We start from the raw sequence: 144,179 nt of genomic DNA on the forward strand, positions 1-144,179 counted from the left end.
ATTGCTCCTCATGTACACCTCACACTTCGGTCACTGATGGGTGCAGGGCGCGGGGGGGGGGGGTGCCCTGAGGGCAATAAGTAACACCTTGGCTGGCAAAATATACATCATATATAGTCCTAGAGGCTATATAGATGTAAAATTACCCCTGCCAGTATCACAGAAAAAGCGGGAGAAAGTCAGCCGAAAAGGGGGCGGGGCTTCTCCCTCAGCACACTGGCGCCATTTTCTCTTCACAGTGCAGCTGGAAGACAGCTCCCCAGGCTCTCCCCTGTAGTTTTCAGGCTCAAAGGGTTAAAAAGAGAGGGGGGGCACTAAATTTAGGCGCAATATATGTATACAAGCAGCTATTTGGGGAAAAATCACTCAGTTAGTGTTAATCCCTGCATTATATAGCGCTCTGGTGTGTGCTGGCATACTCTCTCTCGGTCTCCCCAAAGGACTTTGTGGGGTCCTGTCCTCAGTCAGAGCATTCCCTGTGTGTGTGCGGTGTCGGTACGGCTGTGTCGACATGTTGGATGAGGAAGGTTACGTGGAGGCGGAGCAGAGGCCGATAAATGGGATGTCGCCCCCTGTGGGCCGACACCAGAGTGGATGGATAGGTGGAAGGTATTAACCGACAGTGTCAACTCCTTACATAAAAGGCTGGATGACGTAACAGCTGTGGGACAGCCGGCTTCTCAGCCCGCGTCTGCCCAGGCGTCTAAAAGGCCATCAGGGGCTCAAACAACGCCCGTTACCTCAGATGGCAGACACAGATGTCGACACGGAGTCTGACTCCAGTGTCGACGAGGTTGAGACATATACACAATCCACTAGGAACATCCGTTACATGATCTCGGCAATGAAAATTGTGTTACGCATTTTCTGACATGAACCCAAGTACCACATAAAAGGGGTTTTATTTTTGGGGAGAAAAAACAGCCACTGTTTTGTTCCCCCATCAGATGAATGAATGAAGTGTGTAAAGAAGCGTGGTTTCCCCCGATAAGAAACTGGTAATTTCTAAAAAGTTACTGATGGCGTACCCTTTCCCGCCAGAGGATAGGTCACGTTGGGAGATATCCCTTAGGGTGGATAAGGCGCTCACACGTTTGTCAAAAGGTGGCACTGCCGTCTTAGGATACGGCCACCTTGAAGGAACCTGCTGATAAAAAGCAGGAGGCAATCCTGAAGTCTGTATTTACACACTCAGGTTATATACTGAAACCTGCAATTGCCTCAGCATAAATAGTGCTGCTGCAGCGTGGTCTGACACCCTGTCAGATAATATTAATACGCTAAGACAGGGATAATATTTTGCTAACATTGAGCATATTTAAGACGTTGTCTTATATATAAAGGATGCACAGAGGGATATTTGCCGGCTGGCATCCAGATTAATGCAATGTCCATTCTGCCAGGAGGGTAGTAGAAACCCGGCAGTGGACAGGTGATGCTGCATTTAAAAGGCACATGGAGATTCTGCCTTATAAGGGTGAGGAATTGTTTGGGGATGGTCTCTGGGACCTCGTATCCACAGCAACAGCTGGGAAGAAAAAAATTTACCTCAGGTTTCCTCACAAAAGCCTAAAGAAAGCACCGTATTTTCAGGTACAGTCCTTTCGGCTTCAGAAAAGCAAGCGGGTCAAAGGCGCTTCCTTTCTGCACAGAGACAAGGGAAGAAGGAAAAAGCTGCCCCAGTCAGCCAGTTCCAGGATCAAATATCTTCCCTCGCTTCCTCTGAGTCCACCGCATGACGCTGGGGCTCCACAGGTGGAGACAGGTGCGGTGGGGGCGCGTCTCGGGAACTGCAGGGATCAGTGGGCTTGCCCACAGGTGGATCCCTAGGTTCTGCAAGTAGTATCACAGGGATACAGGCTGGAGTTCGAGACGACTCCCCCTCGCCGTTGCCTCACATCAGCCTTGCCTGCTGCCCTCGGAGAAAGGTAGTACTGGCGGCAATTCACAAGCTGTACTTCCAGCAGGTGAAATCAAGGTACCCCTCCTTCAACAAGGCCGGGGTTACTATTCCAAAATGTTGTGGTACCGAAACCAGACGGTTCGGTGAGACCCATTCTAAAATTGAAATCCTTGAACACTTATATACGAAGGTTCAAGTTCAAAATGGAATCGCTCAGGGCGATTATTGCAAGCCTGGAAAATTTCAGGGTATCACTGGACATCAAGGATACTTACCTGCATGTCCCTATTTACCCTCGTCACCAGGTGTACCTCAAAATTGTGGTACAGGATTGTCATTACCAATTCCAGACGTTGCCGTTGGTCTGTCCCCGGCACCGAGGGTATTTACCAAGGTAATGGCCGAAGTACTTATCCCGTACTTGGACGATCTCCTTATAAAGGCGAGGTCCAGGGAGCAGTTGTTCGTCGGAGTAGCACTATCTCGGGAAGTGCTACAACAGCACGGCTGGATTCTGAATATTCCAAAGTCACAGCTGGTTCCTACGACGCGTCTACTGTTCCTGGGTATGGTTCTGGACACAGAACAGGATAAAAAGGGTTTCTCCCGGAGGAGAAGTCCAAGGAGTTGGCGTCTCTAGACGGAGACCTCCTAATACAAATACAGGTATCGGTGCATCTATGCACGCGAGCCTTGGGAAAGATGGTAGCTTCTTACAAAGAATTTCCATTTGCCAAGTCCCATGCAAGGATCTTCCAGTGGGATCTGTTGGACAAGTGGTCCGGGTCGCATTCTTAGATGCATCGGCAGATAACCCTGTCTCCAAGGGCCAGGGTGTCGCTGTGGTGGTGACTGCAGAGTGCTCATCTTCTAGGGGGCCGCAGATTCGGCATACAGGACTGGGTCCTGGTGACCACGGATGCCAGCCTTCAAGGCTGGGGGGCAGTCACACAGGGAAGAAACTTCCAAGGCCTATGGAAAAGTCAGGAGACTTCCCTACACATAAATGTTCTGGAACTATGGGCCATTTACAATGCCCTAAGTCAGGCTAGACCCCTGCTTCAACACCGGCCGGTGCTGATCCAGTCAGACAACATCACGGCGGTCGCTCATGTAAACCGACAGGGCGGCACAAGAAGCAGGATGGCGATGGCAGAAGCCACAAGGATTCTCCGATGGGCTGAAAATCATGTGTTAGCACTGTCAGCAGTGTTCATTCCCGGAGTGGACAACTGAGAAGCAGACTTTCTCAGCAGACACGACCTCCACCCGAGAGAGTAGGGACTTCATCCAGAAGTCTTCCAAATGATTGTACACCGTGGGGAAAGGCCACAGGTGGACAGGATGGCGTCCCGCCTCAACAAAAAGCTACAAAGATATTGCGCCAGGTCAAGGGACCCTCAGGCGATAGCTGTGGACGCTCTGGTAACACCGTGGGTGTACCAGTCGGTGTATGTGTTCCCTTCTCTGTCTCTCATACCCAGGGTAATGAGAATAATAAGAAGGAGAGGAGTAAGAACTATACTCTTTGTTCCGGGTGGCCAAGAAGAGCTTGGTACCCAGAACTCCAAGAAATGATCTCAGAGGACCCATGGCCTCTGCCGCTCAGACAGGACCTGCTGCAGCAGGGGCCTGTCTGTTCCAAGACGTACCGCGGCTGCGTTTGACGGCATGGCGGTTGAACGCCGGATCCTGAAGGAAAAGGGCATTCCGGAGGAAGTTATCCCTACGCTATTTAAAGCTAGGAAAGAAGTGAACGCAAACCATTATCACCGCATATGGCGGAAATATGTTGCGTGCTGTGAGGCCAGTAAGGCCCCAAAGGAGGAATTTCAGCTAGGTCGCTTTTTGCACTTCCTACAAGTCAGAGGTGACTATGGGCCTAAAATTGGGTTCCATTAAGGTCCAGATTTCGGCTCTATCGATTTTCTTCCAAAATAGAACTGGCTTCACTGCCTGAAGTTCAGACTTTTGTTAACGGAGTGCTGCATAGTCAACCCCCGTTTGTGCCTCCAGTGGCACCGTGGGATCTCAACGTAGTGTTGGATTTCCTGAAGTCGCATTGAGTTGAGCCACTTAAATCCGTGGAGCTACAATACCTCAAGTGGAAAGTGGTCATGCTGTGGGCCGTGGCGTCGGCCAGGCGTGTATCAGAATTGGCGGCTTTGTCATACAAATGCCCTTATCCGTATTTTATATGGATAAGGCGGAATTGAGGAATCGTTCCCAATTCCTTCCTAAGGTGGTATCAGTTTTTCATGTGAACCAACCTATTGTGGTGCCTGCGGCTACTTGGGACTTGGAGGATTCCAAGTTTTCTGGACGTAGTCAGGGCCCTGAAAAGTATGTTTCCAGGACGGCTGGAGTCAGGAAAACTGACTCGCTATATATCCTGTATGCACCCAACAAGCTGGGTGCTCCTGCTTCTAAGCAGACTATTGCTCGCTGGATCTGTAGCACGATTCAACTTGCACATTCTGCGGCTGGAATGCCGCACCCTAACTCTGTGAAAGCCCATTCCACGAGGAAAGTGGGCTCTTCTTGGGCGGCGGCTGCCCGAGGGGTCTCGGCTTTACAAATTTGCCGAGCTGTTACTTGGTCGGGTTAAAACACTCTTGCAAGAGTCTACAAGTTTGATACCCTGGCTGAGGAGGACCTAGAGTTTGCTCATTCGGTGCTGCAGAGTCATCCGCACTCTCCCGCCCGTTTGGGAGCTTTGGTATAATCCCCATGGTCCTTACGGAGTCCCCAGCATCCACTTAGGACGTCAGAGCAAATAAGATTTTACTCACCGGTAAATCTATTTCTCGTAGTCCGTAGTGGATGCTGGGCGCCCATCCCAAGTGCGGATTGTCTGCAATACTTGTATATAGTTATTGCCTAACTAAAGGGTTATTGTTGAGCCATCTGTTGAGAGGCTCAGTTGTTATCATACTGTTAACTGGGTATAGTATCACGAGTTATACGGTGTGATTGGTGTGGCTGGTATGAGTCTTACCCGTAATTCAAAATCCTTCCTTATTGTGTCAGCTCTTCCGGGCACAGTATCCTAACTGAGGTCTGGAGGAGGGTCTTAGTGGGAGGAGCCAGTGCACACCAGGTAGTCCTAAAGCTTTCTTTAGTTGTGCCCAGTCTCCTGCGGAGCCGCTAATCCCCATGGTCCTTACGGAGTCCCCAGCATCCACTACGGACTACGAGAAATAGATTTACCGGTGAGTAAAATCTTATTTTTCTGGCCCACACATTATTAATAATTATTAATAATTTGGATAGTCGTACAATGGAACCCAGCAGCTTGAAATATTTTAACCATGTTTTTATATATGAGTGCATCCTTGACTGTCCCAGTTATTTGTCTGCAGATTTCCTCATCCCCTCTGATTCTTAGCAGCTCCCTAACCTCCTCATCACTCCAAGTTGCCATTGTATAATATATTTGCAGTAAGAAAACGCTTCTAAACCCACTCTCATGTGTCTGATGTGTTTTTCCTCCAGCTTCCTGCTTCTGCCTGGTGACATCACACATGGAGACAGCCTATCACCTTCAGTGGCTTGGAAATACCGTTCCTGAGCCTTTTACACTGCACAATGAAACGGTTCTGAACCGGGTAGGACCCTACTTTTTAACCGTTTCAAAATACCAGTATTTTGAAAACTGTAAATTCAAGGTGGTCCTTTCACACCGCAGCTAGAACCGTTTAGGAAGGCTGAAAAATCGGCAATTTACCGGGTTAAAGCTGCGGTGTGAAAGGGGTAATATTGACATCCCGAAAGTATCAGAGAATGTGTGTTGGGGGTTAGCAGTAGCCGCCACCCCCGGAGGATTAGGGTAGTGGAGGGTCAAAATGCTTATTCCATCTGATGTTGGGATGTCATGTGACTGCTGGCATCCAAACCGCTGCCATTACATACTGCGCCCCCCCAGGTCATATTAGTGTAAACTGACCCGTAAAAACATATTCATTCATCTGTGTTTGATTAAAGAAATCCACAGAACGTGACACTGGAGGACTGGAGAACCCCCTGGCCTAGATGGTATCACAGGAGCAGGTTTCCTGCACTGACAGATGTAAAGCAGCATACTGTAAGTACAGTTTATGTGACACCAGCAAGAAGACGATTGTAGTAACCAGCCAGTAAGAATCTATTTCTTAGTCTGTATATGAGCGACTTCAGCGGGAAGTGGTAACGGCACCATCCGGTGCTATGATTACAGTTGTAGCGCTGATCCGGTTACGGTGGTCTAAGTAGCATATTACCATTGTCTATATACCGGCACCTGCATTCCGTGATCAATACAGCCACTGTCCGTCCCACATACCCATCCCAATGTAACAGCGCCGTAGAAAGTGATCAGCTATCGTCGGAGTAGTATGCGGATGCTGCACTCGTCACAGATGGCGTATCACCAGTCCTCTGCCAACCTTGCTGACCATGCCCTTAACTAGCTGGCATACAGACGACCTCCATGCCAGCGCAAGAAGCTGATAACGGAGTCCGTGGAATAACAGATGGGTGATGTTCACGTCAGAGCGGCTCCTCCGTTTGATGCGGCATCCACTTAGCTCACAGGTACCGCTGTTACCCATGACCATTATATGGCTGAACAAAAACTGCTCACGTGGCACCAGCCCGGAGTACTAGAATGCCACCTGCACTGTTCATTGCCTCTGTCTCCTGATGGCTGTAACTATAAACTGGCGGAACGTGGTGCATTTCCGTGGCAGGAAGGGAGCAGATTGTTTTTTTAAATATGTGTTTCTGTCTTTGAGTAGCACCATTTAATATTAAAACTTGCTGTCTTACAAGGGAGTAACTGTTACGTCAGTCTGTGCCATTTCCTTAGCGCACACATGACAGGCAGGTTTAATAACGCACGTCCGTCGCCCAAATCTTCAGGTTAAACATAACAGTGACTGTCTGGTATGGTTTCATCCTGCGTGGCGCAACCACGCTGCAGCATGCTAAGAAAATCACACTGGAAAGGAGAAATGCAGCAAACACACTGCCATTCCAGTAGAGGGGATATCTGGTGTATTATCTCCTATATATTAGGCCAAATCTGTGACTCTGTGCCTGGCCGTAACGCTGGGTGGAGACAACGGCCTCTGCCCTGTCCCAGCACAACACTAGAGAGGCGGACACAATCACCAGGGAACAGCCGCCACTGGACGGACGCCCCACCGTGCCCGGTCACACAAAAGCCGGATTAAGGGGGGTGGGCGGGGGGTCACTACCCCGGGACCCCTTAATTTACGAGGCTCCTCAGCCGGAGCTCTGTCCTCATTCAGGTTGCCGGGCCAGGAGGAATCCACGCTGCCGCAGGCGGAGTGCGAGCTGTGTGTGCGGCTTCCTCCTCTCGGGCAGCACGGTCGAGCAAACTCCAGCCTCCGCCGCTATCAGGAGAGATGCTGCTGGCGGCGGAGGCTGGAGGTTGCTTGACCGTGCTGCCCGAGAGGAGGAAGCCGTACACACAGCTCGCACTCCGTCCGCGGCAGCGTGGATCCCTCCTGCCCTGGTGTCCTCTCTCCCTGCTGCAGCGCAGCTCCCGTTGCCTGTGTGACCGGCCCAGGTGAGCAGCGCGTGCAGCCGGGGACGGGTGCTGCTGCTGATTTTGTACTGCTAATTGGGGGGGGGGGGTATGGTTCTGGTGATCGGCAGGGGGGGGGCCCACTCCTGTCTTGGGTGCCCTGGGTCCACCCAGGACTAAATCCGCCCATGTATACACCCACACCCCACGCCATGGACCCCTCACTTATGCAACCATCACCACCTAACACGGGGCCCATGCAGACCAACACGCGCCATTTGCACAATGCCCAATGACCCACCCATCCCTGCTCACACGGACAACACTCCCACTGCACGCACCATGTTCCCCTCCGGACACAGCTGCCAGCTCACACACACACTGCAGGCCTGTGTAAACAAGAGCCTCCTTTCCCGCCAACACACAGTCACCCAAACCCCAACTGACACCCGCACCCCACACCACGGAACCCTCCCACCGCCAAACCCAGTCACCAGCTACCAAATCCAGCTACTGAGGGGACATGCTGGCCGGGAGCCACCGTCCGCACAACGGACCAGCACACACCATGTTAACACTGCCCGTTGCTGCACATGCAACGCCGCATCACACTCTGTACCTCCGTTAGGTGTATCGCCACAACTGCCCCCAGTCCCGCGGGAGACGTGTGTTCCACGCAAGCACCAGACACCCACACCGCGGGACAAGGGACACGAGCGCACATTCCAGATTCTATACACCTAACGCAGGCACACACTCACAGACTGCCACCTTGCACTATCACTAATCCCCGTATGTGCAGCAATGCCTTTTGCCCTCATCCACACTCGCATGCCCCCATCACGAGGGGGGGGGGGGGGGACACAAGTGCAGCCTCATGGTCTCTCCCAATCAACACTCCACCACGCACATTCCCTTCAACGCCCTCCACAATCCATGCCCACACCACCCTAAACCTATCACACACCCACCTCTCTCCCTCTACAGCCAACTCATTATCTTAAACCATCAAAACACCAGTTAGCGCACAACACTACCCGCATATCCTACAGCCACAAAGATGCTAATTACAACTACAACATCTACCAAACCAACACACCTCAGCCCCCAACAAACACCCTAACACCACATCCTCTTCTCCTTACCACACTAAGGAACAATCCACCAACCCCTCCCCCAAACACACCATGTACGCACCCTCCACACATCCCTGCTCGCACACCAGTTCCCCATACTTGCAAACCACCACCCACCAACTCCACCTTAGCAACCACTAACCCTCACAGCTATTAACACAACCCTTGCACGCCCACAACTCCAACACACAACAAACCCCGCCACTACAATTCTCCCACAACACCTCACACCAACCTTCCACATCCCCCTAGCCTACCCTCCCCCCCCCCCCCCCCCTCACAGGCACACACCACACACCCCAATACCCTACACAACCCACCCCATGTAGACATCCCTCAGCCATGGCACCTTCGTCTACCCTCCCCCTAACCCCTACACCTCCACCAAGTGGAACACCTCCGCTCCCTTCCCCCAACCCTCACCCCTAGCCCAAAGTATACAGTGTCTGGACCACATCCACCGTCCAGCCTCACTCTGGTCACCCACCTACCACAGCATCTTCGGGCCAGCCAGCCGAATCCATGTACACCTTCCCACAACACACTCCGCCACCCACAGTCCGTTCACCCCCCTCCACAATGCAGCACAAAACCACCCAAAACCTATCACATACAACATCGGCCCCTAACCGTAAACCACATACACCTCAACCCCCCCCCCCTCCCCCACCACCTCAACCAAAAAAAAACACTCAAACCACTAATCTACACCTTAACATTTCTCTGGGGGTTACGGGGGCGTAGCCCCTTACGACGGTGTGAAGAGCGCCTGTAGGGCGCGATGAATCACCTAGTTCAATATAACTTCACGTCCTATTACTTGGCGACACCCCACTGCAGTTAGTGCAGATCTCTGGTACGGGCAAGTCACCCGAGGTGAGAAGGTCACTTAGCATCATCGTGGGCAATGTGTTTGGTTGAGGTACGTAAAACCTCAGAGTGATGCCTCTGTGACCCGAGACACGCTACCTTGTTCTGCCAGCTGCAGCCCAAATCTGAAACCTGCATTTTATCACAGAAGATGTTTACAAGCTAGAAGTCGTAACGGTCACCTGTTCTAGAACCAGAACACTAAATGAAAGCTAAACAATGCACCTGTAATTTTTAATTGGTTCCCAAGTGAATATGGCACCTTATGTCTAGGCTTGCTATAATAAACCTTTAATCTGGGACACCTATGATTTACGCAGGTGGCTGGTTAAAACGAGGACAAATACAGGCTTGAATTTTGCCAGCCGCAGAACCATAGGCGTCTCAGATTAAAGAGATATTATAGCAAGCCTATTTCTGTCCCATTCATCTACTGGCATCTTTGGGAACTGCCCCGCACTCTGGGGTGGTACAGAAAATAAGAATTTACTCACCGGTAATTCTATTTCTCGTAGTCCGTAGTGGATGCTGGGGACTCCGTAAGGACCATGGGGAATAGACGGCTCCGCAGGAGACTGGGCACACTAAAAGAAAGATTTGGTACTACCTGGTGTGCACTGGCTCCTCCCTCTATGCCCCTCCTCCAGACCTCAGTTAGGATACTGTGCCCGGAAGAGCTGACACAATAAGGAAGGATTTTGAATCCCGGGTAAGACTCATACCAGCCACACCAATCACACCGTATAACTCGTGATACTATACCCAGTTAACAGTATGAAATACAACTGAGCCTCTCAACAGATGGCTCAACAATAACCCTTTAGTTAGGCAATAACTATATACAAGTATTGCAGACAATCCGCACTTGGGATGGGTGCCCAGCATCCACTACGGACTACGAGAAATAGAATTACCGGTGAGTAAATTCTTATTTTCTCTGACGTCCTAGTGGATGCTGGGGACTCCGTAAGGACCATGGGGATTATACCAAAGCTCCCAAACGGGCGGGAGAGTGCGGATGACTCTGCAGCACCGAATGAGAGAACTCAAGGTCCTCCTCAGCCAGGGTATCAAATTTGTAGAATTTAGCAAACGTGTTTGCCCCTGACCAAGTAGCAGCTCGGCAAAGTTGTAAAGCCGAGACCCCTCGGGCAGCCGCCCAAGATGAGCCCACCTTCCTCGTGGAATGGGCTTTTACTGATTTAGGATGCGGCAATCCAGCCGCAGAATGCGCCAGCTGAATTGTGCTACAAATCCAGCGAGCAATAGTCTGCTTAGAAGCAGGAGCACCTATTTTGTTGGGTGCATACAGGATAAAAAGCGAGTCAGTTTTCCTGACTCCAGCCGTCCTGGAAACATAAATTTTCAAGGCCCTGACTACGTCCAGTAACTTGGAACCCTCCAAGTCCTTAGTAGCCGCAGGCACCACAATAGGTTGGTTCAAGTGAAAAGCTGATACCACCCTAGGGAGAAATTGGGGACGAGTCCTCAAATCTGCCCTATCCATATGGAAAATCAGATAAGGGCTTTTACATGACAAAGCCGCCAATTCTGACACACGCCTGGCCGAAGCCAAGGCCAATAACATGACCACTTTCCACGTGAGATATTTGAGATCCACGGTTTTAAGTGGTTCAAACCAATGTGATTTTAGGAAACTCAACACCACATTGAGATCCCAAGGTGCCACAGGAGGCACAAAAGGGGGCTGAATATGTAGCACTCCCTTTACAAATGTCTGAACTCCAGGCAGTGAAGCCAGTTCTTTCTGGAAGAAAATCGACAGAGCCGAAATCTGGACCTTAATGGAACCCAATTTTAGGCCCATAGTCACTCCTGACTGTAGGAAGTGCAGAAAACGACCCAGCTGAAATTCCTCTGTAGGGGCCTTCCTGGCCTCACACCACGCAACATATTTTCGCCAAATGCGGTGATAATGGTTTGCGGTTACTTCTTTCCTGGCTTTTATCAGCGCAGGAATGACTTCCTCTGGAATGCCCTTTTCCTTTAGGATCCGGAATTCAACCGCCATGCCGTCAAACGCAGCCGCGGTAAGTCTTGGAACAGACAAGGGCCCCTGCTGTAGCAGATCCTGTCTGAGCGGTAGAGGCCATGGGTCCTCTGATAACATTTCTTGAAGTTCCGGGTACCAAGCTCTTCTTGGCCAATCCGGAACCACGAGTATCGTTCTTACTCCTCGCCTTCTTATTATTCTCAGTACCTTTGGTATGAGGGGCAGAGGAGGGAACACATAGACCGACTGGTACACCCACGGTGTCACTAGAGCGTCCACAGCTATCGCCTGAGGGTCCCTTGACCTGGCGCAATATCTAGTTTTTTGTTTAGGCGGGACGCCATCATGTCCACCTGTGGCCTTTCCCAACGGTTTACCAACAGTTGGAAGACTTCTGGATGAAGTCCCCACTCTCCCGGGTGTCAGTCGTGTCTGCTGAGGAAGTCTGCTTCCCAGTTGTCCACTCCCGGAATGAACACTGCTGACAGTGCTAAGACGTGATTTTCCGCCCATCGGAGAATCCTTGTGGCTTCTGCCATCGCCATCCTGCTTCTTGTGCCGCCCTGTCGGTTTACATGGGCGACTGCCGTGATGTTGTCTGATTGGATCAGTACCGGCTGGTTTTGAAGCAGAGGCCTTGCCAGACTTAGGGCATTGTAAATGGCCCTCAGTTCCAGAATATTTATGTGTAGGGACGACTCCTGACTTGACCAAAGTCCTTGGAAATTTCTTCCCTGTGTGACTGCCCCCCAGCCTCGAAGGCTGGCATCCGTGGTTACCAGGACCCAGTCCTGTATGCCGAATCTGCGGCCCTCTTGAAGATGAGCACTCTGCAGTCACCACAGTAGAGATACCCTGGTCCTTGGAGACAGGGTTATCAGCCGATGCATCTGAAGATGCGATTCCGACCACTTGTCCAAGAGGTCCCACTGAAAGGTTCTTGCATGGAACCTGCCGAATGGAATTTTGCTTCGTAAGAAGCTACCAATTTTCCCAGGACTCGTGTGCAGTGATGCACCGATACCTGTTTTGGTTTCAGGAGGTCTCTGACTAGAGATGACAGCTCCTTGGCTTTCTCCTGCGGGAGAAACACTTTTTTCTGTTCTGTGTCCAGAACCATCCCCAGGAACAGCAGGTGTGTGGTAGGAACCAGCTGTGACTTTGGAATGTATAGAATCCATCCGTGCTGTTGTAGCACTTCCCGAGATAGTGCTACTCCGACCAACAACTGCTCCATGGACCTCGCCTTTATAAGGAGATCGTCCAAGTACGGGATAATTAAAAACTCCCTTTTTTCGAAGGAGTATCATCATTTCTGCCATTACCTTGGTAAAGACCCTCGGTGCCGTGGACAGTCCAAACGGCAGTGTTTGGAATTGGTAATGGCAATCCTGTACCACAAATCTGAGGTACACCTGGTGAGGATGGTAAATGGGGACATGTAGGTAAGCATCCTTGATGTCCAGGGATACCATGTAATCCCCCTCCTCCAGGCTTGCAATAACCGCCCTGAGCGATTCCATCTTGAACTTGAATTTTTTTATGTATGTGTTCAAGGACTTCAAATTTAAAATGGGTCTCACCGAACCGTCCGGTTTCGGTACCACAAACAGTGTGGAATAGTAACCCTGTCCTTGTTGAAGTAGGGGCACCTTGACTATCACCTGCTGGGAATACAGCTTGTGAATTGCCTCTAGCACAGCCTCCCTGCCTGAGGGAGTTGTCGGCAAGGCAGATTTGAGGAAACGGTGGGGGGAGACGCCTCGAATTCCAGCTTGTACCCCTGAGATACTACTTGAAGGATCCAGGGATCCACCTGTGAGCGAGCCCACTGATCGCTGAAATTTTGAGGCGGCCCCCCACCGTACCTGGCTACGCCTGTGGAGCCCCCGCGTCATGCGGTGGACTAAGAGGAAGCGGGGGAAGAATTTTGATTCTGGGAACTGGCTGACTGGTGCAGCTTTTTCCCTCTTCCCTCGTCTCTGTGCAGAAAGGAAGCGCCTTTCTGAAGCCGAAAGGACTGTACCTGATAATACAGTGCTTTCTTAGGCTGTGAGGAAACCTGAGGTAAAAAAAAATTTTCCCAGCTGTTGCTGTGGATACGAGGTCCCAGAGACCATCCCCAAAGAATTCCTCACCCTTATAAGGCTCTATGTGCCTTTTAAAGTCAGCATCACCTGTCCAGTGTCGGGTCTCTAATACCCTCCTGACAAAATGGACATTGCATTAATTCAGGATGCCAGCCGGCAAAATATCCCTCTGTGCATCCCTCATATATAAGACGACGTCTTATGTTCGCAAAATAGTATCCCTGTTTGACAGGGTTACAGACCACGCTGCAGCAGCACTATCTGCAGGTCTCAGTCTAGTACCTGAGTGTGTAAATACAGACTTCAGGATAGCCTCCTGCTTTTTATCAGCAGGTACCTTCAAAGTGGCCGTATCCTAAGACGGCAGTGCCACCTTTTTTGACAAACGTGTGAGCGCCTTATCCACCCTAGGGGATATCTCCCAGTGTAACTTATCCTCTGGCGGGAAAAGGTACGCCATCAGTAACTTTTTAGAAATTATCAGTTTCTTATCGGGGGAACCCACGCTTTTTCACACTTCATTCACTCATTGGATGGGGGAACAAAACACTGCCTGCTTTTTCTCCCCAAACATAAAACCCTTTTTTAGTGGTACTTGGGTTAATGTCAGAAATGTGTAACACATTTTTTATTGCCGGGATCATGTAACGGATGTTCCTAGTGGATTGTGTATATGTCTCCACCTCGTCGACACTGGAGTCAGACTCCGTGTCGACATCTGTGTCTGCCATCTGAGGGAGCGGGCGTTTTTGAGCCCCTGATGGCCTTTGAGACGCCTGGGCAGGCGCGGGCTGAGAAGCCGGCTGTCCCATAGCTGTTACGTCATCCAGCCTTTTATGTAAGGAGTTGACACTGTCGGTTAATACCTTCCACCTATCCATCCACTCTGGTGTCGGCCCACAGGGGGCGACATCCCATTTATCGGCAACTGCTCCGCCTCCACATAAGCCTCCTCATCAAACATGTCGACACAGCCGTACCGACACACCGCACACACACAGGGAATGCTCTGACTGAGGACAGGACCCCACACAGCCCTTTGGGGAGACAGAGAGAGAGTATGCCAGCACACACCAGAGCGCTATATAATGTAGGGATAAACACTATCACTGAGTGAATTTTCCCCAATAGCTGCTTGTATAAACAATATTGCGCCTAAATTTAGTGCCCCCCCTCTCTTTTTAACCCTTTGAGCCTGAAAACTACAGGGGAGAGCCTGGGGAGCTGTCTTCCAGCTACACTGTGAAGAGAAAATGGCGCCAGTGTGCCGAGGGAGATAGCTCCGCCCCTTTTTCGCAGACTTTTCTCCCGCTTTTTTATGGATTCTGGCAGGGGTAATTCTCACATATATAGCCTCTGGGGCTATATATTGTGATTATTTTGCCAGCCAAGGTGTTTTTATTGCTGCTCAGGGCGCCCCCCCCCCCCCAGCGCCCTGCACCCTCAGTGACCGGAGTGTGAAGTGTGTATGAGGAGCAATGGCGCACAGCTGCAGTGCTGTGCGCTACCTTGGTAAAGACTGAAGTCTTCTGCCGCCGATTTTCCGGACCATCTTCATGCTTCTGGCTCTGTAAGGGGGACGGCGGCGCGGCTCCGGGAACGAACACCAAGGAAGGGTCCTGCGGTCGATCCCTCTGGAGCTAATGGTGTCCAGTAGCCTAAGAAGCCCAAGCTAGCTGCAAGCAGGTAGGTTCGCTTCTTCTCCCCTTAGTCCCTCGATGCAGTGAGCCTGTTGCCAGCAGGTCTCACTGTAAAATAAAAAACCTAACATATACTTTCTTTCTAGGAGCTCAGGAGAGCCCCTAGTGTGCATCCAGCTCGGCCGAGCACAGAAATCTAACTGAGGTCTGGAGGAGGGGCATAGAGGGAGGAGCCAGTGCACACCAGGTAGTACCAAATCTTTCTTTTAGTGTGCCGTCTATTCCCCATGGTCCTTACGGAGTCCCCAGCATCCACTAGGACGTCAGAGAAATTCAGCATACGGTGCCTACTCTCACATGCTCACATTTACTGTTTGAGGTCCCCTCCTCCCTCTAATACACCTTATCCACTGCCGCAGTGGCAAAGGCTTAACCCGAGAATACGACCCAGTAAGCTTGCAGGATTGGTCCTGGGAATTACCCGGGTTAAGGGGCAGTGTAAATGGGTAACCTGGGTCCAGTGGCGGATTCGGCGGAGTGTGAGCTCCAGGCGCCGAAACTGTCAGAGGGCGCTGGCGGGTCCCGGAGCTGCAGGGAGCGTGAGGAGCAGAGGGGCGGGTCCCGGAGCTGCAGGGAGGGTGAGTAGTGGAGCCGCGGGTGACGTGTCCCAGAGCTGCAGGGAGTGTGAGACACACACTCACTCTCTCCTCGCTACCTGGCGCAGTGTGTATATGGGGCTACCTGGCAATGTGTATAATGGGCTATCTGGGGCAGTGTGTATATGGGGCTACCTGCCGCAATGTGTATAAGGGGCTCTACTGAGGTGTAATGTTTGTAAGAGGCTCTAACTGGGCATAATTCAGGTTGCCGCTGCAGGGAAGGTGAGGGCTGAGGAATGTGAGGGGGCTAGGAGCTGAGGAAGGTGATGGGGGCTTAAGATGGAGCCGTGGCTGAGGAAGATGAGGGTCAGGGAGCTGAGGAAGGTGATGGGGGCTGTGTCTGAGGAGGGTGAGGGGTATGTGTTTGAGTACATATGGGGGTGGGGCGCCGCGACAAGAGCTTGCTACGGGTACTATGGCTACACGCTACGCCTCTGTCCGCGTCACCCAACCTGGCTCCTGTTTACAGCATGGGAAGATCCTCATATCTGCACAGAACGCTGGCGCTGCTGTACTTCCTGGTTTTTGCTGCAATGACATTGAACTGAGGGCGGGGCCAGTGTCGGGGCGGGGCAGGAATCTTCATGGGGCCACAACTCCCAGCGCTACTGCACCCGTGGGCAGCGTAAACTGCTCCTACCCAGGAATAAACCATTGCAGAGCCATAATGTGGGAAGGGAGTTATCCGGGTCTGACCTGTTTTGGAACTGTGTTCCAAATCCCGGGTCAGACCTGGAACTTAGGTGTAAAAGGGGTGTTAGTCAAACTGTATAACTGTTGCATTGATGGACATATTCACATTACTCAACATGGTTTTTGGGGGATTTCTCTAACGTCCTAGTGGATGCTGGGGACTCCGTAAGGACCATGGGGAATAGCGGGCTCCGCAGGAGACTGGGCACTCTAAAGAAAAATTTAGTACTATCTGGTGTGCACTGGCTCCTCCCTCTATGCCCCTCCTCCAGACCTCAGTTAGAATCTGTGCCCGGCCAGAGCTGGGTGCTCCTAGTGAGCTCTCCTGAGCTTGCTAGAAAAGAAAGTATTTTGTTAGGTTTTTTTATTTTCAGGGAGCTTCTGCTGGCAACAGACTCTCTGCTACGAGGGACTGAGGGGAGAGAAGCAAACCTACTCACGGCAGCTAGGTAGCGCTTCTTAGGCTACTGGACACCATTAGCTCCAGAGGGATCGAACACAGGTACCTAACCTTGATCGTCCGTTCCCGGAGCCGCGCCGCCGTCCCCCTCGCAGAGCCAGAAGAACAGAAGCAGCAGAAGCATGAAGACATCGAAATCGGCGGCTGAAGACTCCTGTCTTCACTTAAGGTAGCGCACAGCACTGCAGCTGTGCGCCATTGCTCCCACAGCACACCGCACACTCCGGTCACTGTAGGGTGCAGGGGGGGCGCCCTGGGCAGCAATTAATTACCTTTTTGGCAAAAATAGACATATATACAGTCTGGGACTGTATATATGCCCGAGCCCCCGCCATTTTTTACACATTAAAGCGGGACAGAAGCCCGCCGCTTAGGGGGCGGGGCCTTCTTCCTCAGCACACCAGCGCCATTTTCTCTTCACAGCTCCGCTGGAAGGACGCTCCCCAGGCTCTCCCCTGCAGTATACAGGTGCAATAGAGGGTAAAAAAGAGAGGGGGGTCACATAAATTTAGGCGCAGAGATATATTTAACAGCAGCTACGGGGTAAACACTAAGGTACAGTGTAATCCCTGGGTTATATAGCGCTGGGGTGTGTGCTGGCATACTCTCTCCCTGTCTCCCCAAAAGCCTTTGTGGGGTCCTGTCCTCAGTCAGAGCATTCCCTGTGTGTGTGCTGTGTGTCGGTACGCCTGTGTCGACATGTTTGATGAGGAAGGATACGTGGAGGCAGAACAAGTGCAGCTGAGTGTGGTGTCGCCGCCGACGGTGCCGACACCTGATTGGATGGATATGTGGAAGGTGTTATATGATAATGTAAACTCCTTGCATAACAGATTGGATAAAACTGTAACCTTGGGACAGTCAGGGTCTCAACCCATGCCTGATCCTACAGCGCAGAGGCCGTCAGGGTCTCAAAAGCGCACACTATCCCAGATAGTTGACACAGTTGTCGACACGGAAGCTGACTCCAGTGTCGATGGCGATGAGTAAAGCCATCCGCTACATGATTGTAGCAATGAAGGATGTATTACACATTTCTGAGGAAAATCCTGTCCCTGACAAGAGGATTTATATGTATGGGGAGAAAAAGCATGAAGTGACTTTTCCCCCTTCACATGAATTAAATGAATTATGTGAAAAAGCTTGGGATTCCCCTGACAGGAAGGTGATAATTTCCAAGAGATTACTTATGGCGTATCCTTTCCCGCCAAAGGACAGGTTGCGCTGGGAATCCTCCCCTAGGGTAGACAAGGCGTTGACACGCTTGTCTAAGAAGGTGGCCCTGCCGTCTCAGGATAAGGCCGCCCTAAAGGATCCTGCGGATAGAAAGCAGGAAGCTATCCTGAAGTCTGTTTATACACATTCTAGCACACTGCTGAGGCCGGCAATTGCTTCGGCCTGGATGTGTAGTGCGGTAGCTGCAGGGACGGATAGACGGTCTCTCGGACCTAGTTTCCACAGCTACAGCTGGGAAGTCAAATTTCTTGCCTTATGTCCCTCCACAGCCTAAGAAAGCGCCGTATTACCAAATGCAGTCCTTTCGTTCTCAGGAGAGCAAGAAGGTCAGAGGTGCGTCCTTTCTTGCCAGAGGCAGGGGTAGAGGAAAAAAGCTGCACCGTGCAGCTAGTTCCCAGGAACAAAAGTCTTCCCCGGCTTCCACTAAATCCACCGCATGACGCTGGGGCTCCACAGGCGGAGCCAGGAGCCGTGGGGGCGCGTCTCCGACATTTCAGCCACCAGTGGGTTCGCTCACAGGTGGATCCTTGGGCTATACAAATTGTGTCTCAGGGATACAAGCTGGAATTCGAGGTGACGCCCCCTCACCGTTACCTAAAATCGGCCTTACCAACTTCCCCCATGGAAAGGGAGATAGTGTTGGCGGCAATTCGCAAACTTTTTCTCCAGCAGGTGGTGGTAGAGGTTCCCCCCCTTCAACGGGGAAGGGGCTACTATTCCACTATGTTTGTGGTACCGAAACCGGACGGTTCGGTCAGACCCATTTTAAATTTAAAATCCCTGAATATTTATCTGAAGAAATTCAAGTTCAAAATGGAATCGCTCAGATCGGTCATTGCAAGCCTGGAAGAGGGGGATTTTATGGTGTCTCTGGACATCAAGGATGCTTACTTGCATGTCCCCATTTATCCGCCTCATCAGGAGTACCTCAGGTTATTCCTTTGATAAAGTCACGTGATTCGTGACGAAACGTGTTAGGCTCCTCCCCTATACTCTGATCACCCACTACTGAATCTAACCTATTGGTATCGCTCATCCACGGGGACGCTCCCCGCTACTCTATAGAAGATCCTTTCCACTAACACGAGGCTGCTCCGGCTAACGCTACTGCCTAGCGCCTTATCTCACATCTCCAGCGGCTGCTAACTCCTCGTTGGAACCTCCGCAATAAACGGCGGCTCCAGTCAGCGCCACTGCACGGCGCCTTCAGCCAACAGAGGATTTCCCTTGCAATTAAGGACAGCTACGGCCAGCGCTACGATACGGCGCTCACAGCCAACAGAGGATTTTCCTTGCAATTAACGGCGGCCCTGGCCAGCGCTATTGCACGGCGCACTCAACCAATAGTAGCACCTTCGACTGCAAATACCGGTCATTACACGCTTCCATCCATGTGGGCATCAAAGGATTTCCTCTAGCCCTCGGGAGATCATATGAATATCCTGGTAACTATTATAAAGACGCCGGTAAATATACAGTAGCAGCCTCTGTTAGAGCAATTCAGCTCACTTCCTCTCCTTGTTCAATTAGTTAGTGGGCTATAGTGGACTCCACCGAGGACGCTCGGTGTTCATAGCCCCAGGAGAGGTAATTATATACTACTAATAACTGTCATTTCATTCATTGCTGGGACTTCTATGGTTTATTAGCTACAGTGTGCATGTTGCCTCTGCACATGTAGCAAGATTTGTTACTAAGATAAATTCCTGAAGCGATACAATTTTAATAAGCATGCAATAGTAATGATACATTTCTTAAACAGTGTTACAAATCTATATCTGCACTGAGTTAATACTCCATACATTGCTATAACCATCCCAATTTGTGGACACTGTTTATCAGATATATCTAAGTTTTTTTCAGAGTATATACAAATTTTATAATTCTTTCATATATTGTGTACCAGTTTTTTATTGGTGTTATTTTAATAAATATATTTTATATATTTCGGTTGTCAGCTCTCCACAATTATGGTATACTAACAACACTGTAAGCGCAGCCAATCTTTTTCTTTTTTCTCTTGCATAAATTACTAAAGGCACATACACAGCGCTTTTTTGTTGTTTGAACCAGTTATCAATATCTTTAGGCGCTTTAAGCAGATTTGTCCTTGTTTTTGTGGTACGGGACTGTCATAACCAATTCCAGACGTTGCCGTTTGGCCTGTCCACGGCACCGAGAGTTTTTACCAAGGTGATGGCGGAAATGATGGTGCTCCTGCGGAAGCAAGGGGTTACAATTATCCCATACTTGGACGATCTCCTCATAAAGGCGAGGTCCAGAGAGCAGTTGCTGATCAGCGTAGCACACTCTCAGGAAGTGTTGCGTCAGCATGGCTGGATTCTGAACATTCCAAAGTCGCAGCTGATTCCTGCGACGCGTCTGCCCTTCCTGGGCATGATTCTGGACACAGACCAGAAAAAGGTGTTTCTCCCGGAGGAGAAGGCTCAGGGGCTTGTGACTCTGGTCAGAGACCTCCTAAAGCCAAAACAGGTGTCGGTGCATCACTGCACACGAGTCCTGGGAAAGATGGTGGAGTCATACGAAGCCATTCCCTTCGGCAGGTTCCATGCGAGGATCTTTCAGTGGGATCTGCTGGACAAGTGGTCCGGATCGCATCTTCAGATGCATCGGATGATCACCCTGTCCCCCAGGGCCAGGGTGTCTCTTCTGTGGTGGCTACAAGGTGCTCACCTCCTCGAGGGCCGCAGATTCGGCATACAGGACTGGGTCCTGGTGACCACGGATGCAAGCCTCCGAGGGTGGGGGGGGCAGTAACTCAAGGAAGAAACTTCCAAGGGCGGTGGTCAAGTCAGGAGACTTGTCTGCACATAAATATCCTGGAGCTACGGGCCATATACAACGCCCTGAGTCAAGCGGATCCTCTGCTTCAAGACCAACCAGTGCTGATTCAGTCAGACAACATCACGGCAGTCGCTCATGTAAACCGCCAGGTCGGCACAAGAAGCAGGGTGGCAATGGCGGAAGCCACCAGGATTCTTCGTTGGGCGGAGAATCACATGCAAGCACTGTCAGCAGTGTTCATTCCGGGAGTGGACAACTGGGAAGCAGACTTCCTCAGCAGACACGACCTCCACCCGGGAGAGTGGGGACTTCATCAAGAAGTCTTCACGCAGATTGTAAATTGATGGGAACTGCCACAGGTGGACATGATGGCGTCCCGCCTCAACAAAAACTTAAAGAGGTATTGCGCCAGGTCAAGGGACATTCAGGCGATAGCTGTGGACGCGCTGGTGACACCGTGGGTATTCCAGTCGGTCTATGTGTTTCCTCCTCTTCCTCTCATACCCAGGGTACTGAGAATCGTAAGAAAAAGAGGAGTGAGAACAATACTCATTGTTCCGGATTGGCCAAGAAGGACTTGGTACCCGGAACTGCAAGAAATGCTCATAGAGGACCCATGGCCTCTGCCTCTCAGACAGGACCTGTTGCAACAGGGGCCCTGTCTGTTCCAAGACTTACCGCGGCTGCGTTTGACAGCTGTTAGGGTCTCCTGCCCTGTGCTGCCACGTCGTCATGGCAACCGGGAGACAAGTGCTAGTGGAGTAACCTGAGCGCAGCTGATACTCCGGTTCGGGTCTTTTGCTGTGCAGTGGTTATAGGCTCTGTGCACGGCAGGGGATCCGGTGCTGGTTTTTGTGCTCACAGTCTGTGAGGTCTGAGTGGGGCGTGGACAGCACCTGCTTTATAAGGCCTCTTTTCAGGGTAAGCAGATGCTGCTGAATCTTTGTTGGTTAGTCAGTTCATGAAAGTTAGCCAGTACTGTGTAGCTTTGTATTTGTTTGTTGCTTACTGCAAATAGGCCTGGGAATTTGGTATTACACTCTGCCAATCCAGACCTAGCAGTAAGACTGGAGTCAGTCGTTTAGCTTGCTGGGGTTCTGTTACTACTCTGTGAACTTAGCAAGTTTGCGGCTGTATTCTAAGACTTGCCTGTCTAATCCTGTCTCACTGTGCTAGGTGTCGGGGGTCAGTTTAGTGGCAGTAAGCTAAAACCTGTGCACTGCAAGTGAGAATTAGGATTGTGGAGATTCTCCTTGTGTCTATCATTCCATCTCTGACCAAGGAGTTTACTGCCACACCCGTTGGTAACCCTTTAGGGTTTTGCTGTTGCCCTTAGCAACAGCATTTCGGGTTCTCTACGTATTAAAACACAACATCTTGCTTTTTCCATCTTAGCAGTTCTAATACAAGGGAGATACCCAGTTCCTTAGCCTCTGGGCTTCTCTGTTCACTTTGTGTGTATTTTGTTACCCTATCACCTTCTGTGTACGTTATGTCATATCCCCCAGTTTGTCTGTGAGTCCATCTGTTTTGCATAACAGTTCAAACACCAGTACATTCCTGCAGACACTGGAGTGCATAACAGTTCTGACACCAGTACTTTCCTGCTGGCACTGGTGTGCATAACATATTCAGCAGCCTAATACTCCTGTTGAAATTTTGTGGGAATATGGAGCATACCCCTCAAAATACGTTGCAACAGGTGGTCGATAAGGTGCAGGTCCTGACTCGACAATTTAATGATTTGTCCATTAAAATGCACACCTCCCAGGCTGCTGGCGGAGCTCCCGCAGCAGCAGCACCTGCAGGGGTTAAGGAGCCGAAAGTAAATCTCCCGGATCGTTTTTCTGGAGATCGCTCGCAGTTCTTTTGTTTCAAGGAGAGCTGCAAGCTATACTTCCGGCTTAGGCCTCAGTCTTCTGGGTCGGAGATTCAGCGGGTGGGCATAGTGATTTCCTTGCTACAAGGAGACCCACAGGTCTGGGCATATGGGTTGCAGCCTGACTGTCCGTCGCTTAAAAGTGTTGATGCTTTTTTTACGGCACTGGGCATGTTGTATGATGACCCTGACAAGACGGCCTCAGCCGAGGCTCAGATTTCGATCCTTAAGCAAGGGCGAAGGCCAGTTGAGGTTTACTGTACGGAGTTTCGGAGGTTGGCCCATGATACCCAGTGGAATGACCCAGCCCTGAGACACCAGTACCGAAGAGGTCTTTCTAACCAGATAAAGGACCAACTGGTACAATATCCCTTGCCTGATAGCTTGGATCAGCTCATGCAGTTATCCATCCGGGTGGATAGACGGCTGAGAGAACGTAGGCTTGAAAGGGAGACTGAGATTTCCTTCCTTCCCAAGGGAACCTCAGACTCTGAGGAATTTTCTGAGGAGCCTATGCAGATTGGGGCTACCCGCCTCTCCTCGCGTGAGAAGACGCGGAGGAGACAGCAGGGGTTGTGTTTGTACTGTGGGAATAAAGGTCATGTGGTAGTATCATGCCCAGAAAAGCCGGAAAACTTCAGGGCCTGAGGGTGATGGGAAATATCCTGTCAGGCCAGAAGTCAGAATTTCCCAAGAAGACTTTAATCATTCCGGTGACCTTGAAGATCCTCGGTCAAACTGTCAAGACTGAGGCCTTTGTGGACAGTGGGGCCGACGGGGTTTTTATGGACCGCCAATTCGCCCTGAAACACTCTGTTCCCTTAGTACCCTTGGCATCGGAAATTGAGATTTGTGGGTTAAACGGGGAACCATTATCCCAAGGTAAAATTACCTCTTGCACTAGCCAGATTTCTTTGTTTATTGGAGCCACACACTCTGAAAAATTGTCCTTTTATGTGACTGTCTGTACTTTTGCCCCATTGGTGTTGGGGTTACCCTGGTTAAGGGCCCACAATCCTCAATTTGACTGGGTCTCTGGGGAGATTCTTAGTTGGGGTACTGATTGTTTCAGGAGTTGCTTGAGCCTTCCAGTCAGGCTCTCGCAGCTAAGTTTGCCAGGATTGCCAGGGTGTTATGCAGATTTTGCGGACGTGTTCTCCAAAAAAGTTGCAGAGGTACTACCTCCCCATCGCCCCTATGACTGTGCCATTGATTTGTTGCCAAATGCTAAGCTTCCCAAGAGCAGGTTGTACTCCCTGTCACGTCCTGAGACTCAGGCTATGGCAGAGTACATTCAGGAGAACTTGGCTAAGGGATTTATCAGACCTTCACAGTCTCCAGTTGGGTCGGGGTTCTTCTTCGTGGGTAAAAAGGACGGTTCGTTGCGACCCTGCATCGACTTCAGGGAATTGAACCGTATCACGATTAAAAACTCATACCCACTGCCTCTCATTTCGGTCTTGTTTGACCAGCTTCGTACTGCCACCATTTTTTCTAAGATTGACCTACGCGGTGCGTACAATCTAATCCGAATAAGAGAGGGGGATGAATGGAAGACTGCCTTTAATACCCACTCAGGGCATTATGAATATTTGGTGATGCCTTTTGGGCTCTGTAATGCCCCGGCAGTCTTCCAGGATTTCATGAATGATGTGCTCAGGGAATATTTGGATAGATTCTTAGTTGTATACTTAGATGACATCCTAATCTTCTCCCATTCCCTGGAGGAACATCGGAAGCATGTACGCTTAGTCCTCCAGAAACTCAGAGACCACCGGCTTGGGGCGAAGCTGGAGAAGTGCGAATTTGAAGTTCAGCAAATCGCATTTCTAGGATATATTATCTCCCCAGAAGGTTTCCAAATGGAGGGTTCCAAGGTACAGGCAGTCCTGGATTGGGTGCAGCCCACTAGTTTGAAGGCGCTTCAGCGTTTCCTGGGCTTTGCGAATTTTTATAGACGATTTATCGCTGGATTTTCGTCTATAGTGGCGCCCTTGGTGGCACTCACTAAGAAAGGGGCGGATGTTGCTCACTGGTCTTGTGAGGCTAAAGCGGCTTTTGCCCGTCTCAAAAGGGCATTTGTTTCGGCCAAGGTGCTGCGACACCCAGATCCAGAGCGTCCTTTTGTGGTGGAGGTGGATGCCTCTGAGATGGGTATTGGGGCAGTGCTTTCTCAGATGGGAGTGTCTGATAATCGCCTTCATCCCTGTGCTTACTTTTCCCGTAAATTTTCGGCTGCCGAGATGAATTATGACGTGGGTAACCGGGAATTGTTGGCTATTAAGGATGCACTCGAGGAGTGGAGACACTGGCTTGAGGGGGCTAAGTTTGTGGTCTCAATTCTCACTGACCATAAGAATCTGGCATATTTAGAGTCAGCGAAGCGTCTCAATGCCAGGCAGGCACGATGGGCTTTGTTTTTTGCTCGCTTTAATTTTTTGATAACATATCGCCCTGGGTCAAAAAACATCAAGGCTGATGCGCTCTCGCGGAGTTTTGCTCCAATCCAGGAGACCACCGAGGAGCCGTTGCCCATTGTTTCCCCATCATGTATTAAAGTGGGCATTACCCAGGACCTCTTATCATTAGTCCTTAGAGCACAGGAGCAGGCTCCTCCAGACCTTCCGGTAGGTCTTTTGTTTGTGCCTCCTAGGTTAAGACAGCGAGTGTTCCTGGAATTCCATGCCAAGAAGTCGGCAGGTCACCCGGGTATTGCCAGAACTCGGGAGTTGCTATCTAGGGCGGTGTGGTGGCCCTCGGTGGCTAAGGATGTGGATCAGTGGGTTCGGGCATGTGACATCTGTGCCCGAAATAAGACTCCTAGAGGGGTTCCTGTTGGCCCATTACATCCACTCTCTATCCCATCTAAGCCATGGACCCACATTTCAATGGATTTTGTGGTGGACTTGCCCAAATCCTCGGGGATGACAGCCATCTGGGTTGTCGTTGACAGGTTTTCGAAGATGGCGCACTTCGTTCCACTGGTTGGGCTGCCATCAGCCAGACGCCTGTCTGAATTATTTATGCTGCATGTTGTGCGTCTCCACGGGTTGCCACTTGATGTGGTCTCTGACCGCGGATCCCAGTTTGTGGCCAAATTCTGGAGGGCATTTTGTTCCGATCTCCAGATTTCTGTCAGCTTGTCGTCAGGCTACCATCCGCAGTCTAATGGGCAGACTGAAAGGGTGAACCAGTCCTTGGAGCAGTTCCTCAGGTGTTATGTCTCCAAGTGTCAGACTGACTGGGTTGCTCATCTGTCCATGGCGGAGTTTGCCTATAACAACGCGGCTCACTCTGCTACAGGGATCTCTCCCTTCCTTTGTGTGTATGGGCATCATCCTAAGGCCAATTCTTTTGACCCCCTGGACTCCACGCCTGGTGGTTCCTCTGTGGTTTCGGTCCTTAGAGGTATTTGGCGGAAAGTGAAGAAAGCCCTTGTGTCTGTGTCATTAGTGACCAAAAGGGTTTTTGATAAGCGGAAAAGACCCTGCAGCTTCAAATTAGGAGACTTCGTCTGGTTGTCTACCAAGAATTTGAAGTTGAGACAGCCATCTCATAAGTTAGGGCCCCGGTTCATCGGCCCTTATAAGATCACCAGGGTTATCAATCCGGTGGCATTTCAGTTAGATCTGCCCCGTTCTTTGGGTATCAATAAAACATTTCATTGTTCCCTTTTAAAACGGGCGATTAGTAATCCTTCTTCCAGTGGAAGACCTTCCCCTCTTCTGATACGTGGCCAGAGGGAGTTTGTTGTTGAAAGGATTCTTGACTCCAAGGTGGTTCGGGGTCGGCTGTCATTTTTGGTGCACTGGAAGGGGTATGGCCCGGAGGAGCGGTCGTGGGTGCGCAGTTGTGATCTTCATGCCCCCAGACTGATACGCTCTTTCTTCTCGCAGTTCCCCGATAAACCCGGTGGTAGGGGTTCTTTGACCCCTCGTCAGAGGGGGGGTACTGTTAGGGTCTCCTGCCCTGTGCTGCCACGTCGTCATGGCAACCGGGAGACAAGTGCTAGTGGAGTAACCTGAGCGCAGCTGATACTCCGGTTCGGGTCTTTTGCTGTGCAGTGGTTATAGGCTCTGTGCACGGCAGGGGATCCGGTGCTGGTTTTTGTGCTCACAGTCTGTGAGGTCTGAGTGGGGCGTGGACAGCACCTGCTTTATAAGGCCTCTTTTCAGGGTAAGCAGATGCTGCTGAATCTTTGTTGGTTAGTCAGTTCATGAAAGTTAGCCAGTACTGTGTAGCTTTGTATTTGTTTGTTGCTTACTGCAAATAGGCCTGGGAATTTGGTATTACACTCTGCCAATCCAGACCTAGCAGTAAGACTGGAGTCAGTCGTTTAGCTTGCTGGGGTTCTGTTACTACTCTGTGAACTTAGCAAGTTTGCGGCTGTATTCTAAGACTTGCCTGTCTAATCCTGTCTCACTGTGCTAGGTGTCGGGGGTCAGTTTAGTGGCAGTAAGCTAAAACCTGTGCACTGCAAGTGAGAATTAGGATTGTGGAGATTCTCCTTGTGTCTATCATTCCATCTCTGACCAAGGAGTTTACTGCCACACCCGTTGGTAACCCTTTAGGGTTTTGCTGTTGCCCTTAGCAACAGCATTTCGGGTTCTCTACGTATTAAAACACAACATCTTGCTTTTTCCATCTTAGCAGTTCTAATACAAGGGAGATACCCAGTTCCTTAGCCTCTGGGCTTCTCTGTTCACTTTGTGTGTATTTTGTTACCCTATCACCTTCTGTGTACGTTATGTCATATCCCCCAGTTTGTCTGTGAGTCCATCTGTTTTGCATAACAGTTCAAACACCAGTACATTCCTGCAGACACTGGAGTGCATAACAGTTCTGACACCAGTACTTTCCTGCTGGCACTGGTGTGCATAACATATTCAGCAGCCTAATACTCCTGTTGAAATTTTGTGGGAATATGGAGCATACCCCTCAAAATACGTTGCAACAGGTGGTCGATAAGGTGCAGGTCCTGACTCGACAATTTAATGATTTGTCCATTAAAATGCACACCTCCCAGGCTGCTGGCGGAGCTCCCGCAGCAGCAGCACCTGCAGGGGTTAAGGAGCCGAAAGTAAATCTCCCGGATCGTTTTTCTGGAGATCGCTCGCAGTTCTTTTGTTTCAAGGAGAGCTGCAAGCTATACTTCCGGCTTAGGCCTCAGTCTTCTGGGTCGGAGATTCAGCGGGTGGGCATAGTGATTTCCTTGCTACAAGGAGACCCACAGGTCTGGGCATATGGGTTGCAGCCTGACTGTCCGTCGCTTAAAAGTGTTGATGCTTTTTTTACGGCACTGGGCATGTTGTATGATGACCCTGACAAGACGGCCTCAGCCGAGGCTCAGATTTCGATCCTTAAGCAAGGGCGAAGGCCAGTTGAGGTTTACTGTACGGAGTTTCGGAGGTTGGCCCATGATACCCAGTGGAATGACCCAGCCCTGAGACACCAGTACCGAAGAGGTCTTTCTAACCAGATAAAGGACCAACTGGTACAATATCCCTTGCCTGATAGCTTGGATCAGCTCATGCAGTTATCCATCCGGGTGGATAGACGGCTGAGAGAACGTAGGCTTGAAAGGGAGACTGAGATTTCCTTCCTTCCCAAGGGAACCTCAGACTCTGAGGAATTTTCTGAGGAGCCTATGCAGATTGGGGCTACCCGCCTCTCCTCGCGTGAGAAGACGCGGAGGAGACAGCAGGGGTTGTGTTTGTACTGTGGGAATAAAGGTCATGTGGTAGTATCATGCCCAGAAAAGCCGGAAAACTTCAGGGCCTGAGGGTGATGGGAAATATCCTGTCAGGCCAGAAGTCAGAATTTCCCAAGAAGACTTTAATCATTCCGGTGACCTTGAAGATCCTCGGTCAAACTGTCAAGACTGAGGCCTTTGTGGACAGTGGGGCCGACGGGGTTTTTATGGACCGCCAATTCGCCCTGAAACACTCTGTTCCCTTAGTACCCTTGGCATCGGAAATTGAGATTTGTGGGTTAAACGGGGAACCATTATCCCAAGGTAAAATTACCTCTTGCACTAGCCAGATTTCTTTGTTTATTGGAGCCACACACTCTGAAAAATTGTCCTTTTATGTGACTGTCTGTACTTTTGCCCCATTGGTGTTGGGGTTACCCTGGTTAAGGGCCCACAATCCTCAATTTGACTGGGTCTCTGGGGAGATTCTTAGTTGGGGTACTGATTGTTTCAGGAGTTGCTTGAGCCTTCCAGTCAGGCTCTCGCAGCTAAGTTTGCCAGGATTGCCAGGGTGTTATGCAGATTTTGCGGACGTGTTCTCCAAAAAAGTTGCAGAGGTACTACCTCCCCATCGCCCCTATGACTGTGCCATTGATTTGTTGCCAAATGCTAAGCTTCCCAAGAGCAGGTTGTACTCCCTGTCACGTCCTGAGACTCAGGCTATGGCAGAGTACATTCAGGAGAACTTGGCTAAGGGATTTATCAGACCTTCACAGTCTCCAGTTGGGTCGGGGTTCTTCTTCGTGGGTAAAAAGGACGGTTCGTTGCGACCCTGCATCGACTTCAGGGAATTGAACCGTATCACGATTAAAAACTCATACCCACTGCCTCTCATTTCGGTCTTGTTTGACCAGCTTCGTACTGCCACCATTTTTTCTAAGATTGACCTACGCGGTGCGTACAATCTAATCCGAATAAGAGAGGGGGATGAATGGAAGACTGCCTTTAATACCCACTCAGGGCATTATGAATATTTGGTGATGCCTTTTGGGCTCTGTAATGCCCCGGCAGTCTTCCAGGATTTCATGAATGATGTGCTCAGGGAATATTTGGATAGATTCTTAGTTGTATACTTAGATGACATCCTAATCTTCTCCCATTCCCTGGAGGAACATCGGAAGCATGTACGCTTAGTCCTCCAGAAACTCAGAGACCACCGGCTTGGGGCGAAGCTGGAGAAGTGCGAATTTGAAGTTCAGCAAATCGCATTTCTAGGATATATTATCTCCCCAGAAGGTTTCCAAATGGAGGGTTCCAAGGTACAGGCAGTCCTGGATTGGGTGCAGCCCACTAGTTTGAAGGCGCTTCAGCGTTTCCTGGGCTTTGCGAATTTTTATAGACGATTTATCGCTGGATTTTCGTCTATAGTGGCGCCCTTGGTGGCACTCACTAAGAAAGGGGCGGATGTTGCTCACTGGTCTTGTGAGGCTAAAGCGGCTTTTGCCCGTCTCAAAAGGGCATTTGTTTCGGCCAAGGTGCTGCGACACCCAGATCCAGAGCGTCCTTTTGTGGTGGAGGTGGATGCCTCTGAGATGGGTATTGGGGCAGTGCTTTCTCAGATGGGAGTGTCTGATAATCGCCTTCATCCCTGTGCTTACTTTTCCCGTAAATTTTCGGCTGCCGAGATGAATTATGACGTGGGTAACCGGGAATTGTTGGCTATTAAGGATGCACTCGAGGAGTGGAGACACTGGCTTGAGGGGGCTAAGTTTGTGGTCTCAATTCTCACTGACCATAAGAATCTGGCATATTTAGAGTCAGCGAAGCGTCTCAATGCCAGGCAGGCACGATGGGCTTTGTTTTTTGCTCGCTTTAATTTTTTGATAACATATCGCCCTGGGTCAAAAAACATCAAGGCTGATGCGCTCTCGCGGAGTTTTGCTCCAATCCAGGAGACCACCGAGGAGCCGTTGCCCATTGTTTCCCCATCATGTATTAAAGTGGGCATTACCCAGGACCTCTTATCATTAGTCCTTAGAGCACAGGAGCAGGCTCCTCCAGACCTTCCGGTAGGTCTTTTGTTTGTGCCTCCTAGGTTAAGACAGCGAGTGTTCCTGGAATTCCATGCCAAGAAGTCGGCAGGTCACCCGGGTATTGCCAGAACTCGGGAGTTGCTATCTAGGGCGGTGTGGTGGCCCTCGGTGGCTAAGGATGTGGATCAGTGGGTTCGGGCATGTGACATCTGTGCCCGAAATAAGACTCCTAGAGGGGTTCCTGTTGGCCCATTACATCCACTCTCTATCCCATCTAAGCCATGGACCCACATTTCAATGGATTTTGTGGTGGACTTGCCCAAATCCTCGGGGATGACAGCCATCTGGGTTGTCGTTGACAGGTTTTCGAAGATGGCGCACTTCGTTCCACTGGTTGGGCTGCCATCAGCCAGACGCCTGTCTGAATTATTTATGCTGCATGTTGTGCGTCTCCACGGGTTGCCACTTGATGTGGTCTCTGACCGCGGATCCCAGTTTGTGGCCAAATTCTGGAGGGCATTTTGTTCCGATCTCCAGATTTCTGTCAGCTTGTCGTCAGGCTACCATCCGCAGTCTAATGGGCAGACTGAAAGGGTGAACCAGTCCTTGGAGCAGTTCCTCAGGTGTTATGTCTCCAAGTGTCAGACTGACTGGGTTGCTCATCTGTCCATGGCGGAGTTTGCCTATAACAACGCGGCTCACTCTGCTACAGGGATCTCTCCCTTCCTTTGTGTGTATGGGCATCATCCTAAGGCCAATTCTTTTGACCCCCTGGACTCCACGCCTGGTGGTTCCTCTGTGGTTTCGGTCCTTAGAGGTATTTGGCGGAAAGTGAAGAAAGCCCTTGTGTCTGTGTCATTAGTGACCAAAAGGGTTTTTGATAAGCGGAAAAGACCCTGCAGCTTCAAATTAGGAGACTTCGTCTGGTTGTCTACCAAGAATTTGAAGTTGAGACAGCCATCTCATAAGTTAGGGCCCCGGTTCATCGGCCCTTATAAGATCACCAGGGTTATCAATCCGGTGGCATTTCAGTTAGATCTGCCCCGTTCTTTGGGTATCAATAAAACATTTCATTGTTCCCTTTTAAAACGGGCGATTAGTAATCCTTCTTCCAGTGGAAGACCTTCCCCTCTTCTGATACGTGGCCAGAGGGAGTTTGTTGTTGAAAGGATTCTTGACTCCAAGGTGGTTCGGGGTCGGCTGTCATTTTTGGTGCACTGGAAGGGGTATGGCCCGGAGGAGCGTTCGTGGGTGCGCAGTTGTGATCTTCATGCCCCCAGACTGATACGCTCTTTCTTCTCGCAGTTCCCCGATAAACCCGGTGGTAGGGGTTCTTTGACCCCTCGTCAGAGGGGGGGTACTGTTAGGGTCTCCTGCCCTGTGCTGCCACGTCGTCATGGCAACCGGGAGACAAGTGCTAGTGGAGTAACCTGAGCGCAGCTGATACTCCGGTTCGGGTCTTTTGCTGTGCAGTGGTTATAGGCTCTGTGCACGGCAGGGGATCCGGTGCTGGTTTTTGTGCTCACAGTCTGTGAGGTCTGAGTGGGGCGTGGACAGCACCTGCTTTATAAGGCCTCTTTTCAGGGTAAGCAGATGCTGCTGAATCTTTGTTGGTTAGTCAGTTCATGAAAGTTAGCCAGTACTGTGTAGCTTTGTATTTGTTTGTTGCTTACTGCAAATAGGCCTGGGAATTTGGTATTACACTCTGCCAATCCAGACCTAGCAGTAAGACTGGAGTCAGTCGTTTAGCTTGCTGGGGTTCTGTTACTACTCTGTGAACTTAGCAAGTTTGCGGCTGTATTCTAAGACTTGCCTGTCTAATCCTGTCTCACTGTGCTAGGTGTCGGGGGTCAGTTTAGTGGCAGTAAGCTAAAACCTGTGCACTGCAAGTGAGAATTAGGATTGTGGAGATTCTCCTTGTGTCTATCATTCCATCTCTGACCAAGGAGTTTACTGCCACACCCGTTGGTAACCCTTTAGGGTTTTGCTGTTGCCCTTAGCAACAGCATTTCGGGTTCTCTACGTATTAAAACACAACATCTTGCTTTTTCCATCTTAGCAGTTCTAATACAAGGGAGATACCCAGTTCCTTAGCCTCTGGGCTTCTCTGTTCACTTTGTGTGTATTTTGTTACCCTATCACCTTCTGTGTACGTTATGTCATATCCCCCAGTTTGTCTGTGAGTCCATCTGTTTTGCATAACAGTTCAAACACCAGTACATTCCTGCAGACACTGGAGTGCATAACAGTTCTGACACCAGTACTTTCCTGCTGGCACTGGTGTGCATAACATATTCAGCAGCCTAATACTCCTGTTGAAATTTTGTGGGAATATGGAGCATACCCCTCAAAATACGTTGCAACAGGTGGTCGATAAGGTGCAGGTCCTGACTCGACAATTTAATGATTTGTCCATTAAAATGCACACCTCCCAGGCTGCTGGCGGAGCTCCCGCAGCAGCAGCACCTGCAGGGGTTAAGGAGCCGAAAGTAAATCTCCCGGATCGTTTTTCTGGAGATCGCTCGCAGTTCTTTTGTTTCAAGGAGAGCTGCAAGCTATACTTCCGGCTTAGGCCTCAGTCTTCTGGGTCGGAGATTCAGCGGGTGGGCACAGTGATTTCCTTGCTACAAGGAGACCCACAGGTCTGGGCATATGGGTTGCAGCCTGACTGTCCGTCGCTTAAAAGTGTTGATGCTTTTTTTACGGCACTGGGCATGTTGTATGATGACCCTGACAAGACGGCCTCAGCCGAGGCTCAGATTTCGATCCTTAAGCAAGGGCGAAGGCCAGTTGAGGTTTACTGTACGGAGTTTCGGAGGTTGGCCCATGATACCCAGTGGAATGACCCAGCCCTGAGACACCAGTACCGAAGAGGTCTTTCTAACCAGATAAAGGACCAACTGGTACAATATCCCTTGCCTGATAGCTTGGATCAGCTCATGCAGTTATCCATCCGGGTGGATAGACGGCTGAGAGAACGTAGGCTTGAAAGGGAGACTGAGATTTCCTTCCTTCCCAAGGGAACCTCAGACTCTGAGGAATTTTCTGAGGAGCCTATGCAGATTGGGGCTACCCGCCTCTCCTCGCGTGAGAAGACGCGGAGGAGACAGCAGGGGTTGTGTTTGTACTGTGGGAATAAAGGTCATGTGGTAGTATCATGCCCAGAAAAGCCGGAAAACTTCAGGGCCTGAGGGTGATGGGAAATATCCTGTCAGGCCAGAAGTCAGAATTTCCCAAGAAGACTTTTATCATTCCGGTGACCTTGAAGATCCTCGGTCAAACTGTCAAGACTGAGGCCTTTGTGGACAGTGGGGCCGACGGGGTTTTTATGGACCGCCAATTCGCCCTGAAACACTCTGTTCCCTTAGTACCCTTGGCATCGGAAATTGAGATTTGTGGGTTAAACGGGGAACCATTATCCCAAGGTAAAATTACCTCTTGCACTAGCCAGATTTCTTTGTTTATTGGAGCCACACACTCTGAAAAATTGTCCTTTTATGTGACTGTCTGTACTTTTGCCCCATTGGTGTTGGGGTTACCCTGGTTAAGGGCCCACAATCCTCAATTTGACTGGGTCTCTGGGGAGATTCTTAGTTGGGGTACTGATTGTTTCAGGAGTTGCTTGAGCCTTCCAGTCAGGCTCTCGCAGCTAAGTTTGCCAGGATTGCCAGGGTGTTATGCAGATTTTGCGGACGTGTTCTCCAAAAAAGTTGCAGAGGTACTACCTCCCCATCGCCCCTATGACTGTGCCATTGATTTGTTGCCAAATGCTAAGCTTCCCAAGAGCAGGTTGTACTCCCTGTCACGTCCTGAGACTCAGGCTATGGCAGAGTACATTCAGGAGAACTTGGCTAAGGGATTTATCAGACCTTCACAGTCTCCAGTTGGGTCGGGGTTCTTCTTCGTGGGTAAAAAGGACGGTTCGTTGCGACCCTGCATCGACTTCAGGGAATTGAACCGTATCACGATTAAAAACTCATACCCACTGCCTCTCATTTCGGTCTTGTTTGACCAGCTTCGTACTGCCACCATTTTTTCTAAGATTGACCTACGCGGTGCGTACAATCTAATCCGAATAAGAGAGGGGGATGAATGGAAGACTGCCTTTAATACCCACTCAGGGCATTATGAATATTTGGTGATGCCTTTTGGGCTCTGTAATGCCCCGGCAGTCTTCCAGGATTTCATGAATGATGTGCTCAGGGAATATTTGGATAGATTCTTAGTTGTATACTTAGATGACATCCTAATCTTCTCCCATTCCCTGGAGGAACATCGGAAGCATGTACGCTTAGTCCTCCAGAAACTCAGAGACCACCGGCTTGGGGCGAAGCTGGAGAAGTGCGAATTTGAAGTTCAGCAAATCGCATTTCTAGGATATATTATCTCCCCAGAAGGTTTCCAAATGGAGGGTTCCAAGGTACAGGCAGTCCTGGATTGGGTGCAGCCCACTAGTTTGAAGGCGCTTCAGCGTTTCCTGGGCTTTGCGAATTTTTATAGACGATTTATCGCTGGATTTTCGTCTATAGTGGCGCCCTTGGTGGCACTCACTAAGAAAGGGGCGGATGTTGCTCACTGGTCTTGTGAGGCTAAAGCGGCTTTTGCCCGTCTCAAAAGGGCATTTGTTTCGGCCAAGGTGCTGCGACACCCAGATGTGGTGGAGGTGGATGCCTCTGAGATGGGTATTGGGGCAGTGCTTTCTCAGATGGGAGTGTCTGATAATCGCCTTCATCCCTGTGCTTACTTTTCCCGTAAATTTTCGGCTGCCGAGATGAATTATGACGTGGGTATGACGTGGGTAACCGGGAATTGTTGGCTATTAAGGATGCACTCGAGGAGTGGAGACACTGGCTTGAGGGGGCTAAGTTTGTGGTCTCAATTCTCACTGACCATAAGAATCTGGCATATTTAGAGTCAGCGAAGCGTCTCAATGCCAGGCAGGCACGATGGGCTTTGTTTTTTGCTCGCTTTAATTTTTTGATAACATATCGCCCTGGGTCAAAAAACATCAAGGCTGATGCGCTCTCGCGGAGTTTTGCTCCAATCCAGGAGACCACCGAGGAGCCGTTGCCCATTGTTTCCCCATCATGTATTAAAGTGGGCATTACCCAGGACCTCTTATCATTAGTCCTTAGAGCACAGGAGCAGGCTCCTCCAGACCTTCCGGTAGGTCTTTTGTTTGTGCCTCCTAGGTTAAGACAGCGAGTGTTCCTGGAATTCCATGCCAAGAAGTCGGCAGGTCACCCGGGTATTGCCAGAACTCGGGAGTTGCTATCTAGGGCGGTGTGGTGGCCCTCGGTGGCTAAGGATGTGGATCAGTGGGTTCGGGCATGTGACATCTGTGCCCGAAATAAGACTCCTAGAGGGGTTCCTGTTGGCCCATTACATCCACTCTCTATCCCATCTAAGCCATGGACCCACATTTCAATGGATTTTGTGGTGGACTTGCCCAAATCCTCGGGGATGACAGCCATCTGGGTTGTCGTTGACAGGTTTTCGAAGATGGCGCACTTCGTTCCACTGGTTGGGCTGCCATCAGCCAGACGCCTGTCTGAATTATTTATGCTGCATGTTGTGCGTCTCCACGGGTTGCCACTTGATGTGGTCTCTGACCGCGGATCCCAGTTTGTGGCCAAATTCTGGAGGGCATTTTGTTCCGATCTCCAGATTTCTGTCAGCTTGTCGTCAGGCTACCATCCGCAGTCTAATGGGCAGACTGAAAGGGTGAACCAGTCCTTGGAGCAGTTCCTCAGGTGTTATGTCTCCAAGTGTCAGACTGACTGGGTTGCTCATCTGTCCATGGCGGAGTTTGCCTATAACAACGCGGCTCACTCTGCTACAGGGATCTCTCCCTTCCTTTGTGTGTATGGGCATCATCCTAAGGCCAATTCTTTTGACCCCCTGGACTCCACGCCTGGTGGTTCCTCTGTGGTTTCGGTCCTTAGAGGTATTTGGCGGAAAGTGAAGAAAGCCCTTGTGTCTGTGTCATTAGTGACCAAAAGGGTTTTTGATAAGCGGAAAAGACCCTGCAGCTTCAAATTAGGAGACTTCGTCTGGTTGTCTACCAAGAATTTGAAGTTGAGACAGCCATCTCATAAGTTAGGGCCCCGGTTCATCGGCCCTTATAAGATCACCAGGGTTATCAATCCGGTGGCATTTCAGTTAGATCTGCCCCGTTCTTTGGGTATCAATAAAACATTTCATTGTTCCCTTTTAAAACGGGCGATTAGTAATCCTTCTTCCAGTGGAAGACCTTCCCCTCTTCTGATACGTGGCCAGAGGGAGTTTGTTGTTGAAAGGATTCTTGACTCCAAGGTGGTTCGGGGTCGGCTGTCATTTTTGGTGCACTGGAAGGGGTATGGCCCGGAGGAGCGGTCGTGGGTGCGCAGTTGTGATCTTCATGCCCCCAGACTGATACGCTCTTTCTTCTCGCAGTTCCCCGATAAACCCGGTGGTAGGGGTTCTTTGACCCCTCGTCAGAGGGGGGGTACTGTTAGGGTCTCCTGCCCTGTGCTGCCACGTCGTCATGGCAACCGGGAGACAAGTGCTAGTGGAGTAACCTGAGCGCAGCTGATACTCCGGTTCGGGTCTTTTGCTGTGCAGTGGTTATAGGCTCTGTGCACGGCAGGGGATCCGGTGCTGGTTTTTGTGCTCACAGTCTGTGAGGTCTGAGTGGGGCGTGGACAGCACCTGCTTTATAAGGCCTCTTTTCAGGGTAAGCAGATGCTGCTGAATCTTTGTTGGTTAGTCAGTTCATGAAAGTTAGCCAGTACTGTGTAGCTTTGTATTTGTTTGTTGCTTACTGCAAATAGGCCTGGGAATTTGGTATTACACTCTGCCAATCCAGACCTAGCAGTAAGACTGGAGTCAGTCGTTTAGCTTGCTGGGGTTCTGTTACTACTCTGTGAACTTAGCAAGTTTGCGGCTGTATTCTAAGACTTGCCTGTCTAATCCTGTCTCACTGTGCTAGGTGTCGGGGGTCAGTTTAGTGGCAGTAAGCTAAAACCTGTGCACTGCAAGTGAGAATTAGGATTGTGGAGATTCTCCTTGTGTCTATCATTCCATCTCTGACCAAGGAGTTTACTGCCACACCCGTTGGTAACCCTTTAGGGTTTTGCTGTTGCCCTTAGCAACAGCATTTCGGGTTCTCTACGTATTAAAACACAACATCTTGCTTTTTCCATCTTAGCAGTTCTAATACAAGGGAGATACCCAGTTCCTTAGCCTCTGGGCTTCTCTGTTCACTTTGTGTGTATTTTGTTACCCTATCACCTTCTGTGTACGTTATGTCATATCCCCCAGTTTGTCTGTGAGTCCATCTGTTTTGCATAACAGTTCAAACACCAGTACATTCCTGCAGACACTGGAGTGCATAACAGTTCTGACACCAGTACTTTCCTGCTGGCACTGGTGTGCATAACAACAGCATGGCGGTTGAACGCCGGATCATAGCAGAAAAGGGCATTCCGGATGCAGTTATTCCTACGCTGATAAAGGCTAGGAAGGACGTGACAGCAAAACATTATCACCGTATATGGCGAAAATATGTTGCTTGGTGTGAGGCCAGGAAGGCCCCTACAGAGGAATTCCAGCTGGGTCGATTCCTGCACTTCCTACAGTCAGGTGTGACTATGGGCCTAAAAGTAGGGTCCATAAAGGTCCAGATTTCGGCCCTATCCATTTTCTTTCTAAAAGAACTGGCTTCACTGCCTGAGGTTCAGACGTTTGTTAAGGGAGTGCTGCATATTCAGCCTCCTTTTGTGCCACCAGTGGCACCTTGGGATCTTAACGTGGTCTTGGGTTTCCTGAAATCCCACTGGTTTGAGCCACTTAAGACAGTGGAGCTAAAGTATCTCACGTGGAAAGTGGTCATGCTGTTGGCCTTAGCCCCTATCTGGTTTTCCATATGGATAGGGCAGAATTGCGGCCTCGTCCGCAGTTTCTGCCAAAGGTGGTGTCATCTTTTCATTTGAAACAACCCATTGTGGTGTCTGCGGCTATTCGTGACTTGGAGGATTCCAAGTTGCTTGATGTAGTCAGGGCTTTGAAGTTCTATGTTGCTAGGACGTCTGGAGTCAGGAAAACTGACTCGCTGTTTATCCTGTGCATGCATCCAACAAGCTGGGTGCTCCTGCTTCAAAGCAAACCATTGCTCGCTGGACCTGTAACACGATTCAGCAGGCTTATTCTGCGGCTGGATTGCCGCATCCAAAATCAGTGAAAGCCCATTCCACAAGGAAGGTGGGCTCTTCTTGGGCGGCTGCCCGAGGGGTCTCGGCATTACAGCTTTGCCGAGCTGCTACTTGGTCGGGTTCAAACACATTTGCAAAATTCTACAAGTTTGATACCCTGGCTGAGGAGGACCTGGTGTTTGCTCATTCGGTGCTGCAGAGTCATCCGCACTCTCCCGCCCGTTTGGGAGCTTTGGTATAATCCCCATGGTCCTTACGGAGTCCCCAGCATCCACTAGGACGTTAGAGAAAATAAGAATTTACTCACCGGTAATTCTATTTCTCGTAGTCCGTAGTGGATTCTGGGCGCCCGTCCCAAGTGCGGACTTTCTGCAATACGTGTATATAGTTATTGCTTAACAAAGGGTTATGGTTATGTAGCATCGGTTGAGTGAGGCTCAGTTGTTGTTCATACTGTTAACTGGGTATGTTATCACAATTTGTACAGTGTGATTGGTGTGGCTGGTATGAATCTTACCCTGGATTCCAAAATCCTTTCCTTGTAATGTCAGTTCTTCCGGGCACAGTTTCCTTAACTGAGGTCTGGAGGAGGGTCATAGGGGGAGGAGCCAGTGCACACCAGATAGTACTAAATCTTTCTTTAGAGTGCCCAGTCTCCTGCGGAGCCCGCTATTCCCCATGGTCCTTACGGAGTCCCCAGCATCCACTACGGACTACGAGAAATAGAATTACCGGTGAGTAAATTCTTATTTTTTTTGTATGTGTGTGAAAATTCTATGACTGATCAACAAAGAAATCTATCCAATAAAAGAAACTACAACTTTTCTTCATTTTAATAACACACACACACACACACACACACACACAAAGAAAAAAAGCCGCCTAATCCCTCAATCCCTGGGATTGGAGCTTCCAATCCCAGAATTGAATTCCAGACTTTTTTTGGCCTAAATCTCAGGATCCCGGGATTGGACACCCTAGTCGCGAGTCTTTTGTCACCTGTTTTTTTTTTTTTTTGTTGCCGAAAATGCGTCTTAGTCGCAATGCCACTGGGACGCACCAGGAGACTGTGCTGGTTAATTTGATAGGACACATATTGTGTGGGACTGGGTCTGTATACGGAGCACAACAGAACTTGTTTTGGGGAATAAAATTGTAGCACCTCATATACAGATTCAGAGACTTAGTTGCGCACAATAAGATTTTAAACCTAAATCTTTTTCTCCTAGTCCGTAGAGGATGCTGGGGACTCCGTAAGGACCATGGGGTATAGACGGGCTCCGCCGGAGACATGGGCACTATAAAGAACTTTAGAATGGGTGTGCACTGGCTCCTCCCTCTATGTTCCTCCTCCAGACCTCAGTTAGAGAACTGTGCCCAGAGGAGACGGACAGTACGAGGAAAGGATTTTGTTAATCCAAGGGCAAGATTCATACCAGCCACACCATATAACATGGAATATACGCCACCTGTTAACAGTATGAAACAAAACACTATCAGCCAACGACTGATCACAACTGTAACATAACCCTTATGTAAGCAAAAACTATATACAAGTCTTGCAGAATTTAGTCCGCACTGGGACAGGCGCCCAGCATCCTCTACGGATTAGGAGAAAAAGATTTACCGGTAGGTTTAAAATCTTATTTTCTCTTACGTCCTAGAGGATGCTGGGGACTCCGTAAGGACCATGGGTATTATACCAAAGCTCCAAACCGGGCGAGAGAGTGCGGATGACTCTGCAGCACCGATTGAGCAAACATGAGGTCCTCATTAGCCAGGGTATCAAACTTGTAGAATTTTGCAGAAGTGTTTGAACCCGACCAAGTCGCCGCTTGGCAAAGCTGTAATGCCGAGACGCCTCGGGCAGCCGCCCAAGAAGAGCCCACCTTCCTAGTGGAAAGGGCCTTTACCGAATTCGGTAACGGCACTCCAGCCGTAGAATGAGCCTGCTGAATCGTGTTACAGATCCAGCGAGCAATAGTCTGCTTAGAAGCAGGAGCGCCAATCTTGTTGGCTGCATACAGGACAAACAGAGCCTCTGTTTTCCTAACCCCAGCAGTCCTGGCTACATAATTTTTTAAGGCCGTGACTACATCAAGAGACGTGGAATCCTCCAAGTCCCCCGTAGCCACAGGCACCACAATAGGCTGGTTCATACGAAAAGATGAAACCAGCTTTGGCAAAAATTGAGGAACTAGTCCTCAATTCTGCTCTATCCACATGGAAAATCAGATAGGGGCTTTTGTGAGACAAAGCCGCCAATTCGGATACCCTCCTTGCAGACGCCAAGGCCAACAACATGACCACCTTCCAAGTGAGAAATTTTAATTCCACTGTTTGAAGAGGTTCAAACCAGTGAGACTTTAGGAACTATAACACCACGTTTAGGTCCCATGGCGCCACCGGAGGCACAAAAGGAGGCTGTATGTGCAGCACTCCCTTTACGAAAGTCTGGACTTCTGGGAGAGAAGCCAATTCCTTCTGAAAGAAAATTGATAGGGCCGAAATCTGTACCTTAATTGAGCCTAATTTCAGGCCCATATCCACTCCTGTCTGCAGAAAGTGGAGAAGACGGCCCAGATAAAAATCTTCCGTAGCAGCATTCTTGGCCTCACACCAAGATATATACTTTCTCCAGATACGGTGATAATGCTTCGCCGTCACCTCCTTCCTAGCCCTCATCAGAGTAGGGATGACTTCTTCCGGAATGCCTTTTCCAGCTAGGATTCGGCGTTCAACCGCCATGCCGTCAAATGTAACCACGGTAAGTCTTGGAACACGCAGGGCCCCTGTTGCAACAGGTCCTCTCTGAGAGGAAGAGGCCACGGATCTCCTGTGAGCATTTCCTGAAGATATGAATACCAGGCCCTTTCGAGGCCAATCCGGAACAATGAGTATTGTCCGCACTCTTTTTCGTCTTATGATTTTCAAAATCTTTGAGATGAGTGGAAGAGGAGGAAACACATAAACCAACCGAAACACCCACGGTGTCACCAGGGCGTCTACCGCTACTGCCTGAGGGTCCCTTGACCTGGCACAATACCTCCGAAGCTTCTTGTTGAGGCGTGACGCCATCATGTCTATTTGAGGAAGTCCCCAACGACTTGTTATCTCTGCAAAAACTTCTTGATGAAGTTCCCACTCTCCTGGATGGAGATCGTGTCTGCTGAGGAAGTCTGCTTCCCAGTTGTCCACTCCCGGAATGAAGACTGCAGTCAAAGCGTTTACATGATTTTCCGCCCAGCAAAGAATCCTGGCGGCTTCTGCCATTGCCACTCTGCTCCTTGTTCCGCCCTGTCGGTTTACATGAGCCACTGCGGTGATGTTGTCTGACTGAATCAGAACCAGTAGGTCGTGAAGAAGATTCTCTGCTTGACGCAGGCCGTTGTATATGGCCCTCAATTCCAGTACGTTGATGTGAAGACGAGCCTCCTGGCTTGACCATAGTCCTTGAAAGTTTCTTCCTTGTGTGACTGCTCCCCATCCTCGGAGGCTCGCGTCCGTGGTCACCAGAACCCAGTCCTGAATGCCGAACCTGCGACCCTCTAGAACAGGCCTGGCCAACCTGTGGCTCTCCAGCTGTTGTAAAACTACAAGTCCCATCATGCCTTGCCACAGTTTTGCTATTAGGGAATGCTAAAACTGTGGCAGGGCATGCTGGGATGCAGCCACCACAGGAGAGACACCCTGGCCCTAGGGGACAGGCTGATTTTCTGATGAATATGAAGATGGGACCCGGACCACTTGTCCAGAAGATCCCACTGAAAAGTCCTGGCATGAAACCTGCCGAAGGGGATGGCCTCGTAGGACGCCACCATTTTCCCCAGCACTCGAGTGCATTGATGGACTGACACCCTTTTCGGTTTCAACAGGTCTCTGACCAAGTTCTGGAGTTCCTGGGCTTTTTCCATTGGGAGAAAAACCCTCTTTCATTCCGTGTCCAGAATCATGCCTAAGAACGTTAGCCGAGTTGTTGGCACCAACTGTGACTTTGGTAGATTCAGAATCCAGCCGTGTTGCTGCAGCACTCTCAGGTAGAGCGCCACGCTTTCCAACAACTGACCTCTTGATCTCACCTTTATCAGGAGATCATCCAAGTACGGGATAATTGTGACTCCCTGCCTGCGCAGGAGTACCATCATTTCCGCCATTACCTTGGTGAAAATCCTCGGGGCCGTGGAAAGCCCAAACGGCAACGTCTAAAACGGGTAATGGCAGTCCTGTACAGCGAATCTCAAGTACGCCTGATGAGGGAGATATATGGGGACATGAAGGTACGCGTCCTTTATGTCCAGTGACACCATAAAATCCCCCCCCTCCAGGCTGTAAATAACTGCCCGGAGCGATTCTATCTTGAATGTGAACTTTTTCAAGTACTGGTTTAGGGATTTTAAATTTAGAATGGGTCTGACCGAGCCATCCGGTTTCGGGACCACAAGTAGGGTTGAATAGTATCCCTTCCCCTGATGACCTAAGGGAACCTCGACCACCACTCGTTGTTGACATAGTTTTTGAATCGCAGCTGAAACTATCTCCCTCTCTGGGGGAGAAGCCGGTAGAGCCGATTTGAAAATTCGTCGAGGAGGCACGTCTTCGAACTCTACCTTGTAGCCTTGGGATACAATCTCCATTGCCCAAGGATCCACGTCCGACTGAACACAGACCTGGCTGAAGAGTCGAAGACGTGCCCCCACCGGCGCAGACTCCCTCAGTGGAGCCCCAGCGTCATGCGGTGGATTTGGCAGAAGCCGGGGAGGACTTCTGCTCCTGGGAACTAGCCGTAGCAGGTTGCTTTTTCCCTCTTCCCTTACCTCTGGCGAGGAAGGAAGAGCCCTGACCTCTTCTGGACTTATGCGACCGAAAGGACTGCATCTGATATTGAGGTGTTTTCTTTCGCTGTGGGGAAACATAAGGTAAAAAGGTATATTTGCCCGCGGTAGCTGTGGAAACCAGGTCCACGAGACCCTCCCCAAATAAATCCTCATCTTTGTACGGCAAAACTTCCATATGCTTTTTTGAGTCGGCATTACCCGACCATTGACGGGTCCACAGGGCTCGCCTAGCAGAAATCGCCACAGCGTTAGCTCTCGAACCTAGCAGACCAACGTCTCTCTGAGCGTCTCTCATATATCAGACTGCGTCTTTAATGTGAGCTAAGGTCAATAAAATGGAATCCCTATCCAGGGTATCCATGTCAGCTGACAAGGTATCCGTCCAAGCCGCAACAGCGCTACAAACCCAAGCCGAGGCTATTACCAGTCCCCGTATGTGTATAAATAGATTTTAAGGTAGTTTCCTGTCTGCGATCAGCAGGATCCTTGAGGGCGGCCGTGTCTGGAGATGGCAGCGCCACCTTTTTGGACAAGCGCGTTAACGCCTTGTCCACCCTGGGTGAGGATTCCCACCATACCCTGTCCTGTGTCGGGAAAGGATACGCCATAAGACTTCTCTTGGGAATCTGCAGTTTCTTGTCTGGAGTTTCCCAAGCCTTTTCAAATAACGCGTTCAGTTCATGAGATGGGGGGGGAAGGTTACCTCAGGTTTCTTTTCCTTAAACATATGTACCCTCTTGTCGGGGACAGAGGGGTCATCAGTGATATGTAAAACATCCTTTATTGCAATAATCATATAATGAATACTTTTGGCCACCCTTGGGTGTAACCTCGCATCATTGTAGTCGACACTGGAATCAGAATCCGTGTCGGTATCAATGTCTGCTACTTGGGACAGAGGACGTTTCTGAGACCCTGAAGGGCCCTGAGACACAGCCAAAGCCATGGATTGACTCCCTATTCTATCCCTGGACTCTGCTTTGTCCAACCTCTGATGTAATAAAGACACATTTGCATTTAAAACATTCAGCATATCCATCCAATCATGTGTCGGCGTCGCCGACGGAGACACCACAATCATCTGCTCCACCTCCTCCTTCGAAGAGCCTTCCGCTTCAGACATGCCGACACACGCGTACTGACACCCCCACACACTCAGGGAGATATCTATATGGAGACAGTTCCCCAATAAGGCCCTTTGGAGAGACAGAGAGAGAGTATGCCAGCACACACCCAGCGCCAACTGACACTGGAAACCAATTCCCAGACAAAAACAGCGCTTTTATATCAATATACACTCACTGCACCAATAAAAAGTGCCCCCCCCCCCCCCTCCTTTTTGCCCTCTGTCACCGTGTTCAGCAGGGGAGAGTCCGGGGAGCCAGCTTTTCTGCAGCGTGCGGTGGAGAAAATGGCGCTGATTAGTGCTGGAAGACCAAGCTCCGCCCCCTCAGCGGCGGGCTTCGGTCCCGCTCAATTTTTCCATACTGGCGGGAGATGTTACCATATAGTGCCTCCGCAGCCCCTATATTATCAGTAGGCAGTCCCAAGAGGTTTAAAATTGCTGCCCAGGGCGCCCTCCCTGCGCCCTTCAGTGTCCGCTGTGTGTGGGAGCAATGGCGCGCAGCGTTACCTCAGAGAAGATCCGAAGTCTTCAGCCGCCTTTGACGTCTTCTTTCTTCTTATACTCACCTGGCTTCTATCTTCCGGGTCTGGGAGGAGGACGGCGGCGCGGCTCCGGGACGAACAGCGAGGGTGAGACCTGCGTTCCGACCCTCTGGAGCTAATGGTGTACAGTAGCCTAAGAAGCAGAGCCTATCATTTAAGTAGGTCTGCTTCTCTCTCCTCAATCCCACGATGCAGGGAGCCTGTTGCCAGCAGTGCTCCCTGAAAATAAAAAACCTAACAAAATTCTTTTTTCCAGAGAAACTCAGGAGATCTCCCTGTAATGCATCCTATCTTCTCTGGGCACAGGATCTAACCGAGGTCTGGAGGAGGGGCATAGAGGGAGGAGCCAGTGCACACCCATTCTAAAGTTCTTTATAGTGTCCATGTCTCCTGCGGAGCCCATCTATACCCCATGGTCCTTACGGAGTCCCCAGCATCCTCTAGGACGTAAGAGAAAAAAAGAAAAGACGCCCAACGCTAGAAGATTCTCACGCGGTTTGGCATGTTAAGAGTGACTGCAGCAAAGATGTATGAGGACATATCTGTAGATAAACTCTGGAGCGCTCCATAGTCTTGAGCTGTTCCATAACTTAAGAGTCGACCTGTGTACAATTAAAACGTTTCAAAATAAGAATTTACTTACCGATAATTCTATTTCTCATAGTCCGTAGTGGATGCTGGGGACTCCGTAAGGACCATGGGGAATAGCGGCTCCGCAGGAGACTGGGCACATCTAAAGAAAGCTTTAGGACTACCTGGTGTGTACTGGCTCCTCCCCCTATGACCCTCCTCCAAGCCTCAGTTAGGTACTGTGCCCGGACGAGCGTACACAATACGGAAGGATTTTGAATCCCGGGTAAGACTCATACCAGCCACACCAATCACACCGTACAACTTGTGATCTGAACCCAGTTAACAGCATGATAACAGAGGAGCCTCTAGAAAAGATGGCTCACTACAGCAATAACCCGATTTTTTGGTAACAATAACTATGTACCAGTATTGCAGACAATCCGCACTTGGGATGGGCGCCCAGCATCCACTACGGACTATGAGAAATAGAATTATCGGTAAGTAAATTCTTATTTTCTCTAACGTCCTAAGTGGATGCTGGGGACTCCGTAAGGACCATGGGGATTATACCAAAGCTCCCAAACGGGCGGGAGAGTGCGGATGACTCTGCAGCACCAAATGAGAGAACTCCAGGTCCTCCTCAGCCAGGATATCAATTTTGTAGAATTTTACAAACGTATTTGCTCCTGACCAAGTAGCTGCTCGGCAAAGTTGTAAAGCCGAGACCCCTCGGGCAGCCGCCCAAGATGAGCCCACCTTCTTTGTGGAGTGGGCATTTACAGATTTTTGGCTGTGGCAGGCCTGCCACAGAATGTGCAAGCTGAATTGTACTACAAATCCAACGAGCAATAGTCTGCTTAGAAGCAGGAGCACCCAGCTTGTTGGGTGCATACAGGATAAACAGCGAGTCAGATTTCCTGACTCCAGCCGTCCTGGAAACATATATTTTCAGGGCCCTGACAACATCTAGCAACTTGGAGTCCTCCAAGTCCCTAGTAGCCGCAGGCACCACAAATAGGTTGGTTCAGGTGAAACGCTGAAACCACCTTAGGGAGAAACTTAGGACGAGTCCTCAATTCCGCCCTGTCCGAATGGAAAATCAGATAAGGGCTTTTTTTAGGATAAAGCCGCCAATTCTGACACGCGCCTGGCCCAGGCCAGGGCCAACAGCATGACCACTTTCCATGTGAGATATTTTAACTCCACAGATTTAAGTGGTTCAAACCAATGTGACTTTTGGAACCCAAAACTACATTGAGATCCCAAAGTGCCACTGGAGGCACAAAAGGAGGCTGTATATGCAGTACTCCTTCTACAAACGTCTGAACTTCAGGGACTGAAGCTAGTTCTTTTTGGAAGAAAATTGACAGGGCCGAAATTTGTACCTTAATGGACCCTAATTTCAGGCCCATAGACACTCCTGTTTGCAGGAAATGTAGGAATCGACCCAGTTGAATTTCCTCCGTCGGGCCTTACTGGCCTCGCACCACGCAACATATTTTCGCCAATTGCGGTGATAATGTTTTTGCGGTTACATCCTTCCTGGCTTTGATCAGGATAGGGATGACTTCATCCGGAATGCCTTTTTTCCTTCAGGATCCGGCGTTCAACCGCCATGCCGTCAAACGCAGCCGCGGTAAGTCTTGGAACAGACAGGGTCCTTGCTGGAGCAGGTCCCTTCTTAGAGGTAGAGGCCACGGATCCTCCGTGAGCATCTCTTGAAGTTCCGGTTACCAAGTCCTTCTTGGCCAATCCGGAGCCACGAATATAGTGCTTACTCCTCTCCATCTTATCAATCTCAGTACCTTGGGTATGAGAGGCAGAGGAGGGAACACATACCCTGACTGGTACACCCACGGTGTTACCAGAGCGTCTACAGCTATTGCCTGAGGGTCCCTGGACCTGGCGCAATACCTGTCGAGTTTTTCCCAACGGTTTATAATCATGTGGAAGAATTCTGGGTGAAGTCCCCACTCTCCCGGGTGGAGGTCGTGCTGAGGAAGTCTGCTTCCCAGTTGTCCACTCCCAGAATGAATACTGCCGACAGTGCTATCACATGATTTTCCGCCCAGCGAAGAATCCTTGCAGCTTCTGCCATTGCCCTCCTGCTTCTTGTGCCACCCTGTCTGTTTACGTGGGTGACTGCCGTGATGTTGTCCGACTGGATCAACACCGGCTGACCTTGATGCAGAGGTCTTGCTAAGCTTAGGGCATTGTAAATGTCCCTTAGCTTCAGGATATTTATGTGAAGTGATGTCTCCAGGCTTGACCCTAAGCCCTGGATATTCCTTCCCTGTGTGACTGCTCCCCAGCCTCGCAGGCTGGCATCCGTGGTCACCAGGACCCAGTCCTGAATGCCGAATCTGCGGCCCTCTAGAAGATGAGCACTCTGCAACCACCACAGGAGGGACACCCTTGTCCTTGGTGACAGGGTTATCCGCTGATGCATCTGAAGATGCGACCCGGACCATTTGTCCAGCAGGTCCCACTGGAAAGTTCTTGCGTGGAATCTGCCGAATGGGATTGCTTCGTAGGAAGCCACCATTTTACCCAGAACCCTTGTGCATTGATGCACTGAGACTTGGCTCGGTTTTAGGAGGTTCCTGACTAGCTCGGATAACTCCCTGGCTTTCTCCTCCGGGAGAAACACCTTTTTCTGGACTGTGTCCAGGATCATCCCTAGGAACAGAAGACAAGTCGTCGGAACCAGCTGCGATTTTGGAATATTGAGAATCCAATCGTGCTGCCGCAACACTACCTGAGATAGTGCTACACCGACCTCCAACTGTTCCCTGGATCTTACCCTTATCAGGGAATTGTCCAAGTAAGGGATAACTAAAATTCCCTTCCTTCGAAGGAATATCATCATTTCGGCCATTACCTTGGTAAAGACCCGGGGTGCCGTGGACCATCCATACGGCAGCGTCTGAACTGATAGTGACAGTTCTGTACCATAAACCTGAGGTACCCTTGGTGAGAAGGGTAAATTTTGACATGAAGGTAAGCATCCTTGATGTCCCGAGACATCATGTAGTCCCCTTCTTCCAGGTTCGCAATCACTGCTCTGAGTGACTCAATCTTGAATTTGAACCTCTGTATGTAAGTGTTCAAAGATTTTAGATTTAGAATCGGTCTCACCGAGCCGTCCGGCTTCGGTACCACCACAGTGTGGAATAATACCCCGTTCCCTGTTGCAGGAGGGGTATCTTGATTATCACCTGCTGGGAATACAGCATGTGAATGGCTTCCAAAACTGTCTCCCTGTCAGAAGGAGACATCGGTAAAGCCGACTTTAGGAAACGGCGAGGGGGAGACGTCTCGAATTCTAATTTGTACCCCTGAGATATCACCTGAAGGATCCAGGGGTCTACTTGCGAGTGAGCCCACTGCGCGCTGAAATTCATTGAGACGGGCCCCCCACCGTGCCTGATTCTGCTTGTAAAGCCCCAGCGTATACTGATAATACGGCGTCTTCTCATGTTGAGAGGCGACCTGGGGTACAAACGTGGATTTCCCAGCTGTTGCCGTGGCCACCAGGTCTAAAAGACCGACCCCAAATAACTCCTCCCCTTAATAAAGCAATACTTCCAAATGCCATTTGGAATACGCATCACCTGACCACTGACGTGTCCATAACCCTCTACTGGTAGAAATGGACAACGCACTTACTCTTGATGCCAGTCGGCAAATATTCCGCTGTGCATCACGCATATATAGAAATGCATCTTTCAAATGCTCTATAGGCAAAAATATACTGTCCCTATCTAGGGTATCAATATTTTCAGTCAGGGAATCCGACCACGCCGACCCAGCACTGCACATCCAGGCTGAGGCGATTGCTGGTCGCAGTATAACACCAGTATGTGTGTAAATACATTTTAGGATACCCTCCTGCTTTCTATCAGCAGGATCCTTAAGGGCGGCCATCTCAGGAGAGGTTAGAGCCCTTACAAGCGTGTGAGCGTTTATCCACCCTAGGAGGTGTTTCCCAACGCACCCTAACCTCTGGCGGGAAAGGATATAATGCCAATAACATTTTAGAAATTATCAGTTGTTATCGGGGGAAACCCACGCATCATCACACACCTCATTTAATTTCTCAGATTCAGGAAAACTACAGGTAGTTTTTCCTCACCGAACATAATACCCCTTTTTGGTGGTACTCGTATTATCAGAAATGTGTAAAACATTTTTCATTGCCTCAATCATGTAACGTGTGGCCCTACTGGAAGTCACATTTGTCTCTTCACCGTCGACACTGGAGTCAGTATCCGTGTCGGCGTCTATATCTGCCATCTGAGGTAACGGGCGCTTTATAGCCCCTGACGGCCTATGAGACGTCTGGACAGGCACAAGCTGAGTAGCCGGCTGTCTCATGTCAACCACTGTCTTTTATACAGAGCTGACACTGTCACGTAATTTCTTCCAACAGTTCATCCACTCAGGTGTCGACCCCCTAGGGGGTGACATCACTATTACAGGCAATCTGCTCCGTCTCCACATCATTTTTCTCCTCATACATGTCGACACAAAAGTACCGACATACAGCACACACACAGGGAATGCTCTGATAGAGGACAGGACCCCACTAGCCCTTTGGGGAGACAGAGGGAGAGTTTGCCAGCACACACCAGAGCGCTATATATATATATATATATATATATACAGGGATAACCTTATATAAGTGTTTTTCCCCTTATAGCTGCTGTATAGTTAATACTGCGCCTAATTAGTGCCCCCTTCTCTTTTTTAACCCTTTCTGTAGTGTAGTGACTGCAGGGGAGAGCCAGGGAGCTTCCCTCCAACGGAGCTGTGAGGGAAAATGGCGCCAGTGTGCTGAGGAGATAAGGCCGCCGATAAGGGGGCGGAGCCTATCTTCCCGTTTTTCTGTATATTCTGGCAGGGGTTAAATGCATCCATATAGCCCAGGAGCTATATGTGATGCATTTTTTGCCATCCAAGGTGTTTTTTATTGCGTCTCAGGGCGCCCTGCACCCTCAGTGACCGGAGTGTGAAGTGTGCTGAGAGCAATGGCGCACAGCTGCAGTGCTGTGCGCTACCTTGTTGAAGACAGGACGTCTTCTGCCGCCGATTTTCCGGACCTCTTCTGCCTTCTGGCTCTGTAAGGGGGCCGGCGGCGCGGCTCTGGGACCCATCCAAGCTGGGCCTGTGATCGTCCCTCTGGAGCTAATGTCCAGTAGCCTAAGAAGCCCAATCCACTCTGCACACAGGTGAGTTCGCTTCTTCTCCCCTTAGTCCCTCGATGCAGTGAGCCTGTTGCCAGCAGGTCTCACTGAAAATAAAAAACCTAAACTAAAACTTTCACTAAGAAGCTCAGGAGAGCCCCTAGTGTGCACCCTTCTCGTTCGGGCACAGAGATCTAACTGAGGCTTGGAGGAGGGTCATAGGGGGAGGAGCCAGTGCACACCAGATAGTCCTAAAGCTTTCTTTAGATGTGCCCAGTCTCCTGCGGAGCCGCTATTCCCCATGGTCCTTACGGAGTCCCCAGTATCCACTTAGGACGTTAGAGAAAATAAAGATGCTTGTCCACAGCATTTCTAAGGAAGCTTCATCATGAAGATCCAAGAACATTAAAATCTGAAATTTAATTTATAGAAAAGCGCCCATTGAGGAAAGGATATAATAGGATTTCAAAGACTATATCCTTTCAAGAAACCCAAGTATATTCACATGAACAATTATCACAATGTTGCAGATTAGTATGGGACAACTCTAGCCCAAGTACTTCTTAATCGTACTATGACCGGACATACCTCGCTGCCTGAGCCAAGTGATCACAGACTGATTTTGGGTCTCACAGGTCCTGGCCAATAGGGGAGATTCCCTCTTATCGTCAGTAACTGCCTGGTACTGACTCCACCCACTGGGCTGGTATTTTGTTGCCACCACCAGGCTCCGCCCACTGGCTCCTGGAACCGCTGATTTCCACTCTGCCTTCTACCATCGGCACCTGAAACAGCTTGCTATTGTATATGCATGTATACGCTGCTGCCACACCTCCTGTCTGGCGTCGGTGGACTCCCCACTTGTCAATGACTGACCTGGACCAGGCCCTGCACGGTAGGTGACAGGGGCAGAGCTTGAAGATGCTGGGCTCAAACGAGAACAGACGGAGAACGGGACTGCATGTGTCGCATTCCTGTTGGTCGCAAGATGAAAGAGAGTCGTCTTGGAGCCAATGTTTATTGCTGAAATAGTCTTAAAAAAAAAAAAAAAAAAGACTCCTCCCCTTTTTGCAAGGTTTATATAGCATACAGATGTTACAGCAGTTCAATACTTCTTGATGTCACAGAATGTACATGTCTCTCAGGCCCTGTTTTTATCCTGTTATTACACACAATCCCACAGGCAGGTGTTTCCACCCTGTTATCCAATTCAGGCCATCTTACCGTATATAAAATGAATATATACTACATCTCAAAGGAGTTAAACAACAGGATAAAGCAATTTCCTGCTCCCCTTTCATAATTATATATAAACACACACACACACCACTTTGCTTTCCCAAGCACAATCTGATTAACATATACCTACCTCTTACATATTTAAATAAAACTCGAATGTCAATTGCATTCCTCCTTTCACAGAAAGCTCACGTTTGTCTCTGTAACTTTGACACAGAGACACAAAAATACTCCCTTGGACTGCATCTCGGAGAAATTGCTTGTCCAGAGACAACCTTACTGGTGCCGGGGTAATTAACATTTCAATTCGGATTTGAGAATGTCCCAATGGTAATTTGTTCCCAAATGTCAAAGCCATTTAAAAACCATAGACCTTAAACATTCCTCATAAGTGCATTGTCCGTGCATTTATAAATGCATTCCCATAATTCTCCAACTGCGCACAGCACACTACATGTAACCGTTGAACACACATTATTTCCTATACATTTACAGTACGTGGCTCCTAGCACCAATTCAGAACATTGCGACTGCACCACAAATTTGTCCTGTGTGCCGGGTCTCCGACCACATCTACACTTACCGTCACCAGGAAAAGAGCACAAGGGGCACATTTACTGGACAGCAGTTTTTTAAATCCCTTGATGTTTTGTTTTGACAGCTCGATTTAAAAGGGGAACAAATACAAAGTCAGGCTTGTTTACATAGTCACACAACAGAGATCAGAATCTCGGAGAACCTAGCACAGACAGACCCTGGCGTCTACAGCGACTACTCACCTTCAACTGGTGTGCAGGTGGGGAGTACCGTCAGTGACAGGTTAATAACGGTACATGGAGACCCAAGACCTAGTGCTAGGACCACAAACAAATGCCACGATGAAAGCACCAGGTGGCAGAGCCCTCCCGTCACAATAGCCGCTGGATTGTATTATTCTGGATTTCAGCCAAGTGCATTTCATACTATGGAGAGTAAAACTGGATGATCAAGTGGCATTTACACAAATATTGAGTTATACGAACGTTCAGATCTTAAAGCAAATTATCAGTGAGGATTAATGGGAATAGACACACGTCAGCACACCAGGGAGGGGCCCTGTAGCAGCATTTGCACATAGCCGCAGACGTTCAACCAGCAAAAGACATGGCTACGTCTGACGCAGAATCAGGGGCCTAATTTAGACCTGATCATAGCCGTGCAACTACGATCAGTTACTCAGACATGCGGGGGTACGCCCAGCACAGTGCTAGGCCGCCCCGCATGTCTAGCCCTAATCCCCCCCCCCCCCTCCCCTGCACAAGTACAAAAGCATCGCACAGCGGCGATTCTTTTGTACTTGACGAGTAGCTCCCTACCTGCACAGCTCCTGCGCGCTGACAGGGAGCTAAATGTCGCTGTCCGGGTCGCAGCGGCCGCATGTGACGTCACGCAGCCGCCAAGGCCCGCTCCCCGCACGGTCCAGGCACGCCTGCGTTGCCTGGACCGCGCCCCCCAAACACCGCCGGCCCGCCCAGCGAACGCCTCTGCTGGTCAATCAGGCAGAGGCGATCGCAGGGCTGAGATGGCCGTCGGCTGTCTGGCATGCGCAGTTCAGAACTGATCGGCTGCTGTGCGAAAACGCACAGCAGTGATCAGTTCTGAACGAGGCCCCAGGTCCGTACAGTTTGGTTGCTAGGGGCTAGTGCGCTCCAATAAAATTAGCGTAAATTAATCCTGGGTCTGTCTTTTCGGATTAGTAGTTAAAGGGATTATAGTCCATGGCCACTATTAAAAACAGGCCTGATATCTCACTCACACACACAAAAGAAAAAACACATTTTAAGTGGATATTACAGCAAGAAAGAGACAAAAAGAGAGGAGACCGACGGCAACTAATGTAACCCACACGTCAACAATCAACTGACTCAATTCTGCATTGTGCCAATGACTGTGTTAATATAAAAAGCATTAAAATCAAACTTGTTGGAAATCCTCATTCCAACATAAAACGATCGGGATCAGCAAGTTGGGGGGTTTTACCATGTTACATTTTGTCGATTATCAGAGTTTGCCGATCAACAAATCGGATCAGCCATCGGGGATACCAGATTGATGTATGGGCTCATTAACTGTTAGGAAGGGGGGGGGGGGTCATGCATGAGGATGAAAAATAGTCCTGCACCCACAACCCGTCCTACAATCTCCTCCTAAATGCATAAAGTCATTCATTAATCATTACCATTTAAAACCAGCATTAAAATGAATCTTTCGATATTATGTGCACCTACAGACAGCGAACGCTGAACATCACGGGAGGTGCGCTCTCCGGATTGGGATTCAGACACTAATTTGATCTAGTTGTATGAATATAAAGAAAAACAAAACCTTTTAATGAACACACAGTGCACTTGGTACATACACACGCTGGGGGCAGCCATCTTGCCAGGTGAACCAATATCACCGACGGTCACTACATAAAAAGCTTCAAGTGTACATTAATCCGCAGCCACTGTTCAATCAGCCTGACCAGTACAATCACAGTATGAGCTACAGCACTGCGATATCCTTATATAATCCCGGCCCAAACTTTTTCTTGGTAAACTTTGACCTTCAACCTTTGTCCTGTCACGTTGCTCCTGCTCGGATCCTGGTTATTCTATATCCTTCTGGCAGCAAGATCTCCAGAGCCGGGTATCCTCCTGACCAATAGTTTTCTTTTTATTATTGAATAATAAAATGCTCACATGGTTTATACTTAATGACCCCGGCTGTGGACATTACATTACTTTTTGAAGTCCTGTGACCAGGTCCTTGTGAAGCATCTCACTGAAGAAGGCCGGGATCTCTAGCAATAACAACACAGGTGCAGGTGAGCCGCTGTCTCAAACAAGGACCGTGCTGGGCCTATAAAAAGCAATGTAATACGTGGTGTACTAAAAAAAGAAATTCAAGAGTTAGTATATGACCAACAAAGGCCACATGGTCTAACCACATTGGTTCCAGAAACGGAATCGATCCGCACAGCGACCCTGGTTGTTAAAACTCAAAGTTTCCAAATTGTGTGGTGTGACTGTTCGGTTTGGGCTGTGGTTTGTATCCGATTCGGTCGTGGATTGTCTGTTCTCTGGTCTTCGAGTCCACGCTGAGCGGAACATTTGCATCGGACTCGCTGGCTGATAGATCCACTTCGTCGCGCTGTTTCTTCCGGCTCTGCAGGAATAGGAGAGGACACCGGCTGATTGTCTGAGCGAACGGTTAATTATTCCCAATAACAAAGCAACAGGAACTCTCTCTATTACACGTGGTTCATATAAAATTACTGTAATCTCTTGCAGCTCCTCACACTAGTGCTCCCTAGTCTTGTTCAGAACAGTAATCCCCACTGTACATTGCTGCAGAATACCTCACCACTTAAAAAACAAATCAAGAAGGGACTTAAAAATAAAATATTCAAATAATCGCCCTTACGAATAAACCAGGGGCTCACTCACACTGGCGAGTTAATAAATGAAGCTCGCTTAAGCCACTATAATGTGCAGTACCGCTGCGAGCCACTAGGTTGCACTGTTAAACAACTATTTCAGAATTTTGGGGACACACACAAATGAGTTGTGAAGTTTAAAGCTCCAGGGATTCTTAAAAACTACCGTCATTTATTGCCCACCATGTGGCACCAGCTGTCTTATAAGGAGTGTGTAGTTGGTTCTCACCTCCAAATCTTTCCGAATACTCTCGAACTCCTCTATGTCATCCAGTTTCAGCTCCAGGCGGGTGGGTTTCCTGCGCAGCATCTTACGCTCTAGAGGGAGAGATTATGCATTACTGTATGACGTAATGGAGCATGTATGAGCCCCACAAAGCAGAAGACAGGGCGAAGCACACAGTCGGGCAATGGAGAACCACAGGGCACAGCACACAGTCGGCCAATGGAGAACCACAGGGCGCAGCACCATGAAGGGTTTATACCTGACTGGGCACTGATTTCTATAGTCCGCACTGGCCATGCATCAATGTATTATTGCCAAGCATATGGCTGATCGCAGTACACTTAGCACCCGACATGCTTTAGCTTTCTCCATTCATCATACAGTACCCAGCTCTGTGTACCTGCATTGCAAGGGTGTGTGTGGAGGAGTGGTTGTTACTGGGTGTATAGGAGGCAGCACTGAGGGTAACGGTGGGTATTGATGAAGCTAGTGTAGGGGGTCTGATAGGGATGTGTAGTGGTGCTGAGGGGGAGTAATGCAAGTGTCACATAGGGGCAGTGGTGTGAGTGTGGGTATGTGTGTTTTGGGGGGATACAGAAGAAAAGTGCTGAGGAGTTATGTGATGGGGTGAAGGGGTATAGGAGAGAGGTGGGGAGGGGTAATGTGGGTATACGGGAGGGATGGCGGGTGTAGGAGGGTGAGGGGGTGTCAGGGAAGGAGGGTGGGTAGGTGATGGGGGTGAGACGGTACAGGAGAGAGGTGGTGAGGGGTAATGTGGGTATAGGGGAGGGATGGCGGGTGTAGGAGGGTGAGGGGCGTCAGGGAGGGTGGGTAGGTGATAGGGGTAATGTGGGTATAGGGGAGGGGTGGTGGGTGTAGGGGGTGTCAGGGAGGGTGGGTAGGTGATGAGGGTGAGAGGTAATGTAGGTATAGGGGAGGGGTGGTGGGTGTGGTTCCGGTATGAATGGTCGACCATGTTATGGTCGACAGTCATTAGGTCGACCACTATTGGTCGACATTGGCATGGTCGACATGGACACATGGTCGACTGGTCGACCTTTTCATGTGTCGACCATTTTCATGTGTCGACCATGTGTCCATGTCGACCAATAGTGGTCGACCTAATGACTGTCGACCATAACATGGTCGACCATGTGAACGGATACCGGTGGGTGTAGGAGGGTGAGGGGTGTCAGGGAGGGTGGGTAGGTGATAGGGAGAGGGGTAATGTGGGTATAGGGGAGGGGTGGTGGGTGTGGTTCCGGTATGAATGGTCGACCATGTTATGGTCGACAGTCATTAGGTCGACCACTATTGGTCGACATTGGCATGGTCGACATGGACACATGGTCGACCTTTTCATGTGTCGACCATGTGTCCATGTCGACCAATAGTGGTCGACATAATGACTGTCGACCATAACATGGTCGACCATGTGAACGGATACCGGTGGGTGTAGGAGGGTGAGGGGTGTCAGGGAAGGTGGGTAGGTGATGAGGGTGAGAGGTAATGTAGGTATAGGGGAGGGGTGGTGGGTGTAGGAGGGTGAGGGGGTGTCAGGGAGGGTGGGTAGGTGATGGGGTGAGAGGTAATGTGGGTATAGGGGAGGGGTGGTGGGTGTAGGAGGGTGAGGGGGTGTCAGGGAGGGTGGGTAGGTGATGTGGGGGGTGAGAGGTAATGTAGGTATAGGGGAGGGGTGTAGGGGGGTGAGGGGGTGTCAGGGAGGGTGGGTAGGTGATGTGGGGGGTGAGAGGTAATGTAGGTATAGGGGAGGGGTGTAGTGGGGTGTCAGGGAGGGTGGGTAGGTGATGGGGTGAGAGGTAATGTGGGTATAGGGGAGGGGTGGTGGGTGTAGGAGGGTGAGGGGGTGTCAGGGAGGGTGGGTAGGTGATGTGGGGGGTGAGAGGTAATGTAGGTATAGGGGAGGGTGGATAGGTGATGTGGGGGGTGAGAGGTAATGTAGGTATAGGGGAGGGTGGATAGGTGATGTGGGGGGTGAGAGGTAATGTAGGTATAGGGGAGGGGTGAGGGGGTGTCAGGGAGGGTGGGTAGGTGATGTGTGGGGGGGGGAGAGGTAATGTAGGTATAGGGGAGGGGTGAGGGGGTGTCATAGAGGGTGGGTAGGTGATGGGGAGAGGGGTAATGTGGGTATAGGGGGAGGGGTGGTGGATGTAGGGGTGTCAGGGAGGGTGGGTAGGTGATGAGAGTGAGAGGTAATGTAGGTATAGGGGAGGGGTGGTGGGTGTAGGAGGGTGAGGGGGTGTCAGTGAGGGTGGGTAGGTGATGGGGGTGAGAGGTAATGTAGGTACAGGGGAGGGGGTGTCAGGGAGAGTGGATAGGTGATGGGGGAGTGAGGGGGTATAGCTGGGGCCTGGCACTGCGGAGGGTGAGAGCCCGGGGGTGGGTGGGGTGTCTGGCACGGGTGGGTAGGTGATGGGGGTGAGGGGTGTAGGAGGGTGAGGGGGTGTCATGGAGAGTGGGTAGGTGATGGGGTGAGGGGTAATGTGGGTATAGGGAAGGGGTGGTGGGTGTAGGGGGGTGAGGGGTATCAGGTAGGGTGGGTAGGTGATGGGGGTGAGGGGTAATGTGGGTATAGTGGAGGGGTGGTGGGTGTAGGGGGGTGAGAGGTATCAGGTAGGGTGGATAGGTGATGGGGTGAGGGGTAATGTGGGTATAGGGGAGGGATGGTGGGTGTAGGGGGATGAGGGGTATCAGGTAGGGTGGGTAGGTGATGGGGGTGAGGGGTAATGTGGGTATAGGGGAGGGGGTGTCAGAGAGCAGGTACAGGAGGAGGTAATGGGGGAGAGGTATAGCTGGGTCCTGGCATTGGGGAGGGTGAGACCCCGGGGGTGGGTGGGGTGTCTGGCACGGATAGGTAGGTGAGGGTGTGTATAGGGTTACACCGCACAGTGTATTATACCTCTACCTCCAGACACTCCGCTCTCAGCTGCTCCCAGCATGCACCGCCACTTCCGGGATTTATGACCATTCCGCCCGATGACCCGGAAGCAGTGCCCGGAACGTGCAGCGGCCGCTCGGTGTCGCAGTGGTTGCTACCGTGGTTGAGGCGGGATCCGGTGAGTTCGGCGCTGTTACCGGAGTCCATGTCACACCGGCAGCCCGGGGGGAACTACAACTCCCAGCAAGGCTAGACTGATATCATTGTGGCAAAGTTTTGTTGCCAGTGTCCTGGTGCCGTGTCCTGTACGTATAATGTGCCGGTGTCCTGTAGTGTCCTGGTGCCGGTGTCCTGTAGTGTCCTGGTGCCGGTGTCCTGTAGTGTCCTGGTGCCGGTGTCCTGTAGTGTCCTGTAGTGTCCTGGTGCCGGTGTCCTGTAGTGTCCTGGTGCAGGTGTCCTGTAGTGTCCTGGTGCAGGTGTCCTGTAGTGTACTGGTGCAGGTATCCTGTAGTGTACTGGTGCCGTGTGCCGGTGTCCTGTAGTGTCCTGGTGCCGGTGTCCTGGTGCCGGTGTCCTGTAGTGTCCTGGTGCTGGTGTCCTGGTGCCGGTGTCCTGTAGTGTACAGGTGCCGTGTGCCGGTGTCCTGTACGTATAGTGTGCCGGTGCCTGTTCCCTCACAGTTGGGACCTCTTTGGAGTTGACCCCTAAGAACCCCATAGCTGCCATTCAAAACATGGTGGAGAGACACTAGTGCCAGTGGCTGCCAATGCCTGTAATACTTATCATGTCATTTTCTCTTCACAGGCTCAAACATGTCAGACGATGAAGGTGTCCCTGTGGTGAAGAAGTCCCGTATATTCTACGGTAGTTTGGCGGAGAAGGAAAAGGAGCGTCTGGCTAAGGGAGAATCCTTGCTGGGCAAAGTATCCGTGAGGTCTGGAATTGACTACGGGAATATTAACATTGGTGGAGGTGAGGTCATCGGGCACAAACCGCGTCCTTTCTCCAGCTCTATCCTCCGTACTTGGGGTCTGGTTCTGATTTGTACACAGTGCCGATATTTATGTAGCTGAGCGGTCGGCAGGCGACTGAAGGTGCGCCAGGGGGCAATTTTTCAGATGCCGCTGGCAGTGAGGATTTCTCCGCAGAATAATTTGCGAGAACGTAACGGAGTAGCGGGAAAAAACGTCATTTAGGGAGTGTATTTACCAACGTGTGCAATACCATACGCAGAAAACCTGGTGCCAGCCTCTCTGTTCTCTCGGACAGTCTGCGTGACCATAGACTCGATCGGGGAGTCGGTGCTGCATATGTGTACGCAGTTGCTGAGGACTTTGGAGGTCATTCCGAGTTGATCGCTCGCTACAGATCAGGTTAAGAAAACTGCGCATGCGCGCCGTACAGGTACAAAGAGCATCGTTGCTGTGCAATGGATCTAGCGAAGAATCCATTTGCACAGCTGATCGCAAAGAGATTGACAGAAAGAGGGCATTTATGGGTGTCAACTGACCGTTTTCTGGGAGTGGTAGGGAAAATGCAGACGTGTCCGGGCGTTTGCTGGGCGGGTGTCTGACGTCAATTCCGGCACCAAAAAGACTGAAGTGATCTCAAGGGCTGAGTAAGTCCAGAGCTACTCAGAAACTGCACAAACTGTTTTTGCAGAGCGCGGCTGCAAAGGCGTGCGCACACTTGCAAAACAAAACTACACTCCCCCTGCTAAAAGTAGCTAGTGAGCGATCAACTCGGAATGACCTCCTTTGTCACGGCTCCGGTGAGCCTTTCTGTTCGTTACGGCGTGGCTGCTTAACTTGTGGTGGTTCGCATGTCTGTAGGCTGAAAAATCGCAGTTGTGTAGGCATATGCTTACAAATCGGAATCAGGCCTTTGGGTCATTGACCGTTTACAAGACTTTATGCCATTTCCGTACCTCTTGTAACCCGCTACTACTGTCTGTCCTTCGCGGAAGTCTCAGGACAGACCGTACCGCATTTTTATATAGGTCTCACAAGTTGTCATTACGGGCGTTGTACTCTTGATACACTTCTGTGATACCTGTGCTAATATTACATAAATCCTACAGTTGGCGTTTTCCTAAACCTCTTGTATGTCCCTCAGGAGAGTCCTTTGACCTTGAGGAGCACATCAACGAGAGGCAGGCGGAGGTTCTCGCAGAGTTTGAGCGCAGGAAGCGAGCGAGGCAGATCAATGTGTCCACCGATGACTCAGAGGTGAAGGCATGTCTGAGAGCCCTTGGAGAGCCGATAACGCTGTTTGGTGAAGGGCCTGCAGAGAGGAGAGAAAGGTAAGCGCAAATTTATTTATTAACGGTTTCTTATATAGCGCAGCATATTCCATTGCGCTTTACAATTAGAACAACAGTAATGGAACAAAACTGGGTAAAAACAGACAGACTTAGAGGTAGGAAGTATACAAAGAAGGGGTAGGGGACTGCGCTTATTCCTACTTCACTCGACAAGTTCCAGCTGCTCTGGAGAACAAAAAGAGGATTCCACTATCCTCTTCGTTATTAGAACAACAAAAGGGAAGAATGTCTCCCAGCGCTTGGTTATATCGAGTGAACTCTATACAAACAGAATCATCAATAATCACACAATTCAAAGGAATAAAAATAAATTTTCTTTTATTAAAGATAAGCTATGGGGATTTCCATAAAAAGTGTCTTTTACTTTAGTCTAGAATATTAAAAATTATACAGTGACTCCTAATACCGGTATACTAAAAAAATAATAAGACAACAGGACAAACAACATAAATAACATGTACGATAGCGGTACGCTGTCTTTTAGCGATTTATCCACTAATCACTCATGGGTGAGTCTTAAGTCCCAAAGTATGTAAATTATTCCAAGATAAACCTCACTGAAAAGTGAGTCTTAAGTCCCAGGAATGAGGTAGTTTTCCACAATGATTTGTATCAACAAAGCAGTCTTAGTATACCTTCCATTCAGGTCACAATTTTCTGGGGTCAAATTGCACAGTTCCCTTTTATGCACAACCTGTGGAAAGTCACTTACTTCAAAACCGCAAAGAGACAAACGACGGGTGTCTGCCGGCAGACAAAAACACAGTGCCTCAGTGATCAACTAGTTTCGCCTGTCTCAGCAGGCTTCCTCAGGATAGCCGAGTACACCTAATCCCCGCTATTTAAGCCCCCGTGCGGTTTCCGTTTCTATAGTGACCAAATACTCACAGCGTTCAGCTGCGCTACGTCATTTCCGGTCCTTGTGGCTGGTTCCTCTATCTGTGTTGCCGGTCGCTTAGCAACCCTCTCTTCAACCACCGCCACGTCTTGGCTGATGCGTCACGTCACTTCCAGTCCTCGTGACTTTTCTCTTTACATACGTCGTCTAGGTTACTTCTGTAACTTCCGTCCCAACGTCTCCATTTGTATATTCGTATCCATGGTGATTTTAGCGGGGCATCCTAGCCGGACATGTCATATTTTATATCTATTATCCTAATGATAACGGCTACAATCGTCCTCTTAATTTCTTAGTAATTTAAGTGGATGCGCTTCTTGTACATCATTATAAACATAGAACACAAAAAGACAAAACACAAAAAGACACCAAAGGACACAGTGCATCTACAATATCATTATTTCTAAATACATATTTAAAAAATATATGCGTTAAGAATAAAGAATATATAAAAGGTTCTCTCAAAAAATCTCTTATTTAATTTATTCCTTTAAAAACGGACAGAGTTCCCAATCTATATTTAGACCTTTTGGGACCAAAGTCTCCAATTCAAAGATCATTCTTGCCTCCTCCTTTAATAATTCACTATCCCAGTCTCCTCCTCTCCATGACTTTTGTACTAGTTTAATCCCAAAAAATGATAGCATCGCAGGATCACTATTATGGGCTTTGGCAAAATGTACCGGAATATTGTGATTTTCTTTTTGTGTCCTAATATTGTTTAAATGCTCATTAATTCTAGTTTGGAGGCAACGAAATGTCTTGCCTACATATTGAAGCCCACAGGGGCATGATAACAAATATATTACCCCTTTTGAGTTACACGTAATTTTATCTTTTATTTCATACTCCTTTCCTGTGCTGTTCGATTTATATTTAGTGATTGGCTTTGTTGTAATGTTTCTTGTTTTCTTACAAACAACACAGTTATTGCATTTATAGAAACCTGGTTTCATATCCTTCAGCCATGTTGTTCCTTCTTTCCTCTCATTCTTACAGTAACTTCTCACTAAACTGGTCTTTATGGTGGGCGCTCTTCTATATACTATTTTAGGTTTTGTTGGTATAATCTCTCGAAGGTCCTCGTCTGTAGTTAGAATGTGCCAGTGTTTATATATACTTTCTTCCAAATATCTCCGCTGGCTCGAGAATCCCGTTAAGAACATTATTTCCTCTCCTTTCTTCTCTTTCTTATCTTTATAGCACAGGAGGTCCATCCTTTCCATTTTATCTACTTCATTCTTGTTGTCTATCAGGTCTCTCTGGATATAATTCTTTTCCCCAAATTGTTTCATAAGATCCATTACTTGTGTGTCATAATCTGTTTTCTTGGAACAATTTCTTCGAATCCTTCTCATCTGACCTTTCGGAATATTTGATAACCATTTGGGGTGATGATTGCTCCTAAAATTTAAATAACTATTGCAATCCACTTCCTTCCTATATGTTTTCGTTTCAATATGGTTATCCTCAATAAAGATGGTTAAGTCTAAATAATTTATACTTGTATCGCTAATCTCTTTTGTGAACTCTAGATTAAAGTTGTTTACATTCAGCTTCATAATGAAGCTTTCCAAATCTTTCCTGGTCCCATTCCAAAGTTCGTACCCTTTTTGAACAAGTTAGTGACGATACAAAGAAGCTACATTAAAGACACAATACACATTCTAGATATATTAAACAAAATTGAATGGAAAGTAGGCTTCTTATTGGCCACATGTGATATTAAATCACTATATACATCAATTAGACATAATCAAGGTATGGCAAATATTCAAAAAATTCTGACTGAAGAGTCAGATTTGCAGAAAGATCAAATCGAGTTTATTTTGAAAGGTATTAGCTTCACGCTAGAACATAATTTTTTCTGGTACGGAGGAAAATATTATAAACAAACCCAGGGAACAGCTATGGGTACGAACTTTGCCCCCTCATACGCTAATCTCTTTTTAGCGCAATGGGAGAAAGAATTTATATGGTCAAACAATGAATATCTCCCAAACCTTGTCCTATGGGCAAGGTTTATTGACGATGTGATTATCATCTGGAATGGGACCAGGAAAGATTTGGAAAGCTTCATTATGAAGCTGAATGTAAACAACTTTAATCTAGAGTTCACAAAAGAGATTAGCGATACAAGTATAAATTATTTAGACTTAACCATCTTTATTGAGGATAACCATATTGAAACGAAAACATATAGGAAGGAAGTGGATTGCAATAGTTATTTAAATTTTAGGAGCAATCATCACCCCAAATGGTTATCAAATATTCCGAAAGGTCAGATGAGAAGGATTCGAAGAAATTGTTCCAAGAAAACAGATTATGACACACAAGTAATGGATCTTATGAAACAATTTGGGGAAAAGAATTATATCCAGAGAGACCTGATAGACAACAAGAATGAAGTAGATAAAATGGAAAGGATGGACCTCCTGTGCTATAAAGAGAAGAAAGAGAAGAAAGGAGAGGAAATAATGTTCTTAACGGGATTCTCGAGCCAGCGGAGATATTTGGAAGAAAGTATATATAAACACTGGCACATTCTAACTACAGACGAGGACCTTCGAGAGATTATACCAACAAAACCTAAAATAGTATATAGAAGAGCGCCCACCATAAAGACCAGTTTAGTGAGAAGTTACTGTAAGAATGAGAGGAAAGAAGGAACAACATGGCTGAAGGATATGAAACCAGGTTTCTATAAATGCAATAACTGTGTTGTTTGTAAGAAAACAAGAAATATTACAACAAAGCCAATCACTAAATATAAATCGAACAGCACAGGAAAGGAGTATGAAATAAAAGATAAAATTACGTGTAACTCAAAAGGGGTAATATATTTGTTATCATGCCCCTGTGGGCTTCAATATGTAGGCAAGACATTTCGTTGCCTCCAAACTAGAATTAATGAGCATTTAAACAATATTAGGACACAAAAAGAAAATCACAATATTCCGGTACATTTTGCCAAAGCCCATAATAGTGATCCTGCGATGCTATCATTTTTTGGGATTAAACTAGTACAAAAGTCATGGAGAGGAGGAGACTGGGATAGTGAATTATTAAAGGAGGAGGCAAGAATGATCTTTGAATTGGAGACTTTGGTCCCAAAAGGTCTAAATATAGATTGGGAACTCTGTCCGTTTTTAAAGGAATAAATTAAATAAGAGATTTTTTGAGAGAACCTTTTATATATTCTTTATTCTTAACGCATATATTTTTTAAATATGTATTTAGAAATAATGATATTGTAGATGCACTGTGTCCTTTGGTGTCTTTTTGTGTTTTGTCTTTTTGTGTTCTATGTTTATAATGATGTACAAGAAGCGCATCCACTTAAATTACTAAGAAATTAAGAGGACGATTGTAGCCGTTATCATTAGGATAATAGATATAAAATATGACATGTCCGGCTAGGATGCCCCGCTAAAATCACCATGGATACGAATATACAAATGGAGACGTTGGGACGGAAGTTACAGAAGTAACCTAGACGACGTATGTAAAGAGAAAAGTCACGAGGACTGGAAGTGACGTGACGCATCAGCCAAGACGTGGCGGTGGTTGAAGAGAGGGTTGCTAAGCGACCGGCAACACAGATAGAGGAACCAGCCACAAGGACCGGAAATGACGTAGCGCAGCTGAACGCTGTGAGTATTTGGTCACTATAGAAACGGAAACCGCACGGGGGCTTAAATAGCGGGGATTAGGTGTACTCGGCTATCCTGAGGAAGCCTGCTGAGACAGGCGAAACTAGTTGATCACTGAGGCACTGTGTTTTTGTCTGCCGGCAGACACCCGTCGTTTGTCTCTTTGCGGTTTTGAAGTAAGTGACTTTCCACAGGTTGTGCATAAAAGGGAACTGTGCAATTTGACCCCAGAAAATTGTGACCTGAATGGAAGGTATACTAAGACTGCTTTGTTGATACAAATCATTGTGGAAAACTACCTCATTCCTGGGACTTAAGACTCACTTTTCAGTGAGGTTTATCTTGGAATAATTTACATACTTTGGGACTTAAGACTCACCCATGAGTGATTAGTGGATAAATCGCTAAAAGACAGCGTACCGCTATCGTACATGTTATTTATGTTGTTTGTCCTGTTGTCTTATTATTTTTTTAGTATACCGGTATTAGGAGTCACTGTATAATTTTTAATATTCTAGACTAAAGTAAAAGACACTTTTTATGGAAATCCCCATAGCTTATCTTTAATAAAAGAAAATTTATTTTTATTCCTTTGAATTGTGTGATTATTGATGATTCTGTTTGTATAGAGTTCACTCGATATAACCAAGCGCTGGGAGACATTCTTCCCTTTTGTTAGAGGTAGGAAGGCCCTGCTCGCAAGCTTACAATCGATAGGGGTGTGTGATGCAGGAATCACTTTGTTTGGATTAACCTCTTTTTCTCTAACGTCCTAGAGGATGCTGGGGACTCCGTAAGGACCATGGGGAATAGACTGGTTCCGCAGGAGATAGGGCACTTTAAGAAAGCTTTGGATTCTGGGTGTGCACTGGCTCCTCCCTCTATGTCCCTCCTCCAGACCTCAGTTTTACACTGTGCCCAGAGGATGAAGGGCGCACTGCAGGGAGCTCTCTTGAGTTCTTTGCTACAGAAAGCATTTTTGTTTGGATTTTTACTTTTTCACAGGGAGCACTGCTGGCAACAGGCTCCCTGCATCGAGGGACTGAGGAGAGAGTGGCAGACCTACTTAACTGATAGGATCTGCTTTGGCTACTGGACACCATTAGCTTCAGAGGGGGTGAACACAGGTTCGTCCTGGGCGTCCACCCCCGGAGCCACGCCGCCGTTCTCCTCACAGAGCCAGAAGAACAGAAGCAAGAAGACGTCTCAGGCGGCAGAAGCCTTCAGCTTCACAGAGGTAACGCACAGCACTGCAGCTGTGCGTCATTGCTCCACATCACCTCACACACTCCGGTCACTGTATGGGTGCAGGGCGCAGGGGGGGCGCCCTGGGCAGCAATAATAACACCTGTTAGATGGCAAATAGGTATATACATGTACAGCTGGGCACTGTACATGTATATAATTGAGCCCCCGCCATTCTACACGATTTTGAGCGGGACCGAAGCCCGCCGCCGAGGGGCGGGGCTTCTCCCTCAGCACTCACCAGCGTCATTTCTCTCTCCGCAGAACGCTGAGAGGAAGCTCCCCGGACTCTCCCCTGCTTGACACACGGTGAAAGGGAGTTTAAAAAGAGAGGGGGGGGCACATAATTGGCGGATAAAGTATAATACAGCGCTGCTGAGGAAAAGCATTCTGTGTTGGTCTCCAGGTTGTTGCGCTGGGGTGTGTGCTGGCATACTCTGTCTCTCCAAAGGGCCTTTCAGGGGATACTGTCTTCAGAAAAAGTTTCCCTGGGTGTGTGCAGTGTGTCGGTACGTGTGTGTCGACATGTTTGATGAGGAAGGCTCGCTTAATGTGGAGGGGGAGTGTTTGAATGTCAGGTCGCCGTCGGCAACGCCGACACCGGACTGGGTGGATATGCTGAATGTCTTGAATGCAAATGTAAATCTCCTGCATAAAAGATTAGACAAGGCTGAAGCTAGGGATCAGTCAGGTAGCCAGTCCGTGCCTGTCCCTGTGGTGCCAGGACCTTCAGGGTCTCAAAAGCGCCCCATATCCCAGGTCGCTGACACAGATACTGACTCTAGTGTCGACTATGAGGATGCAAAATTGCAGCCGAAGGTGGCAAAAGGTATTAGGTACATGATTATTGCCATAAAAGAGGTTTTACATATCACGGAGGAACCCCCTGTCCCTGAAACGAGGGTTCACATGTATAAAGGGAAGAAGCCTGAGGTCACGTTTCCGTCCTCATTTGAGCTAAGCGAATTATGCGAAAAGGCTTGGGAATCTCCGGATAGGAGACTCCATGTTCCCAAAAGGATTCTCATGGCGTATCCTTTTCCACAGAAGGATCGGATACGATGGGAATCTGCGCCTAAAGTAGACAAGGCGCTGACACGCTTATCCAAGAAGGTGGCACTGCCTTCTCCGGATACTGCTTCCCTCAAGGATCCTGCTGATCGCAAGCAGGAAATTACCATGAAGCACATTTACACACATTCAGGAACTATAGTTAGGCCGGCCATGGCGTCGGCCTGGGTTTGTAGTGCTGTCGTGGCATGGGCAGACTCCTTATCTACGGAGATGGACACCTTAGATAGTGATACCATTCTAATGACCATGGAGCATATCAGAGATGCTGCCTTGTATATGAGGGATGCTCAGAGAGACATTTGTTTACTAAGCTCTAGAATAAACGCTATGTCTATTTCTGCTAGGCGGCTCTTGTGGACCCGACAGTGGACGGGAGACGCCGACTCAAAGCGGCATATGGAGTCATTGCCTTACAAGGGGGAGGAGTTGTTTGGAGAAGGCCTCTCGGACCTAGTCTCTACTGCTACGGCCGGTAAATCGAATTTTTTACCTTATGTTCCCCCGCAGCATTCTAAGAAGGTACCACATTATCAAATGCAGTCCTTTCGTTCCAATAAAAACAAGAAGGTACGAGGATCGTCCTTCGTTGCCAGAGGTAAAGACAAGGGAAAAAAGCTGCACTCAGCTAGTTCCCAGGAGCAGAAGTCCTCCCCTACTTCCGCAAAGTCCACAGCATGACGCTGGGGCTTTCCGGGGGGGGTCAGATCAAGTGGGGGCACGTCTTCATCTTTTCAGCCACGTCTGGGTTCAATCACAGGTGGATCCCTGGGCAATAGAGATTGTTTCCCAGGGATACAGACTGGAATTCGAAGACATGCCCCCTCGCCGGTTTTTTAAATCGGCTCTGCCGGCTTCCCCGTCGGAGAGGGAGCTAGTGTTAACGGCAATTCACAAATTGTACATTCAACAGGTGATAATCAAGGTTCCTCATCTCCAGCAAGGAGAGGGTTATTATTCATCCCTGTTTGTGGTACCGAAACCGGACTGTTCGGTCAGACCCATTCTAAATCTAAAATCCCTGAACCTGTACTTGAAGAGGTTCAAGTTCAAAATGGAATCGCTCAGAATGGTCATCGCCAGCCTGGAGGGAGGGGATTGGATGGTGTCCCTGGACATAAAGGATGCGTACCTTCATGTTCCGATTTTCCCCCCTCACCAGGCGTTTCTGAGATTTGCAGTACAGGATTGTCACTACCAATTTCAGACGTTGCCGTTTGGTCTTTCCACGGCCCCGTGAATTTTCACCAAGGTAAAGGCGGAAATGATGGTGCTCCTGCGCAAGCAGGGAGTCACAATTATCCCGTACTTGGACGATCTCCTTATAAAGGCGAGATCTCGGGAGAAGTTGCTGGACAGCGTGTCTCTGTCCGTGAAGACGTTGCAGATGCAACGCGTCTGACCTTTTTGTGCCTGATTCTAGACACAGACCAAAAAAGAGTTTTTCTTCCGGTGGAGAAGGCTCCGGAGCTCATAGCCCTGGTCAGGAACCTTTTTAAAGCCAAAAAAAGTTTCGGTGCATCATTGCACAAAGGTTCTGGGGAAGATGGTGGCTTCATACGAGGCCATCCCCTTCGGCAGGTTCCATGCGAGGACTTTCCAATGGGACCTATTGGACAAATGGTCCGGGTCCCATTTACATATGCAGAAACGGATCACCCTGTCTCCCAGGGTATCTCTCCTGTGGTGGCTGCACAGTGCTCACCTTCTAGAGGGTCGCAGGTTCGGCATTCAGGACTGGATCCTGGTGACCACGGACGCGAGCCTCCGAGGTTGGGGGGCTGTCGCACTGGGAAGAAATTTCCAAGGTCTCTGGTCAAGCCTAGAGACTTGTCTCCACATCAATGTCCTGGAGTTAAGGGCCATTTACAACGCCCTACGCCAGGCGGAGGAATGGCTTCAGAACAAACCGGTTCTGATTCAGTCGGACAATATCACGGCAGTGGCTCATGTAAACCGCCAAGGCGGCACAAGGAGCAGAGTGGCCATGGCAGAGGCGACCAGGATTCTGCGCTGGGCGGAAGGCCATGTAAGCGCACTATCAGCAGTGTTCATCCCGGGGGTGGACAACTGGGAGGCGGACTTCCTCAGCAGGCACGAACTGCATCCGGGAGAGTGGGGACTTCATCAAGAAGTCTTCACACAGATCGTGGATCGGTGGGGACTGCCTCAAATAGACATGATGGCGTCCCATCTCAACAAAAAGCTAAAGAGGTATTGCGCCAGGTCAAGAGACCCTCAGGCGGTAGCGGTAGACGCTCTGGTGACACCATGGGTGTTCAGATCGGTCTATGTGTTTCCTCCTCTGCCTCTCATACCCAAGGTGTTGAGATTAATAAGACTAAGAAGGGTCAGAACAATTCTCATTGTTCCAGATTGGCCAAGGAGGACTTGGTATCCGGATCTGCAAGAGTTGCTCACAGAAGATCCGTGGCCTCTTCCTCTAAGGCAGGACCTGCTGCAGCAGGGGCCCTGTCTGTTCCAAGACTTACCGCGGCTGCGTTTGATGGCATGGCGGTTGAACGCCGGATCCTAGCTGAAAAAGGGATTCCGGAGGAGGTCATTCCTACCCTGATCAAGGCTAGGAAGGATGTGACATCGAAACATTATCACCGTATATGGCGGAAATATGTTTCTTGGTGTGAGGCCAGAGCTGCTCCTACGGAGGAGTTCCATTTGGGCCGTCTGCTTCACTTCCTTCAAACGGGAGTGAATTTGGGCCTAAAATTAGGGTCCATAAAGGTCCAAATTTCGGCCTTATCCATTTTCTTTCAAAGAGAATTGGCTTCTCTTCCTGAAGTACAGACTTTTGTGAAGGGAGTGCTGCATATTCAGCCTCCCTTTGTACCTCCGGTGGCGCCTTGGGATCTTAACGTGGTATTAAGTTTCCTCAAGTCACCTTGGTTTGAACCACTCAAAACAGTGGAGTTGAAATACCTCACTTGGAAAGTGGTCATGTTGTTGGCCTTAGCTTCTGCAAGGCGTGTTTCGGAATTAGCGGCTTTATCATATAAAAGCCCATACCTGATTTTTCACGTGGATAGGGCAGAGTTGAGGACTCGTTCTCAATTTCTGCCCAAGGTGGTCTCATCTATTCATATGAACCAACCTATTGTAGTGCCTGTGGCTACACGGGACTTCGAGGACTCAGAGTCCCTGGATGTGGTCAGGGCTTTGAAGATTTACGTGACCAGAACAGCTAGGATCAGGAAGACTGAAGCTCTGTTTGTTCTGTATGCGGCCAACAAGGTTGGCGCTCCTGCTTCAAAGCAGACTATTGCTCGCTGGATCTGTAACACGATTCAGCAGGCGCATTCAACGGCAGGATTGCCATTGCCTAAATCGGTCAAGGCCCATTCCACTAGGAAGGTGGGCTCTTCTTGGGCGGCTGCCCGAGGGGTCTCGGCATTACAGCTTTGCCGAGCTGCTACTTGGTCGGGGTCAAACACCCTTGCAAAGTTCTGCAAGTTTGATACCCTGGCTGAGGAGGACCTCCTGTTTGCTCAATCGGTGCTGCAGAGTCATCCGCACTCTCCCGCCCGTTTGGGAGCTTTGGTATAATCCCCATGGTCCTTACGGAGTCCCCAGCATCCTCTAGGACGTTAGAGAAAATAGGATTTTACTTACCGGTAAATCTATTTCTCGTAGTCCGTAGAGGATGCTGGGCGCCCGTCCCAAGTGCGGACTTCTTCTGCAAGACTTGTATATAGTTATTGCTTACATAAGGGTTATGTTATAGTTTATCGGTTGAACCGAGGCTGTTACTTGTTCATACTGTTAACTGGGTAGTTTATCACAAGTTATACGGTGTGATTGGTGTGGCTGGTATGTATCTCGCCCTTAGGTTACATAAATCCTTTCCTCGTACTGTTCATATCCTCTGGGCACAGTTTCTCTAACTGAGGTCTGGAGGAGGGGCATAGAGGGAGGAGCCAGTGCACACCCAGAATCCAAAGCTTTCTTAAAGTGCCCTATCTCCTGCGGAGCCCGTCTATTCCCCATGGTCCTTACGGAGTCCCCAGCATCCTCTACAGACTACGAGAAATAGATTTACCGATAAGTAAAATCCTATTATTTTTTTATTTTATTTTTTACTTAACAAAAAAACATCCCATCAAATGTAGTATCTTGTTAAAGTTTCTTTGACTTTATCTGTCCAGGTTGCGAAATGTTCTCTCGGTGGTTGGCACAGACGCCTTAAAGAAGACGAAGAAAGATGAAGAGAAGAAGACGTCAAGTGATGAGGTAGAAATTGGCAAAAAAGAGGTTTTAGTGACTAGGTGGGTCTTCTGCGAGCTTTTTGGTGGGGGAGTTGTTTAGTGGAGGAAGAATTGCTATTGAGATTGAATCCTCCTCCACTACGGAGGATCACCAGGTGACCTCTAGTGGTGGCGTTGAGTGTTCTGTGGTGGAGGATCACCGGGTGACCTCTAGTGGTGACGTTGAGTGTTCTGTGGTGGAGGATCACCGGGTGACCTCTAGTGGTGGCATTGAGTTTTCTGTAGTGGAAGATCATCGGGTAACCCCTGTGCTGTAATTTTTCCAAAGTTGTGGAGAGTTTGTGAAATGCTTTGATTAAAAAAGAATGATATTAATCATAAAAATAGTTAAATATATTAATTTAACTTGAAAATATACAGTAAAAATTTTTTTGTTCAACTCTATATATAATGACCAGTCCCAGGTTACAGCCCCAATTGTGTTACTGTGAGGATAAAGCGGAGCATATTACAGGGGATCTTCCCGGCAGTGACGTGAGAGAATGGCAGCCATTTTGAAACCAGCATCTCTAATGTGACTGAGTATGGAGTAGTGTCACCAGGAGCCAGTCACTTGGGATTATTATATAAAGAAACCTGGCCAGTTGTCTGCATCCAATGCATTATATGCTGCTGGTGCTAAAATAGATTTAGTCACCATTTCTATGGCCACAACCCTGCCCTATATTTAAGGTGCGACTGCACTCCGTTTTGTGGGGGTCATTCCGAGTTGATTGTAGCTGTGCTAAATTTAGCACAGCTACGATCATTCACACTGACATGCGGGGGGACGCCCAGCACAGGGCTAGTCTGCCCCGCAGAAGTGCAAAGGCATCGCACAGCGGCGATGCCTTTGCACTTCAAGAGTAGCTCCCGGCCAGGGCAGCTTTAGCGTGCTGGCCGGGAGCTACTCATCGCTCCCCGGGCCGCAGCGGATGCGTGTGACGTCACGCAGCCGATGCGGCCCGCCCCCCGTTCGGTCCGGCCACACCTGCTTTGGCTGGACTGCTCCCACGAAACGGCGGCCAAACGCAGTCTTTCCGCCCAGCGATCGCCTCTGCCTGTCAATCAGGCAGAGGCGATCGCAGCCCTGCTACGGCCTTCGGCCTTCTGACATGCGCTGGTGCACTAGGGCCCCGTTCGCTCAGCTACGACAAATAGCAGCGAGCGAACGGGTCAGAATGACCCCTGTGTGGAGATAACTATATAAACCCAAATTGGATGTGCTGTGTTCCGATCTACTGCCTGTAACAGTTTCCTGACGCACTCCTCTCTTTCCTCACCGAACCGGCTGAGGCACGATGCGCTGGCTGACATACCCTCGCCAATACTGTGAACGGAGAGGTCAAGGGAGAGGGGCATTCTACCTGCTTTGGAAAGGCAGAGACTTGAGAGTAATACCCCTTTTATACTAAAATGCCGGATCGCACCCAGGATTTTGTATACTGGTCCAGCCTGAGTGCGACCCGGATGAGACCTCTTTCAGACTGGCTGCAGGACCCGGTTTATTGCAGAGGGCAGTGACGTCACCGCGCACATGTGTAGCCGCAGCGCTCGGAAATGAGATCATCTCTTAGCGCCGACTTTCTCTATGCTGTAAACGGGGGCCGGGTCAACACAGCTTATCCGTTTACACTGCGCTGTGACCTGGGTGCTTCCCGGGACCAACCCTGCAAGTTAGCCGGGTTGGATTCATGGGTCACTGAACCCAAGTTAACCCTTTTCCACTGAGCCCCTCCTGGGTTATCATCACAGCAATAACCCGGGTTTTAGCGGAAGTGGAAATAGGTTTTGTGTCATGGGACTGTCCCAGCCATCACTGCTGAGGATCGAGTGAGTATTTCACCTGGTTTCCTCTTTGGTGTTTCACTGATTGTGCTCCAACAAAAGTTGTTTTTTCGTTTTGGGTGGAATATTGGAACTAACATTCCCTGTTTTATAGAGAATACAGTTTGGAGTGTTAATGATATATATGGCGAGTGCATGGCTTCTGTTTATTTTGTATTTAAACAATGTGTTCACATGCCACATGCACCCCAGATATAGGAGTGGTGATTGCAGTGGATCAATGCCTGTTATGCATGCTTGCCTGCTCTTTAGCTGCTCCGGGAGGGAGGGAGCAGCCAGGTAACACAGGAGGGGGCTGGGAGGAGGCGGTACGGGGCATGGCAACGTGATCATGTCATCGTAGCACCACCTCCCGCTTTACAATGCCCTCATTACCGGCATTGTAAAGTGTGTGTGTGTGTGTGTGTGTGTGTGTGTGGGGGGGGTGGGGGCAGGGCTACGATGACGCGATTTAGCGTGAATTGCGACAGGAGATGCCGCGGGGTAGCACGTGGTGGTAAGTGGCATGCGGGATACTTGCCTACCGTCCCGGGCCTCCCGGCCTTTCCAGGAGAGTATGCAAGTATGCTTTTATGTGCGTGTGTGTATGTATATACAATGGGGCAAAAAAGTATTTGGACAGCCACCGATTGTGCAAGTTGACCCACTTAATAAGATGAGAGGTCTGTAATTTCCATCATAGGTACACTTCAACTGTGAGAGACAAAATATGAAGAAAAAAAACAGGAAATCACATTGTATGATTTTTTAAACAATTTACTTGTATATTCTTGTGGAAAATAAATATTTGGACACCTACCAAGCAGCAAGATTTCTGGCTCTCACAGACCTGTTACTTCTTCTTTAAGAAGCTCTTCTATCCTCCACTCGTTACCTGTATTAATGGCACCTGTTTGAACTGGTTATCTGTATAAAAGACACCTGTCCACACCCTCAAACAGTCAGACTGCTACCTCTCCACCATGGCCAAGACCAGAGAGCTGTCTAAGGACACCAGGGACAAAATAGTAGAGCTGCACAAGGCTGTGATGAGCTACTCGACAATAGACAAGCAGCTTGGTGAGAAGAGATCAACTGTTGGCGCAATTATAAAAAAAAATGGAAGAAATACAAGATCACTGACAATCTCCCTCGACCTGGGGCTCCATGCAAGATCTCACCTCGTGAGGTATCAATGATCTTGAGAACTGTGAGGAATCAGCTCAGAACTACACAGGGGGACCTGGTCAATGACCTCAAGAGAGCTGGGACCACAGTCACAAAGGTTATTATTAGTAACACACTACGTCGTCATGGATTGAAATCCTGCAGCGCCCAAAAGGTCCCCCTGCTTAAGCCAGCACATGTCCAGGCCCGTCTAAAGTTTGCCAGTGACCATCTGGATGATCCAGAGGAGGATTGGGAGAATGTAATGGGGTCCGATGAGAGCAAAACCAAACTTTTTGGTATAAACTCCACTCGCCGTGTTTGGAGGGAGAAGAATGATGAATGGCATCCCAAGAACATCATACCCACTGTGAAGCATGGGGGTGGAAACATCATGCTTTGTGGCTGCTTTTCTGCAAAGGGGACAGGATGACTGATCCGTATTAAGGAGAGGATGAATGGGGCTACGTATCTTGAGATTTTGGGCAAAAACCTCCTTCCCTCAGTAAGAGCATTGAAGATGGAACGTGGGTGGGTCTTCCAGCATGACAATGACCCCAAACACACCGCCCGGGCAACTAAGGAGTGGCTCCGTAAGAAGCATTTCAAGGTCCTGGAGTAGTCTAGCCAGTCTCCAGACCTCAACCCAATAGAAAATCTGTGGAGGGAGTTGAAAGTCCGTGTTGCCCGGCGACAGCCCCAAAACATGACAGATCTAGAGAAGAAGATCTGCATGGAAGAGTGGGCCAAAATATCTGCTACAGTGTGTGCAAACCTGGTCAAGAACCACAGGAAACGTTTGACCTCTGTAATTGCCAACCGAGGTTATATTACAAAGTATTGATTGTCCAAATATTTATTTTCCACAAGAATATACAAATAAATTGTTTAACAATCATACAATGTGATTTCCAGATTCTGTCTCTCACAGCTGAAGTCTATGATGGAAATTACAGACCTCTCATCTTTTTAAGTGGGTCAACTTGCACAATCGGTGGCTGTCCAAATACTACTTTGCCCCACTGTGTGTGTGTATATGTATATGTGTGTATGTGTATATATATATATATATATATATATATAGATAGATAGATAGATAGATAGATATATATAGATATAGATATAGATATAGATATATAGATATATATATATATATATATATATATATAGATATATAAAAAAATATTTTTTTTAGCTTTTTTTATTGTACCGAAATATCTTTCTTTCTTTCTTTCTTTCAGTATCAACAGACCTGGTATCATGAGGGCCCTAACTCGCTGAAAGCCGCCCGCCTGTGGATTGCACGTTATTCCCTACCACGGTATGTGTGATCGTTATCCCCTTTTATTTTTAAAGAGGCGGCATAATACTCAGGAGAGTATCCAATTAGAGGTGAAAAAACATTGGGTGCGAAAATAGCTTGTTTTTTTGCCCTTTTTTATTTTATGATGTTTCACTGATACATTTTTTTTTTTTTATTTTTTTTTTTTTATACAGGCTATCCAGTTAGGATTGCCCATAAAAAAAAAAAAATATATAGCTTTCCTCCTGAAAACACACCGGTTTAGTGAAACAGCAAACGGGGGAAGTTTCCGGGTATCTGGTTTCGCCTGCCTGAAACAGGGGAAACAATCTATGAAAAGCCGACGGCTTATTGGGGCTAATTGGATAGCCCCCGGTGGGACAATTGGCTGCAGTAAATTACAGTGGCTAATTGGAATCCCCCGTCAGTGTTTTACATTCAGAGGATTGTATTACAAGTCATTTATGTACAGTTATAGGTAAAGATGTCTGTGTGAGACGCTGCGCACTTCTCCCTTTTCGTTGTTCACCAGCTCAGCGCTTAACCTACAGCTGGCTGTGCAAAAATCTATCCTGGGCTGAAACACACACAGCAGCTATTATTGTATATTCTTCCTAATGCACCAGATGTTTCCTGTAATTTCTGATGTGCATTGACCCATAATACATTTCTCTCCAGGGCACTGACGCGTTTGAAAGCTGCCCGGGAATACAGGAGTATCCCAGAATCCACCAGGACGTCCCAGAAACAAGAGCTGGACAAATCTCTTAGAGTGAGTATAAAGGGGTGCGAAGACCAAATTACAAGGAGATGAACGGCCTGATTGTGAGACAGGTGCGTTTTTTTGTCTCGCTCCCGTCTCTGGCTTATGCTAATGCCACAGACGATTTTCAGAGAACGGAGACGACCGCTTGCAGCGTCCTGAGACAGTGCATTTCCATCTCTGTGCGTTTGTAGACGCACCAGCCCCACGTACTGTAATATCAAAGAATAATGGCTGAGTTCCCATGTAGTGTAACATCACAGGATAATGGGGCAGATGTATTAACCTGGAGAAGGCGTAAGGAAGTGATAAACCAGTGACATGTGCAAGGTGATAATTCACCAGCCAATCAGCTCCAATATGTAAATTAACAGTTATGATCTGATTGGCTGGTGCATTGTCATCTTGCACATGTCACTGGTTTATCACTTCCTTATGCCTTCTCCAGGTTAATACATCTGCCCCAATGTCTGTTACCACGTAGTGTAACGTCCCAGAATAATGTCTCGGTTCCTACGTAGCGTAACAACACAGGATAATGGCTCTGTTACCACGTGGTGTAACGTCACAGAATAATGGCTCAGTTTCCACTTATGTTAATAGATCAATATATGAAGGAGGTGGGTCACTTGTAGCGGCCACAGGAAGAACCATTTCTGGATGAATTTTAGGCATAATGGGGTGAGATCTGTATAACTGATATTAACTCTGTTTTCTTTGTTCTGTTTATGCTCCTCAGTCCTTGAACAACTTTTGCAGCCAAATAGGAGATGATCGTCCGTTGTCCTTTTGCCATTTTAGTCCTAACTCCAAACTCTTGGCTACGGCGTGTTGGTGAGTGAGCGGGGGCTCAGGTCCCCAGGGCTTACCCTTCTTACAAATATTCATCCTGTTTATTTGTGGTTTCAGGGAACTGAAAAATCTTCAATCTTACCCCAAATAGACACACAACCCCAGGACTGTGTACATACTTGTAGCAGTAGCTCAGATCGTAAATAACGAAGACTCGTTCTCTCTCTCTCTCTCTCTCTCTCTCTCTCTCTCTCTCTCTCTCTCTCTCTCTCTCTCTCTCTCTCTCTCTCCTGAAACGCAGTAGATGTGCCATTTGCATCTGCCGACACTTTCATTTTACCTACAACAAAACGGACACCCTAGTATTTCCCTTGTGTACTATCGGACATCCATAGCTGTGGCATTTGTGTAGCATTTCTGATTAGGCCATTGCAACGTGGCCGAGAACGTTGTGGAAGCAGAACATCTACTGCTGGGTGCCCGGTTTGCGCAGCGGTCAGGGTGGGTCAGGGGCTCCTGAAGCCCATTGCGGATCTCATCTGTCATTTCTCTTCCTAGGAGCGGACTGTGCAAACTGTGGTCGGTGCCAGATTGTAACCCTTTGCGGACTTTGCGAGGTAAATATTGCTTGGGGCTGGCGCTGTGCCAGATATGGGCGATAGGGAATCCTGGAACACATTGTGCAGAGAGCGCACCCAGGCGGTGACGGAGTGACCCATCCCGCCAGCAGGATATAAAGGGAAATGGGAGGAGATCAGAAGCATGCAGCGTGCGCTATAATCGCTGCGTACTGCTGACTTCTGTAATAGGCGTTTCTGCATCGGGGTACATAGGTGCCACAGGGAACATCGGAGGCGTAGTGGGTGATGAGGCATCCGGGCACCAAACAGTTAAAGCTGTAGCTGTCCCAGGATGCATAGCTTCACTCCTCTATAACCCCACCTGCAGGCTAGTTGTATGTGATGTGTGGCTTTGTGTTAGGTACTAGGAGTGTTACTGCTTGTGTTAGGCCTTACTTACTCTTGAATTTTCCAGGGCACAACACAAATGTCGGAGCCATCGTCTTTCATCCCAAATCCACTTTGTCCCTGGATGAAAAAGATGTCAACCTGGCTTCCTGTGGGGCAGACGGCTCCGTTAAACTGTGGAACCTAGAGAGGTGAGTTCCCCGTACAGCCCCCTGTATGAGCTAGTGACGTACCGATGGAACACGGGCCTAATTCAGAGATGTACACTAACTCTATGAGGGCTCCGTCTTCTGGGCGTGTCAAGGCCAGTGGCTGCATCCTTGGACACGGGGTCACTGACCCCGGTAGTGTCAGAACACCGGCCTTCCTGAGGGGTTACCCATTACTCGGATGACCGTTGGTCACACAAATGATCCGATGCAGCACCGGATCACAGGTATCCTCTATACTGCTCTTCCCCTTAACAGTATGCTCTAGAAAAAGGGAAAATCATGGTTCCTATATTGCTATGGCAGACTTCTGACTGTGGGCCTGATTCAGAGCAGTACGTAAACCCAGTGGTAGGTGCATGTGCAGGGGCCGCTCTGCGTGAACTCTTGCAGTCCCCCCTGACATGCTGTGGTATCTGGGGTGGCAGAGCAAGGGCTGCTACCTGGACCGTTCTACAAAACAGGGATGTGATAAAGTACCAGCCAATCAGCTCCTAACTGCCATGTCACAGGCTGTGTTTGTAAAATGACAGGAGCTGATTGGCTGATACTTTATCACTCTTTATCCATCTCCACTTTAGCTCTTGTTAAGGCTTAATACATTTGGGCCACAGTTTGGTAGATTTTCAGCAAGTGGCGAAAGATTTTAAAAAAATGTATCCGGACTCAAAAATGACATTGTTTCTCTTTATCGTCCACTAGGGGCCGCACTTCAGACCTTCATTTCAAATAACGTTCCATTTACAGCCACAGTAGCAGCGTGTCTCCTGTGCATCGTATAGGACGCTCTGGGGTATGCAGGCCCTGCCGCCAGCAGTTTGGGCACTATAGAGCTGATAAAATAAATATATAAAATAAAAATAGCCCCCTCTTATTCTTTAAGGGCCAACACTCAGATAACCTGTGGTGTTAATTTATTTATTTTTCTTAATTATTACTTTTCAGATTAATTAATTTGGCCCTTTGGGTGACTGTTGGCACACAGAAACCAAAGTAACAGCGTTTATTCTGCTGTATATGTTATGAGTTGCGACTTCCGTGATTCTGGGAGATCTCGGCGATTAAGCCTGTAGATTTAAAGCGGCGATAATTTGATAGGCTAGTTTTGCCTTTTTAAATTATTGGCGCTTAGAATCTGCAGGCTTCATCACCGAGATCCCTCCAGTTTGCGGGAATTGCCCCTTATTACATCTACCCCTATAACTACGTATAATGCAGAAGCTGTACAAAGAAAGATGCACATTTAGGGGTTTATTTCCGAGACGGCTGGTTGTAACACTCAGCGCTTCTGATGGCGTTTGCGCCTGATACTTAAATGGGCAATGTTTTTACTAGGTGTGTCTTGCTAATTAAAAGAATTGGCCGTTTAAATATCCGGCACAAACACCATTAGAAGCGCCGGGTTGTTTAGTTAATAAACCACTTGGTCTTATGTCGGTCACACACTACAGTCTGATAGATCAGCAATCTGCCTACACATGTGGTGAGCCAAATTGCACAGATCCAGTTGCGTCACAGTTTCCCAGTACAATCAGATTGCAGCTGAAATTGAGCCCGTGAGGATTGACCTGCCCAGTTTGGCCACCTGTGTTATATCGGTATCCATGGATCTGATATAAATGATCTGCAACCAGAAACGTGAGATAATCTGCTGTAATCCATGTCCTTCCTGAACAGCAGTAGTTTGGTAGAGTTCTAATTAAAGACGCTGATTTAACTGCGTGATCTGTATTTTTCTTGCCTCTGTCTCTCAAGGAGTAATTACCCCAGCTCTGAGGATCCTAGTGGTTGTCCTGGTGAATCATCCCCTCCTGGGGTTGTGAATTGCCTGGCTCCCCTGGGGCCGTGTGGCACACTGCTCCTAGTCCCTGCTGTCACGTTGCTGTCCCTATGTGTGTTCCGCTCCTCAGTAAGCTGTGATCCGCCAAATACTGTACGGCGTGATCACCTGGGGAAGGGGAATCAGCAGGGGAATTGCATGCGGCTATCTGGCACAGGCTGATCACTATACACATCATTCTGAGAACGCGGGTGTGTGCAGAATTAGCACTAGACGTAACTTGATGTATCATTGCAATAGCGATCTGTGCAGTAGCAAAACATGGGGGGGGAATTTGTTGGCATTGGTGGTTTATATACTTCGCTGGTGTATTAGGTTGCTCAAATGCTTTGTGCATGAATTTTCATTTACTTCGGACAAGTGTGAAGCTGATGTGCCGCATTCACTGCAATGTACTGTTTGGGCACCTCGCACACCCCTCCCCCTCGCACCGTTAGCAGCTCCTGGTTTTCCTGTTACTCTTGCAGTGGCCCCGTCACTGGAACACCGCCCGTGTAATGATTGTGGCTCTGCCCGGGTATTGCCCTACATAAATGTGTGTTACACTGCAAGCAATGCGGCCTGAGTGTGCTTTGTGTAAATATCATCACAGTGAGTAACTACTGAGCCAATACCTGGAATAGTCCGGTCCGTCCTTTGTGTATGGGGTTATTGCCTCGTGCCTCTAGTACAGAGCTGTACGTCAGAGCCACATACTAGAAGATGAAGCCCCATGCTTTTACCATAGTTAATGGGTCCTACACAGCGATGTCAGCAATTTGGATGATCGATTGGAATGATGATCATTATCGTCCAAATTGACTTGCATTGTAAAACGATGGAAAACCAACGATGAACGACTGAGGGGACGCGCACCGTTCACCGTCTGTGCCTCCACACTTAACGGTATGAACGATATATCGTTCATTTCTAAACGATGGCGTTCATATCGCCCGTCAACATCGCTAAATATGTAGGACCCATCCTAAGATATCCAACCACCTACCTATAGCACATTAGGGAGTTGTCCCTGCCGGTTGCCATATAGCACTGTAGCTTAGTTCATCAAATCCAGGTCCAACAGCCATGCTGTGGGGTGTGCGCCAGCTACAGGGTAGAGGCCTCACCAGGGACGGTTACCGCCCGGGTGCTATATAAGGAGAGGTGGTCTGGATTACGGGAGTCATTCCGAGTTGATCGCTAGCTGCATTCGTTCGCTGTGCAGCAATGAGGCAAAAAAACTGCACTTCTGCGCATGTGGCGCATTGCGCACGCGCGACGTACTATTACAACGAACGATGTAGTTTCACACAGGGTCTAGCGACGCTTTTCAGTCGCACTGCTGGCCGCAGAGTGATTGACAGGAGGTGGGCGTTTCTGGGTGTCAACTGACCATTTTCAGGGAGTGTTAAAAAAAACAACGCAGGCGTGGCTGGGCGAACGCAGGGCGTGTTCGTGACGTCAAAGCAGGAACTGAACAGTCTGAAGTAATCGCAAGCGCTGAGTAGGTTTTGAGCTACTCTAAAACTGCACAAAATTATTTTGTCGCTGCTCTGCGATCCTTTCGTTCGCACTTCTGCTAAGCTAAAATACACTCCCAGTGGGCGGCGGCATAGCGTTTGCACGGCTGCTAAAAACTGCTAGCGAGCGAACAACTCGGAATGAGCACCTATAGCAGTGGGTATCCTCTTTAGCTGGGTGTTACGGATCTCCTCCCACCCTGCAGGGGAATCCATCTAATCATTTAGTTATTCTGTTTCGTGTTTGCCGATGGGGAGTCTTCCCTTGTACGTGGTCTATTTAGGGGAGTACACTGCATATGTCTGCTTGTATTAGATGAGGTCTTGTACCGTGGTGTACAGGCAGGGTGGGCAGTGACGCTGGAAGACCCTACCACCTTTACCCATGGGCTGCTGGCCTAATGTAATTGTATCTTTTCCCTCAGCGATGAACCAGTCGCAGACATAGAAGGTCACACAATGAGGGTGGCGAGAGTGATGTGGCATCCGTCTGGGCGCTTTCTGGGCACAACATGGTAAGGAACCTGATGTGAGCCCCTGACCATTGGGGAAGTTTGATAACGGTCAGACTGATGAGTTTTGCTTTCTCTCCTGGCAATATTATAGCTACGACCGGTCGTGGAGATTGTGGGATCTAGAGGCACAGGAAGAGATTCTGCATCAGGAGGGGCACAGTAAGGGGGTGTACGACCTCTCCTTCCACCTGGACGGGTCTTTGGCTGGCACCGGGTAAGACGCCTATGCGTTTATTTCCTATATTGTGATATGAGCACATGGCAGCAGCTCAGTTGTGGCAAAAAAAAAAAGCCTCGAGCCTGGATTTCCTACGTCTCATGGTCTGTCATCCGAAACACTGAACACGCTGCTTACCGAAGCGCTGAGCGAACAGAATCCGCTTTTCTCCTTCAGGCTCCACAGTGTTATCTGCAGGATAATACCTTGGGATATTGGGAAGCCACAGCGGAATGTCACCATCCCTCCTGAGTAATATTGCAAAATCACTTTTGTATGTTTGTCCTCTCCAGTCTTGAAATTGTGGCGTGGCCCCCTGCTGGCCGTCTAAACCAAGGGGCGTCTATAAGAGCTATTCAATTGTTGCTCCAATCAGACATCCATCAGCCGCGGCAGACACATTTGTTTTCTAGCATCCTCCGGGGGTGCAAAAAAAAAAAAAAAAAGTGTGAAAAGTCCGTAGCAAATCCAGACTTTAAGACGTCCAAACGAGAACTTGAGACAGGTTTAGCCACTTTGCCAGGCTAAACCCGGAACCTGTCAGTCGCATTAAATGCTGCTGGTTGTCTGATCGGAACAATAATTGAATAGCTACAATAGAGACCCATTCGTTCAGATGGCCAGCAGGGGGCGTGCACCACAATTGAATCTGCCCCACAGAAGCTTGTAGAGCTATTAATGTAACCACTTACTGTAGATGTTTGTCCTGGCCCGGCCCTTTTCACAGGAGGCAATCTTAAGGGTCCGTTTAATTAGCCATGAGGGGGATAAATCACCATTGCAACGGCACCTCCTTGCGGCCTGATCACGCCATGCACTCGCTGATTTTTTGTACGCAGGATTATCGGGCTGCGAACATATATCAGCTAGTCCGGAGCTACTGTATGCGCGGCCTGTAGCCACAAACTGGCGGGGGCAACTTAATTGAATCAACCCCTATATAGGAATTCTATGTAAAGAGCATTGTACAAAACATCTAGCGCCAGCTGATTCTTAACCTGTATCACAGTGTGATGTTTTCCACTTCAGAGGTCTGGACGCCTTTGGCCGAGTGTGGGATCTGCGGACCGGTCGCTGTATCATGTTCCTGGAAGGTCACCTGAAAGAAATCTACAGCATCAACTTCTCACCCAATGGGTAAAGAGACCAGGACATTTAACAGATGTGTAGGGACAACGACTACTGTGGTTGGTCTTGGGTATGGGGGGGAGGGAGGGTTTAGCAAAACATGAGATGGGGGTTACCTGGGGGTCTAGCATGCAAAGAAGACCCTCAGCTGAGTACATACTGGAGCAACCGGCATTCAGTCTGATCTTCCCTCGAGCCCAGAACAAGCGATATTGAGTGGACACACCGAACGATATATCGTATTGTTTCTTTCTATGTGATTTATCATTGGTCCTGTACAGACCACGATCACTGGCAAGAAATGACGTCTTCAGAGGCCAAATCGGACCGATATATCGCCAGGACGTCCGGCTGTCCGTACACACTATACTACCAGCATGCCCTGCTACAGTTTTGCTAGGGAATGCTAAAACTGTGGCAGGAGATGCTGGTATCTGTAGTTTCACAACGAGCTGGAGAGCCACAGGTTGGCCAGGCTGCACTACACAATGTGCACCTTATCGCTAGTGTTATCGTTCAGTTGACCGTGCAGCAGGGACGACCCGTAGCGACCCACAGGAGTGCGCAATCATGCGTACACACTATATTATGTAGACTATATGTCGTTACGAAGCGGCAAATCGTCCCGACATCATGCAGGTGTGTACCCGACTTAACACGACTGTCCAACTGGCGGTCCATGGGTCATGCATAGGTCAGATAAGTGGCTCCTCCTATGAAATACCTGCATGGCATATGTCCGCCACAAGGACCATCTTTCTAATAGGTTATGAAATGTGTCTTCTCATTTGTATAGAATGTCACAGGCATTACAGAGGAGCTAGGAACACAGGAGACTGATTACAGTAAAAAAATACAATGAAAGGAAAGTCTAGAATTGAATGATAAATATATAGTAACACGTTCTTGATGTTACAGAATGTTCTCCCTACGACAGCATTTATACTGTCATTTAGAAAAATAAATTGTCCTGTATTCCAGATATCATGCAGCCACTGGCAGCGGCGACAACACCTGCAAAGTGTGGGACCTCCGGCAGAGGCGGTGTATCTATACTATCCCGGCACACCAAAACTTGGTCAGCGCTGTTAAGTTCCAACGTGAGTATAACCCTTGGGCTTTCCTCCACCGAACATGATCCTGGTTCCAAACCCCCTTAGGATCTAACGAATCGCACTAGGGGGATAATACGGACTCTGGTGCTTCACCCAGGTTGCAAGATATCCGCTGCTGAGAGCAATAAATAACAGCAAAATTGGGAAATTATAGCAGTAGGATGGATCGCTCAGCACATAGTGGGTGTAGGAGGCCTAAGTTTGGATGAGGGCAACCTGTTTCTGATGACTTGTGGATCAGTAATGATACGAGTGCAAGAATAGATGGGATCTGACATGCCAGGAGAACTGACCGCTGGTTGGATGAATGTCATGGATGTCTGATCAGGAGCCGACAGCCCTTTCTACTTGTAGGATCACTAAAGAATCCGACACGTCATTATTGGGCCCTCCCGGAGGAGGAACCCTGCTAATGTGTCTTTGCTGGGCCCTCCCAGAGGAGGAACCCTGCTAATGTGTCATTACTGGGCCCTCCCAGAGAATGTACCCTTCTAATATGTCATTGCTGGACCCTCCCGGAGGATGTACCCTGCTAATGTGTCATTACTGGGCCCTCCCAGAGGAGGAACCCTGCTAATGTGTCATTTCTGGGTCCTCCCAGAGGAGGAACCCTGCTAATGTGTCATTGCTGGGCCCTCCCAGAGGAGGAACCCTGCTAATGTGTCATTGCTTCCTTCCCAGAGGTGGAACCCTGCTAATGTGTCATTGCTGGGCCCTCCCAGAGGTGGAAACCTGCTAATGTCATTGCTGGGCCCTCCCAGTGGAGGAACCCTGCTAATGTGTCATTGCTGGGTCCTCCCAGAGAATGTACCCTTCTAATGTGTCTTTACTGGGCCCTCCCAGTGGAGGAACCCTGCTAATGTGTCATTGCTGGGCCCTCCCAGAGGTGGAAACCTGCTAATGTGTCATTGCTGGTCCCTCCCAGAGGAGGAACCCTGCTAATGTGTCATTACTGGGCCCTCCCAGAGAATGTACCCTTCTAATGTGTCATTACTGGGCCCTCCCAGTGGAGGAACCCTGCTAATGTGTCATTGCTGGGTCCTCCCAGAGGTGGAACCCTGCTAATGTGTCATTGCTGGGCCCTCCCAGAGGTGGAAACCTGCTAATGTGTCATTGCTGGTCCCTCCCAGAGAATGTACCCTTCTAATGTGTCATTACTTGGCCCTCCCAGTGAAGGAACCCTGCTAATGTGTCATTGCTGGGTCCTCCCAGAGGAGGAACCCTGCTAATGTGTCATTACTGGGCCCTCCCAGAGAATGTACCCTTCTAATGTGTCATTACTGGGCCCTCCCAGTGGAGGAACCCTGCTAATGTGTCATTGCTGGGTCCTCCCAGAGGGCTATAGCAGAGTATCCCTGAGTAAATGATGGAGGGCCGAGATGAGGGAACCCCACTGTTGTACAAGTGTGTATGGCAAACCCTATAATAGCCCCTGAGCCCAGAACACACACACTTTGTGACTAATCTCTTATCTATCCTCTGGTTTCTAACAGCCACAAATGGTCAGTACTTGCTGACAGGAGCCTACGACAATACTGCCAAAGTGTGGGGACACCCCTTGTGGTCTCCGCTGAAGACCTTGGCTGGGCACGAGGGCAAAGTGATGGGCCTGGATATCTCCTCGGATGGAGAACTCATCGCCACCTGTTCCTTCGACAGAACTTTTAAGCTTTGGATGGTGGAATAAGGGGACTTTTATAACATGGGAACATTATTGAACGAAATATGTGACTGGAGCTGGTGCACCCGGATATTGTGGTCCTCCTATAGAACACAGTGGGAAATGGGCAGTTTTATTTACATTGCTTTAAAACGTGTTCCTCTCAGAGACTGAATCTATCTCATCCCGGCAGTGTTCCGTGTGCGACTTCTCTGGGGAAAGGAGAGGTTTCACTGACCGGTGGGGGACAAGATGGGAATCGTGATGTCAGGGGCCCCGTGCTCCTCTTGTTGCAGAACTGTTGTATCATACCAATGATTAAATGTGGCTCTCAGTTTCAATTGCATTAGCAATGTTGTTGTTCTTTATAGACCATCTATCTAAAGCTATGAAAAAAAGGAAAGTACAATATCAGACCATTAAATAAAGATTATTTAGGTGCATCGGAAATATATTTTGCAACCCAGACAAAGAGTGAGAACTCTGTGGCATGTATTAATTGATGTGCGTTATGTCAACAACGATGAAATGTCGACATAATTGGAGTGTCTACAAAAGTAATGACTTACCTGCTACAACGGCTCCAGCTGTGTCTTCTGGGTCCGCCAGTGACATAATAATGACTTTCGGCATATATTGTAGTGTGTCCAGCGGTGAGTACCGCTTACCCTAATCCTCCCCCATAGTGCCTAATCCTGACCTCCCGTCCAGCAGCCTAACCCTCCCCCTAGTGCCTAATCCTAACCCTAGTGCCTGTACCTAATCCTAACCTCCCCTCCAGCAGCCTAACTCTCCCCCGAGTGCCTAATACTAACCTCCCCTCCAGCAGCCTAACCCTCCCCCTAGTGCCTAATCCTAACCTCCCCTCCAGCAGCCTAACCCTCCCCCTAGTGCCTAATCCTAATCTCCCCTCCAGCAGCATGAACTCTCCCCCTAGTGCCTAATCCTCACCTCCAGCAGCCTAACCCTCCCCCTAGTGCCTAATCCTAATCTCCCCTCCAGCAGCATGAACTCTCCCCCTAGTGCCTAATCCTAACCTCACCTCCAGCAACCTAACCCTCCTCCTAGTGCCTAATCCTAACCTCCCCTCCAGCAGCATGAACTCTCCCCCCTAGTGCCTAATCCTAATCTCCCCTCCAGCAGCATGAACTCTCCCCCTAGTGCCTACTCCTAACCTCCCCTCCAGCAGCATGTTCTCTCCCCCTAGTGCCTAATCCTAACCTCCCCTCCAGCAGCCTAACCCTCCCCCTGATGCCTAATCCTAACCTCACCTCCAGCAGCCTAACCCTCCCCCTAATGCCTAATCCTAACCTCCCCTCCAGCAGCCTAACCCTCCCCCTAGTGCCTAATCCTAATCTCCCCTCCAGCAGCATGAACTCTCCCCCTAGTGCCTAATCCTAACCTCACCTCCAGCAGCCTAACCCTCCCCCTAGTGCCTAATCCTAACCTCCCCTCCAGCAGCCTAACCCTCCCCCTAGTGCCTAATCTCCCCTCCAGCAGCATGAACTCTCCCCTTAGTGCCTAATCCTAACCTCACCTCCAGCAACCTAACCCTCCTCCTAGTGCCTAATCCTAACCTCCCCTCCAGCAGCATGAACTCTCCCCCTAGTGCCTAATCCTAACCTCCCCTCCAGCAGCATGAACTCTCCCCCTAGTGCCTAATCCTAACCTCCCCTCCAGCAGCCTAACCCTCCCCCTAGTGCCTAATCCTAACCTCACCTCCAGCAGCCTAACCCTCCCCCTAATGCCTAATCCTAACCTCCCCTCCAGCAGCCTAATCCTAACCTCCCCTCCAGCAGCATGAACTCTCCCCCTAGTGCCTAATCCTAACCTCCCCTCCAGCAGCCTAACCCTCCCCCTAATGCCTAATCCTAACCTCCCCTCCAGCAGCATGAACTCTCCCCCTAGTGCCTAATCCTAACCTCACCTCCAGCAGCCTAATCCTAACCTCCCCTCCAGCATCATGAACCCTCCCCCTAGTGCAGAGTTTCCCAAACTCGGTCCTTAAGGCACCATAATAGTCCAGGTTTTAAGTATATCCATGGCTGGCTGAATGGCTGGACCTCTGTCCGATCCAGGCGTCCAGTACCATGGTCATCCTCCAGGCACCTGGTATATAAGCATTTCACTCTAATCATAGCTACATAGCCAGCATAATAACTGCTGGTAAATTCACACAAGGGAACATGCGTGTAGTAACCCCGCAGGTCTCGCCAATAGATAACACTATGAAGGTTACAGATATAACTTTAAAGTGGGACAAAGATCCTGTAGTGGGAATCTATTCATGCATGAAAGTGATGGATTTGCTGGTGGTTAAGGTTAGATTCAGGTTTGCGATCTCGGCTAGTCTCACCGGGATGGGTAGGTGAAGATTTCACAAACCCGTAGCAGCCAGATCTATCAGATGATGACTGTTTGACCTGAGCAGAAAGTCTGGGACTTTCAGAAGGTTTGATAAATCTCCGACAAAGTGTTTGTTCTCATTTTCATATGGAGTCTGGAGATATACTAGGACAGGCCTGGTGAGCCTGTGGCTTTCCAGGTATTGTAAACTACAAGTCCAAGCATGCCTTGCCACAGTTTTGCTTTTAGGGAACGATAAAACTGTGGCCGTGCATGGGTTAGTGTAGTTTCACAGCAACTGGAGACCCCCCCCCAGCTTGGCCATGCCTGCGCTAGGGTGTCAGCGCTTGTTGCATTTCGAATGTCGGTGTCAAATGCTGGTGAAGGGTGCGACATACAATGGCAACGAAACACCGACAACGCCAGCCCTCCTTGCACTGTTTGTTCGTCGGATTGGCACAACGGTGCTTGCTACCCTATGGGGCAGTGTATACTTGTGTGAGAACCCGCAGCGGCTGCTGTGCTGATTGGGCAGCGCCAATACATTCGCCAACAGTAGCTGTTAAGTCACAGGTCACCCAAACGCTATCTCATCCAATCAGCTCCATTCCCACATGGTAAGTAAACCTGATGGAGACGTGTTACCAGGGACCTACAGTAATTGACAGAGTTACAAAAGAATGATTTTATTTGGATACCTACACTTATCCTTTGGTCCATGCTACAACCTCCTTTATCAGCTGGTGTGCTATAATACGCATCGTACAGTCTCTCTTTTCCTCAAGGTCTTCAGATGGCCAATACGTCATATATATATATATATATATATATATATATATATATATATATTCTGTGCACTAGTTCTCCGTTATAATCATCCTGGGCCCCACAGTAACTTCCGAGTCCAAAAGATGGAGAATATAAGGAGCATGCTTACAATAAGCATTGTTATCATCAGGTAGGAGAACATGCGGAACTGGGGGTTCCGTAAACACTGGAAGGTGGAGTCGTCAGAAGGAATAGTGGTTATCGGGGACTGGACTCGAGTCTGGTGAGTGCCATATAAAGATCCCGAATCTTGGCCGACGCTGAGTGTATACACCGAGGGCGGGCGCTGGAAGAAGTTGAGTCTCCGGCTGTCTGTGGCACAGAGCGCGCGATTCTGCGGCTCTAGCTTGAGTTGGCCAAGGATGGCCGTGTTGGTGGGAAGGTCAGTGATTACCTGGTCTAAAAGGAGAACCGTAGTATCGCGGCACAGAGGGCACTGCAGCCGGTTCCTGATCTGGGTCATGAAGCTCAGCCGGGCCAGGCATTCCATGCAGAAGGAGTGGTGGCACTTCAAGAGTTTGGGCGTACGGAATGTGTTATTGTACGGGTTCCAACACACGGGGCACTCAGACTCTGGGTCTAGTTTTGCAGCATCCGCCATCTTTCTCTCTCGCCGCTAGTCCGGGATATTGACCAATAAGATTCTACACAGAAAATATAAATAAAACAAGTCATTTATAAAAGCACAGTATGTCATTGATCAGCAAATTTACATGCAAGGAAAATAGAATTGTCTCAGGTTTAATGATTTAGATCTGTATTGCTATTTGAGCAACGTCAACATGAGACCCACCTCGCCTACCCCTAGTCAGAAGTGAAGCTAGGTGCCATGGTGCCCGGAGCAAGGGTATGTTTCGGTGCCACCTGCCCTGTATGGAATTGGTCGATCTGGCCAACATGTGGTGGTATGTTATATTTGAAAATAAAAAAATATTTAAAAATTCTAAATTGGTGACAGGGCTGGTTCTAGACCTTGTAGAGCTCAGGGCGAAAGTTTCATCTGGGCACCCCAAGTTTAAAACAGGGACAGCGCAACAAATATATAGGGTCGTGGCTTCATGGGGTAGGGGTGTGACCACAGAATAGTACCAATTCACATTACAGTGCACAGTAGTTTCTGTTAATCACTTTACACCACACAGTAGAGACCGTTATTCACGTTACACCACACAGTAGAGATGCCTATACATATTACACCACAGAAGAGCTGTTTATACACATTATGCCACAGTAGAGCCCCTTATACACATTATGACACACAGTAGAGCTGCTTATATACGTTACAACACAGTAGAGCCCCTTATACACGTTATGCCACACAGTAGAGTCGATTATATATGTTACACCACAGTAGAGCCGCTTATACATGTGACACCACTGTAGAGTCACTTATACAAGTTACACCGCAAAAGAGCCATTTATACATGTTATGTTGTAGCTTCTAACACAGAGAGGGGTGCTGCAACTGTTGGGGCAGAAAGAGGTCTGCAGAAGATGAGGCAGAAAGTGGTGCTGTAGCAGCTGGGGCAGACTGAGGTGCTGCAGCAGCTGGGGCAGAGAGAGGCGCTCTACCAGAGCCACCCTCGCTACACCCCTGCACCTAGTTACGACACTGCATACAGATTAATGTCTGTTACGTTGATAGAAGTGCAAATTACACACTGATATTTGCTCTGCAAGCACTTCGTAAACAAGCTGGGTTTTCATTGTGCAGACAGAGGAGCTGGTAATTGCAAATGACCCCAAAAAAGGCCCAGGACTCTGACCCTGCTGTAAAGTATCTATCTCTATGTCCACAGAACTTTGTACTCACCCACTACTGGTCACTTACTACAGCCATCTGCTCCGGAAATGGCCAGGAACATTATATCTGCAAATATTGCACAATGTTTTCGTATAGACCCAACGCACGCCCTGGCTTGGGTACAAGCCCAGAGATTCCAGCTGTGACGCTGGTCACCATTAATGTGCACGGAATGAGGAGGAGAAAACAGTGCGTGAACCATCTCTCACCTGCTCGCCCGTCCTGTCCCACAGATAGGAGAGCTGTATGATGGCACCGTGCCAGCCTCTGCCATCTCAGCACACTGTTCCCAGGCAATGCGGATGTGAGCCCTGAGGCACCAGGAACTGTGCGAGTCACAGGAATGAGGTTGTATTGTGCATGATGACTGATTTCCACGTGCCCCAGAATATTCAGCAACTCATCCACTGCTATAGTGGGCATCAGTACCCAGACACAGCTCTTGTGGCACCATGGGTTGTACTATTAGAGTTATCATATAATAGGAGGGCTATTACATTTTTGAAGCTGACCCAGATATATGTGCCCCCACCCAGGATTACTGGGGATAGCGATTAAGGCGAAGTTACCTGGTTTGATTTTAGGGGAAGATGTACCAAGCCTTCGAAGGAGGAGAAGTTGCCATAGCAACTAATCAACTTGTAGTTATCATTTTAGAGAATGGTCTAGGTAAATGCTAGCCAGACCTGATTGGTTGCTACGGGCAACCTCTGCACTTGCCCTCTGACAACCTACGCGGAATGTGACCCATACAATGAGGAAATCACAGCAAATGCCAAAATACAGGAGATGCTAAAATACATTTTAGGGGTAAATTTACTAAGATGGAAGTTCTATTTAAGATGGGATGTTGCCCATAACAACCAATCAGCTTCTACTTCTCATTTATCTAGCACCTTCTAGAAGATAATACCTGGAATCTGATTGGTTGCTATGGGCACTGCCATCTCAAATAGAACTCCCATCTTAGTAAATTTACCCCATAGTGTCCACAGGAGCTTACATTCTAATAAAATAGTGTGAGATGTGTGGAGGGAAAACGACAGATAGAATGTGAGATTGGCGATGGCGGAGGGGTTGCGACCAGCTCACTTTCAGTTCAGTGCTAAACACACATGGTGACAGAGTGTGTTTCAGGACAACAGGAACGGAGTTCCAGAGGTAAGGAGCTGCCAGGGAGAAAGGTTCAAGGTTTCAGAGTAGTGGACATCAGGGTAATATTTAGAGATGATGTTGCTGATCACACACTTTCTGGGGTAACTTTACATAGGTGAGAGTTTTTTAGAACTGGTGATGTCACCTATAGTGACCAATCAGATTCTATCTATTATCGTCTAGAAGCAGCTAGATAAATGTTAGATAGAATCTTTTTGGTTGCTATGAGCAACATCGGCAGTTCTAAAATACTCCCACCTTAGTAAATTAACCCCTCTGTGCAGGGGCGTCTCTAGAGAGGAGGGGACCCGTGTGCAGACTCTGTGTGTGGGCCCCCTCCTTTCCCGTAGCCGTCGCGCCGCTGCTGGCGCTCTGAGCGCTGTAGACTCTGGCACAGTGCCAGAGTCTACAGCGCATGCGCAGGACTCCGAAAAATGGCCGCCGCACCATTTTTTCGGAGTCCTGCGCATGCGCTGTAGACTCTGGCACTGTGCCAGAGTCTCTAGCGCTCAGTGCGCTAGCAGCGGCGGTGACGGCTACGGGAGAGGAGGGGGCCCACACACGGTCAGTGATGGACTCCGGAGAGGTAAGTATAGGAGAAATGGGTGGAGTGTGTGCGGAGTGGGACTCGGGCCCGTGTGCAACGCACACACTGCACCCATTATAGAAACGACAATGCCTCTGTGTCTTCCCATCTGCAAATCTGACTGCTTTCAACAAGGGAGATGCTGATTGGTTGCCACGGGCAACTTCTCCACTCTTTTCACTGCTTCATGAATAAATGTGTAACTACGTTTGAGTTTATTTATGTAGCCCTTACTGCACATGTGACACTACTAACTAAAACACACATTAGGAGGAAATACTGGAAAGAGGGGAAGAAAAACTGTGACATGTGGGGAAAGGAAATTAGGAATGAGGAGGTGCTGGCTCCAAAGAGTTTACAATCTAATCAATCTAATCCAGCTCTCCTTACCTGGCTTTGTCATAATTCAGTGGGAGGAACACATGTTTTCCTCTTCGCAGATAGTCGCCGACTATGGCCCTGATGCAGACAGGGACGCAGCGACGACCGTCAGTCTGCGCTTGCGGCTAAGTGGTACGGTCTAGTGACAGCGGCCGAAGGCAAAGTGACTGACCGTTATTTTGCCAGAGATAACGGGGAATGACACAGACAGGCTGCAGCATGCACTGGGTGGTCGCTGTGTCGGCATGCAGCGTACACGGAAATGCAGCCATGCATCCTGGCCATACCCCACATGCAACCAAATATTGTTTCATTAACAGGATTTACTAAATCCTTCCCTGATAACCACGTGTGCCAGTCAGGTCTCAGGGGTTAATACTTACCAGACGTTAGCGGAATGCCAGTCTTCCCAGCATGGTGCCAGCGGGCGTAGTGCCAACCTCACCGATCAGCACAGATAACTCCTGATGACAATCCGTCTGTGAGACCTGCACTGGGAAGATCATGTCTGTCAATAATCATAAAATCATAACAGGCAGCCGTGGCAGGTAAGGGGTTAAGAGAAGATGCACCCTACCTAGTTTCCTCCGAGTAGTGGCCACAAAGAGCAGCGGATCAGCAGCCGGTGCCAATACCTGTTTGTCTGGCACGCTGAGTGCAGGTACAGTCAGCAGGTGAGCGGTGGGGAGGGGCGCACTGAGCAGGGAGGGCGGGGAAGGGAGTTTGTCAGCTAGATAATGGTTAGACAATGAGGAGAAGGATCTCATGCCCTGATTGGCTACACAGGTCTGGCCCTGTACAGAGTTACACCCAGATGGCAGAGACAGAAGATAGGATTATAATTGGGGTTTATGCTTCTCCAGATCAATAGACAAGTTGGAGTAGGGAATAAAAGGGCAATAGCCGTATTGGGGAAATACAAGTCTGCAAATTCAGATGAAACTGTTTAAAATCTTCAGGAAAGCCAAGGCACTGGTACCTGCACTGGCTCCTCTTTGTGTAACAGTGAGATTAAACACAGAATATATACAGAATGCATGTTATTATTATTCACATCATAGGCAAATGCAGGGCAACCGGAAACCCCCCTCTCTTGGCAATTGGCTCAAACTCTGACAACAATAACAATGGTATATAGGGGGTCATTCCGAGTTGATCGCTCGCTAGCAGTTTTTAGCAGCCGTGCAAAACGCTTTGCCGCCTCCCACTGGGAGTGTATTTTAGCTTAGCAGAAATGCGAACGAAAGGATCGCAGAGCGGCTACAAATTATTATTGTGCAGTTTCTAAGTAGCTTCAGACCTACTCCTAGCTTGCGATCACTTCAGACTGTTCAGTTCCTGATTTGACGTCACAAACACGCCCTGCGTTCGGCCAGCCACGCCTGCGTTTTTCCTGGCACGCCTGCGTTTTTTCAAACACTCCCTGAAAACGGTCAGTTGACACCCAGAAACGCCCACTTCATGTCAATCAGTGCGACTGAAAAGCTTCGCTAGACCCTGTGTAAAACTACATAGTTGTAATAGTACGCCGCGCGTGCACATTGCGCCGCATGCGCAGAAGTGCTGTGTTTTTGCCTCATCGCTGCACAGCGAATGAATGCAGCTAGCGATCAACTCGGAATGACCCCATAATACGATTAGGCTCCTATCTCTTCTTTCTGGTAGCTACTCTCTGGTCCAGTGCATTGCTTGAAGACTCAGACCCACACACACAGCAAACTTGGTAGTAAAAGCTGCTACCACTGGGCATGTGCAGCAACTCTGCTCTGTCCCTTACACTGCATGGTATGGTGGTGGCAACTCTAGTAATCGTATTGGTTCCGGTATGAAAGATAGATAGTGTCTAGTTAGACAGTCAATAGATAGACACCATATGTTAGACAGACATTAGGTCGACAGGGTCAAAAGGTCGACAGGGTCAAAAGGTCGTCAGGTCAAAAGGTCGACGGGTCAAAAGGTCGACAGGTCAAAAGGTCGACATGAAAATGGTCGACATGAGAGAGGTAGACACCATGTTTTTTGCATTTTTGTGCTTTGTGTGGATAGTTTTGTCATCTGGGACCCCCAATTGTAGAAAGGCATACGCTCGCCACGCTTCAGGCACGGTGGCTCGCTGCGCTCGCCACAAGGTTTATAACCAACTCTATGCCGACATGGATAGAGAAAGTATGAAATAATCCAAAAACATGTTAAATTAAAAAAACACATTTGTCTATCTTTTTTATGTCGACAATTATCATGTCGACCTTTTGACCATGTCGACCTTTTGACCTGTCGACCTTTTCCATGTCGACCTTTTGACCTGTCGACCTTTCCCATATCGACCCTTTGACCTGTCGACCTTTTGACCTGTCGACCTTTTCCACGTCGACCTTTTGACCCTGTCGACGTTTTGACCCTGTCGACCTAATGTCTGTCTAATATATGGTGTCTATCTATTGACTGTCTAACTAGACACTGTCTATCTACTAAACGGATAGGCCTTACCAAGAGGTGGGAGAATGTGAGCTTAGAAAGTGCAGTACTGGTTCTATTATGTTTGTGTATTTATCATTATGGTATGATTAACCTTTTCTTGACCACTTATTTTTATTATTTAAATGTTTGCTACAGCCTATACTATAGACCATCCATAGTGTTAAATATTCATACTGTTTTCTATACACTATACAGTGTATAAAAAGACCAATCTTATTGCTAGGTTCTTCTACTGCTTCCCTAGACTCCTGCACTTGCTCCAATGTTCCGCAGAGTAGGAGATTATGGACTGCATTTGGAAACCCCCCTCTAGAAATCCTGCGTTTGACACTGTACATCTACGTAAGAGGCGTCAGAACTTTACGTACAGATTAAAAATACAAAACAGGGTAAATAGGACAACATATATACATAAGCAAAAAGCAAGTAACTGCACCTGAATCAAAAACCATGATGCACTGCAGGTGAGTGGGAGGAGGGGGAAGAGGAGGAGGGAGGGAGGAAGGGGGAAGAGAAGGAGGGAGGGAGGAAGGGAGAGAGTGAGGGGGTAAAGGGTCCAAATTTAGATTTAAATTGCAGTGTAAAAATAAAGTTGTGCAGTGTTTATGAGCTACCTAATACTTACCTGATCTCCCGGAAGGGTCGGATTTTTCAGGTAGTCCCCCAGGACCCCCCGAAGAGTGGGTACAAAGTGGTTGGGATGGGGAGATAATTCCGGGAATCCCAGGTCTCCTTAGGGACATAGGCGTTTCCATAATGTGTGCGGTGTGCGCGGGCCCCTGAGTCCGGGGGTCCCACGCATTGCACCCATATATTTTGTTTACCCTTCGGGAGTCCCACAGCGGCGGCCCTGCACCGCGGACAAAAATCACTTGGATGATGGCCGCTGCGGCCATTTCCGAGTGATTTGTGCATGAGCACTGGAGATGTCCCCGGGAACATGGCAAGGGCGCCATGTTCCCAGAGGCCTGCGCATGCGCAGTAGACTCTGGAATTATGACATAGTCTACTTGCTGCTGGAGAGGAGGGGGCCCGCGACGGACGCTGCACCAGGGTCGTCTCCTCTCTTAAAACGCCCTGGTCGGGGCTAATATGACAAAATTCTACTATAATCGCATCATTTTAGACCCGACACACTCTCTGCGAGTTGCAGCATTTTGCTGCAATGGGAATGGGCCCTAATGAATGTAGTGCCCGACCCGTACCATTGTTACAAATGTAGGCATAGTATAGTGTATGCCAATTAGCTGAGAGGGTGGACCTGGGGGGGGTCACGAAACAGCTGGAAGCAGTGCCCTCTACGTCAGAGGAAAGAAGGAAGGGTTGAGGCTATTGGGGAATAGCAGGCAGGGGTGTAGCAAGGGTGGCACCAGTGAAGCTCATGCTCCAGGCGCCTGCTACTGCAAGGGTGCCGCTACTGGGCCTCGAGGTCTCATAGATGGCCAATCATTTTGCAGAGTGATCCGATAGATCACAGACGCAGTCAGAAGATGCTTCCTGCTGTATTAGCATATTGTCACATCGCAACCAAAGACAAGGCAGCGACATGAACTGCGTCCATCACTGAGGGAGGCCTCATGTCTCCATGGTGGCCTCAAGAAGCTCTATACTTATATGTAATGAGGCTCTATGGTGGCCATAGGAGGCTATGGGGCCCATTTATCAAATAATATGTGCGGCATATTCCCTGAGAACACCTGCATTTGGGGGGTTCCCTACAAATATTAAGGATTCCCCACATCTATGAAGGAGAGACCACAGCAGATATTTCCATATCCACTGCAGTCCCCCCCATTTCTGATAGCAGCCACAGCCCCCATACGTTTCTATGGTGGCTTCAAAGCTGTGAGATTTACCAAGCTGACATCTGAAGACAGCGTTACCCTCTGTAGCCAGGGTCAGACTGGCCCACAGGGGAACAGGGGAAACCACCAGTGGGCCCCACTGCCTGTGGGCCCTGCTCATCCTCCAGGGATCAGGTTCCAGACTCTATCCTAGTGCACTTGAATTATGCATTATACATATGTTACATTATACTTCACAAGAATATGCATTATTATATACTTACCAAGGGGAACAGAACATGTACTCTGTAATGGTTAGCGAAACCTCTGTGGTGGCTGGACACGCCCCAGTGGAGCCTGGCCACACCCTTAAGCATGGGCCCCTACAGCAGCATTCCCCTGTTGGGCCCTTCATACCCCAGTCTGACACTGTCTGTAGCCTACATTATGCAAACATTACCCCAGCAATGGCCGCAGCACACGTGTGCAGACCAACCCCCTTCCCGAAGGAGAAGTGTGTCTCTCCACCACGTCAGCACCAGTGAGGAGGCTGACAGCAGACCCAGGGTGACCTCTCCAAGTAGCATGGCCACGTCAGCGCTAGTCGCCATTTTCATGCACTTTTTCTTATACACTTATTTAATCAGTGCTTTATACACATACATATTATTCCCGCCTCTTACACACTTATAGAATCAGTGCTTTATATACATAGACATTATTCTCGCCTCTTACACACTTATAGAATCAGTGCTTTATACACATACATATTATTCACGCCTCTTACACACTTATAGAATCAGTGCTTTATATACATAGACATTATTCTCGCCTCTTACACACTTATAGAATCAGTGCTTTATACACATACATATTATTCTCGCCTCTTACACACTTACAGAATCAGTGCTTTATACACATACATATTATTCTCGCCTCTTACACACTTATAGAAAGAATCAGGGCTTTATACACATACATATTATTCTCGCCTCTTACACACTTATAGAATCAGTGCTTCATACACATACATATTATTCTCGCCTCTTACACACTTATAGAATCAGTGCTTTATACACATACATATTATTCTCGCCTCTTATAGAATCAGTGCTTTATACACATACATATTATTCTCGCCTCTTACACACTTATAGAATCAGTGCTTAACATGCATAGATCTTATGCTTTATATACATAGATATTATTCTCGCCTCTTATACACTTATAGAATCAGTGCTTTATACACATACATATTATTCTCACCTCTTACACACTTATAGAATCAGTGCTTTATATACATAGATATTATTCTCGCCTCTTACACACTTTCAGAATCAGTGCTTTATACACATACATATTATTCTCGCCTCTTATGGAATCAGTGCTTTATACACATACATATTATTCTCGCCTCTTACACACTTATAGAATCAGTGCTTTATACACATACATATTAGGCTCGCCTCTTATGGAATCAGTGCTTTATACACATACATATTATTCTCGCCTCTTATGGAATCAGTGCTTTATACACATACATATTATTCTCGCCTCTTATAGAATCAGTGCTTTATACACATACATATTATTCTCGCCTCTTATAGAATCAGTGCTTTATACACATACATATTATTCTCGCCTCTTATGGAATCAGTGCTTTATACACATACATATTATTCTCGCCTCTTACACACTTATAGAATCAGTGCTTTATACACATACATATTATTCTCGCCTCTTATGGAATCAGTGCTTTATACACATACATATTATTCTCGCCTCTTACACACTTATAGAATCAGTGCTTTATACACATACATATTATTCTCGCCTCTTACACACTTATAGAATCAGCGCTTTATACACATACATATTATTCTCGCCTCTTATGGAATCAGTGCTTTATACACCTACATATTATTCTCGCCTCTTACACACTTACAGAATCAGTGCTTAACATGCATAGATCTTATGCTTTATATACATAGATATTATTCTCGCCTCTTATACACTTATAGAATCAGTGCTTTATACACATACATATTGGCCCTCATTCCGAGTCGTTCGCTCTGTATTTTTCATCGCATCGCAATGAAAATCCGCTTAGTACGCATGCGCAATATTCGCACTGCGACTGCGCCAAGTAATTTAACAATGAAGATAGTATTTTTACTCACGGCTTTTTCATCGCTCCGGCGATCGTAATGTGATTGACAGGAAATGGGTGTTACTGGGCGGAAACACGGCGTTTTATGGGCGTGTGGATGAAAACGCTACCGTTTCCGGAAAAAACGCAGGAGTGGCTGGAGAAACGGGGGAGTGTCTGGGCGAACGCTGGGTGTGTTTGTGACGTCAAACCAGGAACGACAAGCACTGAACTGATCGCACAGGCAGAGTAAGGTTGAAGTTACTCAGAAACTGCAAAGTAGTTTGTAATCGCAATATTGCGAATACATCGGTCGCAATTTTAAGAAGCTAAGATACACTCCCAGTAGGCGTAGGCTTAGCGTGTGTAACTCTGCTAAATTCGCCTTGCGACCGATCAACTCGGAATGAGGGCCATTATTCTCACCTCTTACACACTTATAGAATCAGTGCTTTATATACATAGATATTATTCTCGCCTCTTACACACTTTCAGAATCAGTGCTTAACATGCATAGATCTTATGCTTTATATACATAGATATTATTCTCGCCTCTTATACACTTATAGAATCAGTGCTTTATACACATACATATTATTCTCACCTCTTACACACTTATAGAATCAGTGCTTTATACACATACATATTATTCTCGCCTCTTATGGAATCAGTGCTTTATACACATACATATTATTCTCGCCTCTTACACACTTATAGAATCAGTGATTTATACACATACATATTATTCTCGTCTCTTATGGAATCAGTGCTTTATACACATACATATTATTCTCGCCTCTTATGGAATCAGTGCTTTATACACATACATATTATTCTCGCCTCTTATGGAATCAGTGCTTTATACACAAACATATTATTCTCGCCTCTTATGGAATCAGTGATTTATACACATACATATTATTCTCGCCTCTTATGGAATCAGTGCTTTATACACAAACATATTATTCTCGCCTCTTATGGAATCAGTGCTTTATACACATACATATTATTCTCGCCTCTTACACACTTATAGAATCAGTGCTTTATACACATACATATTATTCTCGCCTCTTATGGAATCAGTGCTTTATACACATACATATTATTCTCGCCTCTTATGGAATCAGTGCTTTATACACATACATATTATTCTCGACTCTTATGGAATCAGTGCTTTATACACATACATATTATTCTCGCCTCTTATGGAATCAGTGCTTTATACACATACATATTATTCTCGCCTCTTACACACTTATAGAATTAGTGCTTTATACACATACATATTATTCTCGCCTCTTACACACTTATAGAATCAGTGCTTTATACACATACATATTATTCTCGCCTCTTACACACTTACAGAATCAGTGCTTTATACACATACATATTATTCTCGCCTCTTACACACTTACAGAATCAGTGCTTAACATGCATAGATCTTATGCTTTATATACATAGATATTATTCTCGCCTCTTATACACTTATAGAATCAGTGCTTTATACACATACATATTATTCTCACCTCTTACACACTTATAGAATCAGTGCTTTATATACATAGATATTATTCTCGCCTCTTACACACTTACAGAATCAGTGCTTTATACACATACATATTATTCTCGCCTCTTATGGAATCAGTGCTTTATACACATACATATTATTCTCGCCTCTTACACACTTATAGAATCAGTGCTTTATACACATACATATTATTCTCGCCTCTTATGGAATCAGTGCTTTATACACATACATATTATTCTCGCCTCTTATGGAATCAGTGCTTTATACACATACATATTATTCTCGCCTCTTATAGAATCAGTGCTTTATACACATACATATTATTCTCGCCTCTTATGGAATCAGTGCTTTATACACATACATATTATTCTCGCCTCTTATGGAATCAGTGCTTTATACACATACATATTATTCTCGCCTCTTACACACTTACAGAATCAGTGCTTTATACACATACATATTATTCTCACCTCTTACACACTTATAGAATCAGTGCTTTATACACATATATATTATTCTCGCCTCTTACACACTTATAGAATCAGTGCTTTATACACATACATATTATTCTCGCCTCTTACACACTTATAGAATCAGCGCTTTTTATACACATACATATTATTCTCGCCTCTTATGGAATTAGTGCTTTATACACATACATATTATTCTCGCCTCTTACACACTTACAGAATCAGTGCTTAACATGCATAGATCTTATGCTTTATATACATAGATATTATTCTCGCCTCTTATACACTTATAGAATCAGTGCTTTATACACATACATATTATTCCCACCTCATACACACTTATAGAATCAGGGCTTTATATACATAGATATTATTCTCGCTCTTACACACTTACAGAATCAGTGCTTTATACACATACATATTATTCTCGCCTCTTATGGAATCAGTGCTTTATACACATACATATTATTCTCGCCTCTTATGGAATCAGTGCTTTATACACATACATATTATTCTCGCCTCTTATGGAATCAGTGCTTTATACACATACATATTATTCTCGCCTCTTATAGAATCAGTGCTTTATACACATACATATTATTCTCGCCTCTTATGGAATCAGTGCTTTATACACATACATATTATTCTCGCCTCTTATGGAATCAGTGCTTTATACACATACATATTATTCTCACCTCTTATGGAATCAGTGCTTTATACACATACATATTATTCTCGCCTCTTATGGAATCAGTGCTTTATACACATACATATTATTCTCGCCTCTTACACACTTATAGATTCAGTGCTTTATACACATACATATTATTCTCGCCTCTTACACACTTACAGAATCAGTGCTTTATACACATACATATTATTCTCGCCTCTTACACACTTATAGAATCAGTGCTTTATACACATACATATTATTCTCGCCTCTTATGGAATCAGTGCTTTATACACATACATATTATTCTCGCCTCTTATAGAATCAGTGCTTTATACACATACATATTATTCTCGCCTCTTATAGAATCAGTGCTTTATACACATACATATTATTCTCGCCTCTTACACACTTATAGAATCAGTGCTTTATACACATACATATTATTCTCGCCTCTTATGGAATCAGTGCTTTATACACATACATATTATTCTCGCCTCTTATGGAATCAGTGCTTTATACACATACATATTATTCTCGCCTCTTACACACTTATAGAATCAGTGCTTTATACACATACATATTATTCTCGCCTCTTACACACTTATAGAATCAGTGCTTTATACACATACATATTATTCTCGCCTCTTATGGAATCAGTGCTTTATACACATACATATTATTCTCGCCTCTTATGGAATCAGTGCTTTATACACATACATATTATTCTCGCCTCTTACACACTTATAGAATCAGTGCTTTATACGCATACATATTATTCTCGCCTCTTACACACTTACAGAATCAGTGCTTTATACACATACATATTATTCTCGCCTCTTACACACTTACAGAATCAGTGCTTTATACACATACATATTATTCTCGCCTCTTATGGAATCAGTGCTTTATACACATACATATTATTCTCGCCTCTTACACACTTACAGAATCAGTACTTAACATGCATAGATCTTATGCTTTATATACATAGATATTATTCTCGCCTCTTACACACTTACAGAATCAATGCTTTATACACATACATATTATTCTCGCCTCTTATGGAATCAGTGCTTTATACACATACATATTATTCTCGCCTCTTACACACTTATAGAATCAGTGCTTTATACACATATATATTATTCTCGCCTCTCATGGAATCAGTGCTTTATACACATACATATTATTCTCGCCTCTTATGGAATCAGTGCTTTATACACATATATATTATTCTCGCCTCTTATAGAATCAGTGCTTTATACCCATACATATTATTCTCGCCTCTTATGGAATCAGTGCTTTATACACATACATATTATTCTCGCCTCTTATGGAGTCAGTGCTTTATACACATACATATTATTCTCGCCTCTTACACACTTATAGAATCAGTGCTTTATACACATACATATTATTCTCGCCTCTTACACACTTATAGAATCAGTGCTTTATACACATACATATTATTCTCGCCTCTTACACACTTACAGAATCAATGCTTTATACACATACATATTATTCTCGCCTCTTATGGAATCAGTGCTTTATACACATACATATTATTCTCGCCTCTTATGGAGTCAGTGCTTTATACACATACATATTATTCTCGCCTCTTATGGAGTCAGTGCTTTATACACATACATATTATTCTCGCCTCTTACACACTTATAGAATCAGTGCTTTATACACATACATATTATTCTCGCCTCTTATACACTTATAGAATCAGTGCTTTATACACATACATATTATTCTCGCCTCTTATGGAATCAGTGCTTTATACACATACATATTATTCTCGCCTCTTACACACTTATAGAATCAGTGCTTTATACACATACATATTATTCTCGCCTCTTACACACTTATAGAATCAGTGCTTTATACACATACATATTATTCTCGCCTCTTATGGAATCAGTGCTTTATACACATACATATTATTCTCGCCTCTTACACACTTACAGAATCAGTGCTTTATACACATACATATTATTATCGCCTCTTACAGAATCAGTGCTTTATACACATACATATTATTCTCGCCTCTTATGGAATCAGTGCTTTATACACATACATATTATTCTCGCCTCTTATAGAATCAGTGCTTTATACACATACATATTATTCTCGCCTCTTATGGAATCAGTGCTTTATACACATACATATTATTCTCGCCTCTTATGGAATCAGTGCTTTATACACATACATATTATTCTCACCTCTTATGGAATCAGTGCTTTATACACATACATATTATTCTCGCCTCTTATGGAATCAGTGCTTTATACACATACATATTATTCTCGCCTCTTACACACTTATAGATTCAGTGCTTTATACACATACATATTATTCTCGCCTCTTACACACTTACAGAATCAGTGCTTTATACACATACATATTATTCTCGCCTCTTACACACTTATAGAATCAGTGCTTTATACACATACATATTATTCTCGCCTCTTATGGAATCAGTGCTTTATACACATACATATTATTCTCGCCTCTTATAGAATCAGTGCTTTATACACATACATATTATTCTCGCCTCTTATAGAATCAGTGCTTTATACACATACATATTATTCTCGCCTCTTACACACTTATAGAATCAGTGCTTTATACACATACATATTATTCTCGCCTCTTATGGAATCAGTGCTTTATACACATACATATTATTCTCGCCTCTTATGGAATCAGTGCTTTATACACATACATATTATTCTCGCCTCTTACACACTTATAGAATCAGTGCTTTATACACATACATATTATTCTCGCCTCTTACACACTTATAGAATCAGTGCTTTATACACATACATATTATTCTCGCCTCTTACACACTTATAGAATCAGTGCTTTATACACATACATATTATTCTCGCCTCTTATGGAATCAGTGCTTTATACACATACATATTATTCTCGCCTCTTATGGAATCAGTGCTTTATACACATACATATTATTCTCGCCTCTTACACACTTATAGAATCAGTGCTTTATACGCATACATATTATTCTCGCCTCTTACACACTTACAGAATCAGTGCTTTATACACATACATATTATTCTCGCCTCTTACACACTTACAGAATCAGTGCTTTATACACATACATATTATTCTCGCCTCTTATGGAATCAGTGCTTTATACACATACATATTATTCTCGCCTCTTACACACTTACAGAATCAGTACTTAACATGCATAGATCTTATGCTTTATATACATAGATATTATTCTCGCCTCTTACACACTTACAGAATCAATGCTTTATACACATACATATTATTCTCGCCTCTTATGGAATCAGTGCTTTATACACATACATATTATTCTCGCCTCTTACACACTTATAGAATCAGTGCTTTATACACATATATATTATTCTCGCCTCTTATGGAATCAGTGCTTTATACACATACATATTATTCTCGCCTCTTATGGAATCAGTGCTTTATACACATATATATTATTCTCGCCTCTTATAGAATCAGTGCTTTATACCCATACATATTATTCTCGCCTCTTATGGAATCAGTGCTTTATACACATACATATTATTCTCGCCTCTTATGGAGTCAGTGCTTTATACACATACATATTATTCTCGCCTCTTACACACTTATAGAATCAGTGCTTTATACACATACATATTATTCTCGCCTCTTACACACTTATAGAATCAGTGCTTTATACACATACATATTATTCTCGCCTCTTACACACTTATAGAATCAGTGCTTTATACACATACATATTATTCTCGCCTCTTACACACTTACAGAATCAATGCTTTATACACATACATATTATTCTCGCCTCTTATGGAATCAGTGCTTTATACACATACATATTATTCTCGCCTCTTATGGAGTCAGTGCTTTATACACATACATATTATTCTCGCCTCTTACACACTTACAGAATCAGTGCTTTATACACATACATATTATTATCGCCTCTTACAGAATCAGTACTTTGATTGTAAGGGCTCATACAATACATACCACATACTTTATCGCCCTCAGATAGGAAACAAATGAATGGACGTAGATAGGCAGAGAGGGCCTGTAGTTTTCAGTGTATTTGTATAAGGAATATCAGACTTATGCCAATATTTGCTCAGTAAATATACAAGCTCCAACGAGTTTGTGCCAGAAGAATCTGATACTGAAACAAACGTTTCCTGAATGCATCAGTCCGGCTGCAACTTACTGTCAGCGGGTGGGTAAGAGAAAGGATATACAGTATAAAAGCTCAGCTTGTTACTGTGTGATAAGTAAATGTTATATGTGTAGAATAATGCAATATACTGTAGCTCCAATCACGGTGCGGCCTAGGGCTGTCTGTACACCTGTTTTAGTTGTAAGCGCATTGTTTATAGTTATATCTCCAGCGGGATATAGTCGAATGGCCGACTATAACAATGATGACGCCAGAATGTTGAAAGTTATGATGTCAACATTAGTAATACCATTGCCACGGCTGGACCAGTGTGCTCACCATGCCCTAAGTGTAGTTTAATGCAAGTCGGCCCTTATAGGACGTGATTTTGACTTGCACGCAATGCTAGGGATAGCCATCGATGTGGCAACCATCAATGCTTAGTATCGATGGGGATACGGTAAATGACCATTGATGGCAGCTAACTATGTACTTGATGACCATTGATTGTTTCCACACCTGATTGTCATCCCATTTCTTTCGCTGACTGGCACGTGGGCCAATCAGAACATGGGGTGGGGCTTCATGGTTGTTGGGGGGTGGAGTTATGCTCCTAACATTTGGTTATGCTATACCATTGATGGATGGAAACCATCTGGTTCTCCCACATCGATGGCAAAAGTATTCTACATCAGTCATAAACCATCGATGATTATGAATCATCGATGGACGATGGCCATCCCTATGCAATGCCGATGTTCACTTAGTTCAGTGATTATTTGCAAATGCGCATAGATAAAAAATTCTGAAATGCTCTACGGTGCATGCACTATACAGAATGTACACACAGGGGCGCTGTTGTGGTATCAGAAATGTGTCGGGAAAGTGTTGGGCGAAATTGGTCCATTCAGTGGGTCGTGTTATGGGAGTGCCGTGGGTGTGTCAATGCATGCGTAGGAGGCCAGGGTCAGACAGAGAAACTGCACCTGTCATAGAGCTGCTGCAAGTTTCGATGGTTAAACGATGGTGGCATCTAAGGACACACCGATCTGTATTACAGGATGCACGGGTGCTAAAAGTGGGAGTCTCAATCCTTGCACATTTGGCTGCACGGATGTACACAGGGGGAGGAGTTTGTAGCAGCATTTACATAAAGTCGCAGCTGCAACTCCCGTATTGTGCACACGGCGCTAAATGCGTATATATTCGCCTGTATGCAAACTTGTACACATCTTTACGAATGGCCGCTCCCTATTCGTATGTTGCTTTGAGACCTATCATCATTGCACCGGCACTATCCCGTCTGTAAGTGGTACGTCTGAAAATTGGCGCATTTACACTTCCGCCCACCTCTGCATAGCTTTGCGCACTGCCGAAAAATGCAGGAGACGCTCCGTAAATGGGCACACATTCAGCTCTGCATCAGCCCTCAAGTATGTACTATAGGTGTATCCAAAATCTTAAACCCGAACGAGTGTTTGCTGGGACACCGGAGAAGTAAGCTGTGGGGGAAGGGGGGGGGGGGAGCAGTAGCGGATCTTGCCACGGGCAAGCAGGACTTTTGCCCGGGGCGCCGCCTCCCGGGGGGCGCAGGGCGCCATCCGGAGGGCGCCGCACCAGGGCAAGATCCGCTGCTGCTATGCCCCCCGCTGCCCGCTGCCCCCCGCTGCCACTGGCCGCTGTGAAGGGAAACTAGACGCGTACGCGTCTAGTTTCCCTTCGTGGACAGGTCCTTTACTGTGCGGTGCGCGATGACGTCATCGCGCACCGCACATCATTTCAGTCTGTACAGGGGGCGGAAATGACCACGCCCCCTGTACGAAGCCACGCCCCCTATTGCCGCCTGGGGCGCACAGAGCCCCAGAACCGGCCCTGGGGGGGGAGTTAGGGTTAAGCTGTGGAAAGGTGGTTAGGTTTAGGCTGCGGGGAGGGGGGGTTAGGTTTAGGCATTTATGGTAAGAACTTAACCTCTGTTAAATCTCTTCCTGCGAGGTACACTGGATTCCACAGGGAATAACATCGTGGTGTAGAGTTGGGTCTTGATCCAAGGCACCAACAGGCTAAAGCTTTGACTGTTCCCAGGATGCCTTGCACCGCCTCCTCTATAACCCCGCCTCCGTGCACAGGAGCTCAGTTTTGTTAACCAGTCCAATGCAGTAGCAGGTAAAAGAGACGATAGTAGTTAGAAGCCACAGCGAACCACATTCTCACGACAGGAGAAGGTACCAGCGGCTAATGCCAAACAAACCCAAAGAAGCTAAGTGCGTCAGGGTGGGCGCCCTGTGGAACCCAGTGTACCTTGCAGAAAGAGATTTAACAAAGGTAAGTTCTTACCATAAAACTCCTTTTCTGCAGCGGGGTACACTGTATTCCACAGGGAATAACATCGGGGATAAAGCAGTTCCTCACGGGAGGGGACGCACAGTAGCGGGTACAAGAACCCGACGTCCAAAGGAAGCATCCTGGGAGGCGGAAGTATCAAAGGCATAGAACCCAATGAACATGTTCACGGAGGACCACGTAGCCACCTTGCACAATTGTTCTAGGGACGCGCCACAGCGGGCCGCCCAAGAAGGTCTAACAGACCGAGTAGAATGGGCCTTGATAGTAGCAGGAGCTGGAAGTCCAGCCTGTACATAAGCTTGTGCAATCACCATTCTAATTCATCTGGCCAAAGTCTGCTTATTAGCAGGCCAGCCACGTTTGTGAAAACCAAAAAGGACAAAGAGAGAATCAGATCTCCTAAGGGAGGCAGTTCTCTTCACATAGATACGGAGAGCCCGTACCACATCCAAAGACCGTTCTTTGGAGGACAAATCAGGAGAGATAAAGGCAGAAACCACAATCTCTTGATTAAGGTGGAAAGACAACACCACCTTAGGTAGATAACCAGGGTGAGTTCTAAGAACCGCACAGTCACGGTGAAAAATCAGAAAGGGAGACCTACAGGATAAGGCACCCAGATCTGAAACCCGTCTAGCATAACTGGTTCTGGAACATCAAAGATGGCTCATCCTCGGGGATTTCAATGCATGGGTGGATGATGAGCTCTCACGCCTTGGCCAAGACCTCCTGTGCACAATGAATGGTCTGGGCTTCACACAGGTCATTCCCTCTGCCACACATAAAAGTGGTCATACTCTTGATCTTGTCTTTCAGATTGGATTAGAAGTCACTGACCTAAAAATAAACCCAGTCATCTGGTCAGACCACTACTCCCTCTGGTTCTCAGTTGCAACCCCTCAAATAAGATCTCTGCCCGTGGAGTTGACCAGGTATCGTCCAAGGAGGGGTATGACTCCCCAGGCTCTTGCAGCAAATCTGGATCTCTCTGCTATACTGGGTGCCTGTGAAGATCCCTGTTCCCTAGTCCGTTATTATAATAGGGATGTTATGGCTGCAATTGATATTATCGCCCCTGTGCGTATAAGACCTCGCAAACCACAACGTCAAGCTCCATGGTTCGACAACAGTGTTAGTGAGCTCAAGAAAAGGGGGCGTAGACTGGAAAGACGATGGAGGAAGACTAACCTAGTGGATGACAAAATAAAACGAATAAAGCATAACGAAGAATATCAATCGACAATCACTCGTAAGAAATCACAGTTCCTGTCAAATGAGATCACAGCAGCAAACAATAGGCCAGCTCAACTTTTCCGCACAGTGGAGATGCTTTGCAAGCCAGCATGCCTGCAGACTGATGAGACCCTTTCCCAGGCAAGATGCAACGAGTTTGCAAACTTCTTTGCAGATAAAATATCCACCATCCGGGCTGGAATCTCCACAGTGCCATCAAAGGAGTGCCAAACTACAAAGCCTGCCAATATAAGCTACCTGCCTTCATGGACCAGCTTTGACCCAGTGGATGTAAAGGACACTGCTGAAATTGCTCGGATTTTGCGTCCCACCACCTGTGGTCTGGACCCAGCCTCAACAAAGCTTCTAATAGGTTGTATGGATATAATTGGTCCTGTCTTTGCAAAAATTGTTCAATGCTCTTTGCAGACAGGCATTTTTCCTGGACCCCTAAAGGAAGCAATTGTTAGACCGCTTCTTAAAAAAACCTAATTTAGATCCCGACTGCATGACCAACTACAGACCGGTATCAAACCTTCCTTTCCTAGGAAAGGTTATTGAGAAAGTGGTGGCAAATCAACTGGAAACCCGCCTGACAACCCATGATATTTATGATCCATTTCAATCAGGATTCAGGAGAAGACATAGCACTGAAACAGCCCTGGTGTGTGTGTTAAATGATCTTCTGATGGCAAAAGACAGAGGTGACTGTTCAATATTAATCCTTCTGGATCTCTCGGCAGCATTTGATACCGTGGACCATGGGCTTCTGATTGAGCGACTGATACATTTCTGTGGTTTGGATGGCACAGTCCTAAGCTGGTTCAAATCATTTCTCACAGGCAGGTCACAGAGAGTATCATCTGGATTATACTCATCACCACCAATGCCATTGCCATGTGGTGTCCCACAAGGTTCTATACTATCCCCCATGCTTTTTGCAGTATACATGCTCCCATTGGGCGAAATAATCAGGCGCCATGGCCTGGTCTACCACTGCTATGCAGATGATACACAATTGTACTTGTCCTTTGCTCCGGGCACTGATAACCCAATAGCAACCCTAAATGGCTGTCTAGCTGAACTACAGGAGTGGATGAGCGCCAGCTGGCTACAAGTGAACCCGGATAAAACAGAGGTCCTTATAATACGACCGCAACATCAAAGGACAGGACTGCAGCATAGCCAACCAACTGGACTTACACTCGGGGATTCAGAATTACAGACCAGTGATCGTGTGCGGAATCTTGGCGTTGTCCTGGATGGTGGCTTGACACTTAAACATCAGATATCAGCCACAATCAAATCCTCATTCTTTCACCTGAGGAACATAGCCAGAATCAAGCACTTAATTCCCTCAGATGATCTGCCAAAAGTCATCCATGCATTTGTATCATCTCGATTAGACTACTGCAATGCCCTCTACCTTGGTCTACCAGCAAAAGAATTGCAACGCTTACAGCTGGTGCAAAACACAGCTGCCAGGCTGTTAACCAACCAGCCCCATTCTAGCCACATAACACCCATCCTCTACTCCCTTCACTGGCTGCCTGTAAGATGGCGAATCATCTTCAAGATTGGCTTACTGAGTTTCAAAGCATTACATGACCAAGGCCCAAGGTACCTGAAACAGCTTCTGACCCCATACTGCCCCACTCGATTACTGCGATCTGTAGATGAAGGACTTTTAGCTGTACCTAGAATCTACCGTAATTCATCTGGGGGTCGAGCCTTTAGTCATGCGGCTCCGACTCTATGGAACTCACTTCCCCGCACAGTGCGAGAGGCCCCAACTATAGAATCCTTCAAAAGTAGACTCAAGACTTTCCTGTTTACTCAAGCATTTCCATAGTGTCCCTTTTAGTATCTTCATGCTTCTGTATTTTATGAAAATGTACTTCATTATTTTCTGTATTATATCATGCTATATATCTGTTAAGCGCCTTGAGTCCTATTGGAGAAAGAGCGCTATATAAATAAAATTATTATTATTATTATTATTAGCAGAGGCAATAGCCAGCAAAAATAAGACCTTAAGCGTAAGCCATTTAAGGTCCACAAACTCAAGAGGTTAAACGGGGACTCTTGTAGGGCGTCCAGAATAACTGACAAATCCCAAGGAGCCATAGGAGGGACATAGGGAGGTTGAATCCGTAAAACACCCTGAGTGAAGGTATGAACGTCAGGCAGAGTCGCAATTTTTCTCTGAAACAACACCGACAAGGCTGAAACATGAACCTTGAGGGAGGCCAGACGAAGGCCTGAGTCCAGGCCCTGTTGTAGAAACGCCAGTAGTTTGGCAGTACTGTACTTGCATGCATCAAAATTCTTAGCCGCACACCAGGTGAAGTAAGAATTCCAGACCCTATAATAAATCCGAGCCGAAGCCGGTTTACGTTTGAATGACCGCCTCAGAAAAACCTTTTGCCCTCAGAACTGAAGGTTCAAGAGCTAGGCCGTCAAAGCCAGTCGGGCCAAATCTTGGTAAACACAGGGGCCCGAACGAGGAGGTCTGGGCGTTAAGGAAGTAGAAGAGGACACTCTTATCGAGAGACCCTGTAGGTCTGAGAAGCAATGCCGCCTGGGCCACGCTGGGCTGATCAGAAGTAGGATTCCTCCTTCTTGCTTGAACTTCCTTATTACCCTGGGCAGGAGTGACACCGGAGGGAACACGTACGGCAGCCAAAAGTTACATGGAATTGCCAGGGCGTCCATGAACGCTGCTTGAGGATCCCTTGTCCTTGCTCCGAAGACCGAAATCTTGTGATTGTGTCGAGACGCCATCAGATCTACATCTGGTAGGCCCCACTTGTCTACTAGGAGTTGAAATATTTCTAGATGAAGGCTCCACCCTCCGGCGTGTACGTCATGATGACTGAGGAAGTCCGCTTCCCAGTTGAGGACCCCCGGAATGAACACTGCCGATATGGCTGGCAGATGGCGTTCCGCCCATTGAAGAATCTTTGACACTTCAAACATCACCATGCGGCTTCGAGTGTCGCCTTGATGATTTATGTATGTCACCGTGGTGGCGTTGTCCGAGTGTACTTGAACAGGCCTGTTCTGTACCAGAGGCAGGGCCAGTTTCAAAGCATTGAACACTGCCCGCAATTCCAGAATATTTATCGGGAGGAGAGATTCCTCCCTGGTCTACCGACCCTGAAGAGAGTGTTGCTCCAACACCGTGCCCCAACCCCGCAGACTGGTATCCGTCTTTAGGAGGACCCAGTTGGAGGTCTAGAAGGGACGACCCCTGCTCAATTGTTGGTCCTGTGGCCACCAGCTCAGTGACAGATGAACTTCCGGAGTCAAGGAAATCATGTGAGACCTGATCCGGTGAGGCAGGCCGTCCCACTTGGCAAGGATTAGCTTCTGCAGAGGGCGAGAGTGAAATTGAGCATACTCTACCATGTCGAAAACCGACACCATGAGGCCTAGTACTTGCATCCCCGAGTGTATCGACACTCGCAGATGAGAAAGGAAGCATCTCATCCTGTCCTGAAGCTTCAGGACCTTCTCTCGGGACAAGAACAACCGTTGGTTGTGTGTCCCCAACAATGCCCCCAGGTGCACCATGCTCTGAGCAGGAACCAGGGATGATTACTTCCAATTGATGAGCCACCCGTGGGCTTGCAGGACTTGGACCGTGAGTTCCAGATGACGGAGGAGAACCTCTGGAGAGTTTGCCAGGATCAACAAGTTGTCCAGATACGGCAGGATCCTGATACCCTGACGGCGGAGCAGAGCCATAACCGCCATGACCTTGGTGATGATTTGCGGAGCTGTGGTCAGTCCAAAAGGCATGGCCTGGAATTGATAATGTATGTTGCCTAATAGCAAACTGCAGGTAATGCTGATGCAATATGGCAATAGGTATATGCAGGTAAGCATCCTGTATGTCCAGGGATACCATATAGTCCATGGGCTCCAAGGCCAGAACAATAGAGCGAAGAGTTTCCATGCGGAACTTGGAAACCTTCACAAACTTGTTCAGAGACTTGAGGTTGAGAATGGGCCGGGAGGAACCATTCGGTTTCGGAACTAGGAACAGTGTTGAATAGTACACCCTGCCTCTCTGAGCCAGAGGCACCGGCACTACCCCACCTGTGTCCAGGAGGGATTGTACCACCAAATGGAGAGTTTTTGCTTTTACCAAATCGGAAGAGTAATTTGTCGAGCAAAACTGGCGTATCCGAGATGGCGTATCCGTGAGTGACGACTTCCCTTACCCAGGTGTCTGAAGTGGTCTGTAACCATACCTGAGCAAACCGCAGAAGTCAGCCTCCCACCCTGGGATCTCCCAGGAGGAAGCCCTCCCCGTCATGCAGCAGGCTTGTCTGGTTTGGGAGCAGGCTGAAGAGCAGCCCAGGAACCTTTAGGTTTGGGCTTAGAGGTTTTGGAAGTGCAAGCCTGTTTCGGGTACGCCTGATCCTTTGCTTTACTTGGAGGTCGAAAGGAACGAAAAGTGGTACTTTTAGCCTTCGGAGCCGAAGGATTAGTACTCGGCAGACATGCAGTTTTAGCAGACGCTAAGTCAGCAACAATCTTGTTCACATCTTCCCCAAACAGGATGTCTCCCTTAAAAGGGATAACCTCCAAGGTCTTTTTAGAATCCAGATCCACAGACCAGGACCGCAACCACAGAATCCGGCGGGCCAAAATAGACGTAGTAGACGCTTTGGCCGCCAGGACACCGGCATCAGAGGCCGCCTCCTGTATATAATGAGAGGCAGTGATAATATATGAAAGACACTGTCTGGCATTATCAGAAAAATTAGAAGGTAGCTCCGCTTTAACTTCTTGAACCCAGACTTCAATAGCCTTCGCAGCCCAAGAGGCCACTATAGTGGGTCTATGCACAGCACCTGCAAGGGTGTAAATAGACTTCAAGCAACCCTCCACACGCTTATCCGTCAGTTCCTTCAGAGAGGTGACGGTAGAGACAGGCAGAGTAGATGACACCACCAGATGTGCGACATGTGAGTCCACCGTCGGCGGTGTTTCCCAATTTTTACTTAACTCTGCAGCGAGGGAATAACGAGCTAGCATCTTCTTAGACAGGGAGAATTTCTTTCATGGAGACTCCCAGGATTCCTGACGTATGTCAACTAAATGGTCAGAATATGGCATAACGGGTGGTCTTCAGTATGCCGGCTGTCGGGATCCCGGCGCACAGTATACCGGCGCCGGGATCCCAACAGCCGGCATACCGACACTTATTCTCCCTCGTGGGGGTCCACGACCCCCTGGAGGGAGAATAAAATAGCGGGGCGCGCGTAGCGCGCCACCGTGCCCGTAGCGTGGCGTGCGCAGCGAGCCCGCAAGGGGCTCATTTGCGCTCGCCACACTGTCGGTAAGCCGGCGGTCGGGCTCCCGGCGCCGGTATGCTGGTCGCCGGGAGCCCGACCGCCGGCATACCGTAGTGAACCCGGCATAACTAATTAGTGTCCTTCTGACGTTTGAACTTATCGGATTTCTTAGACGTATCTGGAGGTTCAGATTCATCATCAATCAGAAGAATCAGTTTGATAGCCTCCAAGAGGTCAGAAACATCCACCTGTAAAATAGATTCCCCATCAGAAGCATCTGCATCAGTGTCTGAGGGATTAGTGTACTGTATACGCCATCTTCATCGGATGAAGTATTTGTAACATGCGTGGATTGTGAGGAAGTAATGGCCCGCTTAGATCACCCTTTGGTCCTAGGAGGGCGAGGGTTAGGTTTTTGTTTAACCAAAGACTGATTTAATTGCTGTAACAGAGTTGACACATTATCTGCCCATGGCAGATTAACTGCAGGGACAATGGGGGTCATTCCGAGTTGATCGCTCGCTAGATGCTTTTAGCAGCAGTGCAAACGCTAAGCCGCCGCCCTGTGGGAGTGTATCTTAGCTTAGCAGAAGTGCGAACGAAAGGATCGCAGAACGGCGGCAACATTTTTTCAAGCAGTTTCTGAGTAGCTGCAGACCTACTCTTACCTTGCGATCACTTCAGTCTGTTTAGATCCTGTTTTGACGTCACAAACACGCCCTGCGTTCGGCCAGCCACTCCCCCGTTACCCCAGGCACGCCTGAGTTTGTAGCTGACACGCTTGCGTTTTTCAGCACACTCCCTGAAAACGGTCAGTTACCTCCCAGAAATGCCCCATTCCTGTCAATCACTCAGCGGTCAACAGTGCGACTGAAAAGCGTCGCTAGACCTTGTGTGAAACTGCATCGGCTTTTGTGAAAGTACGTCGCGCGTGCGCAGTGCGCACCATACGCATGCGCAGAAGTGCCGATTTTTAGCCTGATCGCTGCGCTGCGAACAATGACAGCTAGCGAACAACTCGGAATGAGGGCCAATATGTGGCTGTAATTGAACAGGAGGTCCCACAGGGGGCGTAAGTCTCGTTACCAGCTTAGTCAGCAAATTAGAAAAAGCAGCCCAGGGTGGGTCTTGGTCAGACTTGCCTACTCTCCCGGAATGGCCGGGAGGCTCCCGAAAATCGGGTGACCCTCCCGGCCCCCCGGAAGAGCAGGCAAGTCTCCCGATTACAGGGGTCCCCCCAAGCCCGGCCGCCCACTTAGCGAGTAAAGTGGGCGGTCCGGGCAGGCGATGACGCGATTCTTGTTGAATTGCGTCATCGTAGCCACGCCCCCTGCTGTATAATGCCATAATAGCGGCATTACACAGCGGGGGGCGGGGCTTACACGACACGATCCCCATGGTCACGACCCCCGCCTCCACCACGCCCCCCCCCCCTCTGCACACACATCGCAGCCCGCCCCCCTGCCGAACCGACCTGGCTGCTCTCTCCCGGAGAGAGCAGCAAAAAAGTCGGTAAGTATGGTCTTGGTGTGCCTCTGGCGCTGCAGGCTGGCTGAGGGGTACTGAACCCCCGGTACCTGGACCCTCAGCTGGAATATTTTCCTCAGGTGAATCCACGGCATCAGCACTGCATGATGCAGGATCAGCCACGGATCTCCCGCCACGTGTAGCAGACATTATGTGGGAATGTAGCCTAAGGGTGTAACAGTACAATATAGCCAACACTGTAACAGTACCTGACAAAAAACCCCTATGTAGTGTGACTGCAAATGCAGAGCACAAACAGAGGAGTGGTATATGGTGTCTGAAATACACAGAGAAAAATACCAAGGTAGTATATCTTGTGAAACACTGCAGAGCTGCCACCAGAAATTGTGTGGCTCGGGACTGACAACATAGGCAGGGCAAACACACATACAGACACTTTTACAAAAAATATTTTAGGCCGATGTGGTTAGAACACAGTTTACGATATTCCTGTTGTTGTTTTTTTTTTTGTATAATCTGTTTTTATTGAAAAGAATACAGACTTGTACCAACATGTAAACACGTATGAACACGTCAACAGTCAACGGCATAATAAAGTGTCGTACATAAACATAAACAAAATTGTAGCCGTGTGTTCAATATATCCAAAGTCTGCACTAACATTTTTGAGATAAGGAACATTAAACGAAACACAGATACAGAACGAGAAAAAGTAAATAACAAAGAAGGAAGGTGACCGAGCTGAGAATGCAGAGAGGAGGAGGGAAGAATATGCGAAATGAATCAATATATTCAAACATGTTGGCCCGGGACAGATGCCAAATAACAAACAACAAATAGGCTCCCACCTCCCATCTCATTTCATAGAAGAAATATAAGTCTTGTACGACTCAGAGGTCTTATATTCTATCCAAGGCAACCACGTAGCAATAAACTCAGACCGTCTATCCCCAGCACTCAGTAATATATCTTCCATATTCATGTAATAGTCTAGTCTGGAGAGGTATCCGTTCACATGGTCGACCATGTTATGGTCGACAGTCATTAGGTCAACCACTATTGGTCGACATTGACATGGTCGACATGGACACATGGTCGACACATGAAAGGTCGACACATGAAAAGGTCGACATGAGTTTTTTTTTAGTTTTTTTTTTCTTTTGGGGAAATTTTCCATACTTTACGATCCACGTGGACTACGATTGGAACGGTAATCTGTGCCGAGCGAAGCGGTAGCGGAGTGAAGGCACAATGCCCGAAGCATGGCGAGCGAAGCGAGCCATGCGAGGGGACGCGGTGCACTAATTGGGGTTCCCAGTCACATTGCGCAAAAAAACAACACCAAAAAAAGTTTAAAAACTCATGTCGACCTTTTCATGTGTCGACCTTTCATGTGTCGACCATTTTCATGTGTCGATCATGTGTCCATGTCGACCATGTCAATGTCGACCAATAGTGGTCGACCTAATGACTGTCGACCATAACATGGTTGACCATTCATACCGCAACCGTCTGGAGAACCAGGTATACCGTGTGGGAGGACTAGAGTGGGGATTACTGCCCGGGCGGCATTGCCAAGGTGTCGTAGTAGAGATGACTTATAGGTAGAGAGTGGGGTAGTGGAATGGTTCAACAACCAATAAGCCGGGTCAGATGGGACAGCAGCATGTAGGATATCACCGGAAATGGAAATTACATCCCCCCAGAAAGTTTTAATAAGGGGACAGGTCCACCAGATATGCAGCAAAGAGCCTAGGTCCTTATGGCACCTCCAGCAGGCAGGAGAGATAGATGGAGAAATGGCGTGGAGGAGGGTAGGGTGCCTGTACCATCTCATCAGAATCTTATATTGTGTTTCTCTGACCTGTATGCATATGGAACTCTTATGGGCTTTAAGAAAGATAGAGTCCCATTCCCTGTCCCAGAGAGAGATGTTCAGATCTCTTTCCCATTTCTGGGTGAAAAGAGGAGGGGTCAAGGAGTCAGACGCACACAGGAGCTTATACAGGGTGGACACAGTATGTACGGGGTTTAGGGGCGCAACACACATTTTTTCAAATGCGGTCAGCTCCCGGGACGCCCGACGGTACATATTATCCGTGTATAGGAAGCGTCGAACCTGTAAGAACTTCCAGAAGTCTGCCTGCGGGATCTCCCATTTTGCTCGAATCTCCGAGAATTGCTAAATCCCGGACATGTGAACTAGCTGACCTACCCTAAAAAGTCCCTCCAGCGCCCAGTCTTGGCAATACCCCAGAGAGAGGCCAGGTGGGAAAGTCGGGTTGCTCAAAAAGGAGGTAAGGGGGCCAAAGACAGAGGAGATGTACGGTCGTCGTCTTATCCCTCTCCAAAAGGAGAGCGTAGGAGAAACAGTCGGGTGAGGGTGCAGGAGTTTGGGTAAGGTCGGGAGCCAAGGGAAAATTTCAGGGTACAGCTGAACACATAGGCCCTCCAAGACCACCCATTGTTTGACCTCCCGACTCCTGGTCCAATCCAAGACCCTGTTTAAGAGGATTGCATGGTAATAGGTTTTAATATCTGGGAGTTGAAACCCACCTTTTTTAGGCGGGCGAGTCAGAACGGATCTACCAATTCTGGGCCTCTTACGGCGCCAAATAAATTGTCGGATCAAGGATCTTACGGTCTGGAACCAGGAGTCCGGGATTCGAATTGGTAAGGTCTGGAGGAGATAGAGCAATTTGGGTAATATGTTCATTTTTACAACATTGATTCTGCCTAGCCACGAAAGATTATGGTGTTGCCATCTGCAATAATCATTTCTAATGGCCTGGAGAATAGGGTGGAAGTTCAGGGACAACAGACGTGATGAGTCGCTGGAAAGCTGGACTCCCAGGTATGTAATGTGGGAGTCTCTCCATATAAATGGGAAAGTGGATTTCAAGACAGCTAAGATCGTTTAAGGGGTTGAGATATGAAGGGCATAGGATTTAGATGTGTTGACTTTAAAACCTGAAAGTGAACTGAAAGTGTCCAATTCACACATTAGGTGAGGAAGTGAGTGGGCGGGTTGTGTGACAGCCGTCAGCAGGTCATCTGCAAATAGAGCAAGTTTATATTCTATGTTACCTACTTGAAGCCCCTTAATACAATAATTCGCTCTAATAGCCCTGGCCAAGGCCAAGGGGCAGCCCTGTCTCGTTCCATTACTTATAAAGAAGTTGTCAGAAAGGATCCCATTAACCCGCACTCTAGCCGATGGCTGTGTATAGAGTGATAATATTCTATGGAGGGCCCGTGGGCCCAGCCCAATGTGCTCCAGCACCGCCCTCATGAAGTCCCAATTGACTCTGTCGAAGGCCTTTTCGGTGTCTGTAGACAGCAACACAGTAAAGGTCCTGCTGCTAGAGGCCAGATGTATAAGGTTGAGGATTTTTGTAGTATTATCTTTTGCTTCACGGCCCGGAACAAAGCCCACCTGGTCACTGTGAATGAGTGATGGGAGAAACTCGTTCAATCTAAGAGCCATCAATTTCGCGAAAAGTTTTAGATCCAAATTGAGCAAAGAAATGGGCCTGTAACTGGAGCACACTGAGGGGTCCTTCCCCTGTTTAGGGATCACAGTAATGTGAGCCTCCAGGGACTGACGTGAGAAGTGGGTATCAGCGGAGTGGAGTTAAAGGCCTGTAATAATCTGGGGGCGATAGTCTCCTTAAATGTCTTATAATAGGTGGTGGTAAAACCGTCCGGGCCCGGGCTTTTACGTAGGGTGTGATGGAAATAACTTGTTCCACCTCAGTTAAGGTGAAAGGTGCTTCCAGGGAGTCATGAGCAGAGATTGACAACTGAGGGAACGCCACTTTAGCTAAGTATTTCCTGGATCTCAACTTATTAGAAAGGGGATCATGGGCCGGAGAAGGGTCACCTAGGTTGTATAAAGTATTATAATAATTTTTAAAGCACGCTGCTATCTCCGGTGTCTTAAAGCATATGGAGCCCGCGCTATTTTTCATTGAGGGAATAAAAGAGGCCAATCTCTGGGATCTAAGTGCCTGTGCCAGCAGGCGTCCCGGCTTATTTCCCCACTTATAGTATTTGCTGTTACATTTACGCAAAGAGGCTTGGGTTTTATTATTGAGGGTTGTCCGGAGGTGCGTCCGGGCTTCGGACAGCTCCACCAAATCGGAGGGGGACAGGGAGGATTTATGGCGGGCCTCTAAAGAATGAATTTTATGCAGTAGTGTGGTGATTAAGGCCAGTCTATTTTTCTTCACAAAGGAGCCTAATTGGATCAATTTACCCCGTATAACACATTTGTGGGCCTCCCAGACCGTGATTTTGGATAAATCCCCTGTATCGTTAATGGCAAAATAATCAAATAGCGCCTTATCTAGTTCTGATTTGCAATACTCATCATATAGGAGGGATTAATTAAGGCGCCAGGTCCAAGGACCAGGGGTTCGGGAGGAGGCTGAGAGAGACAAGAATACCGGGGCATGGTCTGACCAAGTAATGGAGCCAATAGAGGCGTCCACTATTAAGGGGAGGTGTTTATGGCTCAAAAACAAATAGTCTAGGCGTGAGTAAACCTGATGTGGGTGTGAGAAGAATGAGAAATCTCTGTCAGCGGGATGTGTGACCCGCCAAGAGTCAGCTAGTTGAAATTCGTGGAAGACCTTCCTAACTTGTCTATGTTTTTGTTCAGAGAATTTAGGGGCTCGCGGGGAGGTGTCAATGGAGGGGTCCATGGACCAGTTTAAGTCGCCTCCCAAAACTACAATACCCGTCATGAGGGCTTCAAGTCGGGGAAGTTGGGACCGAAAAAAGGACAGTTGGCCCTGGTTTGGAGCATAGAGCGCTATGAGAGTGTACGCCTGAGAAAATATATTGCATTGGACCACCAGCAATCTCCCTGGAACTAATTTATGGACAGAGACATCGGTTACTTGGAGGGCTTTAGAGAAAAGTATAGCGACCCCTTTAGATTTACTTTCAGGATTGTTGGAGTAGAAAGCAAGGGGGAATCTATGATTTACTAAAGAAGGCCTGCGAGCAGAGATCTTAAAGTGTGTCTCCTGAAGCAGAGCCACATCTACTCCGTCTGATCGCAGCGTCCAAAATAATTGGGACCGTTTCTTGGGGATGTTAAGACCTTTGGTGTTGATTGAGGTGAATTTAAGTGTACCCGGGGCAGACATTAAATCATATCACAACACAGGATAGCAGAACACTCGGACAGGTCACCAAAGAAAATAAAAAAAACAGTACAGGAGAGAAAGAAAGAAAAAAAAGCAAGTTACAGAAAATAGAAACATCATAAACAAAGAAACACCCGCAATGGGAGAGCAGGTAAGTATATATACCAGCATCCCCATAGGGCACAGCGGCCGTGTGCGGGACCGGGGCAAGGGAGTCACCCCTACAGGCACTACATCTGTTATAAACATTTTAAGGAAAAGGGAAAGAACTAAAAGAAAAATCAAAGCAAACATTAGTATTAACCGGCAGCAACAACTAACTATCTCCTAGTATAGTCATAATACTAAACTCCAGGTCTGTAGATGAAACCTGGGGGGACACAGTGAAACGCAGCAGCAGTAGCGGGAGGCCACATAGGACGTGTCTCACCCGGCATGTCACAGTTGGAATGTTCATCCCTCCTGCAGAAAACAAAAAGGATCAGTTGACAGGGCAGTGATGAACAGTATCTTCAGGTAGGGGAGGAATCCTGGCATGCGGGAAGGAGTTTTGAAGATTTCTTCTGAGAGCCACCTACAACTTGCCATGGCGCTCCACTCCCCGCAGGTTGGGGCGGGTGCAGATCCGGGAGGATGAAGTCCCAGTCTGGGATCTTCAAGAGTGGGAGACCGAGACCGGAGCAGAAAGTGGGGAGGTCAGATGGGGTATGTAGGGTGTGTAACTTTCCCGAAGCTGATACCTGTAGGCTGAAAGGGAAACCCCATCGGTACTTCAGTTGTCGCTTGCGGAGTTCCTCCGTAAGGGGGCGGAGGATCTTTCTTTGTTGAAGCGTATGCCAGGAGAGATCCTGAAAGATGGAAATTGGGTCGCCATTAAAGACCAGGTCATCCAGGTGACACACTTTGCTCATAATTTCCTCCTTCTGAGAGTTGTAGTGCAATCGACATATGACGTCTCGGGGTCGGTCGGAAGGGAGCCCTCTCGGTTTGAGGGCACGGTGAGCTCTGTCGAAGGTTATGGCGTTAGCCGGGTCCTTACCCAGAACTGCGTTGAATATTTTCGTCAAGGCATCTACTAGGCCTGTCTGGGGGACATCCTCAGGAATACCTCTCACCCGGACATTGTTCCTCCTACCTCTGTTGTCCAAATCTAACACACGGGTCCGCAGCGATCGTATTTCATCCGACTGAGCTTTAATAACATTCGTTAAGGACCCCATAAAAGGCATCGGCAGAGTCACGATGGTCCTCCAGTGTGGTCACCCTATCTGAAAGCTGCGAGATATCATGTTTGATAGATGCCAGCTCTCTTCGCATGGTGTATTGGAGGTCCTGCTTAGTTGGGAGCGTTTTCATAAACTGCAAGATGTCTTGAAGAGCGGTATCGCTGTGGGCGTGTGAGGCAGGTTGCTCCATCGCTAATGAGGAGGCAGAAGAGGCGGAATGGCAGGAAGAGGGGCTTGAGGGGGAGAGATCTCCAGAAAGCTTTGCGGGAGTGGGTTGTAGGAACGATCTCATTCCCGGTTGGGTCGCGGTCTCCCTAGGTTGTGTAGTATTACATTTCTTTTTCCCGGATCTGACCATGCTTAGAGGAGGATAGGTGGGTAAATGATAGCAAGAGATGGCGCGACCATACGCCCGGTGCTGCTCAGTACTCTGCGAAGTGCCTACAGTATGGTGACTCCCAGTGGAATGGCACTAGCACGCCATTAATCAATTTCAGCCATTAAGATAACAAGCACACAGTGGGCATCGGATCCCGCATCTCCGAGAGTGTGGGGGCAGGTGCTGGACATCCGTGTCCCCGACTCCCAATAGGCGGCCCAAGGCACTTTGCAAATTCTGTCAGACAGGTATAAGGGCACTAGAGTCACAGATATAGGACCATGTATATGGGCGAGCCACTAGGGGGAGCTCCAACCCAAGATATATACCTCATAAGGCAAATCCACTGTGAAATGGGAGATGAACCAGCAGTAAATATTAAATGCACAGAACCAGAACCAGAGTAACTGATGTAGAATATTAGAAAGGTAAAGCTGTGGGGCACAATGGAGAGGGGGCACTAATAGCAGTGGGGTCAGTAGAAAAGGCTCACCCCAGTAATGGCCGGCTCCAGGCTGCAGCAGGGTCCTCCACAGGCAGCAGTAAGATGGCCGTCCGGAGTGGGTTCTGAGGAGGGCGACCGCAGCTGGCCGAGTCCTCCACACACCGCAGGCGCAGGCAGGTCCTGGGAACGGCTGGGGATGGCCCCAAGATCGAGCTCCGCGGTCTCTTGCTGGGCGCCGTGACGGCGTCCCGCGCCCAGTCCAGGGATCGGGGCCGGGACCGCCGCCGGGTGAGGCCGTGTAGGCTGTGCGAGCCGCAGGAGCTGGACGAGGGGATGGCGGGCGGCAGCAGCCGCTGCAGGAGACGACCCCCAGCGGTCGTGAAAGCGGTAAGTCGCGGCCAGGGGTCCGGGATGAGAGAGGCGTCCGGGTCCGCTCCAGGCTAGGGGTGGCTAGGGAAATCGAGTCCCCCGGCCTCCAGATGGAGAACAGGCAGCAACCTGCAGAGGGGTAGGAGACCCCTCCCGGATCCGCGAACCCGGCTCCCGGGGCAGGGGAAGTATGTAGGCACCAAGTGGGGTGGATAGAGGAGCAGAATGTGGGGCTGGGGCCACTTTAAAGGGGTCTGCATGGCTAAGTCGGTGGGAGCTCATCCAGAACCTGTGTGCTCTCAATGGCAGCCAAGCCACGCCCCCGATATTCCTGTTATGTTTTTATGACCTTTATAAATATCAATTTTGATTGATTTACTGTATGGGCTCATTAAAATTACCATACAATTATTTCCAGTGTTCATGTGGATTTTCCACAGTTAAGGGTTAATTACGAACCAGGTAAATACATAATGGGGGTCATTCCGATTTGTTCGCTCGCAAGCTGCTTTTAGCAGCATTGCACAACCTAAGCCGCCGCCTACTGGGAGTGAATCTTAGCATCTTAAAATTGCGAACGAAAGATTCGCAATATTGCGATAAGACATCTCTGTGCAGTTTCTGAGTAGCTCGAGACTTACTCTGCCAGTGCGATCATTTCAGTGCTTGTCGTTCCTGGTTTGACGTCACAAACACACCCAGCGTTCACCCAGACACTCCTCCGTTTCTCCAGCCACTCCCGCGTTTTTCCCAGAAAAGGTAGCGTTTTTTCACACACACCCATAAAACGGTCAGTTTCCGCCCAGAAACACCCACTTCCTGTCAATCACATTACGATCACCAGAACGAAGAAAAAACCGTGAGTAAAATTCCTAACTGCATAGCAATTTTACTTTGCGCAGTCGCAGTGCGAACATTGCGCATGCGCATTAAGCGGAAAATCGCTGCGATGCGAAGAAATTTACCTAGCGAACAACTCGGAATGACCCCCAATATTCTGCAAGTTGAGCGCTACACAACACAAATTACACAATCACACAAACACAAACTTACCCTTTGCAAATCTGCCTTGAGAGAGTCCTCTCTCCCACACTGTCTACTCCTGTCCCTAGCTCTTCAGCACCGCGGCTGCTCTTCACTGACGCGGCGTGACGTCATGACGTCACACCTCGCTGCTTCCGGATCCAAAAAACTTTATTAAACAGCAAGCTACTGCTTGCTTACTACGATCGGCGGGTGGGCGGTGCCAGCAGCAGCGGGTGGACGGAGAAGAGCAGCTTGCGATGACATCCTCAGCCCTCAGCACTGCTGAAGGGAAGCGGTGGTGGCCTCAGGGGCAGTCTGAATGGCGGCGGCCGGCGAGATAGGGCTGTTTAGGGAGGTACTGAACTGGTAGCAGCCGCAGTCGGACCCACCGGCAGCGGCCGCCACTGGGAATAGCGACGGCTGGCTGTTTGAGCAGCCGGGCCCTCCACTCTGTCAGAGTGGCCGTGCCCGGGACAAGTGTGCACAGAGCACCCCCATGATGGCGGCCCTGGGACCCTGACGCACTTAGCCCCCCAGGGTACAGAATATAGTGATAGCAATATGTGTGAGATACACGGAATAGGAACCACACAGCAGCTATTGGCACACACAGTCACATGTACAATGCAGAAATTATTACAAACAACAATAAAACTGCACTGGATTAGCAATACTAAGTAAAGCTATATATGTATACAGATATAACAATGCACAGTAAATACTGGATGTATATCACAGGGTACTTGTACTACATATCCCTATAGTTAAGCACTTTTTCTTAACTAACTGTCTAAACGACATGTAGAATACTTAAGTGTCCTTTGAATGCACAGCGCTGACATGCAGGCGGCTTTACAGAGGAGACAGTGCCCAGCAGACCCAGGATCAGCGCAGTTCTTGTAATGGCGCCCAAACGCTGACAGGGAGTGTGGGAGAGAGAGAGATGCAGCTCCAGGGCGGGAACATTTACTCTAAGTGGCGCCCTGGGGCTGGGGGAGGGGCTACAGGTCAGAGCCTCATCCCCTTTGCTGGACTTCACCGGGTACTGCGGGGCCTATAGCAAACAGATTTTAGTAAATCCGACCTGTGCTCCTTGCCCTGGTGGCTATAGTGGGGTCCCTGCACGGCCACAGTGTCCACGCCAGCGGCGCGGTCCGTCTCCGGAGACCGCGCCGGATTGCGATCTCGGCGGGTCCCTCCTCCCTGAACTTGCGGCCATACAATCCTGGAGAGCAGCGGCGGGTGTGTGCCTGATGAAGCCGGAACGCCTCCGCTGTAAGTACCTGGCAACCAGGGAGCGGGAGTTAACAGCGCCGCTGGGGGAGGTGAGGGAGCCGCAGCGCACTATGTCCCTCATTCCAAGTTGTTCGCTCGTTGACGAATTTTGCTATATTGCGATTAGTCGCTTACTGCGCATGCGCAATGTTCGCAGAGCGCATGCGCTTAGTAATTTTACTCAAAAGTTAGGTATTTTACTCACGGCATTACGAGGAATTTTCTTCGTTCTGGTGATCTGAGTGTGATTGACAGGAAGTGGGTGTTTCTGGGCGGAAACTGGCCGTTTTATGGGTGTGTGTGAAAAAACGCTACCGTTTCTGGGAAAAACGCGGGAGTGGCTGGAGAAACGGGGGAGTGGCTGGGCGTGTGTGACGTCAAACCAGGAACAAAACTGACTGAACTGATCGCCGTGTAGGAGAAAGTCTCGAGCTATTCAGAAACTGCTTAGAAATTTCTATTCGCAATTTTGCGAATCTTTCGTTCGCAATTCTGCTAAGCTAAAATACACTCCCAGAGGGCGGCGGCTTAGCGTGTGCAATGCTGCTAAAACAGCTTGCGAGCGAACAACTCGGAATGAGGGCCCATGTCAGACTGACATATAGCACTTCTAAGCAGAGGCGTCACCGGGTGTGGTGACACCCGGTGCGCGCCCCTGATCTCCTGCCACGATCGCGGCAAAAGGGGGCGTGGCCTTGTACTTAGGGGCGTGGCTTCACGGGGATCCCGGAATCGTCACTCTGGGGGCGTGCCCAGCATCTCCGGGGATGCTGGGCTTCCCCCAGAGCCAGTCTCTGTCCGCTGTCGGCTCCTCTTCTGTGACAGGAGCCGGGTGCTGTAGGAGACTTTCTCACTGCAGCACCTGGTTCCTGTCAGTGCGGAGGAGCTGACATTTGGTGTCACCCTCCTCCAGGCGTCACACCTGGGTGCGGGCCGCACCCCCCGCACCCGCCTTGTGACGCCACTGCTTCTGTAATGCTATTTATCTTCTCTTGCAGGTAAGACCGACTAATGGACTACTACCAAGTATTCGATAATTCGCTTTATTTGCCACTCTGATAGATACGGATGTACCTGACCACAATGGACTTTGACAGTAGTAATATCACAACTAATTAGTTCAACGCTTCTGATAATAAAATTATACAGATAACAATAAAGATTAATTTTATTATACTGCCACCGCCAATTCCTGTGACTCTCCGTTCTTCTTGTGGGAAAAGAGTATTAGTTTAGTATCAGCAGTTTCAATAAATCACAGATCAAATGGCTACATTCACCATATATGCAATTTAAATTAAATATACCTTGGACGGCACACTAACCTAGAACAATTCTAAATTTTATCTAGACTTAAGTTTATATCCCACACCTTTACTTCCTCTCTGAAAGTCTAAATTATACCATTTCTATACTACAAAGTACTCAATGGCCATATCGTTGGTGCACATGAAGTTCGTGATAGCTACCAGTATTAATGGTGCTGTACAGCTAGATGGGATCTGGATATGTGTAATAGGTTCAGCTCAGTCGACTCCTTTTATGGTGTATTGAAATTAACCAGAAGTTACTTCCTTTTTGTAGGACTTTATATTCCACGATATTCTATCTAATGGATCTGCTTTCGGTGTAGACTTCAACACTCACTAAGAGACCTCCTATCAGGAATATTCTCTGATTGGTTGTTAACCGCTGTCCTGACTTCCCTGTCTTGGAATCCTGTTAAGTTTTACTTCGCTGTTACTTATTAGATGTTACGTAGGACCGTCTTGTTTTATATTCCTGCTTCTCGCTGTTGTCCCTTTATGGTTTACAAACCAAGACTTTCCTGGAGTTAGATATTAGAAGCTGAGAAATTACAGGGATAATCTTGAATAAAATCTGCCACGGCCCCTGCTTTACGGAGAAAGTGAGGGTTTTCTATGTATTTCCCCACCTAGGATACTTAGCTGTCTATTTGTATCCACTCTGTACACTAAGTGTCAATTTTTTAGACTTGGGTAAGTTTATGGGGTATTAAAATAAATTCCCTTCACTACAAGGCCTTAACTGGTAAAGAGCTGCTGAAGTCCTGTGCTAATTTCACTTCAGTGTAGAGTCGCTGCAGAGGATTCTCTCAAATAACACTGTGTTAGTTTCCTTTCAGTGTTATGCCGCAGTATCACTACTCTTACTGAGGGTGGTGTTAAACTCCCTTCCGTGAAAAGCCCTTTTCTGTCCAGTCTAAATGAGTTCACTCCCTTTTTTCCTTTTATGGTGAATATGTCACTGCCTCCTTCCTCCCAGAGTATCCGCCTTTACTCACAGTTACAGTGGGGTTAGTCACCTCCCCGTAGGGCGGATCTAGGCCGGAGCTTTTCCACAGCGCCGCCCAGCCAGGACTCTCATTCTGTGCAACACTATTACCGCGGCCGCCCCTTCAGGCGGTGTCCGGTACCGGGTCTCTCCGCTCTCCGGGATCCGATCACCAGCCTGGTCTCCACTCTTATGCTGGTGAGTGTCTCCGAGGGAGTGTAGAATTGTGGGGCCGGATCAGCCGCTCGGCGCCGTCCTTCTCTGCGCAGCTCTGTCCGTCCTCCCCTCAGCCGGTGCTGCCGCTCGCCTCACGCTCCTCTTCCCGCTCACCGCACGCGCTCACTGTCCTTCAGGCAGTCTCGCGGTCCAGTCTCTGGGCCACGCGCCCATGTTATTGCTGGGCTACCAACCGCACCTCCTGTCCTATTTACCCTCCATGAGGGATTTGTAATAAAAAAAACATTTCCCCTCTGTGAGGGCAATATCATTATAAGAACCATGACTGTATCTCCTATATAATAGCCCAGATCTGTGACTTTGTGATTCATTTGCTAACGCTGGGCGGAGTCACAACAGTGGGTGGAGTTAGTCAAATGAGTCACAGATCTGGCCAAATCTATAGGAGAGTGAGACTAGGAGCAGAAGCAGATAGTATGTGCATGGCACAGGCAGGGGTGCATACCTCCCAGCTTTCTTCATGAGCTTTCTTCAGGCAGAAGGAGGGACACACACACACACACACACACACACACACACAGAGCGAAAAGGGGGCGTGGCTTCACGGGAGGGCCCCCGTTTTCGTCAGTGAGGGGGCTTGCCCAGCACTCTGTGAGCTGCTGGCATGCACCCAGGGGCTGATTATGAGTCCGGGGGGCACAGGGTACTCGAGACAGGGGAGCCCTATCTCATTGCTGTGCCTGCTGTGGGTTTGGGGGCGTGGCCTAATTGAGCCCGCGAGGCCACGCCCCCTTATGCAAATTCCGGGATTTTTTTATTTATTTTTTTATGGAATTTTGGCCCCTCAGCTAGGGCTAAATCCAGAGGAGGTGGTCGCTCCCCCCTACACACCTGCACAGGCAGAAGAAAGCAGGGAGACTGCTGCCTCCCTGCAACACCACAGACCTGCCAATACGCAGCAGCGTGTGCTGACTGTAGCACAATGCTGCCGTTGTTGCTGGGGGTGCTTCTGAGCTGGGACAGAGCTACTCGAGCCGGGGGGACCCCTAAAACTGTGGGGCCAACGGTACATACCGCCTGCCCCCCATCCCCCTTAATCCGGCTCTGCTGCTGGAACCTCCCCTTAATACGTACCCCCTGATGCCCCCTCTCCCTCTGTCTCCACTATTCACCGCTGCTCTGCTAAGCAGAACAGTGAGTACTGGAGCTTTCCAACTGCCCCCCCCCCACCGCAGGACACTGCGACCCCCGGGTGGGACAGTGGGACAGACCCCAAAAAATGGGACTGTCCCGCGAAAATCGGGACATTTGGGAGGTATGGGTGTGTGTGAGAGGGTATGCCATACTTGACCCCCCACATCAGCATACTCAGCAGGGTCTCTCTGGCGCGGAGGAGCGTCACTTTCTGGCACACTCCACACTTCTTAGCTGCAGTTTTGTGGGTCACCAGCCGCTGTGCACTTTCCGTACTGCCTCTGTTATCTCCAGCCCCGGCAACCCCACCGCTAGCTGCAGCGCTGCCACCCGCGGTGAGGTGCGCCCAGCTCCTTCACACACTTTAGCCGGCGGGTAGCGCTGCAGAAGTCTGCGCTGCTTGCAGGCTCCGACCCCCTCCTCCCTACAGCCGCAGCGTCTCCTGGGAGCTAACCAGTCACTCCCAGTCTCCCCTTACCACAGTGCCCGGCAGCTGCACGAGGTCTGCGGTGTGTGACTGAGGAGGGGGGGAGTGATGCGGACGGGCAGAGGAAGCAGGACTACAGCCTAAGAGAGTCAGCCATGCCAAGTCTCCACCAGCAGCAGATCCCAACAGGTTGGAGTGGAACAGCAGCAGCCAGCAGCAGTGACTCCAGTAACACACATCTGTCTGTCACCACTGTTCTGTCCCTAATACCAATCTCTCCCGTGCCCTGTGTTCTGTCATGTCCCTGTCACCCCTGGCCTTGACCTGCCACCCTTATCCTGGCCCTTTCACCCTTATCCTGGCCCTTTCACCCTTATCCTGGCCCTGTCACCCTTATGCTGGCCCTGTTACCCCTATCCTGGCCCTGTCACCCCTGTGCTTGCCCTGTCAACCCTATACTGGCCCTGTCACCCCTGTCCTGGTCCTGCCGCCCCTACCCTGGTCCTGTCACCTCTATCCTGTCCCTGTCATTTCTGTCCTGGCCCCGTCGCCCGTGTCCTGGCCCCGTCACCCATGTCCTGGCCCCGTCACCCCTGTTCTGACCCTGTCACCCCTGTCCTGGCCCAGTCAACCCTGTTCTGACCCTGTCACCCCTGTCCTGGCCCTGTACTGCATACCCTCCAACTACCTTTTTGGCAGGTACAGTACCCGCAGCACCTTCAGACCTCTCCCCAATGCACCACACCTCCGCACCTTCCCCTCCACCACATGCGGCACTCCACCCCTCCCCCACATGCTGTGCCTCCAGACCCCCTACACCACCCGCGGCTCCCACTCCTCCGCCCCTTCACCACCCCCAGCACCTCCAGGCCCCCTCCACCATTCACCCCCCTTATATGTCTCCCCCCACACCTGCCCCCCTCCACCCGCAGCATCTGCAGACACCCTCCTCCATCCACGGTCCCCCCCTCACCCACCCCTCCCCCACCAATGGCACCCCCGCACCTGCCCCTCCACCACCTGCAGCACCTCCGGACCTCCTTCCCCATCCGCCGCAACACCCGTACCTGCCCCTCCCCTACCCATGGCGCCTGCGGACCCCTACCCCACCAGCGGCACTCCCGCCCCTTCCCATTCCACAGCACCTCCGGAACCCTTCACCCATCTGCAACATCCCCACACCTGCCCCTCTCCCACCCATAGCACCCCTGCCCCTCCCCCATCTGCATCACCCACTCCTCTGCCCCTCCCCCACCCGTAGCACCGCCCGACCCTTCCCCATCCGGGCCCCACCCCCACTTCCGCCCCCCCTCCACCCGCAGCATCTACAGACACCATCCGCAGTCCCCCCCGCACCCGCTACATTCTGTACATCGTGCCCTGCAGGTGCTGTTCACGCCGACGCAAGGGGCTGCGCCTCCTTCACCATCGCACGCCCTTTCATTGTGCAATATTTAACCACTAACAAAGGAATGCAGGTAATACTCCATATAACACAAATATTGAACCCCAGAAAGGCATGCAAGGGTTAAGGGGGCGTAGCCCCTTGCGACGGTGTGAAGAGCGCCCGTAGGGCGCGATGAAGCACCTAGTATAGATATATATATACATTACAGTCTTTACTAATACCAGGGTATTACACTTCTAAGTGCCTGTGCTGCGGCCCTTGAAGTCTTCTTTCTTCAGGAGAGCTCTTTTCAGCCTGTTAACTGCCTGCACTGCAGACACCAACTTACAAACTGAGCTCCTGTGCACGGAGGCGGGGTTATAGAGGAGGCGGTGCAAGGCATCCTGGGAACAGTCAAAGCTTTAGCCTGTTGCTGCCTCAGATCAAGATCCAACTCTACACCCCGATGTTATTCCCTATGGAATACAGTGTACCCAGCTGCAGAAATATATATATAAAGTAGATAATTTATCCAAACTACCCAATACTCCCCTTAGTTCAAATGATACAGCATGTATCATATATACATATATATGTATGGCTTATCATTTTAAATTTACACCTTAGGCCTCCCCTGTCTTAAGTACCCTGGGCCCCCAATGCCTTAATCCAGCTCTGCATTTCACCATACACCCTGACTCCCTCAGAGGGTGAAGGCTGTAATATTACAGCCAGCTATACGTATAAACTTAACTGATATTTCCATTTGGACGGCAGCAGGAAAGACCATTTCTATATGATTTTCAAAGGGGAGAAATAACAGTTGTTTGTGTCTAATTTCACTAAATGTTATTCGTATTATGTATTCGTATTTAATTATAGTTCATATGGCAAATGTGACTGTCACACTTATTAACAAGTGTGGGGTGTATATTGTGTGACTCAGCATTACTTTATTATACTTCTACTTATGTACTCTCCTGAAATGTCCCACATTTCCCTAGTGAACTGGGTAAGACAGGAGCTTGTTAGAGCAATGGTGGTCATTCCGAGTTGTTCGCTAGCTGCATTAGTTCGCTGTGCAGCGATGATGCCAAAAAACTGCACTTCTGGGCATGCGTAAGCGGCGCAATGCAACGAACGATGTAGTTTCACACAGGGTCTAGCGAAGCTTTTCAGTCGCACTACTGGCCGCAGAGTGATTGACATGAAGTGGGCGTTTCTGGGTGTCAACTGACCGTTTTCAGGGAGTGTTCGGAAAAACGCAGGCATGCCAGGAAAAACGCAGACGTGCCAGGAAAAAGGCAGGCGTGGCTGGGAGAACGCAGGGCGTGTTTGTGACGTGAAAACAGGAACTGAACAGTCTGAAGTCATCGCAAGCGCTGAGTAGGTTTTGAGCTACTCTAAAACTGCACCAAAAAGTTTGTCGCTGCTCTGCGATCCTTTCGTTCGCACTTCTGCTAAGCTAAAATACACTCCCAGTGGGAGGCGGCATAGCGTTTGCACGGCTGCTAAAATCTACTAACGAGCGATCAACTCGGAATGACCCCCAATATGCGATGGATTGCGTGATTATAGCCCTTTCCCTGCTACGAGATTCCGGGGGAAGTGCCTACATCTTAGGGTATTGTGTGCTGACCAGTAGTTAACAGTTTTCAAATAAATCCATTTTATACCCATTCTACAAGCCAGAAGTGGACACCTATGGGCAGAACAGCCGGTGTAATGGTTAGCATTACTGCCTTACAGCACTGAGGTCATGGGTTCGATTCCCACCATGGCCCTAACTGTGTGGAGTTTGTATATTCTCCCCGTACTTGCGTGGGTTTTCTACCACAATCCAAAAATATACTGGTAGGTTAATTGGCTCCCAAGAAAATTAACCCTAGTGTGAATGTGTGCGTGTACATGTGGTAGGGAATATAGATTGTAAGCTCCATTGGGGCAGGGACTGATGTGAATGGGCAGATATTCTCTGTAAAGCGCTGCGGAATATGTGTGCGCTATATAAATAACTGGAAGTGTCGGACTGGCCCACAGGGGAACGGGGGAAACCACCGGTAGGCCCCCCTGCCTGTGGGCCCTCCTCCTCCTCTAGGGATCAGGTTCCAGACTCTATACTAGTGCACTTGAATTATGCATTATACTTATACTACATTACATTTCACAATAATATGGTTTAATATATATTTACCAAGGGGAACAGAACATGTACTCTGTAATGGTTAGCCAAACCTCTGTGGTGGCTGGCCATGCCTCAGTGGAGCCTGGCTACACCCTTAAGCATGGGCCCCAACAAAAGCATGCCCCCGGTGGGCCCTTTATACCCCAGTCCGACACTGATAACTGGTAATACATAAATAATAAATAATACCTGTCCCAGCAATGTACAGTAGTTCTATACTTCACCATCTTGTCCTAGACTGCCATCTGCTGGTCAGATGCTGAACTGCATACTGTCTTCTAACACTCATCTTGCACCAGGCTGAACAGATAATTGTACATGTAACTTGTGAGAGTGGCGGTGCGGTGTAGTGCCTGCTACTGTGCAGGTGTAGACTCACTACTTACCAGGCGCCGCACCCTCTCACCTTCAGGTCACGGAACCTTCAACGGACCTGGAACCTTCAGTTGGACCCGGACACGGCAATCCCCTTCCAGATGCAGACGACACACAAGCTAGGAAGAAAAGTGAACCAATTAAGGGGTATCAACTCTTCTTCCACCGGAAAATAGGATACCCCAGGGGTGGCGGTGACCTTCACCGGTTGGGTAAGAGGTCAACACAGGCACAAAGCCTCAACCACCCAATTTTCACCTAACAGCGCTCTCATGCTGAGGTGTGCCCTGGACCTCGCACGGCCGTGCAAGGTCCACCGAACTGGCGCTCGGGGGACAGACAGACAGACAGGAGGGACAGAGAGAGACAGATGATGCTCACCGTTGCCAATCTTGTACTGCGATCTTCCTCTTCACTTACATGTCCCTGTAAGGAGATAAGAACCACACTACCGGGCAGGGCCTAACTCTATCCTAGTGTAACACCACTAGACTAACTACGACAGCAGAGCCCTCAAACTAGCTCTGTGTGTGTGCTGCAACACAACTAAACACAAACTATAAACACAACTAAACACAAACTATAAACAAACTTGGCCCTGCACGGAAACAACAATCTAGTAACACAGTACAGTCCAAGTATCTACAACGGTGCTGTCTCTTTAAGTTCCTATCTGCCGTACAGCCCACCCACTTCCCCTTGCTGCTTAATTGGGCCTACTGCCCAGAATCTTGCAAGGGGCACTGTATTATACTGGGCCTAGTGCCCCCTAACTGCGCACAGGCCAGAGGCCTGACTTTATCCCACGGGCCTAGCGCCCACCTGACATGAGGCCTATTGGGTGACCTGGGCCTAATGCCCAAGGTCACTTTATATACCTGACGGGGGATTTTCACTGGAACTAAGGCCTAATGCCCTCTACTGGTCCCCACAGGCCTATTGCCTGATTATAGCCATGGGCCTAGTGCCCGCCTATCATGCCCCACAGGCCTGAGGCATACTTGCCTACCCTCCCGGAATGGGCGGGAGGCTCCCGAAAATCGGGTGACCCTCCCGGCCCCCCGGAAGGGCAGACAAGTCTCCCAATTTCAGCGGTCACCCCCTGCCCGGCCGCCCACTTAGCGAGTAAAGTGGGCAGTCCGAGCAGGCGATGACGCGATTCTTGTTGAATCGCGTCATCATAGCCACGCCCCCTGCTGTATAATGCCGAGAATAGCGGCATTACACAGCGGGGGGCGTGGCTTACATGACGCGATCAATCAGCCACGCCCCCGTTCCGCCTCTGGCCCGCCCCGTTCCGCCTCTGGCCCGCCACCCTCTGGACGTCACCTCACTTCCTGCCTGCCCTGATGAGCCGACCGGCTGCTCTCTCCCGGAGAGAGCAGCCCAGAAGTCGGCAAGTATGGCCTGAGGCCTGAATGTACCCATGGGCCTAGTGCCCGGACTCTGATGGTCTAGGTAGGAGGGGTGGGTGACAGGCACCCTCAAACGAGGGCCTACCTGTGCCGGCGGAAGAGGCACAAGGGGGGAGCTTCATCAGCTCTTTTCCTTTCCACCCCTGGTGGCCTCTCTGGCCTGCCCTGGTCGCCTCTCTGGCCTGCGCCTCAGTCTTTTGCCGCTGGCCCGTCCTGGCCAGCGCCGCCGCTTCTTCTCCGTGTCCAGCCACCGCTGGACAACCTTCTATGACACCGCCCGGGTCTTCAGGTCTCTTCCGTGGCCTCAGGAACTCCCTCCGCAGCGTCCTCTTCTCTCTGGCGCTGCCCAACTCTTCTGCACTCTTCCGCGCGGTCTCCTTTCTCTTCGGCTCCCGCCCAGCGTCTGACATCACTCACCGGGGGCAGGGCCTATGACGCAGCGAGCGCAAACCACAGACAAGGCCTGCACATAAAAATAGGTTTATCATCACGACAGCAGAACGATGACTAGCCACCTAGCTGGCCACACTGTCAGACATAAATCATAAGTCACAATTCTATTTGTATTTTCTAACAAATTTATGCAAGTTTTCTACTTTTAGGTTCTTAGGGAGACAACGGGGCTGATATATGTAGGGGTGTGCACACCCACACAGTTGTGGCCACACCCACATAGCACTTGCCACACCCACACACAACTGGCCACCGGATCAGGATGGCAATCAGTTCATGTGCACAAATCAGGAAGAAGGGCAGGCTAGCAGGACTGCATTGTCTGCAGATCCTGGAAGTTAGACTTGGCTGACGTTATAGCAGGGGAGTGATTTCCAATTGGAGGCGTTCTCTCTGCCGATTTCAGTCCGGACTGGCAGTCCAAGCGGGGGAAAAACACCCTCTGCCTGGGGCTGTCTATTCAGCTGTGATTGTCAGGAAGCCACTCGCCTGCTAGTCTACTCCTCACAACCTGTACTCGCTGTGGGGTGGGGATGGATTTTACTACAGTCCCCAGGTACAATCTGCCACTGGTTACTGCACCATGTTTGCCTAGTCTACTGGATATTGCAGGAGACTCACGATTTTTCAGGTAGTCCCCCACACCCCCGGGAGAGTAGGCAGCTTTCCCACATCCCACCCACTTCCCAGTGAAGCAGGCAGGATGGGGTGATTAACAGGGTAATCACAACGCCATATGGAGGGGGTGGGGCTAAACAATGCAAATTGTGCCATTTTATCCCCGCCCCCTTGACGTGGACCTACCAGTCATGGTGTTTCATCCATGCTGTGGGGGCGGGACCTAATGACTTGAGCACCCAGCCCCACCCCCGATGTGTGCAGCAGCGTCTTCTCCTAGAGAGGGGATGATATCAAACGTAGGTCAGTATGTTGCACATGGGCTGCATTCACTTCCATCTGCAGGTGTGTGCCCAGCAATGGCTGACCGATCATCCATAAGACACTCTGACTCCACAGTATGTCAGTTTATTAAAAGTGTATACCAAGACTTCCGGTGGGCGGGGCATCCAGCATGGCCGCATTTTAACTGAGCTCCTGGCAGTGGCTTCAATATTAGCATCCATCCAGCTCATTTTGGCTGCAGAATAAAAACTTTCTGTTATAAGTGCAGAGATCTCTCTGCAAGGATCATTTTGAGACCACTCTTGTCTAGGAGCACCTCTATTACACCAAAGTCCGGCCACCGTTACTGATGGCCCTCGTGGCAGCTTGAGGCGCCGCGGACGGAAAACTCCTGAAGCTGCCGCAGTTATCCGGCACATACTACCCCTCTGGCCCGCTTACCGTACCTTCTGCCTCCCAGGTTGTGGTAACTGTGGTACGGGGAGAGCGGCTGCTGGCGGCGCGGTGCGCGCCCCTTCGGCCCTTACTCACCCCCTGCCTGCGCTCGGCATTGCGGGGACGGAGGAGGCGACTTGGACCCGGAGAGGCGGCGGCCGGGACTGGCGCTGTGAGCGCACTGCAGTGCGCGGATCTGAGGAGGTGCTGGACGTGACCGGCGGTGGAGAAGCGGCTCCGGGATCGTGGTGGCCGCGGGCGGCGGTGACCCGCAGTGTCTGCGCCGTGGAGGGAGTACGGGGAGCTCTGCCCTGAGAGTGATCACAGCCAGACTGCTGCACATTGGGAGCGATTGTGGCTGCTCCCCTCCTCTATACCTCACATTGGAGCTTATAGTCTGGCTGCTGCTCAGCTTTCATTGCCGAGGGAGATACTGCTGTTCTATCTCGACCCCTGAGCCTTCGCTGGGCCGCGGCGAAGCCCCAAGACATCTCCTGAACTTGGCTGATTGAGGCTGGGACAGTCGGATCCCTCTCCCGTCGCTGTGGACCGTTTCCTGGACGCCGGCCTGGCTGCCTCCTGACGCGCCAGATTATCCTGAAGCCTCTTTCTCCCGCCTGACCTCGTACCGCTGGGGGTGCCTACAGGGATTGTCGCGGCTGCCATTTGCCGCTGCTGTGAGCGCTCCGCTGGCCGTAACTACTGCTGCCCGCCCGGACCCGTGCCCTGGTGGATGTCCGCGGGAGCCGGCGGGAGTGTGCGCCTGCCATGCGACTGTGTGTCCGCCCGGACGTGCCCCTGACTGCTCCGGTGCCCTCTCTGGACCTACTTTGCTGTGGCGGATTGCCCCTGCGGCTGGCGTCTGGGAGACCTCGGGACTGAGCCTCTTGGGACTTTTGGTGGCTGATGTTCCTGGGGGTGACCTTGCCTGCTGCTGCTGCAGATTGCCAGCTGAGCCCTGTCAGGTACTAACTCTGTTTGTCCCCCCCACTGCCTCTTTACTAACACTCCCCCCATTCTTCTTCTATATTGCCCCTCACTTGATACCGTCCCCCCTTCTGTGTGAACCTTCCCCCCCTACCCTGCAATACATCACTGTCCCCTTTGCCAAAGTTACCCTTACTTATTCCTCTCCTTCCTCCTCCCTCCTATTCGAGTGCCTCATACATATTAATGGAAGGAACTGGCTTGCTGAAATATTGAGATCCTTATTGGAGTTCCTATCGTTCCTTCCGTGGTAACATAGCACCGGCTGGTGCAGTGCTGGGACATTTCGCTTTTGAAGGAGGACTCTAGATATCACTCCCCCTGATTGCCGTGACTAGGCTCTATCTGCCGCATAAGGGAAATGTATTTCTGGACTCTACGATAGGGGTCATACAACTTGTATACTGCTGCAACTGTGGGAATTATGCCACAGAGTGATCGTATTCTTTTTCTTTGTGTCTCTTTGATCACGTTAGATATATAATCTGCTTTGCTGGCTCCTGAGACAACCCTTGTATACCGTTTGTTATTTTTCTTATATGCGTTTTGTGACGTTTGTTATTTTTGCTCAAAATTTCTATTCTGTATTGCTTGACATACTATATTGTTTTTAGATATAAGTTTCTACCATAGCCGAGTATTACTATAGTTTGTTGCCGGGGCTGTTGTATGGGCCCTCTTACAGGTTGCGATATGTTTTAGGTATTACAGGATGATCTAACACATCCGCCCGAGCTTCATATGTAACCACCTCTATTTTTCTTTTTTGTTACTGCTTTTAACTGGGGGAACTCTATTTGTGGGGGACATTGGTTGTTCCACATTTCACTCTCCGGGGTATGGACAAATACCTCGACAAAACCATGCCTCCGAAACAATCCAACGCCTCAAACAAAGCAGGGAGGGGAAAAGAAGCCCCCTCCAAATCGGGTCCACCATCCTCGGTTGGACATGGATCGGAATTACCCAACCCACCTAGTGATAAAACTCTCCCTCTGACGGCAAAAGAGATCTCTGATTTTCTTATGCCCTTGCTTGATAAGCGATTTGACGACCTACAGGCCCGATTAGAAACGGGTTTGGCTCGCATAGATTCTCATGCGACGCGTCTTACTGCGTTGGAAACGAGATTGGGGGACACTGAGGACTTGGTCCAATCCTGTCAGGAGGGGATATCTTCCCAACATAAAACATACAACAACTGCAGGATAAGGTTGAGGACCTGGAGAATAGATCTCGCAGGAATAACCTTCGATTTATTGGCGTTCCGGAGTCCTTGACGGGCCAGGCCCTCTCTTCCTATCTTTCTATTGACCTTCCAAACTCCTTGGGGATCATGGAGGATATGGAAATCCCTCAACTCGAAAGAGTTCATAGACTGGGGACGCTGCAAGATGGGAGGCAGCAGCGCTCCCGCCCGGTCATAGCTCGCTACCTAGACTATAGGGCTAAAGAACAGGTCCTTACAGCTTATCGTAAAACTAGAGAATTGTTGGTCAAGGGTCATAAGATCCTGATATTCCAGGATTTCTCGGCTGCAGTGGCTCAGAAAAGAAAGGAATTCTCTGCCGTTTGCTCTCATTTACATAGTAACAATATCAGATTTGCCTTGTTATACCCAGCCAAACTGCGGATCTCAGAGAATGGTACACAACTGTTTTACACAGACCCAGAAGTGGCGAGAACTCACTTCTTGACTCGCAAATCCCCTTCAAAGTCTCCTGTTATTTAATGTACTCGTTACTGTGATGCTATGGGTTAACTGTTTTAGGTACTCCTGCCTCGGGCGGATGTGTGTTCACCTATTACTTGTTTTTTTTTTTTTTTTTTCTCTCTCTTCTCCTTTTATTTTTTCTCCTCTCTCTTAGTTTATAGTTTTTATTGTAATTCCCTATAAGCATCTATTTATACTACCTTAATAATCGTTTTGTTAATATTTTGTGTGCGCACCACTAGACCTAGTTGGTGCTCACCATGTTTTTGGTTGTAAGGAAAATGTTGGAAAATAGAGTTATGAGTCATTATGGTTCACTAATGCTATCTCAAATCTTAAGACTGTGCTATATTTCACATGTTGCGCTGATGTTGATGCTGTTGAAGCCACTGCCTACTAAGCAACCTTGGGTTGAGGGGGGAGCCACCGCTGTCCGCCTGGATTTATTACCTACCTATCCAGTTTCTCACTGCCCCGCGGGGATTGGGTAGCCATGCCGTCAGTAATTTCTACCTCTTCTGAGGTAATTCCCCCGAAACCGATACAGTTTGTTTCTTGGAATGTAGGGGGACTTTTTTCCCCAATCAAGAGACGACGTGTGGTCACGCACCTCAAACGCCTCCACCCAGATGTGATTTTCTTACAGGAAACACACTGGCGAGCGGGTGAGGAAAATGTATTGAAAGCACCATGGCTTGGCTCTTGTGTCACTGCCCCTTTTCGCACAAAAGCCAGAGGGGTAGCCATACTTTTTCAAAAAAACCTCCCGGTTACTATTTTGACAGAAATCATTGATCCTGAAGGCAGGTACATCATTATGGACATAGAGCTTTTTCATGCCAAATATACCCTTGTCAACTTATACGCCCCGAATGTTAATACACACACATTTATTCAGGACTTTGCCCACATTCTTCTTAGCAGAACCAACTACTCCCTAATAGTGGGTGGGGATTATAACATGGTGGACGATCCTACAGTTGACAGATCACCGACTATGTCAAGATCCACTGATTCTCAGAGCAGACACCTGTTGACGTTTCGAGACTCCTTAGACCTCTCTGACCCTTGGAGATTGCTGCATCCAACTGACAGGACGCACACCCATTTATCGTTGGCACACGGAACTCTGTCTCGTATTGGCAGGTTCTTCATTGCCGATGACTTAATGCCCCAGATCACTGGGGTGGATATACTCGATATATTGATCTCTGATCATGCCCCCGTCACACTAGCGCTGACCCATCCCCTCATGCATTCGACAGATCGCATTTGGCGATTCCCACAATACCTGGCAGACTCGGAAGACTTCAAACTATATCTAACAAATCATTGGACCAATTACGTAGATGACAATATAGAATACTGGGACAAACCCGAAATCTTTTGGAATGCCTCAAAGGCTGTGATGAGGGGTCACATTATCAGTTATGTTGCGCGGAAAAAGAGAAATTCCAAATTGGAATACGCTACGTTAAAAACAACCATGGCCAGGGCCTTTCGACTGTATACTTCCAACCCAACAGAGACGAATACAAGCAGGCTAGACGCCAACTCGAAACCCATTTAGCTACCCAGGCGAGGCATTCCTTAGATTTCACCAAAAAGAAATATTACAGATGGGGCAATAAGGCGGGTAGATTATTGGCGGTCATTTCTAGACCCCCTCAGAAACGACATGTTATAACTACTATACATCACCCCGGAACGGGTCGGGTAATCACTAAATCTCAGGAAATAGTAGAACAATTTCAATCCTATTTCCAGTCTTTGTTTCAGTCAACCCACATAGACACGGATACACAAACACAGTTGCTTACGGATGCAGTACTGCCCCCCCTGACCATAGACCAGAGAGAAGCTCTTGTGGGTCAAATAACAGCGGAGGAAATTAACACTGCTATCTCCAATTTGCCCCATGGCAAATCTCCAGGCCCAGATGGCTTTTCGGGTGATTATTACCGCATGTTGCAGACCCACATTGTCCCCTCATTATTGGAATTGTTTCATGCAATACATGAGAGGAGCTCTCCATCCCCACTTTTTAATGAAGCCTTTATTACACTTATCCCTAAACCGGGTAGGGACACCAATTTCCTTTCCTCCTACAGACCCATTAGTCTCCTAAATGTGGATTACAAACTTCTAGCCAAAATCATGGCAACGCGGCTCCAATCTATTCTCCCTGATATCCTCACCACGACACAAATGGGTTTTGTAACTGGTAGACATGCAGTTAAGGCTATCC

General features: G+C 48.5%; 3 protein-coding genes across 8 annotated transcripts; 1 reads left to right on the forward strand and 2 right to left on the reverse strand.

Moving 5' to 3' along the window:
* Window positions 1–54,681: 54,681 nt before the first annotated feature.
* Window positions 54,682–59,047, reverse strand: CDC26 (cell division cycle 26). 2 transcript variants are annotated; one of them, XM_063936199.1, is made up of 3 exons: window positions 58,940–59,047; window positions 56,023–56,111; window positions 54,682–55,522 (listed from the first exon to the last, which is right to left on the reverse strand). In XM_063936199.1, the coding sequence occupies exons 1-3, from the start codon at window positions 58,977–58,979 to the stop codon at window positions 55,349–55,351; spliced, it is 303 nt and encodes a 100-aa protein (XP_063792269.1). In that variant the 5' UTR covers window positions 58,980–59,047; the 3' UTR covers window positions 54,682–55,348. The 2 variants fall into 2 exon arrangements, with proteins under 2 accessions (XP_063792269.1, XP_063792270.1); XM_063936200.1 differs by having other exon boundaries at window positions 58,946–59,040.
* On the forward strand, window positions 59,006–87,711 carry PRPF4 (pre-mRNA splicing tri-snRNP complex factor PRPF4). 2 transcript variants are annotated; one of them, XM_063936197.1, is made up of 14 exons: window positions 59,006–59,096; window positions 59,723–59,890; window positions 61,034–61,220; window positions 72,269–72,353; window positions 76,603–76,682; window positions 77,343–77,436; window positions 78,167–78,261; window positions 78,778–78,836; window positions 79,255–79,378; window positions 83,161–83,250; window positions 83,342–83,464; window positions 84,497–84,604; window positions 85,577–85,695; window positions 87,204–87,711. In XM_063936197.1, exons 2-14 carry the CDS (start codon window positions 59,731–59,733, stop codon window positions 87,395–87,397), a joined length of 1,518 nt encoding a protein of 505 aa, XP_063792267.1. In that variant the 5' UTR covers window positions 59,006–59,096; window positions 59,723–59,730; the 3' UTR covers window positions 87,398–87,711. The 2 variants fall into 2 exon arrangements, with proteins under 2 accessions (XP_063792267.1, XP_063792268.1); XM_063936198.1 differs by lacking the exon at window positions 59,006–59,096 and adding an exon at window positions 59,136–59,223.
* Window positions 87,712–90,386: 2,675 nt separating this feature from the next.
* RNF183 (ring finger protein 183) lies at window positions 90,387–95,138 on the reverse strand. 4 transcript variants are annotated; one of them, XM_063935539.1, is made up of 3 exons: window positions 95,048–95,138; window positions 94,854–94,958; window positions 90,387–91,188 (listed from the first exon to the last, which is right to left on the reverse strand). In XM_063935539.1, the coding sequence occupies exon 3, from the start codon at window positions 91,143–91,145 to the stop codon at window positions 90,591–90,593; it is 555 nt and encodes a 184-aa protein (XP_063791609.1). In that variant the 5' UTR covers window positions 91,146–91,188; window positions 94,854–94,958; window positions 95,048–95,138; the 3' UTR covers window positions 90,387–90,590. The 4 variants fall into 4 exon arrangements, with proteins under 4 accessions (XP_063791609.1, XP_063791610.1, XP_063791611.1 ...); XM_063935540.1 differs by having other exon boundaries at window positions 94,854–94,963; XM_063935541.1 differs by lacking the exons at window positions 94,854–94,958; window positions 95,048–95,138 and adding an exon at window positions 92,558–92,802.
* Between the last annotated feature and the right edge of the window lie 49,041 nt (window positions 95,139–144,179).

The sequence above is a fragment of the Pseudophryne corroboree genome, chromosome 8 (genome assembly GCF_028390025.1).
Source record: "Pseudophryne corroboree isolate aPseCor3 chromosome 8, aPseCor3.hap2, whole genome shotgun sequence".
NCBI lineage: Eukaryota > Metazoa > Chordata > Amphibia > Anura > Myobatrachidae > Pseudophryne > Pseudophryne corroboree.

What these genes read in the sequence shown, in the direction of transcription:
- CDC26 (XM_063936199.1), bottom strand. Translation starts at nt 58,979, where the DNA reads ATGCTGGGAGCAGCTGAGAGCGGAGTGTCTGGAGGTAGAG. An exon ending in CGGAGTGTCTGGAGGTAGAG is followed by an intron (nt 56,112 to 58,939) that starts GTATAATACACT and finishes CTCTCCCTCTAG; the next exon opens with AGCGTAAGATGCTGCGCAGG. An exon ending in GTATTCGGAAAGATTTGGAG is followed by an intron (nt 55,523 to 56,022) that starts GTGAGAACCAAC and finishes CTATTCCTGCAG; the next exon opens with AGCCGGAAGAAACAGCGCGA.
- PRPF4 (XM_063936197.1), top strand. Translation starts at nt 59,731, where the DNA reads ATGTCAGACGATGAAGGTGTCCCTGTGGTGAAGAAGTCCCGTATATTC. An exon ending in CCTGCAGAGAGGAGAGAAAG is followed by an intron (nt 61,221 to 72,268) that starts GTAAGCGCAAAT and finishes TTATCTGTCCAG; the next exon opens with GTTGCGAAATGTTCTCTCGG. An exon ending in AAACTGTGGAACCTAGAGAG is followed by an intron (nt 79,379 to 83,160) that starts GTGAGTTCCCCG and finishes CTTTTCCCTCAG; the next exon opens with CGATGAACCAGTCGCAGACA.
- RNF183 (XM_063935539.1), bottom strand. Translation starts at nt 91,145, where the DNA reads ATGGCGGATGCTGCAAAACTAGACCCAGAGTCTGAGTGCCCCGTGTGT.